Here is a 123040-nt window from a genome sequence, read left to right on the forward strand (position 1 = left end):
AATGTTCACAGTCATTGTGGGTGCTCACTCAAAGTAGCTGGATGAGCATAAAGTTCATTCATCAAATATGGGAACAATGATAGAAAAACTGTGGGTATTTTTTTTGCAACACATGGACTCCCTGAAGTATTGGTTACCAACAACAGGCCATCATTTACCAGCAGGAAATTTGATTATTTCCTAAAGTTGAATGATTTTAGTCACATAAAGACAGCTCCATACCATTCTTCATCCAGTGGTTTAGCAGAAAAAGCAGTCCAAACTTTAAATGCAGGCTGTGAAAAACAGCCTACAACTTCACTCAATATCAAACTGTCCCGGTTGCCATTTGATTATAGGACCGCTGCTCATGCAGATATAGGGGCAGCTCCAGCAGAGTCGCTAATGGGAATTAAACTCTGCAGTAGGTTAAATCTAATCCTCCTGGACCTTAGGGTGAGGATGAAACAGCATCAGGCATGCCAATGCCAGACACAAGGTTCTGCTAGGCAAGAGAGACAGTCTAGTTCACAGGATGAAGTTTGGTGTAGGAACCACGGAATGGCCCTGCATGGGTAAGAGGCGAGATCGACGCGAGGTCAGGCCCAATGACTTATAAAGTTCAAGTATTTGTGATTATCCTGAACAAGTGCATAGACCATATGAAAACTGCAAATTTGCAAATGGTGCAGGAGCAAAACATGCCCGTCTCCTTGACTGCCTTTCTGGCTGTTCCAGAAACACAGTGGATGCCACTGCCTTGATGTCTTTTGCTGCCTGAAGACGTGAGTGAATTCCTTCCAAAATGAGAGCTACTGTGCGTTCACGCCACCCGTATCGAATGCAGAGTTGGAGGAACTTGACCAGGTGCTAAAACGCTGCAGAGGAGCTTCAAAAACAACTGACTTATGTCCTCAGACTCAGAAAGGGAAGGATGTAGTGATTGTGATGAGGTCAGCAGGGTAGACTTCATATTCATATGAGTTCCTTGATTGGGTCTGTTAATCTAGTCCCATGAGGGAGTCCTGGCTGACAGATGTAAACAGGAGTGACAGAGGTTCTGGGGTGGTAGGAACTGCAGATGCTGAAGAACTCAGATAACAAGGTGTAGAGCTGGATGAACACATCAGGCCAAGCAGCATCAGAAGAGCAAGAAGGCTGATGTTTCAGGCCTAGATCCTTCTTCAGAAATTCTTCAGAAGGGCCTAGGCCCGAAACGTCAGCCTTCCTGCTCCTCTGATGCTGCTTGACAGAAGTTCTGCTCACTCTGAGAGCTGGCTTTCAGTGTCAAGGTCTCGCCATGTGTAAATAAAGGGTGAATTGGTGACGGGACTCTGGCCTCTGTGAGATTATTTCAAATATAACAAGAAGCAGAATGGAAAGCAAATAATGGATCAGACAAAGAGAAACTGCAGCAAAGAAATAATGAGACACAAGGAGTCAGTGATGAACTATTAATCACTTAGAACAAATGTAGAACATGCTTAGACTGTGTCGAGGCTCTAAGGTAAACATGCTTAGGTGGTAGGGTGCTGAGTCGCTTCGGGAGAATGCCCAAATTTAATGCCCTGATGTATGGTGAATTAGCTCATTCTAGCCAGCAGAGGGAGGTAGCAACAGACAGGAAAGGTTGAACACTGGTCCTCAATGACTGAGAGAAACCAGGCATCTAGTATACAATTTAACAGGGTAATATGAAAGCCCCTATTTAAGAAGAATACAGCAATTGATAGCTTGAAAATATTTCTGACATAGTTTCATGCTACCTTGTGATTAGCATTTTCCATCAAAATGACCGTAGATGAAAATGTTTCCGCAGCTAATCAATGAGTAGTTGCCAAAATCCATGTGTTATTCTGTGGTTTATGGACTTTCCGTGTCAACTGGGCGGGCATGTTTTGGAATCCTAACAGTTCCAATTGGATTCCCCTTGTTAAAAGAAAAAGTACATTAAAATGTGAATTTTAAACAATCATCTGCGATACTGAAATAAAAATAAAATAATGTAGTTGCTGGAAATCTGAAAGAAAAGTGTAGAGGATGCTGGAGAAACTCAGTAGTTCTGGCAGCATCTGTGGAGAGAAAACCAGAGTTAATATTTCGAGTCTGATATGACACTTCCTCAGAATTGAACAAGAGTATCTGAAACACTTGTGTTGCCATTTCTGGATTAAGATTATATAAAGAATTTTAACAGGAATCTTAAAACAATGATTTAAGCAGCATCTCAGACTGATTACACTTTTCGAACAGTTAGGGAATGTATGGTTGTGATGGGTCATCCATGAAATGGTGCAGGCCCAAAGAGCCACATGGTTTCAAAACTGCTTCTTTTCTGTTTATCTCATTCTGCTCCCCCAACCCCCCAAAAATAAAGCCTCTTTCTCAGCTATGTCATTTGACTGCTGAGCGAATGACCGTTCAGCCAAATGTTTGTTTGCGAGAACCCTGCTGCAGTGATCACTTACAGTGATAGAAAGACACCCCTAAAATGAAAAGAGATGGGAATGTTCTCCAATGCTGAGCAATTGAAATGAAGTAAGATTAATTGATATATACTGAGATTCAAAAGGTAAAAATATTGACGAAACTTACTGGCACTATCACTGTGACATCCTACTTGTTCTGTACTATTTCTACTGCATTAACACCTCATGTGCTAATTATTGCGAGACCCAAATTCTACCTTTCAACATGCCTAATATGAGAAAACAGTAACAGCCCTCACAAATGAGGCTGAATAACTTGATGGATATATTCTCCCTACGTCACAGTGGTCAACTAGCAATATAACCAACTGCCCACTCAAACACTAGTTACTCACACAACTGCTGAATTAATTGAAGATTTAACTACCATTTTCTTAAATAGTTGCATTGTCAGATACTCACTCAAAGAATTAACCACTTACTTCATCTACCTCTCAATAAATGAATCACTCAAACAACTTGTAGCCATCCTAGCAAGCAATTATTTAAATGCCACAGGAATGTATAGTATTGGAAAGAGCAATTTAGCCAAGTACATAAATGGAATATACAATCCAGATTTCTTCTACCCTCTGCACTGAAAAGTACTTCCTGACATTGATCTTGAATGACCAGTGCTAATTTTGAGTATTTACCATAACCCTGATTTTGCAATCGAGGGAAATCTTTCCTTTGAGGTAGTCCGACTGTTGTGACTGGCTCTGAGATGGCTGAATCATCCAATGCACAATCAGCAGACTCAGTTACTGCGTGTGGAGAGGGTGGTGTTTGAAGGGTTTGTCCATTCCCTTCAGGTTTGCCCGAGGCCCTGATTAAAAGTACTTTTTACAATGTGTTCATACCGTCCTGAAACAGCCTTCCACATTTTAGTTGGTCACAAGGCAGGACTTCCCATGAGTTTGTTGGGACAGAGTTCAATAATTTTAAGGTCTGAGCACCTTCGCCTATGTCCTTAGCCCAGCACTGTTGCCTCACAGCACATGGGACCTGGGTTTGACATCAGTCACAGGTGACTGTCTATGTAGAGTTTGCACATTCTCCCTGTGTCTGCATGGATTTCCCCTGGGTGCTTTGGTTTCGTCCCACAGTCCAAAGATGCACAGGGCAGCTGGATAGGTCATGCTAAATTACCTGTGGTATCCAGGAATGTGCAGACTAGATGGATTATCCATGGGGAATGTAAGGTTACAGGAATGGGGAGGGCCTGGGTGAGATGCTGTATAGAAGGTCAGAGTGGACTCGATGGGCTGAATGGCCTGCTTCCATGCTGTAGGAATCCTATAAATTTGTCCCTGTACACCAGGCCTTATCATCACATGTTTTTACCACACACAATCCATTGTCAGCTACTGATAGTCCTCATTAGCAGCTATTGATTCTCACAGGCTGACCTTTACTTCGTCTGCCTAACTGTTTTTCTCTCTCAGGGTTTCATCTATCTCCTCCCCCCTCTCCCCGCCCCATCTTCAACTGTTCCCTAGTTACAATAATCAGTTCTGATGAAGGGTCACTGGACCCAAAACATTAAATCTGCTTTCTTTCCACAGATGTTGCCAGATCTGCTGAGTTTTTCCAGCAATTTCTGATTTTGTCTCCCATGAGTCAGCAATGCTTTGAGAATATCCCTAAAGCAGTTCCAATGTAATTTTTTATTTGTTCATGGGATGAGGACACTGCTAACTGAGTCAGCATTTATTGCCCATCCCAAATTGCCTTGACAAAGTGGAGGTGGCTTGTTTTCTTGAACCGCTCTTATTCATGTGCTGCAGGTAGTCCTACAATGCAGCTAAGGAGGGAATTCCAAGATTTTGACCCAATAACACCGAATTAATAGTTATATATTTCCAGATCAGGATGGTGCATATCTCAGAGGGGTACTTGTAGATGGTAGAGTTTCTGTGTAACTCCTGCCATTGTCTTTCTAGATGGTAGTGCTCATGGTTTTGGGTGGTGCTGTCTAAGGATGAGGTTGCAGACTTGCTCGCCGAGCCAGTGTGTTTGGTTGCAGATGTTTCATCACCCTGCTAGGCAAAATCGTCAGAGCGCCTCAGGTGGAGCGATGGTGTTCTGTCCCACTTGTTACTTATATGCCTCGGTTTGCTGGGGTGGTTGGCATTATTTCCAGTTTTGTTTTTCAGTGGTTTGTATATCAGTTCCAGCTCAATGAGTTTGGTGATGGAGTTCTGGTTGGAATGTCAGGCCTCCAGGAATTCCCTGGCATGTCTCTGTTCGGCTTGTGCTAATATGGATGTGTTGTCCCAGTTGAATTTGTGTCCTTCTTTGTGTGTAGTGAGACCAGTGGGAACTGGTCATGTCTCTTTGTGGCTAGTTGGTGTTTGTGTATCCGTATTGTCAGTTTTTCAGAAACCCTGAACACAACTCAGCTTGAAATTTTGTGTGCACATGTGTGTGTGTGTGTGTGTGTGTGTGTGTGTGTGTGTGTGTGTGTGTGTGTGTGTGTGTTTGTGTGTGTGTGTCTGTGTGTGTGTGTGTGTGTGTGTGTGTTTGTGTGTGTGTGTCTGTGTGTGTGTGTGTGTGTGTGTGTGTGTGTATGTGTGTGTGTATGTATACGTATGTGCGTGCATGCATGTGTGTGTGCATGTGTGTGCGCATGTAAGTATGTGAATTAGCCCATTCTTAGCATTTTATCCATTGTCATTGTCACTGAGGTCAGCTAGGTTGACGTCATGGAATATGAGATCCCTAAACACGGCCGGTATTTTAGTCCAATCAGGGAGTCCTGATTTTTAGATTAGAACAGAAGTGTCAGAGGTTCTGTTCACTCTGAGAGCTGGCTCTGGGGGAGATGAATCAGTGTCAACGACTCTCCATATGTAAATAAAGTGTGGCTTGTTGATAGGAACTCGGCCTCTGTGGAGTTATTTCAATTTAAATATTTTAATGAAGCAGTGTGCTTCAGAGTGGATCTCGCCAACACTGGCCAGCCAGCAAGGCATAAACTATGACATGCTGGTGGTGAATGGTATTCCAACGCTGCTTTTGTTTCAAGGAGAACCTAGACCTCTTCCCCACTTGATCCTGGCTCCAAGACAGACAGTTTTCTTCCCATGATCAGATCCTGCCTGACACTTGCAAATATCCCACCTCCAAACATGAATGACTGAAGCCCCTCCACCAAAAGGACACCTTCCCTCATGGTTGCACTCTGCCTTGTGATTATCAGCCTGGATCCACCTCTATCAAGCCACAACAACAGTCCCTGATCTTCATTGAACATCCATTTGATCATACCGCTGCTACCACCATCACCTTCTCCTCAGACATTTTATATCATCCCAGCCTTATGATCTGTACCACAGCAGTTGGAAGGATATGCACCTTCTCGGCTGCGACTTCAGCATTTCCTTCCAACATAGTGCCAAGCTTGTACACCAAGTTGGCTTAGGGTGGGGTCCCTGGTGGAGGCAAATATACACATAAACACTGTGGAGACAAACCTCCCTCTGGAGTTTTGAATTTGCCAGCTCGAGCTTTCTAATCAGAAAGCCTGCACTAGTAAATCTTAATGCCAGTCTCTAGCTAATTTCCATTTGCTTTTCATCTAATGTTTTAAAAATAGGTTTAGGGCTGAGGGAAGCAAAAGAAGCCAACACTCACAAACTAATATCCCTTTCATTTCAGTGAGATAAAAGCAAAATACTTCAGATGCTGGAAATCTGGAACTAATATGAGTATTTTTCCTCACCTTAAATTTAACAACCAGGGGCAGTTTCTCTGAGGCAGTCCCTCCGGTTCAATGGGCTCTAGATTGCTGCAAAGACCAATGCACAATCTGTAGATTCAGCTGCCACATGTGGAACAGGTGGTGTTTGAAGAGTTGGGCAGATGGGTTGTTTGAAGCCTTCTGCATCTTGGTTGGTCACAAGCCAGGGCTTCCCATAACAGTTGTCGTTCAGACAGTAAACTGCTCCAGCTGAGTTATCATATGGACCACAGTACAAAATACCTCTCATTTCTGGAATCTGGTATATTTTGTTTGCACTTGCAATTTCAAATTAAAGTTCAACCTCAGCTTCTCAGAATGTGGATAGGCCAACAAGAGGTGAGGCCACTTTGGATTTGGTTCTGGGTAATGAACCAGGCCAGGTGTTACATTTGGAGGTAAGTGTGCACTTCAGTGATAGTGACCACAGTTCGGTTACGCTTACTTAGCGACGGAAAGGGATAGGTATGTACTGCAGGTCAAGAGTTATAGCTGGGGGAAAGGCAATTATGAGGCGATTACGCAAGATTTAGGGTGCATAGGATGGAGACGGAAACGGCTGAGGTTGGGCATAATTGAAATGTGGAGCTTGTTCAAGGAATGGCAAATGCGTTTCCTTGAGATGCATGTCCTTTTCAGGCAGGGAGGAAGTGGTCAAGCGAGGGAACTGTGATTTACTAAAGAAGTTGAAACTCTTGTCAAGAGGAAGAGAGAGGCTTATGTAAAGCTGAGGCATGAAAGCTCAGTTAGGGCGCTTGACAATTACACGTTAACCAGGAAGGAACTAGAGAGAGAGCTAAGAAGAACCAGGAGGGGACATCAGAAGTCTTCGGCAGGTAGGATCAAGGAAAACCCTAAAGATTTCTATAGCTATGTCAGGAACAAAAGCATGACTAGAGTAAGATTAGAGCCAGTCAAGGACAGCAGTGGGAAGTTGTGCGTGTAGTCCGAAGAGATAGGAGAGGCGTTAAATGAATATTTTTCATCAGTAGTCACACTGGAAAAAGACAATGTTGTTGAGGACAATACTGAGATACAGGCTATTAGACTAGATGGGATTGAGGTTCACAAGGAGGAGGTGTTAGCAATTCTGGAAAGTGTGAAAATAGATAAGTCCCCTGGGCCAGATGGAATGTATCCTAGGATTCTCTGGGAAGCTAGGGAGGAGATTGCAGAGCCTTTGGCTTTGATCTTTATGTTGCCATTATGTTCAGGAATAGTGTCAGAAGACTGGAGGATAGCAAATGTTGTCCCCTTGTTCAAGAAGGGGAGTAGCAACAACCCTGGTAATTACAGACTAGTGAGCCTTACTTTGGTTGTGGGTAAAGTGTTGGAAAAGTTTATAAGAGATAGGACCTATAATCATCTACAAAGGAATAATTTGATTAGGGATAGTCAACACAGTTTTGTGAAGGGTCGATCGTGCCTCACAAACCTTATTGAGTTCTTTGAGAAGGTGACCAAACAGGTGGATGAGGTAAAGCAGTTGATGGAGTGTATATGGATTTTAGTAAAGCATTTGATAAGGTTCCGCACAGTAGGCTATTGCATACAATACAGAATCATGGGGTTGAGGGTGATTTAGCAGTTTGGATCAAAAATTGGCTAGCTGGAAGAAGACAGAGGATGGTGGTTGATGAGAAATGTTCATCCTGGAGTTCAGTTACTAGTGGTATACCGCAAGGATCTGTTTTGGGGCCACTGCTGTTTGTCATTTTTATAGATGACCTGGATGAGGACGTAGAAGGATGGGTTAGTAAATTTGCAAATGACCCTAAAGTTGATGGAGTTGTGGATAGTACAGAAGGATGTTGCAGGTTACAGAGGGACACAGATAAGTTGTCGAGATGGGCTGAGAGGCGGCAAATGGAGTTTAATGTGGAAAAGTGTGAGGTGATTCACTTTGGAAGGAGTAACAGGAATACAGAGTACTGGGCTAATGGTAAGATTCTTGATAGTGTGGATGAGCAGAGAGATCTCGGTGTCCATGTTCATAGATTCCTGAAAGTTGCCACCCAGGTTGATAGGGTTGCTAAGAAGTGTGTTAGGTTTTATTGGTTAGAGGGATTGAGTTTCGGAGCCATGAGGTCATGTTGCAGCTGTGCAAAACTCTGGTGTAGCCGCACTTGGAGTATTGTGTACAGTTCTGGTCGCTGCATTATAGGAAGGATGTGGAAGCATTGGAAAGGGTGCAGAGGAGATTTACCAGGATGTTGCCTAGTATGGACGGAAGGTCTTATGAGGAAAGGCTGAGGGCCTTGAGGCTGTTTTCATTAGAGAGAAGAAGGTTAAGAGGTGACATAATAGAGACATACAAGAAGATCAGAGGATTAGATAGGGTGGACAGTGAGAGCTTTTTTCCTCAGATGGTGATGACTAGCACGAGGGAACAGAGCTTTAAATTGAGGGGTGATAGATATGGGACAGATGTCAGAGGTAGGCTCTTTACTCAGAGAGTAGTAAGGGCATAGAATGCCCTGCCTGCAACAGTAGTAGACTCACCAAATTAAAGGGCATTTAAATGGTCATATTGATAAACATATTGATAGTATGCAATAGTGTAGGTTAGATGGGCTTCAGTTTGGTTCCACAGGTCGGTGCAACATGAAGGGCTGAAGGCCCTGTACTGCGTTGTAGTGTTCTATGTTCTAGATTCTATTTCAATGCAATTCCAATTTCAGTTTCAAATTTAGATTCACTTCAACTTCCATTTGATGTGCCATTGAATTTCTTACATGAACAGTACTGTTGTGGAGACTGAGGTATAGATTTTGAGCATGAGCAACTGGAAGTCAATGGAGAGGGGTTGGAGGATGATAATCCAAAAGCAATGTCTTCATTGTTCCTAAAAAAAAGGGCCATAATTCCAGCATTTCCACTTTCCCTTTGTATTTCAGTTTCTCCCTCCATTTGTTTTCTATCAGTATTATCATATTCTATTCCAACCGGAACTCCATCAACAAACACATTGATTTGGAGCCAATCTACCATCCCCTGAGAAAAAGAACAGGAAATGACATCACCAATGCAAGAAATGACATCACCAACCCAAGGAAACCTAACCAGATAAATAGAAAGCGGGACATAACACCAGCGCTTTGTCGGAGGCTCACTGATGATGTTACCTAGTATGGTGTCGAAACGTCTGAAAACGAACCTTCCAGCTCAGTGAGCAAACTCACATCCATATTCTCTTCCAGACACATCGACATCTTACTAATTCTATGGAGCACTGATCAATCTGGCTGGTCAGTTTTTACAGCATCCAAGATAACAAGGTGTAGAGCTGGATGAACACAGCAAGCCAAGCAGCATCAGAGGAGCAGGAAGGCTGAAGTTTCGGGCCTAGAACCTTCTTCAGATGTGGTATCCATATTTCTTTGTATAAAAGAAGACATTAGTTTGATCAGGAGATGGGAGTTTTGACTTTGGCATTTTTATTCCCTCTCAATAACAGATAATTCTAGTGAACACATAATTATCAAAATAACTCTTGGAATGGAAACCCTGCAGCAGCGTCTTTCTGAAATGATTTGCTCTAATGTTGGGTTTAGAGGGTCAAGAGACAGGAATAGACAGGCACATCGCAGTATACTTGTGGAGTGCTCCCAGCAGGGTGTAACGGTTCTGAATAATCACCTTGTCTGATCTGTGACAATAAGCGGGATAGAAGGAGACAGAATTCATGGCACCACAAATATTAAACTTTTATGGTATAAGCACTATATAAATGCTAGTTGTTATTATGTATGACTCACAAAGAAACCAGTGGAGCCATCAGGGAATTGAAATTTATCTGGGATGATCATAACACTTTGAAGAAGTTGGGGATTACATGTATAATGTATTACCGATGTATAGATGTGCTCTGGTAACAGTGAGCTCCTGTTACTACCCTGGCTTTATACCACAAGCTGTCTGCTGGCTGTCTGTAAGCATCATTAAAAATCTGTTTTAAAATTGCTTGGAGAAAACATCTTTATGTTTGCAAATTAATCATATAGAAACCTGTCTGACTCATTACCATACTGTGCAATTGCATTTCTAGGTTTTTCCATTACAGTAAAACTTAATACATTGAACAGGTCACTCAAGTAAAGTTGATATAATGGACCCTCAGGCCTCAGGCTAGAGCTGTTCTCCTGTGTTTATGTCTCAGTGAAGATACTCATGGATTTACCTACTTCTAAAAGCACAAATAAATCACATACCAACAATGCTTCATCTTTCCCTCAGAAGTGATTTGAATGAAGTGTATGTGGAGAGAAAGTACATTTTATGAAACATGAATGTTGGTTGTTTGCCAGTTTGATTATGCATCAAGTTTTGATAAAGACATATCATTAGAGAAAAAGAAAAATGATCTGGGCAGTGCGGTACCTTTGTCATAAAGAGAAACATAATTAGTGTGCTTGCATTAGAGTGTGCTGCAGACATCCTTGACGTCCCAGAAAAGAACTGAGGCACAATAAACTAAAAGTTCCAGTCTCACTTGGAGTTAAGACGAGTTTAGCAGAAGATCTTAACTTCAACACAATTAAAGTGCCTCAGTTGTGGTTCAGTGGCAGCACTGTCTTGTCTCAGAAGGCCATGGGTTTAAGACCTGGTGCAAAGTTTTGAGCAGTCCATTCAGTTTGTTATTCTAATGCTGTTTGAAGGGAGTGATGTACTGTCAAGGGTATTATATTTTGGAACAGATGGTAAACCAAATTCCCAACTGTCCTCTCAGGCAGCTATAACGGAATTTGTGGTATATTTGAAGGAGAGCAGGACCTAATGCCCTCATCAGCATTTACCAGCAATGTTACTACAAATAGATTATCTTAGTAATATCGCACAAGTGTTTGTCGGATCCTGAATGAAAATTAGTGACCTGGTTTTATATTTTATACCTGGCTGAAAAACATCTGGGGATGTTCTGAGGTCTTGAAAAGCAGTAATAAATACTTACTTTAAACACTGAGTAAGAACAAGGTCATCAGGATCACCAGTGCTCCTCCCCATAGTACATTAACTTGAACCCACAAATTGACAAAGCTGACTTATGAGATATGCAGGAGATTGGAGAGAAGGCAGATATCTTTTAAGCAAAGAGATGCATGAAAATACTAACCCTAATTTCTCTTTTAGTAGTTGAAGGGGTTTTAATCAGAAGGTACAAGCCAGAGAAAGAGTTATTGTTCCTTTTTGCACAGTTATGAGTGCTCTAAGGCTATCTCAAAGCATCTGACTACTTTATGGTAGTCACATTTGAAATTTTGCCCCAGGATGGGAATAAACAGAAGTTTTACATCAAGCATGCAGCAAGGGTCATTTAAACATGTGGGATAATAATGTCAATGAACACTCTTGCATGGAATTTTCTTTTATATTTATACTGTGCTCAATTTATTATGTATAAAAATGATGGTGGTCACGTTTTATTTAGATTTTTAACCAACAACGTCTTGCATATCTGTTTGTCTGAACCACATGATGGGCGGGATCAGTTTCCACTTACGATAGAACAGTCCTCATCAAAACCAGACATGCAGTATAAATAGAGGGGTCCACAGGGATCAACAAGGCTCTTGCTTCATTAAAGGAGTTAGGAAGGGCTTTGTTAACCACATATGAGTTCATCATTCACTTGTCTACCTCTCAAATTGAGAAAATTGCATATCTTGATTTTTACTGGCAACATAAACCCTCATTGAAACATTATAACAGCAAGGTCTTGATTATAAACTAAGGATAGATCAGGCTAAAAGTATCTTGAGAAGTGACATTGATGTATAACCTTTCACATTAAAAGGTAAATATATAGTGAAACTGAAGGACTCAAATAAAATATAGATAACTGATTAATTAGAGAGTAAAGGGCTAAAGGATTAACTTCAAAAAAACAGGATTACAATAGTGTGCACACCTGTGTGTGGACCAGAACAATCTGAATCTTTATAAAGAAAGAATTAGAAGGTTAAACGCTAGAAGAACTGAGGTTGGAGTACACTAGTTTGGAGCTTAGACAACAGCATAGATCTGTTACCAAAAGACCTGTTTCTGTCCATTTCGAGCATTTTTTGTTTTTTTATTACAGCTGTTTCTGTGTTATATTTTCCATGTCTGATACTCTTCTGTGTATAATTATTTGTTTGACAGCCATAAAGAATTTGAGTCTTTGAAAGTGGTATCTCATCAGTTTGATTTATCACAAATTCCCTTGTACTTATTTCAAACTTGGTAGTGTCCTACGATACAAACCTTGAACTATCACCTACATTTCTCAATAAGAAAAGCAGAGCAGGCTATTTAGAGGTCAAGCCAGTGTTGCTTATGATGAGAAAAGGACACTGGAGCATGACAGAAACCTGGAATTGTGTGTTGTATTACAATGATGATGTATCACAGAACAAAGGAGGTGAAGTATTGATGCTGCAGTTTTTCAACAGAAATAAATATCAGGGGAGGCCTAAAAGGGGCTGCCAATTTACTACCATGTGTTTTATACAATCACACAGCACCAAAATTTACTCCATTGTGTTACAGAATGAATGTTTTATATAGATTATACATTTTCAAGAACTATGTGTAACAGAAACAATATGTTATTTGAAGAGTGTGACAGAAACTCTTTGGACTGCTGTCCCATTTCCGGACTGGTGCATTGTTGCTGCAGTGTGTACCTGAGGAACTGTGGTACTTCACCAAGAACGCAACATCTTTTACATCCTTTGCAAGAACAGCAAAAGTGTGGGCACATTATCGCCTCCCAGTTTCCCTGCAAGCTACAAATTATCCTGACTGATATATGTAACACTAAAAGCAAAACAAGATTCATTTATATAGCACCTTTCACAAGATCAAAATGTTCCAAAGTACTTTATCAGACAATGGTATATTTTCCAAGTACAGTCTCTGCTCTAATGTAGGAAATACAGCAGCCTATTTGTAAATGACAAGGTTCTGCAAACAGTACAAAGTTAAGAATCAAATAATATGTTAAAGCTGTGTTGGTGGAGAGTAAATATATGCCAGGACACTACAAGCATTTCATTTGTTGTCACTGGGTCACAATTCTGGAATTCACTACTAAACACTATAATGAGAGTAACATTACCACAAGGACTGCAGTTATTCAAAGAGAAGACTAAACACCATCAACTCTGTGATAACCCAATAGAGTTCATGGGAAATCATTAAGTAATCTCCCTGAGGAGCTCTCTGATGAAGGGTCTAGGCCCGAAACGTCAGCTTTTGTGCTCCTGAGATGCTGCTTGTCCTGCTGTGTTCATCCAGCCTCACATTTTATTATCTTGGAATTCTCCAGCATCTGCAGTTCCCATTATCCCTGAGGAGCTTGTTGAGTCTGAGTTCCCTGGGTAACTGGCAATGGCTGGACCTTTTCTTGTGGTGCATTGGTAACTCTGAACCTGAAAGCAAAGTTTCAAATCCCAGCTGCTTCAGAGATATATCAAAGCATCTCTGAAAATGTTGATTAAGAAATATCTACAAAGCAGAGCCGGGGAGGCCTTGAGGTGCAGTGGTAGTGTTCCTACCTCTGGGTCGGGAAACCTGGGTTCTTGTCTCACCTTTATCGGAAATGTGCAATAATGTCTCTGGGCAGGTTGGTCAAAAAATATTTAGAAAGCAGACTGAGACAGGGCTCTTGTGGTGAAGGGGTAGTGTCCCTATCTCTGAACCAAGAGGCCCAGATTCAAGTCTCACTTGCTCCAAGGACATGTAATAAGATTTCTGAACATGTTGGTTCGAAAATTAAAAACAAAACTGGGCATGCTGGAAATCTGAAACAACTTTTTGCTAAAAAAAAGCAGACTCATACTAGTGGTACAGTGGTACTGTCTCTATGTCTGGGCAAGGAGGGCCAATTTCAGGTCCCACCTCTGCACAGGTTAATTAGAAAATAAGAAAAGCAGACACAGGGGAAAAGTATAGCAGACTTACTGTCGGAGAAAATTACTGCAATTACTGGAATCTGTGCTGAAAATCACAATGGGTCAGGCAGCATCTAGAGAGAAAAAGCAAGCTAGCATTTTAGGTCCAGAAGGTCTGCTGTGATCTCCAGCCTTTTTTGTTCAGAGATAGTTCTGTAAAACAACCTGTCTCGAGTTGGCACTAGTTTATATATGCTAGACAAAGTAGTGACTCTATTTTGATGTTCAACAATAAATAATGTTCCTTACCAGCCAGGTTTCCTCAGCTAGTACAATGTTAAAACAGCACTGAATGAACAATGGATGAAGCTTTGTCAGTATTTTCCATATCTAGGGATTAATGAATAGAAAAAGAATTATAAAGGGGAAAAAAAAGCAAAGAAACTGAAGTTGAAGGAACCAGGGATATACTGCTGCTGACAGGGTTAATGGTAAATCTGCAGTTGTTTCTGTTGAGTTGGCTTTGTGGCAATTGCTGACAGCAGAGTATTGTATGTTTTGCTGTCAGCTGCTTGGATCTGTGGCTGGTGTTCAACTTTTTCTGCAAAACAGAAATTGCCAATTATGCTGAGAGCAGATATTTTCATAAAGATCTCCAAAACAAATTAAAATCTTTACACTATGTATCACCTATGTGGTGTAGACTCAAATTTTGCTTGATAATGCTCTTGTAAAGCACTTTGGGAACATTGTGTTTAGTTAATGTTGCTAAATTTTGAGATGCTGTCATTATTTCCAAAATTGTACAAATATTATGCTGACAAATTTTAAGATTACCTGTAGGTAGTACCTCAGAAAACACTAATGGCTGAAAACTAGTGATACATCTCAACAATTCAGGCCACGTCTGCATACCCAACTGCACTTTCAAGAAAACATAATGTAATCCTGTAAATCAAGCCTAAATATTTAGGAACACACACAAACCCCAGGAGAGTGGTTGGGTACAACAGCATTTAAATTTTTGTGGGTCAATTCATTAGGATAATTAATTACAATTTCAGGCACTGATTTAGACAGGTTCGATGAAGGAAGTGAAAAAGTTCACATCAGTGAAATTTACAGGGAATTAGATCATTAAAGGGAAGTTGCAGAATCTGGAATTGCAATTCCTGCAGCTGTATATTTCCTCGTGTATCAGCTCCATTCCAGCAACGGTGTAGCCTAGAGCTCCACTACTAATACTTAGCAGCAGTCTCTGAACTTTGTGCTAGATTTCCTTCAGTTAGCTCTCCAGTGAACAAAAGGCTATCAGTGGGCTGTAATACTTTGTCAATCTTTCAAAGACTTGAAGAATTGTTGCCTCCATTTTCTGCCACTTCCTTGTTATTATCTGGCTCTCTTTTTAAGTCTCTGAGTGGGTATGAGGGTATAAGTGAGCCAACAGTAAGCATTCTTCCTGCAGACAGGCCTGTCTGGTATTCTTTTGCTCTTCTTAATCATCTATCCAGAAACAATTCGCACATATGGGTATTTGCATTCGGAACTCAAGGATACTTTCTCAGCCTAAAGGTAGAAACACTTAATTGGGGCACTTTCAGCCGTGTCCAGGATGAGATTAGCTAATTGGGATCATGCGGCATGTATGACCTATTAAATCAACAGCTTAATCTCAGGGTCCAGGTCACATCTCAATACAATAATGCAGCGTCACTCTTGACAATATAAGGCTATTGTCCCCACCTCTGATCAAAGTTCAAGCCCTTTGTACCCAAAACGTGTGAAGGAAGTAACATCTCAGAACAGATTGATTAGAAAATGTTTATTATCTAGGCTTTCTCCTTGCTGAAATTACACTAGAATAATTCACTTCCAGCCGTTGATGTTGGATTTATAATACAATTCAATGCTTCAGACGAGCAAACAAAAGTTTAGTTCAAAAATCAAAATATAAAGCCACTTACTATTCTGAATGTTATTCAGAACCATGCTCTATTCTCGAGTTTCTGAAAATTATTGATGTGGGAAGAATGTGAGCTTTAGTGTTTTAGTACTGTCAATTTTCTGGTTAGGGTACAAACATTCGCTGCAGGGTTATTCTAAGTCAATGAAGGAACTGACTGAAACTTGTAACACCAGTGCCAAAGCACTTAAATGTCTCTTATCAATATCATGACTGGCATTACTTGTGACTGAGTTTACATAGCATCATTCCTCCACCAGTTACACTAGCTTTGACAGAGATGGCAATGCCATTGTCCTCCCTATCTCCGTAACTTTCTCCAGCCTGACAATTTTTCAACGTCTCTACATCCTCCAAACTCAGTTTGTGTGAACTCCCGTCCAATTTCACAGTCCCTTCACCTCACTGTGCCTTCAGGTGTCTAATCCCTAGACTCTGAAATCTTCTCAAAAACTTTGTCTCTTTGCTTTCCTCTCCTTCTTTAAAAACTTCTTTAAAAAAAGTTTCATCTACCTGTCAAAACATGTAGATGTGGGTACAATTACAACATTTAGAAGACATTCGGATGGATACATGAACAGGAAAGGTTTGGAGGGATATGGGCCAGGAGCAGACATGTGGGCCCAGCTTGGTTTGGAATGATATTTGGCATGGGCTGATTGAATCGAGGGGTCTGTTTCTGTGCTGTATGACTCTATGACTCGGTGTCGATCTTTGGACTCATGTTATCTTGTATTCATTTTGCTCCTGTTAAGCATCTTTAAATGCTCCTCTGTTTTAAATAAAAGATTTATAAATGTCATTGCTGCAGGAACTGGCTGAAGCTTATTTCTTGCAGCTTATAGATTGCTGAGTATGGGGTAGATTTTGTATCTGTTGTTGGTCTGTTGATTTATGTCAATGAATGTTTACCTGCTTTTTTTTTATCTGTCAGTTGGTTATGATTTACTGGCTAAGTCATTCCAAATTGGGGTGGGCAAGGAAACGTTGCTGAGTGGTGCAACTCACGAAGGATGTAATTTGATTATTGTCAAGTGGTGAGTTAGCACACTGCTATTTCAAATATGAAATCTAGGTAACCACAAAACATTGAAATACTTTTATTTAGTTGTGTTTTTCTCAGATTTGTCTCCTCCTTCCTTGAAGATGCCAACGCTTGTTGGCAAACAGCACAAGAATTACCGTCATCAAGAGTTGGGAATATTCTAATTTTTACCCCAGGCCGATGGTAATTATATCGCCTTCTACAATTGGTAGCAGTCAGCTCAGCACAGAGCATGCATCCAGTCTTGGGCAATTTTGGTCTGTATGTCTCCATTCACACCAGGTTGTGTATTATCAACATGAGGATAGCTTAATATTAATATATAGCTTAATATTAGCTCAGTTTTACTACAGTAATTTTAATGACCAAGCTTACTATAATTTGCCAAATGACTAGCTTAGTCATTACTTAGTCTTACTTAGAAGGCCATACTTATGGCCACAATGGGTGGTTTGGGAAATGGAAATGTTGCAACGGTTCTTCTGATACTGAAGTTAAATCAAGTTAAATCAATCAAATGCGGGCAAGAGCAAGGAAGCTTCATTCTGCACCTTAGCCATATTCCAGCTGACTTGAGAGTGTTTGATGAGAATTGCAACTGCAATTCTGTTTATAACTGGGAATTGATTGACTGATAAGTATAAAGGGAGCAAACATATGCTTCTAACCTCTACTATATCTCACAAGTATCCAACCTGTGGTTTACAAGCTACTGACAATCTAACCTTGGAGTCCAGACTTCTCACAGTTGTTTGATGTTTTATTCTCTTGGCTGTTTAGTGTGAATTTCACAGGCCTGGAAATTTGGAAAGTGTTTTACTTTCAGTGTGACTGGCAAACTGATTCTAAATGGTTGCATCATCAGCTTAAATTCAAATCAATAATGATATGGATTTCTGGTTGAGGCTTCATAGTTTGTCTGGCACATAAGAATGAAAAAAATACATTTGGACGTATTTATTAAAGAATATGGGGAGGCAGAGTGCTTGAAGAGGCAGTGCAGGGGGAGTTTTAATTTTACCTGGAACTTCCTATGGTCCCAACTTGACGTGGGCACCAGATTTGGTATTTTAACTTGTACAACGAAAGTGCGCTGTTTGTATCAGCCATGCTGAACCAATCAAATTCATTCTGAACCAAGCAAATCCACCCTGGCCTGATGGTCAAATGGGCTGAAGATTTTCTTTTAGCAATTTTCAGCTCCATTGCTGTTGCTCTGGTTAGAGAAGTTGATGGAATCAGTGATCCTATCTGCTAAAATTTTGCAAATTTTAGAAAGCCATGGAAGTACTCAGTTGAAGTGAGCTCCACTAGTCATTCAAAGGGTGTGAGTGGAGTAACTTCTGAAGAAGAACACAGCAAGCCAGGCAACATCTGGAGGAAAGGAGCAGTCCCAAGACTAAATTTTTAAAAAGTCTGTTTGGAGCGTGTTTTCTCTTAGTATGCCATACCAAAGTGGAAAGGCATTTTATTTTGCAACACTACATTTCTTACCAACATGAACACAAATTAATTACCCCAATACCCTCCTACCTCAGCAACAATGAAGGGACCGCCTACCACCGATTTGTTTCAAAAGTGAATGCGTAAATGTGGTTAAACCACATTGTGTGATATTATCAAACAGTACAGTGGAGCCTAAAAATATAAAAGAATTGCAGATGTAGGATATCTGAAGCAAAAACAGAAATTATTGGAAAAACTCACAAGATCTGTCAGCATCTGTAGAGAGAAGACAGAGTTAACGTTTTGAGTCCAGTACCCCACGACTCATCCTGAAATGTTAACTGCTCTTTTTCTCCACAGTTGTTGCCAGACCTACTGTGTTTCTCCAACAATTTCTGTTTTTGTAGTACAATAAAACCTCTGTGTCGAATTTCACTGTCTGCTTATTTAGGCTAGAATTTCACTCAGAGATTCAGAGTCATACAGCATGGAAACAAACCCTTCTGTTGTACTAGTCCATACTGACCATATTCCCAAACAAAATTAGTCCTATTTGCATGCGTTTGGCCCACATCCCACCAAACCCATTGTATTCAGACACTTATCCAAATGTCTTTTAAATGCTGTAACTGTACCTGCATCTACTTCTTCCTCTGGCAGTTCATTCCACACACAAACCACTCTCTGTGTAAAAGAAATTGCCTTTCATGTGATTTTTTACAACTTCCTCCTCTCACTTTAAATATATGCCCCCTAGTTTAGAGCTCTCCCACTCTAGGGAAAAGACCCTGGCTATTCATTTTATTCATATCCCTCAGGATTTTATAAACTAATATAAGGTCATCACTCCATCTCTTAAGCTCCAACCCCAAGCCTAATTTTATAACTTAAGTCCTCCATTCTTGGCAACATCCTGGTAAATCTTTTCTGAACCCTGTCTCATTTAATAATATCCTTCCTGTATCAAGGTGACCAGAACTGCACACAGTACTCCAGAAGAGGCCTCACTAATGTCCTGCACAACCTTAACGTGATGTTTCCACTCCTATACTCAAAGGTCTGAGCAATGAAGACAGTGTGCTAAAAGCCTTCTTAACCACCTTGTCTACCTGTGATGCAAATTTCAAAGAATAATGTATCTGAACCCCTTGTCTTTCTTTTCTATAACACTACCCAGGGCCCAACCATTAATTATATAAGTCCTGCCCTTGTTTGTTTTACTAAAATGCAAAACCTTGCATTTATCCAAATTAAACTCATCTGCTACTTCTCAGGCTATTGACCCAACTGATCAAGATCTCTTTGTAGTCTTAGATAACCTTTCTCACTGTCCACTATTCCACCAATTTTTGTGTCATCCACAAGCTTACTAACCATTCCTCTCATATCCTCATCCAAATCATTCACATAAACTGCGAACAAAAGTGGACTCAGTACCAGTCCCTGTGGATACCGCTGGTCACAGGCATCCAGTCTAAAAATCAACTCTTCAGCGCTATCCTCAGCCTCCTACAGTCAAGCCAATTTTGCATTCAAATGGCAAGCTCTCCCTGTATCCCTTGTGATCTAACTTTACTAATTAGTTTACCATGTGGAACCTTGCCAAAGGCTTTACTAAAGTCCATGTAAACCGTATCTACCATGCTGCCCTGATCAATATTTTTGGTTACTTCCTCAGAAATCTCAAACAATTTTGTAAGGCATGATTTTCCTCGCATAAAATCATGTTTACTATTCTAATCAGTCACTGTCTCTCCAAATGCATGTAAATCCTATCTTTCAGAATCACCTCCAACAACTTACCCACTACCAAACCCTGCAGCCATATGGTATCAATGTGGACTTCACCAGTTTCAAAATCTCCCCTTCCCCTACTGCATCCCTAAACCAGCCCAGTTCGCCCCCTCCCCCCACTGCACCACACAACCAGCCCAGCTCTTCCCCCCCACCCACTGCATCCCAAAACCAGTCCAACCTGTCTCTGCCTCCCTAACCGGTTCTTCCTCTCACCCATCCCTTCCTCCCACCCCAAGCCGCACCCCCAGCTACCTACTAACCTCATCCCACCTCCTTGACCTGTCCGTCTTCCCTGGACTGACCTATCCCCTCCCTACCTCCCCACCTACACTCTCTCCACCTATCTTCTTTACTCTCCATCTTCGGTCCGCCTCCCCCTCTCTCTCCCTATTTATTCCAGTTCCCTCTCCCCATCCCCCTCTCTGATGAAGGGTCTAGGCCCGAAACGTCAGCTTTTGTGCTCCTGAGATGCTGCTTGGCCTGCTGTGTTCATCCAGCCTCACATTTTACTATCTTATATCCCCTCTTTACCTTTCTGATTTCCCTCTTAAGAATTCCCCTGCACTGTTTCCACTCTTTGAGAGATTCACTTGATCCCAGTTGTGTATTATCTAATATATGATTCTCTCTTATTCTTGACTAGAGCCTGAATATTGTTATTCATCCTTTGTTCCTTACTTTTACCAGCCCTACCCTTCACTGTAACAGGAACAAAATCCCTCTGAACTCATTATTACACTTCTGAAAGCCTCCCACTCATCAGTCGCACCATTACCTGTGAACAGCCTACTCCAGACAACTTTTGAAAATTCTTGTCTCATACTGTTAAAATTTGCCTTACCCCAATTAAGAACTTTAACTTTTATGGAAGGCTTATCCTTTTCCATAACTGTTTTAAAACTAGTGTTCCCCTGCTAACACTTTGGTCACTTGCGCTGTCTTATTTCCCAAAAGAAGTTTTGCTCCTTCTGGAGTAAGTACATTTACATATTGATAAAGAAAACTTCCTTGAACATGTTTAACAAATTCTTCACATTCAAACCCTTAACACTGTGGCAGCCCCAGACAATGTTAAAATTAAAATCCTCTACAACTACAATCCTATTGTTATTACATACACCTGAGATCTCCCTACGTATTTGCTCTCTAATTTCCCTCTGATTGTTGGGAGACCTATAGTACAATCCCATCAAAGTGATCATCCCTTTCTTACTTCGAATTTCTACCCATGTAGTTTCACAGAATGATCCCTCAGAAATTCAAATGTCAGTTTTGACTTTTGTAACGCATATCCAGGATTTGTACTTGAATCTACATCCTGCGATTCAGAGTGGAGAGAGATGGCAAATTTGTGTGTAAATACGAATCATACAAGTCCAAGATACACTTCAATACCAGCTCAGGACTGTTATAAACCACTGCAGCGCTAAACATAAATTTATGTATTAGATCTGAAGTAATACTTTCAAAGTCATTAGCCAGAGAATTTCACATAATTATAAGATGTCTTTTTTAAAACATTGTTTTAAAAATCCCGGAATTCCTTGTAATGGAAACAGAATTTTATTCATAAAACGACAGCCCTAATTATTTTTGATTAAATCTGCGATTATGATTGCTTTAGGTGTAAATTATCTTAATCATAGGACAGAAATAGCATCTAAGGGAATAAGATCTAAATAGCGCCCACGCCACATAAAAAACTTCATAAATTCTGTTTTGTTTCACAATAATTTCACAAGGAGAGGATGGAAGAGAAAAAGTTACAAAAATCGATTAAGATTGACGAAGGAGCAAGTAAGTGAAGAAGGGGAGGCGGAGGGAGCAGAGACAGACAGTCAGATACTTAAGGAGTTGCAGGCAAAGAAGCCTCCCCCTCTGTCTGAGCTCCTCCTGAAGGCAACTTCTATTTTGACGCGTTGAGCTGATGCCTGAGGCTGGGTTTCCAAAAACAGCGAAATAATTGGATGCGCAGAAAGGCACGTGTCCTCTAATCTGCGATATCAGCTCTTGACAGCTCCGGCGTCCTTCCACCTTTCCCTTTACAACTCCTGAGCGCAAACACGGACAGAGAAGCGGCAAGAGACACAGACAAAGAGACAGAGAGGAGATGAGATCCTGCAGCGTGAAGTTTTACACCGCCTTACTCATCACTTATACCCTCGCCCTGGGATCAAGTGGTAAGGACGAGCTGACTTTACAAACTTGTGCGCCTGAACTTTTCTTTCCGCAGTTCTAGATAACTTAGGGTTTCATTGAGTTCTTTCCCAGAGTTAATACCCAGAGTGTTCTTTGCGGTTAAGAAATTCTGCCAGAATAATCTCGACTAAAGTTCACTTATTCCCCCCCGCTTTTAAAAATGCCATATTAAGTTATTCAGCCTGGGAGGTGAGATCGTTTCTTTACTGGTATAATAACAAGAAGCAGTTTGGAAAACCCACCCCTGGCGAGGCTCACCTCTGCCAGTCTTCAGTTTTGTTTTACAAATTATTTCCCAAGGAGTTGCATTCAGGTTCAGCAAGGTGTAAACAAATGGCTCGCTGCAGTGCATTTATCCCCCGTTACTAATTCGGATTTACAAGCTGTAATAAGTTAGGATAAGCCACAAGTCAACTGAGAAAGAGGATTCTTTTCCAACTCAGCAGAAGGGAGTATAGTGTTTTCTTTTCCTCGTTTGCTTTGGGAGGGCTTAAAGATGAATCAAGGCTTTCTGACAAACCAGAACATATACAATGATTCACTTCCTGGGAAATTATTGCCAGGCCTATGACTTTATGTTCCTGAAAAAAGATCGTGTCTGTTTTTACTTCAGGGGATTTAGGAATATTTTCCGTTGTTTTTGACAATGAGAATCACATTCCAAAATCTTTCTGTTTTGGAAATGAGAATCAAGCAGCTTTGCCCCTAATATGCAGAGACAGACAGTCTCAGAAGCATTGACATGCAGTGACAAAGTTAGTCATTGAATGTTTGTGAATCTGGAATCTTTCCTTTTGGTGTGGTAGAGATCAAATTCTGCAGGGAAAATGATAAACCTGTGGTCTTGTCTATGATTTCCCTGTACCTAAACTGAGCTTCTTGCTTTAACTGGTTTCAGAAAAGATTTGCTAAGACGTTGCCAGGGTTGGAGGGTTTGAGCTATAGGACAGGCAGATAGGTTGTGGCAATTTTCCTGGAACAACAGAAGCTGACGGCTGATCATATAGCAGTTTATAAAATCATGAAGGGGATGGATAGGGTAAATAGGTGAGATCTTTTCCCCAGGGTAGGGGAGTCCAAAATTGGATGGCATGGGTTTAAGGTCAGAAGGGAAAGATTTAACTGGACCTGAGGGGCAACTTTTTCACACAGAAGGTGGTGCTTGTGTGGAATGAGCTGCCAGAGGAAGAGGTGGAGGCTGGTACAATTACAACGTTTAAAATGCATCTAGATGGAATATGAATAGGAAGTGTTCAGAGAGATATGGGTCAAATGCTGGCAAATGGAACTAGAATAATTTAGGATATGTGGTTAGCATGGACAAGTTGGATCGAGGGGTCAGTTTCCATGCTGAACAGCTCTGTGACTGTATGACTATATTAAGTATTTGAACCGGCAACTTTAAAATGTGCCTGCACTCGAATTTATACAATTACCACTCAAGCTGCTATTCATTAAATGTCATCAACCCCTTTCCAACAAAACCTTTCGAATAACTAAAAGTGTAGATGAATCATTTCAATATTTAATGTGTATTGCAAAAGAAAAAATGTTGTGCATTTCTATAACACCTTTCATATTGGTCCCAACATGTTCTACAACCAACAAAGCTCTTTTTGAAGTGAAATTCCATCGTGAAGTAGGAGTCGCAACAATCAGTTTACCCACAGGAAGCTCCTAGAATGATCAGATAATCTGTTCAGGTTATATGGATTGAGGAATAAATATTGGCCAAGTGACAGAGAGAATTCCCTTTGTGTTTATAAACATAGTGCTGAGATTTCTTTTACAGTTCCCTGAGAGAGCAGACATTAACAAATGTTAAATGGTTTAACATTTCATCTGATACTTGAGACCTCCTAGTTTGGAGCATGCCCTCCGTAATGCACTGGAGTGTCAAGTGGTCTGTATTCAAGTCTCTGACATGAAACTTGAACCTCTGACTGAAAGGCAAGAGTGCTACTGCATAAGCAATGGCTGACAAGGCTGTACAGATTTGAAATCAGCCAGATTTCTTTGGAATGTTCCATAGTAAGAGTTGCTGGAAAAAGTGGTTGTATGTGAATGTCAATATAGAAAACATACGCAACATCTTTACTGGAGCAAAACATTCCAAATGTTTCTGGAAGGGATAGAAGTAGGGAAAGGGTCAGTGGAACTGGCTGTTAGACATCTAGCAAGAGTTGTTAAACAGTTTGAGAAGGTAATCATTTTCATATAATTTTCTCATCATGCTTTAGCTATCACACACAAACCCCAAGACTTAAGGACAGTGTTGAAGGTAGAAAGAATGCAGTCTGTTCTAAAATGTGGAAGTTTGAAAAAGGTGAAACATTTTCCATTGTAACAGAGAAAGGGTCAGAGTTGGTCAGAGGATTGAGTAGTCTGTGATTCTCACCCTGTATTTAATAGCCTGGTCCCCAAGTGACAATTGGCCGTTTAGATAAGACAGTGGAGAGCAGATTGTTCCCATTGTCCTTGACCTCAGCGAGAGTTGTGGTACGGAAAAGATTTTGGGAGTGAGTGAGAAAGCAAACATGTTTTTGCAGTATTTCGATTCATGTTATGATTAGCAACAGTAAATTTATTGAAAACTGCATCATTAAGCTAAATGCAACAAAGAAGGAACTTTATGGATGATAAGAATGCTTGGAGTTGAAGATTTAGTTCTAACTAGTTACTTCGATTATGGGACAAACTGTCCAACTTTATGTGGTGTCTTTGCCATAATATGTTAGAAATCAAAGCAAAATGAGGCGTCTGTCATGTGTGGAAAGTACTGTCAGATCAACAAGTAGTAGGCAAAAGATTTTTAACATGCAACCTAGATTGTGAAGTAGATATTCACTTGTAGCTATGAACAAAACAAACGATAACATTCAGCTGGGGAGGTAGGTAGATGACTGTGATTCCATTCAATTATTTTGCTGCATAAGCTTTTCTTGTAATGTTTCAGCTTGCTTTACATGCTGACACAGTCCAGATCCAGTTAGAATGAAGCTGGATCATAGCCTGTAAACCTTTTTTCGATGAAAATCCTCAACAAACGTCTATCAAAATAAGATGTTTCCAGTAACCTTACCAAAAAACAGAAATGATTGGAACAAAGTCAGCTTTTATTCGAGCATGAAGTACTAAGGAAATAAATTAAAGAACGAAGTGCTAAGACTCTAATTTTGAGGTGGTTTTGAAAGGAAATCTAAGCATCTGTAGGACTGAATCTTTAACAGGTTTAATTTGAAATCCACAAAAGTGAAAGGGTTTTTAGGGAAACTTTGGAATGAGAGCTTTGTTTATATTCATCTTCAGTTTGCTATTCAAAAACTGTTGAAACCTTAGTTTTGTGAAATTCTTATCTGAATGCAGAATTCAATTTTGTTAATTATCATTATTGCTCTTGTATTATTGATATTCATAAATATGATCTACAATATTTAGATATTCAGTTAGAATGGCTGTAATAATTGTGTACAGTAAGTATAGTCACAAAAAAAATCCCAAGCTATTGTATATGAGGCGCTGTCTGTCTACAATGCTGCTGTCTGGGTATGTATCTAGCACTAATTCCCCACTATGTTTCTAGCCCCATTTTCCCACTGCATCCTGTAATGCCATTGTTAGAAGCAAAGATAAGGGAATCAACTGTCTCAGTGACGCGCAATGTCCCAAGATAGGTGCTGGTCCCTGCTTTTGGAACAGGGAATTGGGAAAACCAACCTAGTTACCCTGGCAACCCTCCTCCCCTCTGCTTGTTAAAACACAGTTACAAGATGTTTGTACAGGTCTCTTAATGCATTGTGCAGCCTGATGATAGGTGTATACCTTTCTATATATCTAGAAGTTCATACTGCTTTTTAGTTATGCTAAACTACAAGGGTAGTGAGTATTAATTCTGTTTACTTCAAAATGTAGTTAACTACATTGTCATACCGCATTTTCTGAAAGCTGAATTTTACCCAAACTCAAGTGCAGAACAGCTATCCAACTGGACCGAAGGTGCAGCAGTTTTAGTTGAGAAAGCGCTCTCCCTTTAAGATCAGTTAAATCTTTAGCGGAAGGACAAAACAAGAAGTTTGCTTTTTATAACAAAAGATCAGCTCTCAGAACTGTCTCAATGAGCTTCAAATACAATTAAATATTGTGAAGGACAGTTACTGCAATAGTCACTTTGTACATTTGCAAAATGATACAAACAGCAACAGCAAATCAATGATCAGTATTCTGTTTGTTTTGCATGACTAAGGTGATGAATTTCAGCTAAGCCACCAGAGAGATCTTGTATCAGTGATAATGGGAACTGCAGATGCTGGAGAATCCAAGATAATAAAGTGTGAAGCTGGATGAACACAGCAAGCCAGGAGCATCTCAGGAGCACAAAAGCTGACGTTTCGGGCCTAGACCCTTCATCAGAGAGCTCTCTGATGAAGGGTCTAGGCCCGAAACGTCAGCTTTTGTGCTCCTGAGATGCTGCTCGGCCTGCTCTGTTCATCCAGCTTCACACTTTATTATCTAGAGAGATCTTGTCCCTGCTCTCTTCTCTTGTAATGGGATGTTTGATACCAATCCGAGCACATAGAAGCAGATCTCCCCACCTCAGAGATGGCCCTTCTGACAATGCAGCATTCCCTATTGCAGCTCTGCACTATAGTGGTTTGATTAGATTTGAGTTCAGTTCCTGGATTGGAGCTGTATAAGTACAGATTAAAAAAACCTAAACGTAAACATTTAGTTAACTGAATCCTTTGGGCCCTTCCAAATCATAACATTTCAGATGGACTGCTTCAGCAGTTCCAGTAAAGTGCTTGGCAGGATAGATTAGCTGATATTATTGGATGCACAGATTTGCCAAGCATAACAGGCATTGTCCTTACAGCTTTATAGTAGGAAACTATCAAAGACTGATTCAGGCATGGTTTCCAAGATCTAATTTGGTCACCAACTAGTTAGAATGTAACATTATCAGCACCAGATGACGACAATAACAGAACTGACATTCTAACCAGTTTATCGCTCGGCTCAGTTCCCAACTCCATTTTATTGAAAGAAATAAAGCGAATCAGCATTTTAATTGGAGCAATTTTTAATGCTTCCTTTTCTGTGAAGGGGAATTTGTGTGGCTGCGTTTTCAGTGCCTGGTTTACACCTGTTATTTCACGGGAAAAGAATTTTCTTTCTCACACTGACTTACAGCTTAAAAAAAAGTGAAACTGTCCTCAGCTTGGCTGTGAGATTGTGGTACTCATATTAGAAAGTCTATTAATAACAATTGGCACGTCAAGGATGACTCGTGAATCAAAAATGCTGGAAAACTAAAATAAAACCTGAGAATATCAACAACACCCAACTAGTTGGCCACAATTTGAATGAGAAGAAGGAGGTGAGTGCTTCATGTGGCATGCATCATCAAGAATGAAGCAGCGCCTTTGTATGTAGTTATACCCCTGTGCGTGAACCAAGGAAGTGATAGTCAATCGTCTCTTCAGCTGTGGAAGGCATTTCAGCCAAAACAGACCATATCCTTGGTAACCTTCACCTACCACTTTTCAGCAGGAACACTGAGCCACAAATGATATGATACAAATGGTATTTCTGCAGATGTGCTCATCTTCCAGAAAGAACTGAAAACATAGTCAATAATATGACCATATTTAAACATAAGCTTTTTAGCTGAAAGTGGCTTTGCCCAAGGCAAATGTTTTTTTTTGAAAAACATCCTTTTGCTAATGTGCAGCAGTGCATAATAGTCACATTATATACTTAAACGAAAAGCAACAAATTACAAGGATGGTGTGTCCAAAATATTATCTTGAGCTCAACTTCCACTATAATTATGTACGCAGTTTGCTAAAAATGAATTAAAATTTAGCAAATTGCATGGATAAAAAATATATGGCAGTGAGTAAATTGATGCAATCTGTTCCAAGCACTATTTTTGCTTAATTATTCTTCAGTCCTCTTTTTTTACAGTAAATCTGCAATGTAAAAGCTTGGCTGATTCCCCTTCCTAATTTTCCTCTGTCCACTTTTGCTCTTCCTGATAGTGTTGACTCTTTGTCAGTGTACAGTTTCAAAGGAGCCAAGTGGCCCACGATAACCCTGCCAAGAACCAATTCTTCAAACCTCAGTCTGTTTTTACCCTTCAGCTTCATTCAGGCTCAAACTTTGCATCTGGGTTCGCTTACTGTAAAACAGGAGCAGATTTTCTCTGAATGCTGTTGAAATGGTGAAGGATAAATTGTAAATTCATAAAGATTATTCTTGCAATCAACCGATGTGGAGTACCCACCAAGAAGACTAATAGAATATTGAACTGCGTAGAGGTACCTAAATAGCTGCTACAGAAATATACAGTGCCCTAGCCAGATGGCACCTTGAGTGCCTTGTCTAATACCAGGCACTTGAAGTAAAATGGACAGATTTGAACACCACTGTCAAGACCAAGAAAAATCATAAGGCTAATTGCCAGTTGAAAGGTTTAACATAGGGGAAAGGCTATAAAAAAATTAGGCCTTTTGACCTTGAAAGTGGCTGTTCAAGAATTGATCTTAAGAGTTAAGTCAGATCAAAAGTGCTGCAGGAAATGTATATGAAAAGTTACTTTTAAATTCTCAGGTTAAGATGAGGGCTCACAGGTCCAAGTAAGTGCAGGGCAAAGTTAGGACTCATGTCAGCAAGCTTTTGTTCTCGGGGGAGTAATTAATGCAACAAAGCAGTAGTTGATGCTAAGCCCACAGAATCACTGAGAAGTTGTAACCGCTGACAATGCTATTTTGAGTGGCTTGTAGAGTTATTCTGGATAAATCAGTGACGGTGTCTGTGTGGCTTTCCTCCACAGTAATTATCAAGTGATTCTATGAATGCTAACTGACATTATTCTGTTCAGCAGCAGCGAGACCAATTGTAGTAGCCTTGATGAGCACCACTGGCTCATCAACTGGGATTAGTGAGAACAATACAGACTTAAATTTATAAAGGGCTTGACAAGGTAGTTAGTGAGATACTGAGATAATGGGAACTGCAGATGCTGGAGAAACCAAGATAATAAAGTGTGGAGCTGTATGAACACAGCAGGCCAAGCAGCATCTCAGGAGCACAAAAGCTGACGTTCCGGGCCTAGACCCTTCTTGGGTCTAGGCCCGGAACATCAGCTTTTGTGCTCCTGAGATGCTGCTTAGCCTGCTGTGTTCATCCAGCTCCACGCTTTATTATCTTAGTTAGTGAGATACTGTTCCCTTTAGCTAGAGAATCTAGAGCAAGGGGATACCATTTCGGGTTACTGATTGTTCAGCTCTTGAAATGAAGTGCGAGGATGTTACTTTTGCTTGATCTTTTCATGAAAAGTTGGAAATCCAAAGTATTTCACTTGCTTTTATCTCTTTATATATTCTTTTGTTAATTTTAGTGAAGTAAATTTTTACATGTAGCATGCTCACAACTACATTAAACCTAATGCAGAGAAAGCCATGTAATTCCATTTAATGCCGAATGTGATATAGACATCGCAGAAGTGTTATATCACAGAAAGTGACCATTTAGCCTATTGGGTCTGCACCAGCTCGTTGATGAATAATTTGGCTTACTGCCATTCACCTGCCTTTTTCCCCTTGCCTTTTCATATTGCCTCTGTTCAAATAATCATCCAATGCCCTCTTGAATGCACCAATTGTCTCTGCCTCCATGACACTTCCAAGCAGTGTATACTAGACCTGAGCTCACTGACAAAGATTTCCTCTTGTATTACATTTGCTATATTTGCCAATCATTTTTAAATCTAGGCCGTATTATCCTCAATCCTTTAGATTTTGACTTATTATTGTCACATGTACCCAGTAGTATACTGTATCCACTGTACCCGGCTTTCTCTACATCGGGGAAACCAAGCGGAGGCTTGGGGACCGCTTTGCAGAACAACTCCGCTCAGTTCGCAATAAACAACTGCACCTCCCAGCCGCGAACCATTTTAACTTTCCCTCCCATTCCTTAGACGACATGTCCATCAAGGGCCTCCTGCAGTGCCACAATGATGCCACCTGAAGGTTGCAGGAACAGCAACTCATATTCCGCTTGGGAACCCTGCAGCCCAATGGTATCAATGTGGACTTCACAAGCTTCAAAATCTTTCCCCCTCCCCCACTGCATCCCAAAACCAGTCCAGCTCGTCCCCGCCTCCCTAACCTTTCTTCCTCTCACCAATCCCCTCCTCCCACCCCAAGCCGCACCTCCACTTCCCACCTACTAACCTCATCCCACCTCCTTGACCTGTCCGTCCTCCCCGGACTGACCTATCCCCTCCCCACCTCCCCACCTATACTCTCCTCTCCACCTATCTTCTTTTCTCTCCATCTTTGTTCCGCCTCCCCCTCTCTCCCTATTTATTTCAGAACCCTCTCCCCATCCCCATCTCTGACGGGTCTCGGCCTGAAATGTCAGTTTTTGTGCTCCTGAGATGCTGCTTGGCCTGCTGTGTTCATCCAGCTTCACACTTTGTTATCTTACAGTGAAAAGTTTTGTTTTGCGTGCAGTACAGGCAAATCATTGTGTAAAAAGTGCATTAGTGGAACAGAGTGAATAATACAATATTACGGCTGCAGAGAAGGCACACAAAGAGCGATATCAACATTAAATTTAAAATTTGAAAGGTTCGTTCAGAAGTCTAATGAGTGGGAGCAGTTTCTCCTTCTCTATCTACACTATTCAGACCTCTCATTATTTTAAAAGCTTCAGTCAGAACCCCTGTTTGCTTCTTCTCTCAAGGGATGCAACTCCAACCTCTCCAATCTATCCTCACAACTGAAGTTTCTCATCTGCAGAATCATTTTTGTAAATCTCTTCTGGATTCTCTCCAATGCTTTCATACTGAGGCACCCAGAACTGTACGCATTATTTCAGCTGAGATCCAACAAGTATCTTTTATAAGTTCAGCATAACCTGCTTGCTGCTGTACTCTATGCTTTAATTGTAAAGCCCTGGATACTGTATGTTTAGTTAACCGTTCGCTCCATTTGTCATACCATCTCCAGTGCTCTGTGCTCATATACCCCCAGGGCTCTCTGCTTCTGCATCCCTTAAGTATTCTGGCACTTATTTTGTATTGTCTGTTCATGTTCTTCCCAAGAAAATGCATAACCTCACAGTTCTCAGCATTTAGCTTCATTTGCCACCTATTTGCCAATTCCACCAACTTCTCCATGTCCTTTTGAAGTTCCAAACTGCCCTGCTCACTGTTTACAATCTTACCAAGTTTTGTATCATCTGCAAACTTTTGAAATTGCCCCTGCATATCAAGTTTTAGTTCATTTTTAGATATCAGGAAAAACAAGTGTCCTGATATTAACCCATGGGAGCTAACACCAAACCTCACAGAAATTCCTTCAATCTGAAAAATATCCATTGACCATTACTCTCTGTTTCCAATTATACAACATATCCACATTGCTACTGTCCCTTTTTTATTTCATGAGCTGTACTTTTCTCACAAATCTGAGTTATCAAATACCTTTTGAAAGTCCATGTACATGGCTGTAACCTCTGTTACAACTTTGAAAAACTCCCAAAAGTTAGTGTAACGTGATTTTCCCTTGAGAAATTTGTGCTGGCTTTTCCAAAAAAAATCCCACCTTTTTCCACGTGACCACTAATTCTATTCAGAATAATTTCTAGAAACCTCCCCACAACTGAAATTAAACTGACTGGTCATTTGGGAAAAGTCTTTCTTTTATTACAGCAGTGTGGGTTTGCTTTATGCTTTCCTAGCATCGTGTTAATCATTGTACAAAGTCAGGAGTTTCCACCATAGCACATAAATGCTGGTTTCCTATCTGGCAGCCACTTGGCATTGGAGAGAATCCATCCATTAGCACATTCTGTGTTAACATTTTTCTTTAGCATCTCTGTTCCCAGTGATCTGGTCTTGGGAGGACTGAACCAGCAAAAATCACTTTGGACACAGTAAGGACTGCAGATGCTGGAAGCTAGAGTCAATAAATGTGGAACTGGAAGATCACAGCTGTTCAGACAGTATTTAAGGAGCTGTCTCACTGGATGTGCTTTTCCAGTTCCACAAAAATTATTTTGAGACTGCCCAACAAGCAGCTTCAGGCCATGCAACGAAATAGAGAGGGTCAGCTGTCAATAGAACAAAAGTTTTGGGTGGATCCAAACCAGAGCTTTATGGTGGCTTGTTGATTGGATACGGGACTTGATTTTACTTTGTCTCAGATATTCTGGGAAGATGTAGGGGCAGTTTTCAAAATATAACTGATAGAGCTGAACCTTAAAAAGTGGCTGACTTTAGTTTCTTAAAAGTAGATGATAATGTTGAGTTGGCCAAAATAGGACAATCTGTGTGATTTGATAGAATCTCTATGGTGTGGAAGCAGGCCATTCATCCTGTTGAGTCCACACTGACCCTCCAGGAACATCCCACCCAGACCCATCTCCCCAACTCTGTAATCCTGAGGATGAAGGACCTTGCCAAATGCTTTAGTGAAGTCCATGTAGTCAACATCCAATGCCTTGCAGAGGAGAAATTTCTCGGTCAAAATTCTGGAACTTCCTACTTAGCGCCATAATGAGTGTAGCTTCACCTTGTAGACTGCTGCAGGGACTCAAAAAGGCTACTTTGCGGGGGGCAATTTAGAGTTGTACAATAAATACTTGTCAGGTCACGATGTTCATATTATCATAAATTAGCATCAAAGCAAAAATCTCGAGTCATTTTCCAAATTAGTCTCCAGGGCTCCATTGTTCTTTACAGATCTACATCACTCTGGTTTGGAGAAGCCTAGGAAATGTCTAATTGGATTGATTCAGTGCTTTGGTATTCTGGCAAACATGTTGCTTCAGAACTAAGCCACACCTGTTAATGATGTTTCCAGTAGGTGTGCTTGATGTGGCCTGCAAAGCCTTACCTGAGATATAAAGGTAAACCTGCAAAGAGAAAAACCATATTGCCTGGTCACTGAGACAATCTGGAGTCACTGCCCTGTTATAAAACCCTAACAATGTACATCAATTACAGAGCATTCTTTCAGTCCCAGGCTCAATAACAACTCTCGGTTTCAAGGACTTCTTTGAAAGTTGCTTTGGAGCCTTGGACTGAAAGAATTCACTGTATTTACTGTGTTAAAAATGGAATAAAGAGCTACACTGTTATCAAAGAAAGAGTTAAACCAAAACTTTTGTTCCATATGTCACAGAATTTTAATTTCGAACTTGTTCAGAGTTTACTTGTGTCTGGAGGCAGAACAAGCACCACGTGGATGGACTGGCATCCACAGTAGTTGAGAAAGGCAAGTAACACTGTGGGAGCCAAGTCTCCCATAAGTGCAAATAGACTAACACATTGACTAAAAGAATTGCCTATTAGTGTTATAATCAGACTTATCCTGTCATGAGAGAATTGTTTCTTTACCACATTATTTTCCAGCCCTGAATCAAGGCTGGGCTGGGGTCTCACTTTCACTGCTCCTCTGAAAGATCTGGCAATTTTACAAGGTGAGATTCCACAACATGCAACACCCTACTATGAACTTTGAATTTGTGACTGGACCACATTTGCGCAGTGTGCACAATCATAGAATTCCAACAGTGCAGAAAGAGGCCATATGCCCTCCCAAATCTACACTGACCCTCTGAAGAGCATCCCATCAGACACAGCCCCCTAACCTATCCTCATAACCTAGCCTGCATATCCTTGGACGCTACAGATAATTTAGATTTAGATTAGATTCCCCACAGTGTGGAAACAGGCCCTTCAGCCTCACAAGTCCACACCGCCCCTTGAAGCATCCCACCCAGACCCATCCCCCTATAATGCATGCACCCCTGAACACTACGGGCAATTTAGCATGGCCAATCCACCTAGCCTGCATATCTTTGGACTTTGGGTGGAAACCGGAGCACCCGGAGGAAACCCACACAGACACAAGGAGAACGTGCAAACTCCACACAAACAGTCACTCGAGGCTGGAATAAAAACTGGGTTCCTGGTGCCAGCTAAGCACTGAGCCAAATGTGGCCTCTCTCTTTCTCTTTCTCACTCTCTCTCTCTCTCTCTCTCTCTCTCTTTCTCCGAACCTCACTCAACCTTATACATAAACAACACAGTCCTTTGAACAGTTAAAGCATTTTGAAATGGAAAAATAATTGCAGTACATTGGCCCCCTGCAGAAGCACTTGCTTCAACTTTTCCTTAATGGAACCACAGATGTGAATCATCGTTTACCGCTCACTGGGCTTGTTTCAAGTGCTACTTGCATACACCCGATGGTATGCCCTTGGGTAAGATAAGAACATCATGCTGCACAGACTGGCTTGATTTTTATTTTACAGCACTGAGGAGCAAAATAAAATGGTATCGCTGATTTTTGAAATTGCTTTTCCTACTTAATTTGCAATTTGTTTCATAGACCTGCTGCAACTGTAATTGCAGTGATTTCTCCTTTTTTTGTAGTTTTTTAGCGTGACTGTTATTTATCTGGCAATACCCATTAACATTTTATCCCATTTGGAAACATTAAGTCGGATCAATAACATTTGGATGCTGCAGTGGCTCATCTTTTTCTTTTCCCAATAATTTAAAGCATCGTAAGCTAAAGAACCGTGGATGCTGAAGATCTCAAATGCAAACAGAATGCTGGAGAAACTCAACAGGGCCTCGCAGCATCGATGGAGAGAAATCAGAGTTAACATTTTAAGTCTGGTGATCCTCCTTCAACCCACCAATATAGGAACAGGAGTAGGCCATTCAGCCTATCAAACTTGTACACTATTCAATGAGATCATGGCTGATCTGTAGCCTGACTCCATATGGGCCAAACGCTGGTTTGTCCCTCAATACCTTTTGTGTAACAAAAGTTTATTTATCTCGGATTTAAAATTTTAACAAGTGATCCTGCATCCACTGTTTTTAGATGAGAGTTCCAAGTCTCTTAAAACCCTATGTGTGTAAAAGTGCTTCCTAGCATCATTCCTGGTCTTCATTCTGACTATGCCGACTTGTTGTAGAATCCCATCCACTGGGAAATGTTTATCTTCCCTGTCTTTTCATGTTAGTATCTTGAAGACTGATTCTTGAATTTGAAGAATATGTTAATATTGGGTGAAGTCCAATATGAGGACTAACTCCCAATTTTCAAGATCACAAGGGAATAAGAGCTCCTGGCAGCGAGAACAAGCAATAAGTATTACACTCCAGGTCAATAACTTCTTCTCTTTTATGAGACTGTTCTGCATCTGAGTACGAAATTTGATGTTAGATATCAAGTACTGCTTTTCCTCCATGGAATCTGAACCTAAACTGTCCTCCAGTGGAAAACTCAGGAAAGTCAGATTTTCACGTGATTGTGTCCTTCATTGAGATGAAGACAGGGCTCCGGTTCGAGCAAAGGTGGTAGGTGATCTCTCAAAACTGTTGGGCCAATCAGAGACTTTGCAGTTTTGGTACTGCACATCGCAGCAGTAACTGAGAGCTTGTTTCAACAAGGTGTCCTATTAATTTGTTTACCAAAAGTTTAATTAAGGAAAAATATAAAAACTCACCAGACCCTTTCACAGAGCAGTGGTTAGAAGAGGAGTGCCCTTTATAGGGCAGACCCCTCCAAGTCTATCTGCAGCCTTGGCTTCTTCAACCTACAACAGAGTGCCCAGCTCCAGGTAATGATCTGTCCTCCACTGTTGCAGCAAGATGAACTGGAAAATCCTTTTTGGCTTCCAATAGCTATCATTTAACAAGGATCTTAGTGAACCTAACTGCCTCCCTGCCCTTCGGAAATGGGCATTTCCTAGGCCCTAACTCAAACTTGGATGAATTAACCAACTTCAGAAATCGGGTCAGGAAGGTGGCCTTCTGTATCCTATAACTTTCAGTTTCAAAAACTTAATTCCTGGAGTCTGGCATCCGGAAACAGAGGTCTGTGGTGTGAAAGACGAGTGCTAGGTATGTGGGTGGTGTGCAGATGGCAGGAAGCACAGTTGTCTTGGCTAGTAGTGTAAAATGGGTGATGATGAATGCACATCCAATTTTCAACATGCACAATCTTTTCGTAGGTTCCAATGAAAGTGAATTTTGGGCAGGGAGTAAAATCACTGCAACCCCCAAGACCGTTTCTCCCTCCATGGCTTTGTAGGCTTATATGGGGATTGGTGTATGCTTTTATGGGGATGGGGTAACAGAACATCACCCAAGGTTGGCACTTTGGATCCACATTCCCTGTGATCTTCCAACCACTAAAGTTGCCCATTGAGATTTGGTATAAATGGATTGAGTATTGACTGAAAATAAACCTGTGAGAATAGATTGGGCAGCAAGTTATTCAAGTTCTAAGCTATTTGTGTCTGGAAAGAACAGCCAAAGAAAATGTTTGTAAATGGAACCGTGTAAGAATGGAATTTGTTAAAAGAAGGCCAAGAGTTGACTTTTTTTTGCTGATGGTCAGATTGCATTAATGAGCCAGTTATAATTACTTAATTGCTGTAATTGACAAAGCTAAGTGAGTCAGCTTGATGTGCGTTTGAGCAAACTGGCACAGAGCACATTCTGTACTATTAATGTGGTTATGAAAATGCTGGCCTTTGGTCAGCTTCTTCAGTCATTACTATACTCATTAACCTGTTAGTGGAATGCATTTGAAACCAGCAGTCTTTGAGCTGACCCCATTGAGATGGAACAGCGGTTTATTTCGGAAGTCTCCTGCTCTCTTCAGGAAGTCACTGGCTGGGTATTGTAGCCAGCAAGCTATAAATTACAGCTTGTATTTGTGTAGCATTGGATTGGTTCTCTTAAATGCATCATGTATGACTAACTGCTTTGTGTGCTTCTCACTGAGAAATATGCATCAGCTTAGTGATGGATTCTTGGAAGTAGAATCTGAATGTTTTACTCACAAATATTTAAACAGGCATTAGGCAGAGATAATGGGAAGTGCAGATGCAGGAGAATCCAAGATAACAAAGTGTGAAGCTGGATGAACACAACAGGCCAAGCAGCATCTCATTTTGTGCTCCTGAAATGCTGCTTGGCCTGCTGTGTTCATCCAGCTTCACACAAAGCATTAGGCACTTGAGCAGGATAGGTTAGGACGGCCTCAGATTTTTTTTGTCCTTGGATTGTCCTGATTTATTCTTCAGATGTAGAAGTGGTAAGAGTACAACAGTTTTTAGCAAGGATTCCTGACTGAGTTAAAAAGATTACTCAAGGCCTTCACAGAATCTCACAATTGTTATGGTTCAGAAGGAGGCTATCCAGCCCATTATACCTGCACGAGGTCTTCAAACAGATATCGTTACCTAGTGCCACTCTCTTGCTTCTTCCCCAGATCCTTGCACATTACTTCTATGTAAATAATTATCCAATGATGTCTTCAATGCCCTGGTTGTAATTGCCTCCACCACATTTCCAGGCAGTGAACTCCATAACCTAACTACCCACTGTGTGAAAAGGTTTTTTCCCCAATTTTGAGTCATGCAGCATGGAAGTAGACCTTTTGGTCCAACCATTGCATGCTGATCTTTCCAGAGTAAACTAGTACCACCATCACATTTGTTTCTTTTGCACATCACTTTAAATCTGTGTCTTCTCATTCTTGTTCCTTCTACAAGTGGGAACAATTTCTCCCTATCTGCTGTATCTAGCTTGCTTATGATTTTGAAAACCACCTAACCAATCTCCTGTCATTTATTCAGAGATAGTACAAACTGCTGATGCTGGAGAACCTGAGATAACAAGGTGTAGAGCTGGATGAACACAGCAGGACAAGCAGCATCAGAGGAGCAGGAAAGCTAACATTTTGGGTTGGGGCCCTTCTTTAGAAAATGTTTCCTCTCAATTATTCTTTTGTTTTACATTTCTCATTCGTGGAACTGCTCTTGTAAATGTTTCTGCACTCTCTCCAATGCACTTTCCTATCATGTGGTGTCTATAACTGTACTTGATACTCTCAGCTAAGGGCCAACAAGTTCCTTGTACAAGTTCAACATCACCTCTCTGCTCTTGTACTCTGTATACATTCTTCTTTACTGTCCAGTGACCCTTTGACTCTGTGTGTGTGTGTGTGTGTGTGTGTGTGTGTGTGTGTGTGTGTAGCTGTACATGTTCCCCATAGCAATAAACTGACAAACACTCACTGTTCATGAGTAAGGAGGAAAAATGACTGAACTGGGGGCAAACAGCAACACTGGAACCTGTGACTTGATTCCTGTTTCCTTCTCGTCTAACCTTTGTAGAGCCAACAGTCAGAGAAAGAGGGGGATAAAATGTTGGAAAAATATAAAATCTGTTGTATAGCTCCAGGTGTTAAGGCAAAAATTAAACAGATTATTTACAACAGTTTAAATCCAATTTCATTCACCGTAAACAACAGTGAGACAAATATGCAGACTCCATACGGATATTGATGCAGATTATGTTGGGAATTAATCAGACCCTCTACAGCCTTAATCTTTATACACATTTGGCAAGCAAACCCACTTCTGCTAAGAAGCCAAATACTTTATGGTGAACAGTGTTTTTAGTTTAGAGAGAGATGTGTTGGGGGAAGGGGCTTGGGTTGGATGATGCAGCCATTGTTGAATAGCGAGAAAGTCATAATCTTCAACAGCAATTCTGTGGCAACTTCATTTTGTCCAATTTTTCATTTGTTTTTTGATCTTTTTTCCACTCCCTTCCAATCCTCTTCTTCTCCTTTCCATGCTGCGTTCAGAAGGTACCAATATGACTGTAACTTTCCAGTCTTTAGAAGATTGTGGAAGGGCATCTCAGCCAATCTGATTACTTTATTTTCCTGATTGCAATCAGTGGTCATTGGATTGCAATAACAGTGAGGATCGTAGTTTTATTTCTCTATTCCAATTTACAGTTGTTGCAGTCAAATCTCAGTTAACACATTCAGGGTCTGATCTGCGTTTGTTATGTTAGTGCAGGGATTATGGTCTTACCACTGCTATTTTTGTTGGGATACCCAGGTGAAATCTTATAGTGCAGAGCTGCAACAAGTATGAACAAAATAGGACAAGGTAAGTCATGAAATGAGCAAGCTTTAGGAAGCATAAATTGGCATTAGAGAGGGTTCAGCTTAGATTTATAAGAATTGTCCAAGGATGAGGAATATTCATTATGTGAATAGGTTGGAGAACCTGGGGTTGTTTTCCCATGTGAATGGAAAGGCTGAGAGGAAATTTGATAGAAGCATTCAAAATCTGGAGTTATCTAGACAGAAGAGGTGAGAAATTATTTCCAATCGGTGGATGATTTAAGAACCAGAAGACAGATTTAAAATGGTTAGCAAAAAACCATGAGTGATATGAAGAACACTGTATGCAGCAAATGGTTTTGACCTGGAATGCACTCACTGGGAGACTGAGGCTACTTCCAATCATGGGATTAAAAAGATGATTTGATAACCAAATGAATGTTTGGGTGTTGGAATTGCAGGGCTACAGGAAGTGGGAAAGGCCAAATTGTTTTTGCAGAGAACCTGCATGTGCTCAGCATGTTGTATGAGCTGCAGTCATTCATTCCATGATGTTATGATTCTCTGATTATTTGAACTTGCATTTTGATAGTTGATAGCATGCAGGAATAAGGAACTACAGGAGGGAGAGTATTCCATCATTGAGACATTAGGAAAGAATGAGCTGGATTGCAAAATTGTAGGAATGATTCACAATTCTTAGCCAGCAGTGGGTCTTCAAAAATAAATGATCTGACCTCACCCTTATTTAAGAATGTTCAGTTACTTGCAATGGAAATTTGTTGAGTAAAAATGCAAGTGCCGTGGGGCATGCATTGCATGTCTGCCAGTCATAAACAGTGAAACACTCCCAATCTTCGAGCATGTTTTTACAGTGGAACTAAAACCTGGAAACTCTCCTGGGGAATGAGTGACATATTTGCATTTATAGGTTGACAAATTGTAATCAGTCCATTTTGAACTCCACAGTGGACTGACATGAGAGATAATGGGAACTGCAGATGCTGGAGATTCCAAGATAATAAAATGTGAGGCTGGATGAACACAGCAGGCCAAGCAGCATCTCAGGAGCACAAAAGCTGACGTTTCGGGCCTAGACCCTTCATCAGAGAGGGGGATGGGGGGAGGGAACTGGAATAAATAGGGAGAGAGGGGGAGGCGGACCGAAGATGGAGAGTAAAGAAGATAGGTGGAGAGGGTGTAGGTGGGGAGGTAGGGAGGGGATAGGTCAGTCCAGGGAAGACGGACAGGTCAAGGAGGTGGGATGAGGTTAGTAGGTAGCTGGGGGTGCGGCTTGGGGTGGGAGGAAGGGATGGGTGAGAGGAAGAACCGGTTAGGGAGGCAGAGACAGGTTGGACTGGTTTTGGGATGCAGTGGGTGGGGGGGAAGAGCTGGGCTGGTTGTGTGGTGCAGTGGGGGGAGGGGATGAACTGGGCTGGTTTAGGGATGCAGTGGGGGAAGGGGAGATTTTGAAACTGGTGAAGTCCACATTGATACCATATGGCTGCAGGGTTCCCAGGCGGAATATGAGTTGCTGTTCCTGCAACCTTCGGGTGGCATCATTGTGGCAGTGCAGGAGGCCCATGATGGACATGTCATCAAGAGAATGGGAGGGGGAGTGGAAATGGTTTGCGACTGGGAGGTGCAGTTGTTTGTTACGAACTGAGCGGAGGTGTTCTGCAAAGCGGTCCCCAAGCCTCCGCTTGGTTTCCCCAATGTAGAGGAAGCCGCACCGGGTACAGTGGATGCAGTATACCACATTGGCAGATGTGCAGGTGAACCTCTGCTTAATGTGGAATGTCATCTTGGGGCCTGGGATGGGGGTGAGGGAGGAGGTGTGGGGACAAGTGTAGCATTTCCTGCGGTTGCAGGGGAAGGTGCCGGGTATGGTGGGGTTGGAGGGCAGTGTGGAGCGAACAAGGGAGTCACGGAGAGAGTGGTCTCTCCGGAAAGCAGACAGGGGAGGGGATGGAAAAATGTCTTGGGTGGTGGGGTCGGATTGTAAATGGCGGAAGTGTCGGAGGATAATGCGTTGTATCCGGAGGTTGGTAGGGTGGTGTGTGAGTGGACTGACATGAGTTGGTTGATACTGCAGTCAATACCTGTTACCAGACACTGTCACTTTGTATAATTGAGGCTCACATATGTCAGACCAATAACAGTTAAACTCTTAGAAATTAATCTGTTATTTATTGGAAAGTTGTTTCATTGATGGTAAGAAGTAAATGATTTATCTGATGTTACAGTAACAATCCTTCCACCCTTTAAGCAATTTAATCGGCTCAAGGGGAATGTATTATAACAGCAACTCTCCTACGGATTGAACAAGCCATTCGAACCCTTGCGTCTTTTTGTAATTCAGTCTAACCTGAGACTAAACAGGCAGCCCCCAGTTTTAATTCTGCTTTCAAGTAGCTATTTCCATCACCACAAAGTCTGTCTTTAACACCAAGTGGTGAAAGATGTTTCATCTTGGCTACAGGTGGCAGAAGCCATCTGTTTGCAGTTGTATCTTTAATATCTGTTGGCTTCATAATAATGCTGAAAAATGTCTTAAAGAGAGGCAGAGTCCTGTTGCAGCATTCCATTCTGCATTGATACGTTCTGTTGTCTAGCTATATAGATGTACTTTATTTTGTCTTGTCTATACAACTGCATTTTAGTGTCAAATCATTGTATTTTCTCTCCTGTTTTAATAACATTTTAGAATCTGTTTGAATGCAAGTTTTTATATCCGCCCTGATCTTGCATCTTCAGTCTATCTCCATACATGATTTGGCTATTCAAAACTTTCAACATCATAGCTTAGGCATCAGACTTTTGTTGATGACTGTGACTCTGCAGTTGTTACTGTGTCAAATGACCCTCATCCTCGTAGTTGGCAGGACTAAGTGAATATTGTGGGTGACCCAACTGGCAGAAATATGATGCAGATGCAGTTTTCTCTCCATTGAACTGTAATTAATTTTAAAGTAACTAGATATTATCAACAACAGCTAGACAGCTGAAGGCATAACCATTGAATACTAGGGTGAAGAAAATTGGGTGATTGTCAAGATGCCAGAATTGGAGAAGCAGGAAATTTTCAGAGGGCTATAAAAGCTTAGAAGGACATAACGAGATGAGGTTAGGAAGATGCGACCAAGCAGTCCCCTCTATTTACTAGAGAGTGGACGAAGTTTAAAGTGATTCTCAATGTTGTATTAATTTAGAAATCGCATGACACCAGGTTATAGTCCAACAGGTTTATTTGAAAGCACACACTTTTGGAGTCTTACTCCTTCTTCAGGTGTTATTGAGAGAGGTAGTATCAGACACAGAATTTAATTGAAACATCAGTGGTGTGACCCTTTAATCTTTTACTTATAAATTCTGTGTCTGATACTACCTCTCTCACTAACACCTGAAGAAGGAGTAAGACTCCAAAAGTGTGTGCTTTCAAATAAACCTGTTGGACTACAACCTGGTGTCATGATTTCTGACCTTGTTTCCCACCAACACCCCCCACCCCAGTCCAACACAGGCACCTCCATATTATTGTATTAACTTAGTTTTAGTAGGGTGAATTTATTATTTCTTGACTTGTTAACTGATTATGATTTTCATTTCCATACTATTTTTCCCTTCTAAAATCTTAATACATAATTCAAGAAAGAATGTATAGCCAAGCTCTTGGGTATTATGTAAATTGCATTTATACAACATTGTGTGCTGGAAATACATTCGTGCTTCTCACAAAACTGACACTTAACACATTGTTTTAGATAACATGATGTGGCAGAGAAATTGAGGAAAACATTGAAGCTGGTTTGTGTTATCCATATTACGGCACCATTGTCTTTCTTGTGAGATTTTCTACATTTCCAATGTAATCTCCTCTTCAAGCATGCACTGTCATAACTGATAATATTATAATCACTAGGAATTTAGTCAGATGTAATGGTGGGGGTGATATTTTCAGACAGAATTCATTTGAAACTTAAAACATGCTCAGCCGTCGTCCCACAGTTGTAAATGGAAAGGGAAGTTTACGCTGTGCTACATCACATATTGGGTTGTATTACTTTTTTCTTCAGTGCATTGGTACCAATAGTACTAGCATTTATACAGAACATTTCATAACCACAGGACATCTTGAAGCACTTTTTGGTTAATGATGTACTTTTGAAGAGCAGTCAGTTATCACAGTTATGTCACAGGGAGCGGCATGCTGGCTCAGTGGTTACTGCTGCTTCACAGTCCCCGGGACCTGGGTTTGATTCCAACCTTGGGGAACTCTCTATTCTCCCCATGTCTGTGTGGGTTCCATCTGGGTGCTCTGGTTTCCTCCACATTTCAAAATGGGCAGGTTAGGTGGCTTGGCCATGCTAAATTTGCCAGAGTGTCGGGATTATGCAGGCTGGGTAGAGTAGCTATGGGAAATGCAGGGATAGAGTAAGGAGGTGGGTCTGGGTGGGATGCTGTTTGGAGGGGCAGTGGAGACTTGATGGGACGGATGGCCTGCTTTCACACTGTAGGGACTCTATAATGTAAGATGTGTGGCAGATAATTTATGTACAGCAAGTTCCAGTAAACAGCAACGACCAGATAACCTGTTCTGGTGATATTAATTGGGAGATAAATATTGGCCAGAACACCCAGGATAATTCCTTACCTCTTTCTTGAAATAGTGCCATTTAATTTTTTATGTCCACCTGAGGGCAAAAAGAGACTCTTTTTTTTTCTTCTTCAGCATCTCAAAAAGACTCTCACATCCAAAAGTCAATGGCCCCTCAGTGTTACACAGGAATCTTGCTGCAATTTTTGTTCAAGTCCTGGAGGGGAACTTTTCTTGTGATTCAGATGAGAATGCAGTCAACTGAGCTGATTCCCAATGGCTGATCAATGGTATCCTGTCAGCCAATTATGACACTAGAAAACATACCCGCTTGGAAGCCTCTTCTAAGGATGCCTACCCTGAACAAGTTACCCTCCTCCCTCCAGACAAACCTCAGGGGATCTCTCTCCCACTGCAAGTCTCCGTAATCTCTTCAGTCTTGAAACTGCTTGACCATGTCCTGAAGCAAACAAGGTACTGCCACATCACCGTTCTTAGCACCTGCCTATGGAACCAGGTCATCCCCAATGGAAGATAATAAAATGTGAGGCTGGTTTAGGGATGCAGTAGGAGAAGAGGAGATTTTGAAACTGATGAAGTCCACATTGATACCATATGGCTGCAGGGTTCCCAGGCGGAATATGAGTTGCTGTTCCTGCAACCTTCGGGTGGCATCATTGTGGCACTGCAGGAGGCCCATGACGGACATGTCATCTAGAGAATGGGAGGGGGAGTGGAAATGGTTTGCGACTGGGAGGTGCAGTTGTTTGTTGCGGACTGAGCGGAGGTGTTCTGCAAAGCGGTCCCCAAGCCTCCGCTTGGTTTCCCCAATGTAGAGGAAGCCGCACCGGGTACAGTGGATGCAGTATACCACATTGGCAGATGTGCAGGTGAACCTCTGCTTAATGTGGAATGTCATCTTGGGGCCTGGGATGGGGGTGAGGGAGGAGGTGTGGGGACAAGTGCAGCATTTCCTGCGGTTGCAGGGGAAGGTGCCGGGTGTGGTGGGGTTGGAGGGCAGTGTGGAGCGAACAAGGGAGTCACGGAGAGAGTGGTCTCTCCGGAAAGCTGACAGGGGAGGGGATGGAAAAATGTCTTGGGTGGTGGGGTCGGATTGTAAATGGCGGAAGTGTCGGAGGATAATGCGTTGTATCCGGAGGTTGGTAGGGTGGTGTGTGAGAACGAGGGGGATCCTCTTGGGGCGGTTGTGGCGGGGGCGGGGTGTGAGGGATGTGTTGCTGGAAATACGGGAGACGCGGTCAAGGGCGTTCTCGATCACTGTGGGGGGAAAGTTGCGGCCCTTGAAGAACTTGGACATCTGGGATATGCGGGAGTGGAATGTCTTATCGTGGGAGCAGATGCGGCGGAGGCGGAGGAATTGGGAATAGGGGATGGAATTTTTGCAGGAGGGTGGGTGGGAGGAGGTGTATTCCAGGTAGCTGTGGGAGTCGGTGGGCTTGAAATGGACATCAGTTACAAGCTGGTTGCCTGAGATGGAGACTGAGAGGTCCAGGAAGGTGAGGGATGTGCTGGAGATGGCCCAGGTGAACTGAAGGTTGGGGTGGAAGGTGTTGGTGAAGTGGATGAACTGTTCGAGCTCCTCTGGGGAGCAAGAGGCGGCGCCGATACAGTCATCAATGTACCGGAGGAAGAGGTGGGGTTTGGGGCCTGTGTAGGTGCGGAAGAGGGACTGTTCCACGTAACCTACAAAGAGGCAGGCATAGCTGGGGCCCATGCGGGTGCCCATGGCCACCCCCTTAGTCTGTAGGAAGTGGGAGGAGTCAAAAGAGAAGTTGTTGAGTGTGAGGACGAGTTCAGCTAGGCGGATGAGAGTGTCGGTGGAGGGGGACTGGTCGGGCCTGCGGGACAGGAAGAAGCGGAGGGCCTTGAGGCCATCTCCATGCGGAATGCAGGTGTACAGGGACTGGACGTCCATGGTGAATATGAGGTGTTGGGGGCCAGGGAATTGGAAGTCCTGGAGGAGGTGGAGGGCGTGGGTGGTGTCACGGACGTAGGTGGGGAGTTCCTGGACCAAAGGGGAGAAAATGGAGTCCAGATAGGTGGAGATGAGTTCGGTGGGGCAGGAGCAGGCTGAGACGATGGGTCGACCAGGGCAGGCAGGTTTGTGGATTTTGGGAAGAAGATAGAAACGGGCCGTGCGGGGTTGGGGAACAATGAGGTTGGAGGCTGTGGGTGGGAGGTCAACTTGTAACTGATGTCCATTTCAAGCCCACCGACTCCCACAGCTACCTGGAATACACCTCCTCCCACCCACCCTCCTGCAAAAATTCCATCCCCTATTCCCAATTCCTCCGCCTCCGCCGCATCTGCTCCCACGATAAGACATTCCACTCCCGCATATCCCAGATGTCCAAGTTCTTCAAGGGCCGCAACTTTCCCCCCACAGTGATCGAGAACGCCCTTGACCGCGTCTCCCGTATTTCCTGCAACACATCCCTCACACCCCGCCCCCACCACAACCGCCCCAAGAGGATCCCCCACGTTCTCACACACCACCCTACCAACCTCCGGATACAACGCATTATCCTCCGACACTTCCGCCATTTACAATCCGACCCCACCACCCAAGACATTTTTCCATCCCCTCCCCTGTCAGCTTTCCGGAGAGACCACTCTCTCCGTGACTCCCTTGTTCGCTCCACACTGCCCTCCAACCCCACCACACCCGGCACCTTCCCCTGCAACCGCAGGAAATGCTACACTTGTCCCCACACCTCCTCCCTCACCCCCATCCCAGGCCCCAAGATGACATTCCACATTAAGCAGAGGTTCACCTGCACATCTGCCAATGTGGTATACTGCATCCACTGTACCCGGTGCGGCTTCCTCTACATTGGGGAAACCAAGCGGAGGCTTGGGGACCGCTTTGCAGAACACCTCCGCTCAGTCCGCAACAAACAACTGCACCTCCCAGTCGCAAACCATTTCCACTCCCCCTCCCATTCTCTAGATGACATGTCCGTCATGGGCCTCCTGCAGTGCCACAATGATGCCACCCGAAGGTTGCAGGAACAGCAACTCATATTCTGCCTGGGAACCCTGCAGCCATATGGTATCAATGTGGACTTCATCAGTTTCAAAACCTCCCCTTCTCCTACTGCATCCCTAAACCAGCCCAGTTCGTCCCCTCCCCCCACTGCACCACACAACCAGCCCAGCTCTTCCCCCCCACCCACTGCATCCCAAAACCAGTCCAACCTGTCTCTGCCTCCCTAACCGGTTCTTCCTCTCACCCATCCCTTCCTCCCACCCCAAGCCGCACCCCCAGCTACCTACTAACCTCATCCCACCTCCTTGACCTGTCCGTCTTCCCTGGACTGACCTATCCCCTCCCTACCTCCCCACCTACACTCTCTCCACCTATCTTCTTTACTCTCCATCTTCGGTCCGCCTCCCCCTCTCTCCCTATTTATTCCAGTTCCCTCTCCCCATCCCCCTCTCTGATGAAGGGTCTAGGCCCGAAACGTCAGCTTTTGTGCTCCTGAGATGCTGCTTGGCCTGCTGTGTTCATCCAGCCTCACATTTTATTATCTTGGAATTCTCCAGCATTTGCAGTTCCCATTATCTCTGATACTATTTCATCCCCAATGGACTACAGTCTGTCTTCTCTCCACCTATCTTCTCCTCTATCCATCTCCAATCCACCTCCCCCTCTCTCCCTCGTTGTTTCAGAACCCCCTTCCCCTCCCTCATTTCTGATGCAGGGTCCACGCCCGAAACGTCAGCTTTCCTGCTCCTCTGCTGCTTGGCCTGCTGTATTCATCCAGCTCTATCCCTTGTTAACATGGATTGTTAACTGGGCTGTTGCTGCGAGGCTACACAATGAAGGCAGCTGCAGGCCAGGAATTGTGAAAATATGAACTCATACCACTTCTTATAAGGTGAGCACATCTGAGATATTACTTGTCAAAGGACTAAAAGCTTTGGATATTTGCCATTGCTCATACCTTAAAATTTATCTTCATTCCATCAGTTGGGTAAAGCTGGTTACGAGGCTGCCCTGATTATTCATCCCTTTTTTGTTGAGGCAGTTTTATTGTTAAGTCAGAGGATTTTGGACCAAATCAAATTTGATACCTAAACTACATGATCAACACCTGTTTTGGAAGAGTTATTGGTGAATTTGGATGGCTTATAAAACTTAACAAATACAGTTTTAAACTTTCAAAGAAATAAATTTAAGCAACACTATTACTGGAGTAATACAGGTGATAGGTTAAGAACAAAACCAGATTTGTTACCACTCCAAATTCTGATCTCATTCAGAACCAAAGTATGGATAAGAGGTTTATGGAGTAAGACAGAGATCTGGCCATTTTCATCAGCTTCATCCTCAAAGCATGGCTTTATGATGCTGCTGAACATTTAGGAGCATACACTTTGAAATGTGGTGGGAGGCCATTTGGCCCACTGTTTTTATGTTAATTCTCCTTTTTGGAGCTATCTATACCAAATTTCCGTGCTCTTCCCCACATTATTTGAATGTTTCCTTTTTCCGAGTGTTTTAATTGCTTTCTCTCTAAGCACTGTGATTGACGTTGATTGCAAAAGGCATTTGAAGTCATTCTTAATCTTAAAATATTTTTTCTAATGTTTTGCCCCTCGACTCTTTCCTCACTTTCTTGTACTGATCCCAAGTTATGTCACAGCAGCTGAATTAACAATTGTAAAGCAGTGTCTAGGAAAGCACTGGAATTTTAATTAATTCAGTTGGATGGCTTGGACAGCAACAATAGAACAGACTTTTCAATTATCCATGGGCAAAAACATCCTTCCTAATCTAAAAAGACTATTTTTGGCTCTGTACTTACTTATTCTCTTGGACTGTGAAGGATCTCATTAGCAATCATAACTTGAATGTCTGAGAAAGACACCATTTGATGGTGGTGGGATTCCAGAAACTCTGGTGTGGATCATTATGATTACGATAGGTGAGAAGACTGAAAGTTCTATTTAAGTAGCAGCCTATTCACTGTCCACTTAGACCCCTTAAAAGAGAAGGGGGAACTGCAATCCACGTTTTTAATTTCAAGAATTAATTGAATTTGTGAACTTTCAGATCAGGTCTTCTGGCTGAATCAAACCAAACCTCACTGTGTGTTTTGTCCTCTGATTCCTACACGTCCTTGCAAGTTCTATGGTTGGTTTACAATAGATGACTGGATGGTTTCCCAGTTCAAGTGGACAGATTGAGGTTGTAAAACTGGGATAGTGGCTAGGCAAGGTTCAGAAATACCATTGTTGCCATTTGCAAAGATATCCACATCTGCACAGTGCCCACCAATGAAATATGAACCAAAGAAGAAAAGACACAAATAAAGAGTAGAAGTGTTGCTAGAAGCACATCAATGCCCTTCAGTATTTCAGCCCTTCAATTTGATAGGCTTTTAAGCTAGATGTGCTGAGTGGGGTTCAGTAGTTCAGTTCCGACCAAAGGCTTCTTTGTCTTAATTTTGGCTTCTGTTGCTTTGGAGACTTGGTACAAGTGCCAGGAGTGAGAAGCTGGACCAAGTGAAGATAAAGATGAGCTTAACATCTTGACTGTGCTGCACTGAACCCACCTGATTTTTGAGAGATAATAAAATGTGAGGCTGGATGAACACAGCAGGCCAAGCAGCATCTCAGGAGCACAAAAGCTGACGTTTCGGGCCTAGACCCTTCATCAGAGAGGGGGATGGGGGGAGGGAACTGGAATAAATAGGGAGAGAGGGGGAGGCGGACCGAAGATGGAGAGTAAAGAAGATAGGTGGAGAGAGTGTAGGTGGGGAGGTAGGGAGGGGATAGGTCAGTCCAGGGAAGACGGACAGGTCAAGGAGGTGGGATGAGGTTAGTAGGTAGATGGGGGTGCGGCTTGGGGTGGGAGGAAGGGATGGGTGAGAGGAAGAACAGGTTAGGGAGGCAGAGACAGGTTGGACTGGTTTTGGGATGCAGTGGGTGGGGGGGGGGGAAGAGCTGGACTGGTTGTGTGGTGCAGTGGGGAGAGATGTGAGCCACACACAGATTTTTAAAATCACGTTTGCTGCCTGGTGCGGGCTGATGTGGTACAATGGTAGTGTCCGTATCTTTTTCAGTCAGGAGCCTGGGTTCAAGTTCCACTTGTTCCACAGATGTGTAATAACGTCTCTGAATAGGTTGATTTAGAGCGTATCTATGTTTGCAGCTTGATGGCTGAATTACTGATAAATGTGGTCATTTTTTAAAAAACTGATGTATTTAAAACTATCAAATACAGCAATATGTTAATAAAATGTGAGGCTGGATGAACACAGCAGGCCAAGCAGCATCTCAGGAGCACAAAAGCTGACGTTTCGGGCCTAGACCCTTCATCAGAGAGGGGGATGGGGAGAGGGAACTGGAATAAATAGGGAGAGAGGGGGAGGCGGACCGAAGATGGAGAGTAAAGAAGGTAGGTGGAGAGAGTATAGGTGGGGAGGTAGGGAGGGGATAGGTCAGTCCAGGGAAGACGGACAGGTCAAGGAGGTGGGATGAAGTTAGTAGGTAGATGGGGGTGCAGCTTGGGGTGGGAGGAAGGGATGGGTGAGAGGAAGAACCGGTTAGGGAGGCAGAGACAGGTTGGACTGTTAATAAAATTGCTCATTTTTTTTCAAATTTAATCACAGTCAAGATAGACACAGAGCAGGATGTTCATTCAACTCACCCTGGGCTCATGGATTCGGAACTACATTACAGTGGCGTAATTACAATGCATAAATTACACCATTGTATTCTTCAGTGCTCTACCTGGTGAGCACAATGTCCCAAGGTACTTCTGTATTTTGAATTTAAAATCACAAAACATATGGAGAAATCCCAGATCCATGGGTTTTCACCTTTTTTTTGTCTTTCTCTCAATGTTCCATATTTCAGATGGGGCCTGTAAGTTTTTAGTTCTTCTTGTTCTCATTATATTCCATTGTGTTGCTATTGAGATGCCACTTGTCGGATAGTATCCCCGAAAAGAACACCATTGATTCTACCTCATTGGTGCCTAATGTACTAATGAATGACACAGGCATTCAGAAAGTACAAAGACTTTCATGTTGCCTCTAATGTTGGTCAATCATTGTTATCATTAGGGAACAGGCAAAGGAACGGTTTTAACAAAGATTGGTGTCCTTAGTAGAACAGCTTTCCCCAACACTGAGAGAGGCATGTTTCCACTCTGACAATCCTAGCATCTATGAGACAGAGGTTACAAACAGTAGGAATGTTCTCACCATTGTTTGAGTGACTCTGATCTTGGATTTGTGATGGGGGTGAAGGATCATTCAAAGTGACGCCCTACTCTAGTGATGAAGTTGCCTGCTAGGAATTTCAGTAGGTTTATACCGTTGGGAATGTGTGGTACAGTGGTCTGCTCAGAATTTGAGAGCAGATAAGAAATTTCCATCTGTAGGATCATAATTACCCAAGATATAGGGCACATCAGGGATGCAGAATCAATTCTGTTCCAAACTGAGCATGATAAAATATCCATGAACAGAAAGAGCCAATGGACTATTTTTAAACAGATCAAGCCACGACTTTACTTTTTTTTTCACCATTATCCCTCAATTTATCTTCAGCTGCACATAAAAGCATCTGGTTGATTCTTCGCCATTTAAAACATGACACTTCACTGCCTTTGTTCACATCTCTTTGCACAGTTCTGACTGATTCCTTACTCTTAACTTCCTAAATAGTTCAAGCCTTGAGTCCCTTAGCATTTAGATTCTTCTCCATCAAGAATAGGATTTATTTTACAACTTCCTTTCATAATCTTGGGAAACCTCAGTTACAGCTTTTCCTCCTGTTCACTGAAACCCAGCTTCTTTAATCAATTAAAAACTGAAAGAACTGCGGAAGATGTAAATCAGGAACGAAAACAAAGTTGCTGGAAAAGCTCAGCAGGTCTGGCAGCATCTGTGAAGAAAAGAACAACGTTAATGTTTCCGGCCTGGTGATCCTTCCTCAGAACTGTTCTTTAATCAATTCTCAGGACTGATATTTCTGGCTCTGTTTTAATTAATTTTAAAAAAATTTCTTGAATGATATTAATTACTCAGTGTAATTCAACACCAGAGTGCTTGATGTGTTCTGATCAGTACTTTACACAATAGCATATTATCCTTTCTAATTTATATTCTAACCCTTAAAACTGACAACAAGGGCTGCCAGCTTCCTCTGCTTTTACAAAGAAGGAGGCAGGTAATAATTTAAATTTGTGTCAAATTGATAGCCAGGGCTATTTAATAGGAGTCCAATGTTCTTTCCTCCACTGTGTCATTACTCATCAAATCACCTCAGATGAATCAAACATTGTTTCAGAAGGTAGTTTATGGAATAAATGTTGGCTTCGGTTTTTGATCTAACTGAGATAAGAAAATAACTTGAAGGCATGTGGTTTATTGCCTCTGTAGGATCCAAAATAAATTGGGATTAAATATATGTTCTGGCTGAGTTTATTTAGGAGCCTAACTTGAAGTGAACATACAATTATAATTGGATAATTAAAATCATATATTCCTGCTCGGGCAGGAATTCACCTTCCTGATATGAAAAGGATTAAATAATGAAAGGCACCAGCCAAATGTTTTAAGCGTGAGGAATAGTCCTTGAAAATAGCATGTTTTTACATAGTTAAAACAAAGTTAGAGAGAGAATTAAAGAACCACAAATAAGGAACCTGTACTTGCTCTTTAGAAAAAGTTATTTTCCCAGGAACAGTAAACGCAGACCATTGAATGGAAAGGATCTAGGGAACCAAATTGATATTTGGTGAAAAAAGGTGTTGAGGATTATTAACTGCATGGAGCTTTTTTAGGAGAACTAGGGGAAAGAACTTGAAATAGTTTTTATTTTGACAGCTATCTTAAAGTTACAAAAGCCCAGCCTGTGCTTTTATGACCAGTAAAACTAATGGATAAAAACCTTCACTGGGTTAGTGCAGCTTCTGATCACTTACATGTCCTAAAACATGGGGTGAGAATGTGTGGAAAAAAATAATCTAACACCATTCTTTTCTTTCCATCAGACTTGTTCTTAATATTGAGAAAGAAAGATGGAAATTTATCAGTTCAAGTGAATACGTGTCTCCTATGGCATTGCTTAGGTCACCTACTATACTACATCTTCTGATTAGAAAATAAAACAATGTTAATACCAGAGGGATAAGACAGTATTGACAAAATTATGGAAACATTAAGTTAGGTTTGTGTTTGGTGATTAAATTTACTTACTAAAAGATAGGCCAAACTGAAGTCAAAACTAGTCGGTTTTATAAAACTAGTGTTGCTAAATCAATTAGACTATTGAATTTACTCTAAACTTTCCAATCCCCAGCTGTGAGTTGACAGCAGGGTTGTCTTGAGAACTGTTTGGAAACATTATGGTGTGGGCTAACATCATAAAAGCTACATGGCCTTGTAAGGCATGGCTCAAGAGCAGAGTATTATGTTAGTTGTGGCTGTGGTATTTACTGTTTGTGGTTTTTGTTTCTTCTTGTTTTGAATTTGTGTTCAAAGCTCCACAATGCTTCTCAGTGTCGGTGTCAAAACAGTAATTGAACTGTGCCTGTTTTGTGGCTCAGTGAATTAGAGACACTATGAATGTTTTGATGGACTGATTACAGACAAGATAATTTGCATGTTGTGCTGATGTTTGAGAAATCTATTATAGTGCAGCATCTTGGCAGCTAATGAGACTCCTGGGGCTTATTTTTCTGTTTTTTTCACTTTATGCCAATGAAGACAGTGATGAGGGTGTTTGTAGGGGTGGAAATTTCTTTTGCCCATAATTGGACAGGTTTACAGTGGGTTATGACAGAAAACTCGTGTTCTCAGCTTCTCCACTGGTATGTCACTTCCCCTTGCTTACCTTGGGAGGACCATCAGTGACAGCTCATTCCTCACTTGGTATATTCACCTGGGTGGCACGGTGGGTCAGGAGTTAGCGCTGCTGCCTTATAGCACCAGGGACCCAAGTTTGATTCTACCCTCAGGTGACTGTCTGTCTATCTGTATGGAGTTACGTTTTCCCCATGTCTTTGTGGGTTTCCTCTGGGTACTCCCGGTTTCCTCCCACAGCCCAAAAGATGTTAGGTTAGGTGGATTGGCCATGGGGAGCATTGGATTTCAGGGATGGGATGAATCTGGGTGGGATACTCTTCAGAGGGTTGATGCAGACTCGATGGGCCCAATACCCTCCTTCCACACTATGTAGACTTTCTGTGATTCTAAGTAGAAGTTGGATACTGGTGGGAATCCCAGTCCCAGAAATATTATCTTCTTGTTGCCCTCACTTACAATTCATTCCTTGAGGCGGTACATGGGAGGTGATAGTAACCTTGACATCATTCAGTGAATGAAGAGGGCTTGCACTAGCCTGTCCTCCTGATCCAGTTAATTCCAAACACGTAACTGTTGAAAGGGTTTCAGTTCTTGCCTTAAGTCCAAACTTCACTTTCCCCTATTTAAAGACACTTGATGCCCTTTTAAATGCTGTGCTGGTGTCAAGTATTGCAGCGCAGCCAGAATTTCTTCAGTTGAATTCCTTTGTAGCAAACAGAAGATTGCTGTGAATATGGAATAAACTTTCAGTTGTGGTGGAGAAAGGATAGTGAGAGGTGGAAGACTCCTGTAAAGAAGAAAGCTTGCACCCCACCACTGTCTCACTCTCAGAGCTCTGTTGTCACCAGCAGCCCTCTAATATGAGTAAGTTGGGGATAAATCTAACAATGTAGCATTGTTGCTGAAGAACTTCACAATATGAGGACTTAGCAGAATTTGGCTGAGGGGATCTAGTTTTACATCCTGTTGCTATGCATTTTAAAGAACAAAGAGTTGTCTTAGGATGTGAATTATCTGCATTGACGTCCATGTTCAGGTTCCAGTTCTGCATGTCATCAAGTAAAACACCATGTTAGCAGTAGTTAACAACAATCTGTATTGAATATACTTCTATCTACGCATTCTGATGCAACCCACTAAGCACAATCCAGGGAGGAAAATTGTCCCTTTCTTGTTCAGTCAGGCTCCGTAATACCAGACAGTGTACGCACCTTCAGGAATAAATCCCAGTGCTGAAACTTGCATTTTTTTTGGTTAAGTAGCAGTTTCTGTCTGTGAGGCCTTATGTGATCTTTTGCACCTTACCAAACTTGCATCGCTACATATCTGCCCCACCATCTGGTACCCCTTAAGACTTGATTCTAGCCCATTCTACCACTTGTCGTACCGAGAAAATGTCACACTGCCGGGGATTCCCTGGAATTGACAGGCAAGGCAATATAGCAGTATTGAGAGCCTGATCAGTCTGGCTGTGCAGTGTAGTGCAAAAAGGCAAGGCAAATCAAAACTGTGAACACTACTAGAGCCGACAAATAGATGATGCAACCTGGTTTACTCAATGGGCTGAGTGCACCGAGGTGGAGATGTACCACAGAGTTCTTAGGCTGGTACATGTCACATGTGAATGCCCTTTTACGTGTGGCTGGTGCCCATGAACAAACGTGCCCTGAGATGTTGGCACCCTGTGTAAAACATGGAAGGTCCTTTTGGAGCCAACAGCGAGGTGAAGTCGACAGGTATTTGCTCTTGATGTCCATGTTGAAAATCCTCAGTCTTTAGTTTCCACACATCGTTTGATAGGGTAGAAACTATCTACTGATGCGGTGGGAGGTGCAGTGAATACTCTTGTTAACAAACAATAATGCCCCTTTATTAGTCAACCCTGCCTAATGAGAATTTTACCTTGACTTCTTTATTGTAGTTAAGAGAGGCAGTGTATCACTCTTGATGTCAGAATAGACTTTGCTGAGCTTCTATGATTCTGCCACATTTACTCCCCTTAACCCATGTTGTTCAAGCTCCTACAAGACTCCATCCTCGTCTTTGACGCTTTATCTACTGAGAAGCTCCATCTTTTGTTTAGCAGTTTCAATGTTTCTTAATTGACCATGCAACAAAAAAGCAACCTAACGGGCAAATAGAGGAGAGAAAACAAACATTCATCCAAAGTGAGTATCAAGATTTCTCTGCAGCTTTATGTCATCTGTAGATAAAAGTTCACATCATTCTGTCACAGGAGTGCAAGCCTACGCATAGAATCACAAGTGGGCTTTGTTTGTACTATGTGACCTTGAAGTAATGGAAATGCTTCAGTGAATGCTAACGAGAATAATTTAAGAGGTAACACAGTGTGGAGCTGGATGAACATAACAGGCCAGGCAGGATCAGAGGAGCAGGAAAGCTGACATTTTGCGTTGGGACCCTTCTTCAGAAAAAGAATAATTTAAGGATCCTCTCCCAGCCCCACCACTCTTCTCTTTTTATTTCCCAGGTCCCTTATCCCCCTCCCCATTTCTGAAGAAGGTCCTGACACGAAATGTCAATTTCCCTGCTCCTCTAATGCTGCCTGGCCTGCTGTATTCTTCCAGCTCCACACTGTGTTGTCTAATTTAAGGATTACATGTGCATTTGGTGCTCTTCTTGTGCTTTTTTGGAGGATTTGCTCTATTAAGAATATTAGCCCTCTGAACTAGCAGGCTGTAATTCTGGTGATCAGCTAATTTTTCCAGTTTTGATCATTGCCGGAATTGATAGGACTTTTGGGGAGTTTTAACTTCTGTGCGTTAGTGTGCACAAAACATAGAAACTAGTGGTAGGTCATTCAGCCCTTTTGAGCCCACTCCTCCATTTAATATGATTATGTCTGATCCTCTATCTCAATACCATATTCCTGCTTTCTCCCCTACTAGAAGATGCGCTGCAGCAACTCAACGAGTGCTTCAACAGTATCTCACAAAGCTATGGCTTTTAATGCTGCAAGGGGAGTAGGTACATGGTATTACCCTCACCTACCATCTGATGGAAAATACAATGTTGTTCCTTCTCTGACATGAGTGGGGAAAAGAAACATCCTGGCACTCCCTACCCAACAGCACTGTGGGAGTATCTATCTCACAGAAACTGCACTGGTTCGAGCAGACCAGTCTTCTCAAGGGCAATACATTTTGGTCCTGCCAGGATTTCCCTTATCCCAACTACAGATCAAAAAATAATCACTATGTGGGAACATCTCTAGCACCTGTCTATCCTCGCTACTGGGGAGAGTAAAAAACGTCCCTGCATCTTACAGGACACGCTGACTTCCAATACTGGCTAATGACCAGTGATCCAAGAGAAGAGAAAGCACCTATACTGGCAGCTTCATCAATAGAGATTGTCTGTCACAGCTCCAGCTCCCAATCTTTGTAATGCAGGCCTGAATATCACAGAAAAATAGAGATCCAAAGCAACTGTCCTGGTTATTGGATATTGAAAGAATCCATGGATTCTTAAGAGCCGATTTTAACCGAACCAGGAAAACAGCTTTCCTGCTCCTTTGATGCTGCTTAGCCTGCTGTGTTCATCCAGCTTCACACTGTGTTATCTCAGCCTACAGAAATGTCCCACTTCAAGTGTTCTGCATCACGCTGTTTCCTTCAACCAGAAAATTCAGATTGTGTCTATCTCTTTCAAATAAGGTGTCTGCCAGCTGGAGCCCACTAGCTGACACCAGCTGTACAAGGTATTGAAAGTGTAAAGTAGGCGCTGATCGTGAAAAATAAATGAGCAACAGTGCTCATGGTGAGGAGCCCTGAATGGTTTATTAAATGTCAAAATCAAGGGAAAACCATGTTGATGGAAGTGAATGCAGGTTGTAGAGGCAGGTGTTCCATTTTAGCCAAGTTCAAACTATCTGTTGCTGAAACAAACAGAAAGTGCTAGAGAAACTCAGCATATCAGGCAGCATCTGTGTAGAGAATAGCATAGTTAATGCTTCAAGTCCAGTGACCATTTGTCAAAACACTATTAAATCGATCTCTGACTGTCCCTGACTAAACTTGTGCTAAAATCACTCACAAACAAAGGCATCTGGATAGATTCATTCAAATGTTAAATCACTGGCACTTGCTTACTTTTCTGACTTTGATTTCTAGTGTGTGCCACACCTGCTCCTTTCTCTCAGCACAGTCCTTAACCACAATACTGTCTGGAATACTTGATCTCTCCTGCCTTGACATACACTTTCAACCATGCCTTCCTTTACCTCTACTAATGGGATCCTTCCTGTCTAACCCCGTAACCTCTTCCACTGCAAACCCCTCCACCACCCCCAGCTCCCAAATGCGGCAAGATATCTGCCGGATCTCTCGGATTCAGGCCTTTTTGAGCATCACCAATTTTGATCTCTCCACCACTGGCAGGTATACCTTTTTCGTGACCAGGGTGCTAAGCTTTGAATTCCTTTGTCTAAATCTCTCCTCTTCCGTCTTCTTCTTGAGGATGGTTCTTAAAACCTAATTATAACCAAGCATCTGGTCAATTGTTCAAATATCCCTTCAAGTGATTGTTGTCAAATTTTGTTTTACGATGATCCTAAAGTGCCTTGAACATTTGTATTCTGTCAAAGGCGCTAGAGAAATATTAATGTTGTTATTGTTTCTGTTTAATGTTCATGAAAACCAATGGAAGGCCTTGGGATATTTGACATCTAAATCCCAAAATTTGAATATGTCATTGATCATTTATCCGTAGCACAACTTTGGCTTTAACACCTGTCAATATGTGAAGAAAAGTGGTGTGTTTTCCTCCTAGTTCTGACAGTAAGACTACTGAGGTATTCCCCTATCCCAGGCAGACTTCCTGGGTTCAGGATCAGTATGAGCAGGTATCCCTCCACTGGGGATAAAGTTTCAGAGAAAGAGAGAAATCAGTGTTCCTCGTAGGCAAGCACATTTTTTTTAATTAATTTTTTTTCTATATTTGGAGGTGAATTCTGCTCAGACTATGACTTGGTAAGTATCCTCTTTCCCACAGCTAATTTCTAAATCTGAAAAGAGCATTGTTTTGTTCCTGTCCAACGATAAGATGATCTAAGAGACTTGATCCGTTCTACAACCTAGTTGTTTTTAAATTTGTTCAGAGGATGTTTGTGTCACTGGCTGGGCCAATATTTATTGCTCGTGAACTGAGTGGATTGCTTGGGCAATTTCCACGGGTACTGAGGTGCCAACTGCAATGCAATGGGTCTGGAGTCCTACCTGGAGTCACATGTGGGCCACATCACCTGAGGATGACAGATCCTTCCCCTCAATGACATTAGTGAACCCTTAAGACTTTTAAACAGTGGCTTCCAGATTTTCACTGATTGGAATTTCACCATTTTCCATGGTGTGATGTGAAACCGTGTTCCCTGAATAGTAGAGATAACAAGGTGTGGAGCTGGATGAACACAGCAGGCCAAGCAGCATCAGAGGAGCAGGAAGGCTGACGTTTTAGGTCGGGACCCTTCTTCAGAAAAGTGATTTTTCTAAAGAAGGGTCTTGACCCGAAACATCAGCCTTCCTGCTCCTCTGATGCTGCTTGGCCTGCTGTGTTCGTCCAGCTCCACACCTTGTTATCTCAGATTATCCAGCATCGGCAGTTCCTGCTTTCCCTGAATGTTCGCCTGGTTCACTGGATTATTTGTCCAGTAACAATATCACTGTGCTGCCACCACCACCACCTCCTTATCTCTCCTAGTTCCATCATTTAAATCCCATATTAAACATAAAACTGTAGGATAAGAGAAGGCCATTCGGCTCATTGTGACCAGACAAACCCATTGAGAAGTTCTTTCGGTTAGTCCATTACATTCTCCTTATGGAAATGCTGCCTATATTTAGATGGCAGTAAAGGTTTTTTCTGCCATTACTTTTAATGGTAAATCCCAATGGTTGTAATGGGTTGAGAGGGAATTGATGAAATGCTTTTGTGAATGCTTTTCCTTCCTTCTTTATCTGCTGGAGTTACACCAGAGAGCTGGATTTGTGTCCACAGAAAAATTTCTGTACATTCAGAGCATGCCATTTTTCTGGTTGAGATAACGCACTCTGCATCATCGTATGGATAAGTTCCAGCCGTCACATTTGGTTTCAGGGCAAAACTTCCTTAAAGAGAAAGATTAGACATTAGTGCTAGCTGCTTCAGAGTTACAGGCTGAAAATTACAAGTACTGGTACAGCCTTTTCCTGTCTAGAAAGTCATCTAGCCAAACAGCAATTAAACTCTAAATGACCTAAGCCTCTGTTTATTTAACAATAATTATCTTTGTTTCTTAAAGGGACACAGTTGTAAAATAGTGCATTGTGTATTGCATGGTATAATATTCCTGTGTTTATATCTTTTACATTCATTCAACTTGCAAAAAAACAAGGCATTTCTGTAATTAAAGTCTTAAGTTGCTTTATCCACTTTCTTACTATCATTAGAAGAAGGAACTGGCTTTGAATAAGGATTAACTGTGTTACTAAACCAAATGTCTTTGGCCTTTGTGGCTCCCTGCCACTGTAACTCTGGGAATGAAGTGGAAGGGCTGCAAACTGGAGCAAGACTTTAGTGATGTTACAGTATGATCCTCACACACTGAAGCTTCTACTCATCCAAAACAAGGTCATTGATGTTAAAAGCATCAGGGCCAGGTCATAGGAATGTGAATGCCTGTGAGTCCCCCTTATCCTTGTTATCTCCTTGGGGACCACTAAACTTGATGAAAGTATGATCTGGAGGTGCTGCTTTTGGGCTGAGGCAGACAAAGCCAGAAGTCACACGCGATCAGGTTATAGTCCAACAGGTTTATTTGAAATCACAAGCTTTTGGAGTGTAGCCCCTTCATCAGGTGAAGTGAGAGAGAAGCACACCCAGAATTTATGGGCAGAGAGGTCAAGGGCAGACAGATCAAAAGATCATACAAATAGTGTGAGTGGAGTGTCGAATAATTTCTGCAGGTGATCAAAAGTGTTAAACAGTCAAGTGTCCACAGCTGAATAACAAGTGAAGGAATGACCTATAATCCTATTAAATGAGGCAGAGATAATTACAAAAAATTAAAAAATAAGTTGGCGCTGGAGACAAACCAAATGACTGGAATTACATCTTCAATATGAGTCACATGTTGAGGATCTAACCAAAGTAATAAGTAATCCAAAACTGTAGAAACTAATTAAGGTAGAGAGATGATAACAATTTATCAATGTGATGGTGTCAAAACAGGACAGTGAAGAAGCTTTTACAGATACAGAACAGTTGGTGGGGTCACAAGTAGTGTGACATGACCCCAAGATCACAATTGGAAGCAGAATGTCCTTGATCACTGAAGTATTCCCTGACTTGGAGGGAATATTCCTGTCTGGCAATTTGTTACATAGTGTCCATTTGTCTGTCGCTGTAGCATCTGCATAGTCTCACCAATACATCCTTCCCTGCAGTGCATGTGGTAGACACCACTGCACCACGTTGTTTGCAACCTTCAACATATTATCAATGATGACGAGCATCTCACCAAAATCATCCGTATGTCTCCATTGCTCAACTTCAAATAATGGCCAAACCTTAAACAGACCATCGTTTGCAACAAACTGCCCAGTCTTCAGGCCAACGTCAACCACAACATCACACAACGCTGCCGTGGTAACCTCTGCAAGACATGTCAGATCAATGACACGGACACTACCATCACATATGGGAACACCACCCATCACATACACAGCAGATACTTGTGTAACTCGGCCAATGTTGCAGGCAAGCATGCCCTAAGGCACGGTATATTGGCGAAGCCATGCAGGTGCTTTGACAACGGATGACAGAACACCGCACAACAATCGCCAGACAGGAATTTTCTCTCGCAGTGGGGCAACATTTCAGTGGTCAAGGACATGCTGCCTCCAATCTTCAAAGTGGCCTTCAAGATACATAACATGCAGAATCGCTGAGCAGAGACAGACAGCTATGTTCCACACCCCTGAAGAAGGCCTCAACCATGACCTTGGGTCATGTTGTGCTACATGTGACCCCATCACACTCTTCTGTGTCTGTAAAATCTTCCTTACTGTCCTGTTTTGACACCATCACCTTGATAAATAGCTATGACCTCTCTACCTTTAATTAGTTTGTATAGTTTTGGATTATTTATTACTTTGGCTAGACCCTCGGTATGCGACTCATACTGATCGTGCCATTCCAGTCATTTGGTTTGTCTGTAGCACCACCTTATTTTTAATTCTTTGTAATTATCTCTTTGCCTTATTTAGTTGGTTTATACATCCCGTTGCTTGTTATTCAGCTGTTGATGTTTCACTCTCACTAACACTTTTGATCACCTGCAGAACTTATTATTCGACACTCCACTCACACCATTTGTATGATCTTTTGATCTCTCTGCCCATAAATCCTGAGAGTGCTTCTCTCTCTCACTTCACTTGACAAAGGGCCATGCTCCAAAAGCTTGTGATTTCAAATAAACCTATCAGACCTGGCGTTGTGTGACTTCTGACTTTGAAAGTAGGAGGATAGGCCTGAGGATTGGGAGTAATGGAGCACCCTCAGCAATTCAGAATTATGCACTAAACACCTGAGGGGAAAGGTAGTAATCTTGCTCACTTGTTACAAAAGGGATCTGCTGGAGTTAATATTCCCTCCAGGCAATTGCTGTTTTTGCACAATTTGTGATTTCTCCACTTGTGCATCCATACTTCTCCACTAATTCTCCAGAGGCACAGCAATGATTTGCATGGAAAAGGGACTTTCTCAATCCACAGATTCTGGCAGGATGAGTGACCAAGACACTCGCAGACAGCTGTATAAATGCTGAAGCCCGGTCCGCTCGTTTAAGAGACATTAATGATTTTCGTTGCTCTGCAGGTCATTCCTGTCAACCTGACCTTTGCAAAAATGGAGGTACGTGCCTGGCTGGTGTCTCTACAGATCCCTACTACTGCATCTGTGTGGATGGATTTACTGGGAAAGACTGCAGCGAGGTAGAGCAAGGTAAGAACCCCAAGGAGGACCTTGACTAGCATGACTCATTCTAATGTTTGAGCTGTTTATTCTCTTGCCTCAAGTGTCTGCATGATTGCTTTCTGTCCTTTACCACTTTATTGGTTTAACAATTTTATAGTTCTACAGCTTTACACAGAAGGAAAGCAAGCAAATGTAGCAACAAAAGATGATGCCCATTGTGCCAAACTTTGCCCCATTCCCAATGGCTTCTCCTTGAGTGGAATTTACTAGAGAAAGAACACATTCAACTGCCATCAAAATCTCATTGAGTAGTGAGGCTACACATGCAGCTGCTCATTAAGGATCTCCGATTGTAAAACCATCTGTTAATTTTCTTAAATGTTCATTATATAAATTGCTGCCATGTTGCTATTCAGATCAGGAAGACGTACATCTATATGGAGCCTTTCACAATCTCTGGATCTCCCAAAGCACCCTTAAGTTAATTAAATGCTTGTTGAGGTATCATTGCTGTGGAACATTTATGTTACTGCATGCTCATCATGGCACTGAAACAAATGTGATTCTAGGTTCAAAGGCTATCCTTGTAACAATTGTGCATTGCCTGTCAGTAAAGCATTATTTCTACCTCCCACTGTTGAATGTTGTCAGGTTACACCTAAACCTTCCAGCGATGTCCTTTTCAGCCAAGGTTAAAATGTAAGAGGAAAGTCATCAATAATAAAATAGATACATTTCTATAGCATCTTTTATGATTTCAGGAGGTATCAAGATCTTTTGCAGCTGACAAAGTATTATTGAGGTATCGTCACTGTCAAAATGTCACAATCCATTTGTGCACAGCAAGCTTCCCCCAACCAGCATCATGATAATGACTAGATAATCTCTTCGTAGTTTTTGGTTTGAGAAATAAATGTGGGCCAAGATTCCAGAAAGAACATCCCTTCACCCTAGTGCTAGGACTCTTCTTAAGTTCTTCTGCAAAATACAATATTGGTGGATGCTTTTTTTTTGAGGAGCAGCTGAGAACCAGTTCTAAATGAGAGGAATTTAGAAATGAAATCATTTTAACATCTGATTTAGGTCCATGGTGAGACTCTCTGCTCTGCAAGTCTATTGATATGTGCTGAAATAGGCGTGGTCTATGTAATGGCAGAAAGCATAGTTTCAGTGTGACAGATAAGGACAGGAAAGCTAAATGTTTTGCGCTTTATACGGGAATTGGTTAGATGATGCGATGGGAGATAATAAGTCTTTGATTCTGGATGGGTGGGTTAAACTGTGTTCTAGAAACGGTTCTTATTTGTACTTTCTTGTGGCTTGAGGCAAGAATTTTGCACAAGTACTTAAACACATATTCTGGTATTTTTATGCCAAAGGAGTATATTTTGTTTATATAACTAAGTGCCATCCTCATTTCACAATTATACTCTTGAAGTTGTTAATTTGATGTTTGGATTGATGGAACTTGGGGCTATCATCAATTAGAACAATCTGGAACTGAGCAAGGGTAGTTTTGTGACCTCCTTATGCTGTCAAATGCTATGATTTGTGAGAGGAAGAAATAACACATCTTTTCCCGTGCCCAAGACATCTCAAATTACATCACAATAAAAACATTTAAGAAGGTTGAAGTGCTATTTGGCTGATCAGCTATCAGCCAATCTCTTGGATTGTTAGTGGCCAGTGAATCTCTCATGTTGTATTAGGTGAGAGAGCAATGTTGATCAGTACACGACTAGAACACCCTGATCTTCTTCCATACAGTCATTTGGATCCATTGCAATGTATCCCTGTGACTGTCAGCATCTTTAGGAAGGGAGAACAAACCATATAAGTGAAATGCTCAGCCCAATCTCATTGAAATGAATCTAATTCTGACAGGGCTGGACAGGCCAGATGTAGGAATCATGTCTCCCTTGGCTTGGGGTTCTGAGTCAAAGGGTCATTGTCTCAGGATACCTGGTAGATCATTTTGGCCTGAGATAAGGAGATGTAACCTGGCAATGTTCAACAGTAGGAGGGAGAAACAATGTACAATAATGGCAGGAATAGGCATGGACTTGGTGAAACTGTGGAATTCTCTGTAATAAGAGGCTGTGGAGGAGACATCATTGAACATACTTAAGAACGAAAGAAATTTCGAGAGCTAAAGGTGTTAGGGGAGAGAGCAGGAGTGTGGCATTGAGATAGAGGATCAGCCATGTTTATGTTAAAGGATGCAGCAGATTTGATGGGCCAAACGGTCTACTTAAAAGAACATAGAACGATACAGGGCCTCCTGGGCCATGATGTTGTGCCCAATTTTGCTCCAAATTTTTTTCTATTTCCAGAAAGTGTTGAACCAGTCACCAAGATGAACTTGTGATTATTTTAGTCAGTGTTTTCTTTGATATTAGCTTCGTAGTTCCCACCCTTTTTTTTTTATTTTTTCCCTTCTGTCTGTGAGAAAAACATTAGGAGCCTAAAGAACTACATTGAGGATTCAATCACAAAGGAGTGCTTTGAGCTTGAGCACTTCAACAAAGTCATTGCTTTTTATTTTTGAACATAGCTGTACCCAGGAATTTCCTTCACATCACTTCCTGTGGTCCATGAAGTAATTATGCAACCATGTTTCTTTTCCCTCCTTCCTAGTGTATCCTTATGCATTTTAATAAAATTTATTGATGCAATCAAAACAGGAAGTGGTGCAGAGAAACGTACGGGGTACACGCTGGAAGACATAAGGTATAACGATGTCACTAGATACACCAAAGCCACAGGTAAGCTGCCTGGGATTTCTGACAACAGAAACGATGCTGTTGGACAGAAATTCAAAGCTTGACCATGCTTCAGGTCACCGATCTTCAAGAATCTTGTGCGGGGTACAAAGCCATTCTCAAACTCTCGTAGATGATGCCAGACCTCTCGTCTTCTTTTTTCTTTTAGTCTGTCTCAATGACATGTTTGTCAGTTTTTGTAGTTGCTGCTTTGTGCGTGTGTGTGCACTGACCGCTTAGGCTGCTGCACTCCCTTCCTATTCTCTGCATTGTGTTTGAATGTTAGCTGCCAGCGTGGCGATACGGGCAATTGCTAGGCACGCTTCATAAAGTGGCAGGCTGGCTCTGATTCCTGCCTCCTCGCCCTTCAACACTGTCCCTGGGATGCATTTCACTCAAATGTTTTAGCTCTTGGGCTGACTAGTTGGAAATTAGCTTTCTTTTTGTTGCCTGCATTATGTGAGTACAGTGCTTTCCATGGTGAAGCAAAGAGCTGGGCATACTGCAGCCTGAGAGACTCTAGCCTAGAACCTGCATTGGTCAACATGACAATCACTTGCCATCAGTGGCAGATGCTTGCTTCCTGGCAAATCATTGTCTGCTTGTCTCTAAGTTGCTACTTTGTATTGAGAGACCATACCTGTTCTGGAAATATGTTACTGTTTTATGGTTGCTAAGAAAGGAATGTCTTTGTCTTATGATCCTCAAATTATACTGTGTTGTTCTTCCTTCCCTGACCCACTGTATAGTCTTTAAGAGCATCTCTTAGGTGTGACCCTTCTACTCTATGCACATCAGTTGAGGCCAGTTGTATTTCTGTTCATTGTCCAGACCCGTTTCTTGGTTGGTGATCAATTATCACCCCTCCTAAATTGGTCTCAAGTGCTGCTTTTTAGACAGGCAAACCCCATGAAGGAAATCACCACAGGTTCCTTGCTACGAAGGCCCGAGCCATTTTAATTTAGTACGTCTCTGACCCCTGGACAAAATTGGCAGGAGTACTGTCATAACAGGAGGGTCAGTGGCAGGACCCTGTGTCAGAGAGTTGAGGCAAATGCTCCCAAAAAGGAGTCATTCAGAGCTGGGAGTGGGGAGGATATGAGATTGCATTGGGGGTTTGGTTAAACTGATTTCAGGGTGGGAAATCTCAGATTGATAACCTCAGCCAATGGAAATACAGACTTTCTGTTTTAGACCGAGATGAACAGAATCTGACCAAGTGAGTTTAAAAGCAGAGACTTGTGTGTGAATCTTACATTTGTATTATAAAGAGAATCAACATTTGATATTTATGAAGCCCTGCTTCATTTGATTTTTTTTTCCTTTACTCATGGGACGAAGGGATTGCCGGCTAGGCTGCATTTATTGTCCATCCCTAATTGCCCAGAGGGGTGGTTTAAGAGTCAACCACACTGCTGTGGGTCTAGAGTCACAGGTAGGCCAGACCAGGTAAGGGTGACAGTTTTCTTCCCTAAAGGGCATTACTGAACCAGTTGGATTTTTCCCAACAATCGACACTGGATTCAAGGTCATCATTAGATTAATTCCAGATATTTATTGAAATCAAATTCCACCACTTGCCATTGTGCGATTTGAACCCGGGTCCCCAGAACACCATCTGGGTCTCTGGATTAACAGCCCAGTGATAATACCATGAGGCCATTGCCTCCCTCCTGGGAGGATTAGTGCTATCTTCTGCAGGGTCTTGAAGTCACAGCTAGACAGGGTAGTGAATAAATCATTTGCTACACTTGCTTTTATTGGTCAATGCATTGAGTATAGGAGTTGGAATGTCATGTTGTATAAGGATATTGGTTCGGCCATTTTTGGAACACCATGTTCAATTCTAGCCTCCCTGCTATGGGAAAGATGTTAAACTTGAAAGGGTAAGGAAAGATTCACAAGGATGCTGCCGGAGTTGAAGGGTTTGAGCAATAGGAAGAGGCTGAATAGGCTGGGGCTATTTTCCCTGGAGTGCAGAAGGCTGAGGGGTGACCTTGTAGAGATTTATAAAATCATAAGGGACATGGACAGGGTAAATAGCCAAAGTCTTTTACCCAGGTAGGGGAGTTCAAAACTAGGGAACATTGATTTAAGGAGAGAGAGGAAGAGATATAAATGGGACCTAAGGACCAACTTTTTCATGCAGAGGGTGCTGTGTGCATGGAATGAACTGCCAGAGGAAGTAGAAGAAGCGGGTACAATTACAACATTCAATAGGCATCTGGATGGGTAGATGCATAGAAAGGGTTTAGAGGGATATGGGCCAAATGCTGGCAAATGGGGTGAGATTAATTCAGAATATCTGGTTGGCACAGATGAGGAGGACTGAAGGGTTTGTTTCCATGCTGTACAGCTCTTTGACTCTAATAGCCTGAAGTTAACATTACCAGGGATGTGACACCATTGTGTGTACTATCTAGTTATTATATTAACCCTCAGTTTAGAGTGCCCATGTGAGTTAAAACCATCACAATTGCCAATCCCTATCACCATCCAGCTTTGGTTTATTACCTTCACATAGACCTGGGGAGAGGCGAATGACCTTCCTGGTTTGGACAAATCACTGGGTTGTGTGTAGAATCATCAAAGAACTGAGGGAGCAAATCTGTTGGCTGGGAGATTCCTCTGAGCTGTTCATGTCAAATCTAGCTTCTTGCCTTACTAACCTGTAACCAGGATCACAGCAGTAATATATTAAAGCACGCACACACACATGCACACAGCCAAGACTTGCGTTTTGCCACTGGCACACATCACTGAAATGGAATGGAGTTTTGCTTAAATTACTTGATCAAAATGTATTTTTCTTTTTTATTTCTGTTTCTATTTAAGCTTAGAATGCAGTTCTGAAGAACAACAGCTCTGACAAACCTTCCATCTGTTGTTTGGAAACTTGGCAGAAACACCAAATATCCATTTATGTATCTATTTTCAGTGTAGTGAACCATTCCAAGGCATTTCACAGGAGTGCTATCCATCAAAACTTAGAGGTTTTAGGCAGATGACTAAAAATAGGCAGCAACTATGTTTTGAGGAGTATCTCATTGGGAGAAAAGACTACAGAAGTGGAAAAGTTTAAGGAGCGAATTCCAGAACTGATGTCACAGGCTAAACATAAGGCATATCCAGTTGAGGGGCTTGTGATGAGGCAAATCTGGAAAACATTTTGTTTGGCGAGACAGTAACCAAGAAGGATCATGACCAAATGAACAAAGGTTTACAACAGCGCTGTTAGGACATGCCTAACCCAACATGGTGACGGGAGTGGAATCTGCAATAGCTACAAAAGAGAAGAGGATACAGTACCTATTTTTAAGAAGCCTAATTTAAGAGTGTGTGGGGAGAGGTAAGTGGGACTATAGTGTTTGAATGACCTTTGTCTTGCCAGTTGCTACCATAGCATCAGAACAGGCTGTTCGATTTTGGCACTATCTATTCCTGCCCAACTTATCAATAGTTAGAATCCTGGTTAGACGGTTCCAATACAGTTGAAGAAACCTGATATCTGCTTCTAGTGAAGCATCAAGATTGTCAACCAGCAATTGGCTTGATCCTACAATAAAGTGTTTGTGGTCTAGAACATTTTACTTCGTCCTGCAGCCAGGTTGACAGTTCTAAGCTCCAGGCGACCAATTTTAAGTGGTAACTCTTCTCATACTCTGCTCCTTTGTTAAATTGCAGGACCTTGTCACCCTAACCCCTGTCAAAATGGAGGCCTGTGTGAGTTGATGTCACGTAGAGGAGACGTCTTTGGTGAATACGTCTGCAAGTGTCCGACTGGCTTCCAGGGCATTCATTGCCAAACAAGTAAGCAAAATGCTTTACAAGTTTTTGGGAATTATTATCTGAAGAATTCATGAATATTAAAATATTGGTATAGTGTGCAATGGCCCTTGGGATCCACAAAGTCAACCTCTAGTGTCAGAAAACAGACCCCGAATTCAGTAGATTCTCCCTCATCTCCTCATCAAAAGGGCAGATATATTATTTGAGAGGCAGTTGTGTAATCCTGAAGTTTGGGTTCTTGTCTTAATATACTGTGCTCTGATCTGATGGTCTGTGATGAAATTTGAACCATCTTTAGAGATTAGTATCCTGAACTTTCAAAAGGGTCTACCCTTAACTGAGAGTCTTGCTGGAAGTGAATTTGAGTTACTGAATAGTTACTGAATTTTAGGGTTAAAAGCTTGAAGCATGATTTGTTTTCAGCAATTGTTCATGAGCTTGAAATTATTTCTTATGTTGTGTATTATTATTGATTATTCCTATAGGACATCTATAGCAAGGGACTCATTTGGTGTCAAGGGAGATAAATTGTGCATCCAGCACTATAAAAAAATTAGTTGCGACAATTAAGTGGTCTACAGACCATCCACTATGTCTGCAAGTATGAAAGACCATTCCTGCAATTAAAGCCTGGAGTATTAGTCTCGGCCCTGGGACTAGGTCAGAGTGATTAATGTGTCTCCTGACAGCCCCCATGATATCAGTCGCTAGCCAGCAAGTAATTCACCAAAGCGAGAAGCCACAATCGCTCAGGGCTTGGATCTCATCCCAGAATAGTTTTAGTGAAGAACCAGCCAACTGACTTGTTTCAAAAAGATATAAAGGGGAGATTCTTCTCAAGTGCTATTTCTAAAATTTTCAATCACATTACAATTGCTCATGGTGAGCTTAATGCTGGAACAAGTATTTTGCCAATACCAAGCTTTATTTCAACCACAAATTTATAGAGTTTTCAAATAAATCAGCTGAGGAGGAGATTATTTGGCCCATTTTATCTGTCGAGATTTAGGAAGTGCTATTAAAATAGGATTATATTTTGCTCTGGTACATCCACAATTGCTGTGGTGTGTGGTTAGTGAAGGGAATGGATCTTTAAGATGGTCAAAGATGTAAGTTGCTGATTTAATTGTTTAATGCCTACATGCTTTATAACTATTAATGTGTGGTTCATTCACCCAAACAGTGTTGGCGCCAATATTGCAGAACACCATAACTGGATCTGTAACTGGAGTTGGCAAACACAAGCCACACTTGACTTGAACTTCAATGGGGATGGAGTAGGACTATGTGAAACCTTGCTTTAGACATTAAATCATCCAATTCCTGTCACTCTTGTCAATGGGAAAGGCAGCTTCTGTGTCAAGGTCTTAACAGAAATTGCTTTCTATATAGTGTCTTTCACAACATCAAGATGTCCTGAAAATTTGACAGCCAATGGAATACATTTTGAAGTGAAGTGCAGGAAACATGGCAGCCAATAGTGTGGTGGGATTTTCTATAGCCAGGTGAGGGGGATTGATACCTCATTGATACATCCAATATTGCAGCACTCTGTCAATATTGCACTGGAGAGTTGGATTAGGTTTGTGAGCAAGTGCTAAAATTTGCTGGCTGTGTGTGGTGGAAATGGAAGCAGTGGTGGGCTTGGTATGCGGTTTGGGTCTGCAATAAGACCACTCCTCATTGGTGTTGCACTGCTGAAGAAGTTTCTTGGTTAGGAGTCTGCTTGTGGTACGTTTGCTGATTCAGTCTCACTGCTGGTAAGTACAAGTTTTCGTTCCCTCTAAGTGGATGACATTGTTATCTTGGGTGAATTTTATCGTGGCTTTGGGATCCAAAGTGCGGGGCTGGATGAACACAGCAGGCCAAGCAGCATCTTAGGAGCACAGAAGCTTTTGTGCTCCTAAGATGCTGCTTCGGCTGCTGTGTTCATCCAGCCCCACACTTTGTTATCTTGGATTCTCCAGCATCTGCAGTTCCACTGTCTCTGATAAAATTCACCCAGGTCACTGAAGTGAGATTTGAATACAGTGTCTTCGCCATTCAGAGATGAGTGTGTTTCAAATTAAACCATAACCGAGACATTTGTGCAGTCTTCTATAGAGAGTCACTGTGCAATTTCTGGGCTTTCAGTTTTCATGACAAAAGTAATGTTTATTTAGTCATTGCCGTCAGGGCTGAAGGATCTGAATTAATCCAGCTCATCAGTTCTAGCTGATGGGTAGCTGATAACATATAATGCAACCTGAAGGGGTTGAGAAAGAGCTTTCCTTGACATTAGGCAAGTGACCCCTTGCAGCTAATATGCATTGTATTGTACACAACCAACTGGGCCAGAGGGTGAAGTAGGAAAAGAATTTGTGGTTTGACCTCAGGGAGCGAGCTTGAAATACAGTGCAGATTTTTGAGATGAAAAGACTTCTGTGTCACTTGTTAAAGCCTGACTTTTTAAATTAAGTTTTTGAGGCTATTTCAATCCAGGTGCTGATGGGTATCTCAACTTCTTCAATTGCTCTTACATCAGCAATCTCCGTAAGACTAAAAAATGGTTTATATAAGAAATGAGAAAATGTTGCTCTTACACAGCAGGGGCCGGTCCGAATTTGGGGTTGAGTCATATCATTTTGGAAATGTAGGGGAAGCATCAAAATCTTTCTTTCTTAGACCATGACAGACCTACAGTGCTTTGCAGAAAGGTTTAAAGGAAACTTTAAATCTGAATTGTGTTGTTCCCGGCATAAGCATGTACTGATGGATGCAGCGCTGTGGGAGTGTTGTTTCATGAAAGAACTGTGCAGAAGATCATAAGTTGATAGGAGCAGGTGTAGACCATTCAGCCTATCAATCCTGCTCTGCCATTTGATATGACCATGGCTAATCCAAATTTGGCCTTAATTCTCAGTTTTCTGTCAGCCCCCAATAACTCTTGACTCCCTTGTCGGTTATAAAGGTGCTCAAGGAGAACTTTGCACAGACAGGTGAAATTTGTCATCAGAAGCTGTGCAAAAATGGACGAATAACAAATCCCCAGCCATTGAAAGTCAGATGTGGAGTTAAATGGGCAGGCGAGTAAAAACACCTCAGAAGACCAAGATTGGATCTGACCATTACCAGGACTGACCAGAATGAGTCTAATAGCACTGGGTCTAACTATAATCAGTGACTGAGCTGTGTTTGACCCCCAGATTTGACTGTACCAGGGGCTGACTGTACTCTGTGTGGTTCTAGCTACTCTGACCGTACCAGTGGCTGATTTTATTGCTGGTGCCGTTGAGGCATTTGTTGGAGAAGAGATCGCTGTCCTCCACCTCTAGGCTCTGCCTTTGCAAAGAAGGTCTGTAAAGAAGTAGAACATTTTTGGCCAAGGCTCATCCTAACTAATTAAGTGACTCAGGCCTCTGTACTCTATGGGCTATATCTGGAGTTGAACTCTGAGAGAAGAATCAGTTGCTGCTGGAGGACAGTCGTTTCATTGATCGGCGTTCTTTGGTCTGCCCAAAATCTATTGGCCTTCCAGTGCAAAGAGTTGTTCACAATCCTGTAGTAGACTGGCACATTCCAAGGTCCAGGACTGTGTGCTGAGGAATGCACTAAAGTTCAGGGCAGCTGCTGTAACACCACAGTAGCGAGAGGACATTACCTCATGTCTGTTAGCCACACTGCACTGAGAGGCTAGAAACTGCCTCAAACTTTTTGGGCAGTATCTTTCGTCAAGGGTCACTTGACCCACAACGTCAGCTCTGATTTCTCTCCACAGATGTTACCTGACTTGCTGAGCTTTTCTAGCTTTTTTGCATTAATGACGTGTGATTTAAATTTATATTGAGACAACTTTTGAGTGCCACATGCTTTATGGAAAGAATTATAATTGTATTGAACTTTCAGTAACGTCCAATTTGAAGTTCTGTGGGTGTAATTTTAAATATTTTTAAGAATAAACTATAACTTTGCATAATAAGTACTGTATCAATGTTAACAGTACCAGTGCCCAAATGTGCTGAGTCTGACCATCTGTCTCTCACTGGTCTTTCTTCACGAAGTTGTTTGGTTTCTTAACTTGAAGATGTAAAACTGTAGAATAGTAGTAGTGTTTGCAGTGTTTTTGTAATTTTGCAAATTGAAATGCATTTAGATCTGATATGCAGGAAAGTAGTGCATGTGGTTGGTGGGGGCACAGCTATTTGAAGGTAAGTGGTATGAGACTAATTTTAGTTTCAAAAATATTTTATTTCAGTTATTTTAGAATGAAGAAACCCATTGGCTGTGCATGAAATTCAAAGTTATTTGCAGGCACATTGAGCCCCACCATCAATGTATATGATTCCATACTGATAGACCCAGTTTAGCCAGACCCAGTCCTGGCACGGTCCTTTTTAAAACAGTCATAGTAAAGGTCAAAATAGTGAAACTCTGGAAGCAAAAAACACAATGCTGGACACACACATTAGCTCCATCAACTTGAGAATAAAGACAATTCACCATTTTGGGTGGGGATCAGAACTGGGTGCATTTCTGAACAAAGGCCCAATCCAAGGCATAAACTTGCCTTTAGTTGCTCCAGTGCTGATGGACCTCCAGTATTCTATGTTGTTTACATTTGTCCTTTTCCAGATCTATTTATTGCCTTTTTGGGCTGGTAATTCTGTTTCTTTTTCCTACGCTTTTGTGTGTGCTGCCTGAGGGCCTGCTTCTGCTAAACAGTAGATAGATGTTTACTAAACACAGAATTTTGGATTTAAGAAGATTAACATGCTGTCTATATACAGTGGCTTTAAGAGGTTTAAAACAACCAATAATGAAATTAGAACACCTGGCCTATAGAGAGAAGATTAAAATCTTAGCAAGGTGCTGTCTGTGAAGATTCAACATTATGTCCTGTATTCTGCTTCCTTTCATCTCACGTTCGCTGTCACTCAGCAATATTTTTGGTGCATCAATTCAATGTCTCCCCATTCAATCTTCTTCAAATATTGTTTCACTTCGAATAAGTGAATAAGCGTTTCTCCCTGTAAAATTGGTAAGTGTAGGTCCAAATAGATCATTTCATTTTCTGTTTATTTTATGGAGAGGGAAACTGGGAAAGGTCCAAAACCCATTTCTTGCTATTAACCCCTAGGGGATTAGCGACGAGGCATGGAGGCAAAACCCTAGCAATCAATAAAGCAAAGGCTGAGTTGAGGAGAGATTTCTTTCCTCTTGAATTGTATTGGGAATTCCTTATCCCAGAAGATAATGAAGGCTTTATCATTGATTATACTGACATGGACAGATTGTCTTTTGGCCTTTTAGGGAATTGTGGGATATGAGAAACGGCAGGAAAGTAGAGTTGAGGCAGATGGTCAGCCATGATTATATTGAATGGAGGAATGGGCTTGAAGGACAGTATGATCTACCCCATTCCAATTTCTTGCCTCCTTTTTGTGTTCTTAACTAGAACATAGAAGCCTATCTACCAGAACCTGTATCTCATACCATACAATTTGAAGAATATGAACTTGCCACAACAAACAGTCATTGAGGTGAACAGCACGAATGCATCAAGGGGAAGCTGGAGGAAAGAGCAGAATGTTATTTTGACTGGATTAAATTACACAGGGTGGGAAGAGGTGCATGTGTTGTTCAAAGGTTAGCACAGTTTAATTAGGCTGAGTGGTCAAGATTTGTAATATAGGAATCATGGCAGCTAATGTGTGCACAGCAAGCTCCTGCAAACAGCAACGCAATAACAGTTAGTGTCTCCAGACTTGACTATTTAAATGCAGCTCTGACCAGCCTTCCACATTTTATCTTTTGAAAACTCGATACCATCCAAAGCTCTAACTCACATCAAATATCATTCAATCACCACCTTGAACCTGCTAATCTGTACTGGCTCCCAATTAAAATATACTGCAATTTAAAAATTCTCCTTCTTAGTTTCAAACATCTTCCCTTCTGTAAACTCTTACAAACCTCCAAGGTATCTCCACTGCTCTCATTCCTCCAGAAAACAATTGGTGTCAAGCAAACAAGCAGCATCTCAGGAGCACAAAAGCTGACGTTTCGGGCCTAGACCCTTCAATCAGATTCCTTGTGCTCCTGAAATGCTGCTTGGCCTGCTGTGTTCATCCAGCCTCACATTTTGTTATCTTGGATTCTCCAGCATCTGCAGTTGACATTATCACTGGTGTCAAGCAAAACTTGTGCCAATTCTATTCACTGTCCACCCCTTCAAGGAACAGGATTGAGGTTCAACTCAACAGGCAGCTTTTCAACCTTAACAGACTAAGGAAAGCCTCCAGTGCGCCTACAACCTATAGTATCCTGACCATGAAGATTGAGGCCAACATTGTGTAAACACTACTCAGATCCACTCTCCAATGCTACACACAAAATGAGTTGGTCTCTCACTCAATATCAGTAAGAGCAAAATCAACTGAGAGCTTCCCCTGAGTACGTACCAACATCTTCAATGCTAAGTACTAATAGGGAGACTGTAGAAGTAATTGAATGCTGCCCGTATCTAGGCAGCCACCCTTCTTTAAAAGATCACATTGAAATGGAAATTTAGCATTGAACTGGATGGTCCAGTGCTGCTGGTTCTTCAACAACAGATCTCCAACATGCCCGGAGTCTCATTTTTCTCCATATGCCGCCTGCAAGGAGGATACTTTGGGGAAGAGTCTGTTGTTGGCCTCCTTATGGACTTTGCAAAGAAGCTCTGGAGAGAGTGGCATCAGTTTTCGTCGAAGCTCATTCCAAGCAGCTCTGTGCTGCAGGACGCTGAGCTCAACGGTTATTTCAACAGACAGCCACCAAGATAAGTATTGGCTGTGCCTGCACGACTATCAAGTTAGTGAAAGATTCTCTGTGAACTGCCAAAAAAATGTGATGGGTCTTCTGGTGTAAGGAGTTATCTTTGACTGAGTGTTGCATCTTGGCACATTCCAAAGTCCAGGACCACATGCTGAGGGAGGCAGGAAAGCTGGGGCAGCCGCTGCAGAGGTGCAATGGAAACCAGTCATGAACAAAGGTCTAAAGAACTGTGGCTGCTGTCAATCAGGACCAAAACCAGAAGTTGCTGGCAAAGCTCAGCAGGCCTGGCAACATCTGTGAAAGGAAAAAAATCAGTTAACATTTCAAATCCATTGACCCTCAGAACTGGGCCTTTCAGTCACCTCACACAGTGGCTGGAAGCTGCAAAACCCCTCAGGCTATGGCCTTACAAAGAATCAAGAGCGTCACAAATGTGTTGAGGCACCCCAGTGAAAGATATAGCACAGAGAACCTCAACTATTGCATTTCCTGTAATTTCTGTTCAGAATATTTTGCCCTTGGGCTGCATACTCAACGTAGAATGTATTTTGTGACTATCATAATCATAGTGAGTGGATCATGTTTTCTTGGAACATATTATTTTTGTGTAAATCCTGTAATATTTGGATCAAAATGTTTTTTGTTTACAAGTGTTATGAATAAAATATATTTTTGGGAAAAATCTCATCTCCATGGAACGATAAAGGCTCGAGTCTATAGAGATGCTGTGGTCACCATGCTTAATTACAGTGAGACTTGGGTCACTTAACAAAGACATTTCTGATCACTGATTATACCACTATGGTGGCACCTCACGTCAAACCATAAGGCAGCCTGAAACTGACCTCATTGAACCTGTTGCAGAGAAGTGATGAAAGTAGGAGAGGGAGCAAACCATGACTTGGGAGCACCGCACCCACACCTCCCCGCACCCCCCCCCCCCCCCCTGCTCCCTTTCTCTAGCCTACTGTTGTCCTCTCTGCTCCAGGGTTGGCCTTCTGAGTCACCTGAGGACATACCAGTCACAAAGCCTGGGAGACATTATTCTTGTTTCAGGAGACTGGTAATGACATAGTCAAGATTGGTTTTGGTCACAGGGTAATGATGAGCCAAGGAGAACTTTACAGATCTGCATTTGTGTAGTGTCTTAAGGAACACTGTGTTGGTGCTTTACAGTCAATGAAGTATATATGACGTATAGTCCCTCCTGAAACATCAGAAATGGAGAGATAAAAAAGACTGAAGGCACGGAAAGAGCTAGCTGATGCACAATGTAAAAAAAATGTGCATTTGACAGGATACTTTACAGCACTAATAAATACTAGAGGTTACTGCCTCTGGGAATCACACTTAGGGGCCATTCCAAGACAAAAGCATCATTAACAAACTCATTATACTAAATGTGGTGGCCTCCATTCAGCTGAATCCCTTTGTGACCCTGTCAGTTCTGATAGTTCTTCCATGGGAAGATTCTTTTGAGGATGGATTGGTCTTTGTTCTTTTCAAATGGCACTGTAGAAAACTTGGTTCTGCTTTTGAGTACACGAGTTACACCAGTGACCCACCCATTCCTTCCTTGTCCTGGAAGAAGAACCTAATCTCTGTGACCAGAGATTATCTGCAGGGAGTTAATTGATGCCTCTGGGACATGTATAATTTCCTTTTAAATTGGAAGTAAGAGATGAATGAGTTATTTATAATCTGAGCGACCTGAAATGTTCAATTTACATGACATATTGTGGCCTGACTGAGAGATGGCCTCCTTCCCTGCATCTGGTGGCAAAACATAAATAGCACTTAACATTTGTTTTCGCTGCAGGCATTCTGAAATCTTGGCGCATCTGTAAGGATGGTAGCATTTTCCCAATTGTCAACATCAGTGGAAGTTCCACGGCCAGAAATGTGATATGGCTGACTGTTGAGCAGCTGGAGGGCTCTGTTTCTGTGGTCTCTCCCTACTTATTAGGCATATGACTGCATTGATCTTATTATCTGGGCAGACACGGAGCGATGGATGGGCACTAAGTGGATTTGTTTCCATAGCACAAAGTGGAGCCATTATTTTCCAGAACTGCCATTTGAAAAGATCACATGGTAACTTACACGAACTAGAATTTACACATCAATTCTGTGGGTGCTGGACTTTGAATTCAAGCTGTTGGACAAGGGACAAACTTAACCACAGAGATGGTGAGAACAGGGTTTCAGTATCCTGTGGCATTAATGGGAATCTGATAGCTATTCATTTGCAGTGCATATAAACTGTTTGTGGGTATTGAAGAAAGGAAGACTTGTCACTTTAGTAGTAATTTGCCAAAGTGATTTTTAAACCAACAAAGTGCCTTTGAAGTGTGTTCATTGTTGTAATGTAGGGACTGCAGCAGCCAATTTACACACAGTAATGTAATTATGACCAGATTGTTTTTTGCCATATTGATTGAAGTAAAAATGTAAAGGAAAGACATCTTGGATAACTCTACTTGACTTATTCAAAGTAGTATCATAAGATCACTTGCATTCACAAAAGCAGGCACATGGGATCTTGGTTTAAAGTCTCATCCAGGAGAGGACATCTCTTTCAGCACCCATTAGTGAGACTAGATTAGAAGATTGGATAATAGCATGCAGTTTTTCTACTGTTAACATTTTTTTAATACAACGTGCAATTTTTATCCATTCTAGTTTACAAAAACAATATGCATCCTTAGAGGCTTCACAGTGGGGTTAAATTGTATCAGAGATAATAGGAACTGCAGATGCTGGTTCTGATGTTTTGGGCCTAGACCCTTCATCAGATCTGGGGGAGGGGAAGGGGTTTCTGAAATAAATAGGGAGAGAGGGAGGTGGGGAGAACGTTTTGGGCCTAGACCCTTACTTGTGTTTCAATAAGTTCACAGTCCGTCTCCCCCTTTACAAAGTGGAATGCACCAAACATTATTTTCCCAGTGATCTGCTATGCAGTTGAGTTTTCATCTTTGATGTTATTGCTCTCTGTGATCCTCGGGAACAGAGCTGGTGAGGAAATGAATCAGTTGGAGGTTCGATCATTGCAGCTAGATCACTTATAATTCAATAAAGCAAAGCACTTTCTGTATTTACTCATTTACTTCAAATTGGCTGGTCTATGAAGATTCCAGTCCTGAATTATTAAACCGGAAGGCTGGGACTTGTTGTATGTTGTGGAGAGGCAGAAGATTTTTCCCTCTCCTTTTTTTTATTTACTTTCAACCAATCTCACATCTGACTGTTACACATCAACCCCTCGGAGAAGTGGATGAAAATTGTTGAGTCACTCATTTCAATAAAGCAGCTGAATATGATGAATAGAACCTAACAACATGTGATCTTACATTCCAGAAACATATACCCTCATGAGTAAGGTCTTTGTAATTGGACTGTTGTGAGCTGGATATCATTTAAACCTATGCAAATCTGTGAGCTGGGGAGCACACATTCAACTCCCATCTGCTCAAGAGATGTGGCATAACATCCCTGACAGGCTGATTAAAAATACCTGAAAATTGCTGGCTATGGAATACTTTGGGAGGGAGGCAACTGGAAAAGAGATTTCCGCCTATTACAAGGTACAACTTGGGAATGGAACCAATACAGTCATGTTTTAACAGGCCTGTGTAAGAGAGTGAGAATCCTTGTACTGTATGTGATGATTAAAATATTCCCCAGCAGCTCAGACATTTGAACATTCAGTAATTTAGCAAGGAATTTAAAATGAATGAAATGATGATGATGAAATCAATGAAACATAGAAAATCGGAGCAGAAGTTGGCCAATTTGCCCCTTGAGCGTGCTCTGCAATTCAATATGATCATGGCTAATCATGCGACTCAGCACCCTGTTCCTGCTTCCTCACATATCTTTTGATCCCTTTAATCCTAAGAATCATACCTAAACGCTTCTTGAATCAAAGATAAGAGATAATGGGAACTGCAGATGCTGGAGAATCCAAGATGAAGGGTCTAGGCCCAAAACATCAGCTTTTGTGCTCCTAAGATGCTGCTTGGCCTGCTGTGTTCATCCAGCCCCAAACTTTTCTTCTTGAATCAAATTGAGTGTAACAGGCTCTTGCAAGATCATAGAGTTTTGTGAGTCTGTTGACCTCTGATGATATTACAGTAAGTATAAAACACGTTTTTTTCAGAAAGCTTAAGAAGTTGAGAGATTAAGATCTTTGCTGAAGATTGCATTAAAAGAGAAGTGCTACTGAAGAGTAACACCCACCTCTGCTAATCGCCCCAGGCAGGTGTGAGGCAACTCTGTTAGTTCTTGGCTTCTGTTCACACCTCACCTGGCTGAAGGATAATGTTGAGATGGGATACAATAATGGAGCAGGAAAGTTAACATTTTGGGTCAGGACCCTCTGAAGAAGGGTCCGGGTTCTAAATATCAGCTTTCCTGCTCCTCTGATGCTGCTTGGCCTGCTGTACTCCTCCAGCTCCACACTGTGTTATCTCTGATTCCAGCATTGGCAATACTTACTGTCTCGGGGATACAATAATGTTCCTTTTCTGATTCTTAATAACCAGGTAACCTCATCAACAAAATGCAGTTTAAGAAGCAGGGTTACCAACTTTTCATTAAAATGCCCCTCTAAAACAGGACTGAAAGCAATGCAATGAGGGGTTACAAAGTTAATCCTCATTCAGAGGACTGTGGTATGAGGAAAGACAAGGAAAAACTTGAATTTCCAGAATGCAAACCAGCAATGAGAAAACACCTTTATTCAAGATTTAAAATGTTAAATGGAATAGAAAATTTAATCCTGAGAACTATTCCAGAGTAAATTCTTGCAGGACAAATGGGACATTTGTACAACATGGTAAAAAGAATGTTTTCCCACAAAGAGTGACTAATATCTGGAATGGTTTCTATTAGAGAGACAAAAAGTCAGGAAGTGTTTCTATCTTTCAATGAGGCATTGTATCAGCACAGGTTGACTAGGATGAAATGCACTCCTTATCTGTTTGCCCTGTGTGAGGTGGATAGAGCCCCTCTCTCTGACCCAGACGTTCTGAATTTGAATTCCTGACACCCTTGAAACGTTCATGTCAATGACCAGATGGGCTGATGATTGACTTCCGAATACTTCCAATGTGGCAAGAACAGGGGAGTCTTATGGTTAGACAAACCTGATGTGGCTGTAGCTTCAGCCTAACAACCTGTTCCTGGAAATACAAGTTACGCAGGTATATGTTCTGTCTATCTAATGCACTACTAGGTATGGGAAAAGAAAAGAGAGTTTATGAAAGAGTTTTATTCTCAATTCAAAACATTAGATTGGCCTACACTTTATTTTGTGTGGAAGAACAGCAGGTATTTCATTCAGAATTGGGCCATTGAAACATGATCTGAACAAGTTTATTATGTGTGGAGCCACAGGTCAAAGATAGCACATCACTCAATGGCGCAGCAATCAGGAGATGACCCTTTGACCATGACAACAGATCGGGTTATGAGCTTTGACATTACCTAACATGATTCTAAAGTGTGGGATTGCATATTAGCAACCCATGAGATTGGAAGTAGAAAATATTTCCGCTGTGTCCAATTGGCCCTTCTTCATTTTCTTTCCTTGTCCTTTCAGTGTTTCAGTGGTACTTAGGTTTGTTGAATTCATGCTGTGAAGTTTTTGTACCATGGTTAAATAATTTTGCATGTAAATACACAGAAATTCTAATGTAAGACAATTTATAACATGCCATCTTAACTGGCCATACATTCATGCAAGCTTGTTCTTACAATGAAAGTTATCAGCCTGCAGGAGGTTTTGTAATATTAATGATTGGGAAGTGAGCATCAGTAGCAAGGCCAATATTTATTACGCATTCCTCATTGTTTTTGGTAAAAGTGGGTGTTTTTAGTCAATTCATAGGGCAGTTAAATGTCAGTCATTTATGTGTGGGATTGGAATGAAAATTAGACAGGGTTGAGTAAAGATGACATATTTCCTATCCTGAAGACCTTAGTGAAGCCAATGGGTTTTTATTACAAATCAACAGGTTTGATCACTTTTACTGGTGCCATCTTTTTATTTCCAGATTACATAAACTGAATTTAATGTTTGGAACCTACAGTTTCTGAATTTCTAGGATGGAAACACAACCTAACATCACCATAAGAAATTGGCTCTAGATTAGACCAGTTGGCCCTTAAAACTTGCTTCACCAACAAGGTCATAGATAACAAAGTGTGGGGCTGGATGAACACAGCAGACCAAGCAGCATCTTAGGAGCAGAAAAGCTAATGCTTTGGGCCTAGACCCTTTCGGACCTGTGGGCTTCAGCGAGGTCAAATGAGATCTTGTGCTGCACTTCTTCTGATATCAGAAAAAGCTGATTCTGGCAAAGGAAAGTCTGCCATAAAATGACAACCGCAAAGTTGTTCCTTGCTGGTGGTGAGCTTGATCTCTGCTGACAGTTTGTTGGAGGGTTGACATCTGCTGTCGAGCTTCTAAAACCACATGATGAAGTGGTGGTAAATTCCTGCCCACAGCTCCTTTTGCTATTTGTATTTAACCAACATTTTGTGATTGATGTTAAAGATTTCCACGTGTCTTCTCGTAACATCCTTGAATTGAAGCTTTAGGCACTGCTGATCTTCAGCCTTGGTGTACCTCCTTATATCCTTGGGGATACAGCCATCTTCCATCCTGTGTACAATCCCAAGCCAACTTTCTATTCCATATCCCATATCCCAAAAGTCTATCAACCTCTATCTTCATTACATTCAATGAATATCTACAGCTCCCTGGGGTAGAGAATTCCAAAGATTCAGAACCCTTTGAGTGAAGAACCCTTGTCTAAGTCCTAAATGGCTGCCTCTCCTCCATATCCTTAACCAAACAACAAATGAAAGCAAAATACTGCAAATACTAGAAATCTGAAAGAAACACAGAGAATGCTGGAGAAACTCAGCATGTCTAGCAGTGGCTGTGACTACAGGTGTTCTGAAGAAGAGTCAAACTGGACTTGAAACATTAACTCTGTGTCTGTCTTCTCAGATGCTGTCAGATGTGCTGAGTTTCTCCAGCAATCTCTTTGTTTATAGTTAAACAATAATATCTTTCATCCACAGGCTATCTTTCATACAGAAGTAACCGGTGTCTCTGCAGAGGGAAAACCAAAAAGGGCATGCTGGGAAAGTATGACCAAAAGCTTTGTTGAAAAGATAGGTTCAAAAGAGGCTTAAACATTTGGACAGAGATTCAGGGAAGGAATTTCACATAATTGGGGGATTGTATGTTTAAAGGCTTCATCAACAGTGGTAGGGCAAAAACAGTGAACTGAAAGTAGGCCACTTGGCCCATCAAGTCCACACTGACCCTCTGAAGAGCATCCCACCCAGACCTGTCCCCCAACCCTATCCCTGTAACTCTGCATTTCCCATGGCTAATCCACCCAGCCCACACCTCCCTGGACATTATAGGCAATTTAGCATGGCCAATCCACCCTAACCCGCACACCTTTGGATTATGCGAGGAAACCAGGATCCTAGAGGAAACCCACACAGACACGGGGAGAATGTGCAAACTCCACACAGACAGTTGCCTGAAGCTGGAATCAAACCTGGATCCCCGGTGCTGTGAGGCTGCAGTGCTAACCACTGAGCCACTGTGCAATGTTTTTCAACATGATAAATAATATTAACAAATACTCAATTTTTTTTCAGATATCAATGATTGTTCGTCCCAGCCATGTATGAATGGAGGACAGTGTGTGGATCTGGATGCAGATTTCTCATGTGATTGCCCCTCTCCATATGTGGGGAAAAGCTGCCAACACAGTGAGTGTTTGTGCTATTCATCAGCTCATAGCCTGAATGTTGGGTTGGCCATCAGATGGCACTGTGGTGTGGGCACTTGGCTGTTTCACATTTAGGTTAAAATACACAGAGGGTTGGCAGCCACCCTTGCCTACCAGGTGCAGGAATGGGACTGGATTTACAAAAGCTGTCTGACATCATTTGATACAGATCAAAGGGAGACTTGTGTGAGAAATAGAATGAGTGCTCTCCTCAACCGTTAAGCTGTTCAGAAAGAGGGTACAGTGTGACCTTTTCTTGTACTGTACTGTATTCAGATGATGGTTTGTGAACTTGATGATGACACCTTATATTCAGGTAAATGTCACCAAATCAAGTACAGATAAAGGAAACCATTCAGCTCATCTACTCACCCTTCCATTGGCATCAATGATTCTCCCTGTTTCCAGCAGGAGGTGCATTTTTGGGATAGAATACAGGCATTTACACCATATATGATTTGCACTGTTCTTGGCCTGGAAATAATTCACGATGGCCCTTTGTGCCTAGCTATAAGTGTTTAATCCACCAGGTCTGACCTCTGTCATGTTCTGTACCAAGATGATCCTGTGCATGTGCCTTGCACAATGCAGTGCCTCCTGCTGAAATGTTTGCATGGGTCAGGTGCTTGTTGAGGACAGGATTGAGTCCAGCTATGATGCCATCCATTGCCAACCAGCCCGTTGCCAGTTAGCAGCTCGTTTCTCAACGTGAAAAATTCACTGAGGTATTAGAGTGGTGACACTTGTGGAATTGTACCCCAGTTTCAGGACAGGAGGGGTTAATATTTTGGATAAGTGACATGCAGCTCGGGAAGGAAACAGGATCTTGGAAGACCACATTAAGTCTCTATTAACAATCCTTTTTTGTGGTTATTCACTCAACTGTGCTTTATAGGTACTATAGTTTCTGCCATATTTTCAACATTCCTCAGGGAATGTCGAATGAATCAGGCCCATTCTCCTAATTTAATGTGGAATTACCTGCTACAAACCACATCCAACACACAAGTAAACAGCTGCTGCCCTCTCATCTGCAAATTTCCCTTTTGAATGAAATTTGATCAGGAAGGAATCTGTCCAGGTGGAGTGGTGGGGGGTTGGGGATGAGAGGAGAGGATTTACTGAGACAATGGGTTGTTACCTTCGCAAGCAATTGGAATGTAGAGCAGCCAGCCTGAGGGAGGAAAAAAATCTCCTCTGCATTAAATTGTTCACCTGCCCTTTCTTAGCTATTCTGCATGAGCATTGGCTTTGTTTTATCCTCACTATTTGGCAATTCAGATTGCTATTGTCTCTTTTCACACACAAAACGGTTGACATCGGGTGACTCCCTTGCTCAATGTTATGGAAATAGCCCAACAGGTTATGAACATCCCAGCGAGGAATCAAACTAAAAACTGGAGATGCTGGAAATCTGAAAGAAAAACAGAAATTGCTGGAGAAACTCAGCATCTGTGGGAAGAAAACAGAAATTCTGATGTAGTCACTAGACTCGAAACTTTAACTCTGCCTCCTTCCCACAGATAAAGCCAGATTTGCTGAGTTTCTTGAGCAATTTCTCTTTATATCACAGGTAGGAAGTTGCATTCTAGTCCAGATTCAGAGATAATGGGAACTGCAGATGCTGGAGAATTCCAAGATAATAAACCTAAATCTGATGAAGGGTCTAGGCCCGAAACATCAGCTTTTGTGCTCCTGAGATGCTGCTTGGCCTGCTGTGCTCATCCAGCCTCACATTTTACTATATTCTAGTCCAGATTCATTGCTTTGTCTCTGAATCCAACTTCATGTGCCCCCTGACCTCAGAATACCTTCCCTGACCTATTGACTTCTTTTTCATCCACCAATTTCATGCTTTCCAAGTCTATACTTGGCAACATGCAATCGCCACTGCTTCCTCCAATCAACTCTTCAAACTTTCTGGAATGCTGCCCTTCTGCTGTTGGCCTGCAATCTGGGATTTGTCAACAATCTTAAGGATGCTGCTTGGCCTGCTGTGTTCGTCCAGCTCCACAATTTGTTATCTCGGATTCTCCAGCATCTGCAGTTTCCATTATCTCTAATACAATTAAGGAATCTCTCTCCCAGTAATTCACTGGTTGCCCCTTAACCTCTTTGTTTCAGCTTGCGCAAGTCCTTTGGGGATGGAGGGAGGAGCAATAGATGACCACCAGATCTCTGCCTCCTCACTGCACCTAGGATTTCTCGGTCTGAAACGTTGGCGCCCAGAGCTGGCACGGCTCAACAACAAGGGAATTGTGAATGCTTGGAGCATGGCAACTTTTGACCTTAATCCCTGGTTTCAGGTACTGAGTCTCAGTGAATCTTTGCAATGGTGAATGAGGTGTACAAGCCTGTGATAGGTTTGGATACAATGGATAAAGCAAAGCTGTTCCCTTCAACTGATGGTATTACACTGGGTATGTCGGGAGGCGGGGTTGGGGGGTGCGGAATGGGTTGAACAGTTCGGGCAATGTGATTAGGAGGAAATGAGAAAAATATTTTTTAGGTGCTGATTGGTGATGACATGGACCCTGTCGTCTACGAGATTGGTGGATACTGACATTATTAATGATTTCTAAAGGAAATTGGATCATTAGCTCAGAAAAATAAACTTGCAGGGCCAAGAGGAGAGAACAGAGAAGTTGCACTGATGGGATTTTTCTGTGGCGAGGCATCATGGAGCAAATGGGCCTCCTTCTGTGCCAAAATGGTTCTGTGGGTGGGCAACTTTTACAGTCCCCAGGTAGGCCTTTTCCCTCTCTACTCCCCAGCCACGCCTCCATAATCGGCTGGGTGAGGCATCGACCAGCCTGCTGACCCTCAGGCCTATTGAGGCTCATAGCTGACCAGTTAAAGTGAACAATCTCAGCTTCTCCAATCTACACAACCAAAGTCCTTTTTCCCTAAAACAATTCTCGTCTTTCTTTTTCTGCACAATATTATGCCATCAAATCCTCCTCACCAGAATTGGACACTGTACGCAAGTTGAGCCTGAGCCAGTGCTTAATAGAAGTTCATCATACTTCATCGTGTTGTCTTCATCATGTTTGTTTAAGTAACATAGGATCCCATTTTCGACATTTTCTCAACCTTAGGAATTGAACCCTTCAGCTTTTATTGCTTCTCTCTAGTTAAAGGTGTATTTCTGCCTCAGCTGCCACAATAAGGTCGACAGTGGAAGATCATGACAAATGGCCAGCCTGATTTTCATTATCTCTAGTAAAAAGGCAGAAAGAAAGAGGGGTAAGTTCTTTTGGGCAGGGTGTTATGTGTGCCACTGGAGCACTCCTAACACAAGATGTTATGCTTGGCTTTCTAACTGCACACTCCTCTCCAACTTGGCCTCTGAAACCTAAACCATCATCCTCTTCAGCGGGGCCCCGACTCCTCTCCACCCAAAAAAGCCTCGAGTTACTTTTTGCCTGTCATCTTCCTAGGACTGCCTGTAATCTCAGCAATGACTACAATGGAGTACTGGCGCTGCAAAGGTGACTCAGCTGCTGACCAATCAGATCATAGAATCCCAATGATGTGGAAGTAGGTCATTCAGCCTATCAAGTCACTGAAGAGCATCCCACCCAGCCCCACCACACTACTCTATAACCCTGCATTTCCCGTAGCTAATCCATCTAACCTGCACAGTGGGAAGAAACCCACACAGACACAGGGAGAACATGCAATCACCACACAGACAGTTGCCTGAGGGTGGAATTGAACCCAGGTCCCTAGCACTGTGAGGCAGCAGTGCTAACCACTGAGCCACCATGCCACCCAGATTGACTAGTAACTCCCAAGAATAAGTCCTGCAGTCCATGTAGGATCAATGGCCCATGCTGACTTTGTCATAGCTGCCCCCAGCATATTGTCACACCAGGACGGCCTTTCTTAAAGTCCTGTTAAATTCAGAGATTACAGGAAACCTTCCAATTGAACAAGGCATTTGATGCTTACTATGTCGTGCTAATTACAACCCAGTGGCCAACAAAGCCAGTGAAGGTACCTTCTGCTTCAAGAGTAAAAGTCAAAGGAAGTCACCATCAAAATATATAGCTGCTCTGATGAAACCCCTCTTGAGTATTACATCCTATCTAGAGCACAGAAGCAAGCTAAGTAACCCAGTGGATCCTTAGTGTTTGTGCTTCAGATAAGTTTCCTCCCATCCAAACAGGACATGCTGGACAAGCAATCATTGAGCTTTACAGGCCTTTCATGTGTCCCTGTCACACCTCCACACTGGGCATTAAGCACTCCTGACATTAATGCCATGTATGTCCCAAAGAATGGAATGGCTCACAAAAACTCAACAGTCTGTTGGCTTGATAAAACATGAGACAGCATGTTCACTGGCTTCTCTGTGGATAGTGGGGAGGCCTGCAATTTCAGGACCTGGTTACGTTCCATGTTATCTGGGACTAGTGGGAATGACGTCAGATTACCCACATGATATTTTACATATATGTGGAGTTGGGCCTGCCCAAATGATCACCATAAAATTTAGCCCAATGATTCTGGCATTGAAGGGGACGGATTTGATGAGCTCCGGTGTTGAAGGGAAAATCCAAGTCTGGGGTTCCCCTACGAGCTGTGGTGTTCCGTTGCCACAGTGTAAACATTTTCTTGATCACCTGATCCCCACCAGGTGGTATCCCGGATTAATAGGCTTGGCTTCTCATCAGAAGGAGAGTATTCTAGAGCAGACAATTGGCCAGGTTAAAAGTCCACAGCTGGAGGGGGACAATGGGGGCCTTCGATCCTTCAAGCTGGGATATGGATCAGAACCTCACTCGCAGGGTCTGAGAGGGAGGCCTCTGACTTGAGGGAAGAGGGTGAGAGTCAGGGGCTGGGATGAGGGAGAAGGAACATATTCCTGCTCAACCTGACCCTTGAGCAGTGCTGGAAAGGCCCTTAACACCTCTCCAAAGTTGACCTTGGCTCACCTCCGCTGCTGCTCCTTCCCAATGCATGCGTTGAACCAGAGATTGTCAACCATATTAAAGTGTTTAAATAGACAACCTGCCACAGGGGAGTGGATTGGTTGCGCGTCCCTTTGTCCTGCTTCTGTTAAACGTGGAATTGCTAATGGTGGTATCACAGTTGAGAGTTTTAAAGTTGAAACTTCTCATCTGATTCCACATTGACGTGGCCATGCCTCAAACTGATGACATTTCTGTAAGGAGGTGGGTCGTCACTTTAAGTACAGTAATGAACCTCATTACTGCCATTTCCCCTCATTGCCTAATCTTTCCTACCAATTTATCCAGTTCCTCCACTGCCAACCCCAGGCTTCACTTGAGGAGGAGCATCTATCATTTTGGTTTTTCAGAGCTGGATGGAATTTTTTTTGCACCTGCAACTTCCGAATTCAAGGGCCCAACTTCAGTACAACTAGTTGTTTTGAAGAACAATGCTTTTGTTTTGTTCTCATGAGAAGATAACTTGTTATTTTGGTTTTTCAGGTGAATTTGCTGAGAAGAATGCAAATTACTGGGGTTATCACACAGGGTGCATTGGCAATGGGGTCTCCAGAATACATCAAAATGTTTAAAATTGCTTACGGTTTCGATGGAGTAAACTTTGTCACTGTCAAAAACAACGAAAACAATAACGACAAGGTAAGGTGGAAATGATAGTGATCTTTGTGAATGAAACTTTCTCAAAAGGCCCTAACTAATTGGACCTTGGGTATGGGTTAAAAATTATATTCGTCACTGCATTTCAGAAAGTTTCAGGTGGAGCCTTGTTATTCACTCTCATTTGTACAGAATCCTAAGAAGTAGTCAAACACCAAGTGATAAAGATAGGGAGAGGGAGATAATGGGAACTGCAGATGCTGGAGAATCCAAGATAATAAAATGTGGAGCTGGATGAACACAGCAGGCCAAGCAGCATCTCAGGAGCACAAAAGCTGACGTTTCGGGCCTAGACCCTTCGTCAGAAAAAGGGGATGGGGAGAGGATTCTGAAATAAATAGGGAGAGAGGGGGAGGCGGACTTAAGATGGATAGAGGAGAAGATAGGTGGAGAGGAGAGTATGGGTGGGGAGGTGGGGAGGGGATAGGTCAGTCCGGGGAGGACAGACAGGTCAAGGAGGTGGGATGAGGTTAGTAGGAAATGGAGGTGTGGCTTGAGGGGGGAGGAGGGGATAGGTGAGAGGCTGGGATGAGCTGGACGGGTTTTGGGATGCAGTGGGGGAAGGGGAGATTTTGAAGCTGGTGAAATCCACGTTGATACCATTGGGCTGCAGGGTTCCCAAGCGGAATATGAGTTGCTGTTCCTGCAACCTAAGGGTGGCATCATTATGGCACTATAGGAGGCCCAGGATGGACATGTCATCTCAGGGATGGGAGGGGGAGTGGAAATGGTTAGTGACTGGGAGGTGCAGTTGTTTATTGTGAACTGAGCGGAGGTGTTCTGCAAAGTGGTCCCCAAGCCTCCGCTTGGTTTCCCCAATGATGAGGAAGCCACATCGTGTACAGCGGATGCAGTATACCACATTGGCGGATGTGCAGGTGAACATCTGCTCAATGTGGAAAGTCATCTTGGGGCCTGGTTTGGGGGTGAGGGAGGAGGTGTGGGGGCAGATGTAGCACTTCCTGCGGTTGCAGGGGAAGGTGCCGGGTGTGGTGAGGTTGGAGTGGAGTGTGGAGCGGACAAGGGAGTCGTGGAGAGAGTGGTCTCTCCAGAAGGCAGACAAGGGTGGGGTGGGAAAAATGTCTTTGGTGGTGGGGTCGGATTGTAGATGGCAGAAGTGTCGGAGGATGATGCGTTGTATCTGGATGTTGGTGGGGTGGTATATGAGGACTAGGGGGATTCTCTTGGGGCGGTTATTGCGAGGGCAGGGTGTGAGGGATGAGGTGCGGGAAATGCGGGAGACACTGTTGAGTGCATTCTCGACCACTGTGGGGGGCGGGCGGGAGTTGTGGCCCTTTAAGAATGAGGACATCTGGGATGTGTGGGAGTGGAATGCCTCATCCTGGGAACAGATGCGGCGGAGGCGAAGGAATTGGGAAAAGGAGATGGAAGTTTTGCAGGAAGGTGGGTGGGTGGAGGTGTATTCCAGGTAGCTGTGGGAGTCGGTGGGTTGAAATGGACATCGGTTTGTAGGTGGTTGCCTGAGATGGAGACAGAAAGGTCCAGGAAGGTGAAGGATGTGTTGGAGATGGTCCAGGTGAACTTGAGGTTGGGGCGGAAGGTGTTGGTGAAGTTGATGAACTGTTCGAGGTCCTCTTGGGAGCATGAAGTGGCGCCGATACAGTCATCAATGTAACGGAGGAAGAGGTGGGGTTTGGGGCCAGTGTAGGTGCGAAAGAGGGACTGTTCCACTCCAGTGTAGGTACGATAAAGGTAGATGTTTGTTGGTTGGCCAAGTTGGTAATAACGCTGGCCTGTGTGGACTTTCATGTGTGACATTAAACCAAGGCCTTGCGTGCCTTTTTAGGTGGATACATAAGATCCCCTGACAGCATCCATGGGCAAAGTTTATCCCAGAGCCAACATCCTGCAATGATTTTCCAGTCACTAACATTTCTGGTTTTAGGACGGTCCTGGCTCCTATTAGCTGCTGCATTTCCCACAGTGATTAGATTTGAAAAATAACTTCATTGGATGTACAGGACGTCCTGAGGTTATGAAAGTCACTAAACTAATGTAAACCTTTTACTTACTTTGCTGAGCTATTCAGGTGAGGATGTTCCCAAGTCTATTTGCTTGGTTCTTCACATTTACCCGGTCTCAGTGGTCTAATACTGGGCTGGGTTGGATGTAAAATTCACTTAATGTTGGGCTAGAATGGTGAAACCCCAATTTCATTTGGATATTGCTTAAAGACAGGGGTCAAGCATCGCTGTGATTGTTGTCTATGTTCATAACATCTGTGAGGACTCATTGCCTAAGTTGATAACAAAGGATGTTAAAGACGAAAGGATGATACAGAGCAGCAATCAGTTTTGGAACTCCTTAGTGAAGTATCAGAGGAGAGAAAATAATTGAGGGAGAAATAATGCCAGAAGTGTTGTTGCTGGTATACAGACGTAACAAAATTTTCCCAATTGTCTGGATGTTGTATATTTACAATTTGCTGACTTACCATTATGATATACAATGTCTTTTCTTGTTCTTGTAGGTATTTACTGGAAACCACAATAACAACGAACAGAAGAGGAATCTGATTGACCCACCCATTACTGCCCAGTACATCCGCCTTATTCCGTTGGTGTGTCAGAGAGCATGCACCCTGCGCATGGAGCTGATTGGCTGTGAACTGAACGGTAAATTTTAGATCAGGAGTAGTTCAGGTGAAATGAAAATCGATAACTCTGGAACTTGGGCCCAGGGATGGGAGCAGAATGCAAGGGGAGATAAGAGATGACAAAGTGTGGAGCTGGATGAACACAGCAGGCCAAGCAGCATCTCAGGAGCACAAAAGCTGACGTTTCAGGCCTCGGCCCTTCATCAGTGCTCCTGAGATGCTGCTTGTCCTGCTGTGTTCATCCAGCTCCACACTTTGTTATCTTGGATTCTCCAGCATCTGCAGTTCCCATTATCACTGATGCAAGGGGAGATAATATGTCTTTCCAAAATTCTTTAGAGGAGGCAGGTCTATTCAGGTAGCAACACAGGAAATAGCTTTAAGGAGGAAATATTTATTCATAATGTTTTTGTGGTGTAAAATGTGGTGTTTTACTGCATGAATGACTCAATTTAAATGTAGGTTACAAGGTGTGACACTGGATGAACATAACAGGCCAGGTAGCATCAGAGGAGCAGGAAAGTCTGGACCCTTCCTATGCTGTCTTCATTCAGCTCCACACCTTGTTATCACAGACTCCAACATAGGCAGTTCCTACTATCTCTGAGTGATTATTTAAATGTAGTTTTTACTGTTGTTTATGACAAAAAGAATGTGCATTGTAATGCTGGTTGTATATGCAGACATTTAAATGTGATCAGCATGAGGTTGATGATTAAAATGATATTGTTGCTGATCATTATTTAACTAGTGTGAGATTGCTGCTATGTTGATGTTTCTAGTTCACAGAATTATAGCACAAAAACTTTACTTTGAAATAAAAGCAAAACACTGTGTATGCTGGAGCTCTGAAATAAAAATAGAAATTTCTGGGGAATCTCCACAGTTCTGGCACGCTCTGTGATCAGAGAAAAACACAGATAATGTAGCAGAGATAATAGGAACTGCAGATGCTGGAGAAACTGAGATAACAAAGTGTAGAGCTGGATGAACACAGCAGGCCAAGCAGCATCTTAGCAGAAAAGCTAACGTTTCAGGGATGCCTAACCTGAAGAAGTTACCCTCCTCCTTCCAGACAAACCTCAGGGGATCTGTCTCTGACTGCAACTCTCTTGTCCTCTCCACCTATCTTCTCCTCTATCCATCTTCGATCTGCCTCCCCCTCTCTTCCTAGTTATTTCAGAACCCTCTCCCCCTCCCCCATTTCTGATGAAGGGTCTAGGCCCGAAACATCAGCTTTTCTGCTCCTAAGATATTGCTTGGCCTGCTGTGTTCATCCAGCTCTACACTTTGTTGGCACAGATAATGTTTTGAGTCCAATGCGACTCTTCCCCAGGTTCTAATTTACCCTGAACTCTACTTCACCCATTTAATATCTTGAGGAGAGTTCTCACTAATGACTTCCTTATCATTCAGTATAAACAGATATAACTCCAGAAGGAGAGGTAACCGTGGTGTATTAGTATCACTAGACTAGTAACCCAGAGGCCACAATGAACATGGCTTTGAACCTCACCATGGCAGATGATAAAATTTAAATTTTAACAAACTGAGATTGAACTCTAGCTTAATGATGAGCAGCTGACGATTGTTGTAAACAATCCATCTAGTTCACTGACGTTGTTATGCGAGAAAACCTACCATCCTTACCTGGTCTGGTCTACATGTGAATCTGAACTGCCCTCTGAAAAGTTTAGCAAACCACTTCATTTAAGAGCAATTAGGGATGGGCAACAAATGGGGACCTTGCCAGTGATGCCACATCCCAGAGCAGAATAAGAAGTATCTTCCTGTCTCCATTATTCAGTTGCCAAAAATGGCATTCCCCCCCATTCTCAGGATTACAAGGTCATGGTGAAATATCTGATCACTAGTCTATCCTTATTTTTACTATAATTCTATTACAGCTCGTTATTTACCCGACTCCTCTCTCAGAGATAATGACATTTTTTCCCCTCAGTTTGGCTCAGGCATCTGAGGGTGCGAAAAATTGGTAGCACTTTTGTTTCTGGGTAGAAAATCCTGTGGATTCAGCCCCTCCACGCTAAGACTTATGTGCATTACATAGGTGGAGGGTCTGTTATATGGGATATAAAGTGTGTTATACAAGGCAGAGGTATTGTTCTTCTTGTTAGCCTCTAGAGGGGTGTCTGAGATGAAACTGAATGGGGGAAGAGCTGATTGTTATCTATTCATTAAGGGATAATTGAGTGAGAATTTGATTAGGTGGATATATGGGGAATAAGAGAATTGACAAACAGTATTTAATCCAAATGTGAAGTGGTGCATTTTGGAAGATCAAATTCAAGTATGAATTATACAATAAATGGCAGAATCCTTAGGAGTATTGACATATTGATCTGAGCGTGCAGGCTCACAGATCTTTGAAAGTGGCAACACAGGTGGATAAGGTGGTCGAGAAGGTGTTCAGCATGCTTGCCTTCATCGGCCAGGGTATTGAGCATAAAAGTTTGCACGTTATCTTACAGCTGTACAAAACTTTAGTTAGACCCCTACATTTAGAATATTGTGTGCAGCTCTAGTTGCCACACCACTAAAAGGATGTGAATGCTTTGAAGCGGGCACAGAGAAAGGTCACCAGAATGTTGCCTGGTCTGGAGGGTTTTAGTTATGAGGATAGGTCGGATAAACGCGGGTTGTTTTCACTGAAAGACAGAGGCTGAGAGGCAACCTGATAGAGGTATACAAAATTATGAGAGGCATAGATAGGGTGGATAGTCAGAAGCTTTTTCCAGGTGCAACGGTCAACTACAAGAGGATACATGTTCAAGGTGAGAGGAGAAAAGTTTAGCAGAGAAGTTTGGTGGAAACTTTTTGTATAGAGGGTGGTGGGGTCCTGGAATAGACTGCCATAGGTGGTGGTGGAAGCAGGCACATTAGCAACGTTTAAGGCATATCTTGATTGCCTACTGTTCATGTGTCTATCAGAGCAATAGAAACCACGCATGGGCAGTAAGTAGCGGGTCTAAATAAGGACTAGGAATCAACTCAGACTTGGTGGGCCGAAGGGCCTGTTCCTGTGCTGTATTATTTTGTAAATGATGAATGGGTTGGAATTTTGTAATGGACAATTTGAAAATAAATTTTTGCCTGCAGTCTGTCCAACAACCTTCCTCACCACTCGTGTTTAACACTACCAATGAGCATAAAACCAGCGCCATCTGCCTGTCTTCCTGTTCTCTCAATACCTGTGGCCAACCTTTGCTCCCCCAAAAGCAAAGAGCAAACTGGCTAGCCATTGTTGCTGCAGCCAGACTGCTGGGCTTTCTAACATGATGAATGTCACCATGCTTCAAAGTAAAGATGCTGGAAAAGATGTTACCTCATCACAAAGTATTAATGTTATTTATTTGTTCTTCCTCAGTGGTTCAGAATCTGCAGCATGATGGTAAGAATGGGATATCCCATTATGGGAAGCAGTGAGATGAATGGGGGAACTGCGCTAGTCTGCCATTCTGTTTATGTACCACCACTAACATCTCTGTTGACAGTGAGTGTAAGATTACTTATAGGAAATAGCTCATTTGATGTAAGGTACTTGGAGTAACTGGAAGGCACACAGAAATAAAGTAGTATATTAGAGAAAACTTTAGTCAATGAGCACTGTGATGCATGTCTTTGTCCCTCCGTCAAGTAAAATGAGTCTTGTCTTCCCTATTAGCAATATTTTAACATTTTTCCTGATTAATTTCTGATTCTGCGCTGAGGTGGGCTACTGCACCTGCCGGTAACCTGCAGATACTGTAGTGAGCTGTAATTCTGATTATTGAGTGTTACCAAGCTCTTTAAATTTGAGGCAATGCCCTATTCCCACCCAATCGTTCTCTGAAGCATGGTATTCAACAGGTGTCAATGCATTACAGTCAAGGGTGTGGATTTACTTATAGTGTCCACCGCTGACCCAATTATTTTACAAACTTATAGGTCTGTTACCACTTCTATATTGTTCTTTGTGTCCATGCATCATGCCCCAACCGTCAAAGCAAAACCCATTGTTAAACTTTTCCAAATACTGTTTTCTGTACTGGGGTAGAGGAACTCTATGGTAGTGTCTAAGGTTGACATGCCCTTTTGACCTTGTGCTTTCTTTTTCTGTGGGGTGGAACTTCCCTCTAGTGCCTCACATCTCACAGATTGGGCATTCTCTCTTTGTAGAAATATCAAACAAAAATCTATCTCCCACTATTTTGTGGTTCATTTGGTTGTTCTCAAGAACGCTGATTTGTTTTATTTTTAATCAAACAAAATTGTCCAGATTCTGGAAATGCCAAAGTCCTGGAACTTCACAATCAACAGTTGATTTGTTCTGTTCCTGTTGCGCTGACCAAGGGTAAATGCCGTGAAAAATTATCAGTTGATGAAGTAAAGAAGGCTGTGCAGAGCCAGGGGCTTCAAAAGAACAGACAGGATAAAGGATGGTGGTTTTTTTTTTCTATATTCAGTGACTTGGAGTTACCTCCCAATCTGTCATAAAAATTTGTGTTTACAGTTTACTTAAACACAACAGGTTGCTCGGAGCCACTTGGAATGAAGTCAAGACTCATTAGAAACAATCAGATTACTGCCTCGAGTACGTACAAAATGTGGGGAATCGACGCTTTCACTTGGGCCCCTTGCCTCGCACGTCTGGACAAACAAGGCAAAACCAATGCCTGGACTGCTGAGCTCAGCAACAAATCACAGTGGCTTCAGGTATTAGCTCTAAACCTTCTTGAATAAATGCATGTCGTTGTTTAGTGAATGAATAAGTTAGGAACTGGATAGTTCCCCCTAATGGAACATTCTGGTGCTACTGTAACCTAATTTTTGAATTTTAGCTGCATTTATTAAATGTGGATTCAGAAATAAAACGTGCAGTTGTGGGGTTGTGCAGTGCCTCTGAAAGTTCTGATTGTGAACTGACTTTGTGCGCTTAAAAGGGAGAGTTCGTTCAATCTGTGCTGCAAAAGCTGTTAAGTAATGTGAGGAAAGTAAAGCATTGGGATTAAAAAAAATGGGGATGGCATGATCATCACAACAGTAGAACAAATTACTGAAAATCATCTCGTTGCTCCCTAATTCCTGCCCAAGAGTAGATCGACTAGAAATGGAGGAAGGTGAAGCTCAGTGAGCAGTGAACTTCAAATTCACACTGTTACAGAAACAAAGAACAATACAATACAGGAACAGACCCTTCAGCCCTCCAAGCATGTGCCAACACATTTTGCCCTCCCATATTAAAACTGCCTTCACTTACAGGATCTGTATCCCTCTGTTTCCTTCCTATTCATGTATTTGTCCAGGTGCTGCTTGAATGCTGCTATTTTGTCTGCTTCCATCACCTCCCCTGGCAACGTGTTCCAGGCATTCACCACCCTTTGTGTCAAAAATGTGCCTTGTGCATCTCTTTTAAACTTCCCCCCTTGCACCTTGAACCTGTGTCCCCTAGTAACTGATCCCTCCACTCTGGGAAAAAGCTTTATACTTTCCACTTTATCCATGCCATTCATTATCTTTTAAACTTCTATTAGGTCGCCCCTCGACCTCCTGTGTTCCAGTGAAAACAAAGCAAGTCCATCCAATCTTCCTTCATAATTAAAATCCCCCATACCAGGCAACATCCTGGTAAATTTTTCTGTACCCTCTCCAAAGCATCCACATCCTTCTGGCAATGTGGAGACCAGAACTGTATGCAATATTCCAAGTGTGGCTTAATTACTGTTCTTCAAAACTGCAACATAACCTGGCTATCCTTATACTCACTGCCCGTTCCAATGAAAGCAAGCATGCCATTAGCCTTTTTTTTACCACCTTACCTACCTTCACTGCCACCTTCAGTGATCTGTGGACCTGTACACACAGATCCCACTGCATATCAATATGCCTAAGGGTTCTGCTATTTTTCTGCATAATTTCCACCAGTACTTGACCTTCCAAAATGCATTGTGTCACATTCATCCAGATTAAACTCCATCTGCCATTTTTCTGCCCATGCCTCCAACTGATCTATATTTTGCTGTATCCTCTGACAGTCCTGCAACTCCACCAATCGTTGTATCATCCACAAACATACTAATTAGACCAGCTATGTTCTCCTTCAAATCATTTATGTTGATCACAGCACAAAAGAGGTCCCAGCACTGATCACTGTGAAACATGACTAGTCACAGCCCTCCATTCTGGAAAGCATCCTTTCCGTCACTACCCTGTGTCTCCGATCACTAAGCCAGTTCTGCATCCATCTTGCCAGATCATCCCTGACACCAAATGCCTTTGCCTTATATACCAGTGTGCCATGTGGAACTCTTCATAGTCACCTAACATTTGAAATCTGATCATGTAATTAGAAGAATAAACCATAAATACTCAAATATGCATAGGAAATAATGATTCCATTCACTTGGGATCATAATGGGCATTGTCTGTCAGATGCACAGATTGCAGTTGATTAACTTAGATTATTACATTGGATTTATATTATTGAGTATTTCCATAAATATTCTTGGAGGGGGCTATCAATGAGACATTTCCTTAAACTGTATCAAATCAAATTTCCTCTGTTCAACTCTCTCAAGAGTTTCAGTCAAATGAGCAAAGCTTTAACTGGTATGTTCCCTCTTCCATATGTATGGAAGCCCAGGAAGACTCAATGCCCAGTGCTAAATATTTTAAGTACGGACCTGTACCACAGTTTAGTTAAAATGTAGTGCAAGTCAAAATTAGAGCCAATTACAATGTTTTCCTGGTTGAAAGATGGAAGAATCTTATTACTTACAAATACCAAGAAAAGTAATAACATACAACATCAAACGCAGGCATAAAGTTTACTAAACAGCAAATGTCAAGCTCGAAAAGGAAGATCAAGAGTATGTAGTTTGAAAAATCCTTCAAGTGTTAGGTTTACTCTGAAACCACAGTTGTTTCGTTGATGTATTCTATCCTCAGCAGTGGTAATATGTGTTGGTATCTTTAGATGATTCTCTGATTTGTTTTGGTCACTATTTTGAAATGCTGGAAGGAACAGGGAGAGGAAGTGAACAAGCCTTCCATTTCTGCTGTTTTAAATCCATTTTGTTCTCTCTTTGCTCAAAAGATGTAGTGTGAAATACAATTCCATTGCATAATCATGTGTCTAGCTTCATTGTGTTTTTTTAACAAGCTGGGAATAATCCATAGAGAACTTTCATCCCATGTCTAAAACTTTTTGAAAGGTGTGAATCAGTTAGGAGATGCAGGTCTGAATGACTGGCTTCAGCCATTTGGATGACATGTTAATTTCAGTTCAACCTTGGTCCTGCTTATAAATGGTCTCATGAGCTCAGTTCAACCGGGTCAGGTGATCACCATAACAATCTTTAGTAAGTATTTTCCTATTTTTAAAACTATCTTAGTCCATGAAAAGGAGCCAGGTATTAAAATCAGGTGAATGAAGTTGAAAATTGATAGTTTGTTTTAACCTCAGTCATAACACTAGGCTCATGGAGACGGAATTGTAATGTGAATGAGGAATAAGAGGGGATTCACCACACTAACAGCTAGGAGCATATAAGTTCAGGAGAACAACTTCAGGAGAAACCAGATTCTGGTTTTAAAACTGAAGTAAATGTGAAATGTGTTGCAGGGAGTTTGAGTTTGCAATTTGTACTCTAAATGTTTGAAGGCTCGATTGGGCCTCAGCTCTTTCACCATTTTATTTTTTTTGTCTTTTGTCTCTTTTCTAGATTGACCTCTTGATTCCTAAAAAACTCACTGGCATTATCACCCAAGGAGCAAAAGATTTTGGAGTAGCTCAATACGTAGAATCCTTTAAAATTGCCTTCAGTGATGATGGACAATCATGGACTATTTACCAGGATAGCATCACAGGGAAAGACAAGGTAAACTACATGGTGGAGAAACACAGCAGGCCAGGCAGCGTCAGAGGAGCAGGAAAGGTGACGTTTCGGGTCGGGGCCCTTCTTCTGAAACAGTAGAGGGGAAAAGAAGGGTCTTGAGTCAAAATGTCAACTTTCCTGCTTCTCTGATGCTGCTGGCCTGTTTTGTTCCATCAGCTCCATACTGTGTTATGTCTGACTCCAGCATCTGCAGTTCCTGCTATCTCCAAACTACATGGGCGGGGCGGGGGGCTGCGCTGAAAAGCCCAACTGAGCCAAGAGAACTTCAAAGGATGTTAGGAGGGAAGAATTCACATTTATCTTCAGTGTTTGTAGCTATGCTGTGTCGGATTGGCTCAGTTACTGTCAACATCACCTCTGGGAGAGCAAATGGTAGAATAAAGCACAATTCCAAATCTTGTGCACCTTATTGAAATTAGTAGTCCACTACAGAACTGTCAGAGGAGCTCACCTCTTCTTAACTGGGACCCCATCTGGCTATTTCAGTGTTTCAGGTCGCTGAATTCTGTAAAGTGAATGTAAAGATGAGTATAAAACCATCAGCAGCTTCCTGCCTTGAAGGCTGTTTTAGATTAGATTCCCTACAACGTGGAAACAGGCCCTTCGGCCCAACAAGTCTACACCGCCCTTTGGAGCATCCCACGCAGACCCATCCCCCTATGACCCACACACCCCTGAATGCTACGGGCAATTTAGCTTGGCTGATCCACCTAGCCTGCACATCTTTGGACTGTGGGAGGAAACCGGAGCACCTGGAGGAAACCCACGCAGACACGAGGAGAATGTGCAAACTCCACACAGACAGTAACCCGAAGCTGGAATCGAACCCAGGTCCCTAGCGCTGTAAGGCTGCAGTGCTAACCACCGTGCTGCTTTCCTGAAGTTTTGACTAGCATTCTGCCCTCAGCCTGCACTAATCATGAACAGTTGGATCCTGCTGTGCAGAGAACTTGTCCCTGCAGTTCAGTGTAAGTTGTCTTTATGGGAGGTACATTAGGGTGCTTCTGAATTAGAGGTGGTTAAACAAAGATCAATGAAATGGGTTGATCTGTAATGGAATTCTAACTGAAAATGGTTCAGATTCAAAGAAAAACAAAAATTGCTGGAGCAACTCAGCAAGTCCAGCAGCATATGTGGAGAGAATGTATCAGAGATAATGGGAACTGCAGACGCTGGAGAATCCGAGATAACAAAGTGTGGAGCTGGATGAACACAGCAGGCCAAGCAGCATCTTAGGAACACAAAAAAGCTTTTGTGCTCCTGAGATGCTGCTTGGCCTGCTGTGTCCAGCTCCACACTTTGTTATATGTGGAGAGAAAGCAGCTTGGTTCAAGTCCAGTGAACCTTCTCCGGAACAGATACTGCTGAGTTTGTCCAGCATTTTTGGTTTTTGTTTGTTTCAGATCTCCAGCATCTATAGTCTCTGCTACATTTTTAAGAAATGATTCTGACTTAAAGCAAAATACTGTGTACACTGGAACTCTAATAAGACTGGAAAATACCATAAAGAGAGAAACACAGTTAATGTTTTGAATCAGGCGTTACATCTTCAGAACTGAGTGTTGAGTTTGAAGGAAGAGCCATACTAGATTCAAAATGTTAGCTCTATTTCGCTCTCCTCAGATGCTGCCAGGCCTGCTAAGCAAAATAACTCCACAGAGCCAATATCCCATCACCAAGTCACCTTTATTTACACGTGAAGAGTCTGTGACACTGATCCAGGTTCCTCAGAGTGAACAGGGTGTCTGACATTCCTGTTTATATCTGGCAGCCAGGGCTCCCTGTTGGGCCAGATTAACAGCCACAGTCAGGGGACTCATATTCTATGAGGTCCATCTGGCTGACCTCAATACAATCAGCACACTGAGTTTCTCCATTACTTTTTGTTTTTATTTCAGGTCTGACTTAGCTGTTTGGACCTACAAGGGGCATTCTCCTTGACTTGATCTTGAGCAGGTGAATGTAAGCAAGTTTCAGCTTGTGTGATCTAGATCCACCTCACTGTCCCCTGGGCATTTACCCTTCACCTTCCCCTAAGAGGACAGCTCCTTCCCTATCGATGATGGTAGCAGGGTGATTGGAGCTAGAAGACAGTGGATTTCCCTCCTTTCAGGCCCTGTAACTGCTACCAAACCACAAGGTGGTGATAGATAGTGGGAATATGCAGTAAGGTGCCTTTAACTTTCACAGGGAAGGGAGTTAACCTTCAAATGGTTTTCTCTTTTTCTAGTTGGCCCATAACAGGGCCCTGCTCTAAACCTAGGTCCCAGCCCAAGCCTCAGTTCCTACCTCCCTCTAAAGTATATCTGCCTTTAAGTTCCCATGTCATTCTCTGCTGCTGTGACTTATTAACAGCCAGTAATCTGGGGCCTGTTGGACTAAGGGATGGATGAACAGAGTAATTTCTCCCTCCAGTTGGCACACCAGTGACCCCTGCTGGAAAGTGTTTGTGTGAATGTCTCAATAGGCCCATCTAAATACAACTTTATCTTAAGTGGTCCATCAAATTCAATATCCAAGACGAGGGAGATTTTGAAGGATGGTTCGTCAAAAGAGGGACAACTTGGAGAGATCCCCTGTTGTTTGACGAGAAGAGGTTGGGGTGGGAGTTTAGCACAGTTAGTGTAGGTTTTCGAATGTTGGACAATAAAAGGTGTATCTTCAAAATAAAGAATACATTTGTTTTCACTCTACAATTCCAGGTTTTCCAGGGAAACTATGACAACTACAGCCACAAGAAAAACATATTTGATCCTCCATTCTACGCACAGTTTGTTCGGATCTTGCCTCAGACTTGGCACGAGCGGATCACACTCCGTGTGGAGCTCCTGGGATGTCAGGAATAGACTCATGCTTTCTGCATGCAATAGGGGAACATCCAATATGTTTTGCGCGCTGATCTGCATCAACTGCATTGTACCTGTTTATACACACTGGAATGCCAGCTTCTCTTTATGATAATCTTGCATCAACAGAGATCAAATTGACCATAATTTAAAGCAACAGGATCTATAATATTTGTAGTGTGCTTTCCCTTGACCTGTGACCCTGCATGATTGGCCATTCCCAGTGTGTGACTGAACCTCCATTCTCAGCATCCCATGGGATACTAATGGAAATTCCTGCTGTTTCCTCGCTTTTCTCTTGCTCGCTGGCAAAGGAATGCAAGGGAATGCAAATAGCGAGCTCCGTTTTCTCACACAGTGGATGGAAGAACTCTTCACTAAAATGAAAGGAATTTGCCTGGTGGTCTTATTCCTGTGAGGAGGTCTTTGACGTCCACTTGGTAACTGAACAGAGCAACAAGATTGAAGTTAGGGGCTCAGTCTGCACAGAAATCTCAGACACAGACCTCTACTTGGCTTGATGTCCCTGAGAAAGCTTTAAGTAACTGTGATTGTGGCCCTTAAGAGAAAAATGAGTTTGAGACTCTTGGGGATTAGTAGGTGAAAATCTCTATTGCCATGTTAGCCTGAGCTCTCTTTAATGAGACTAGGAAGGAATCTTTCATTGTACCACTTAATTGATAAGATATTAACTATAATTGTAGATTTGTATTATGAGATTCAACTCTATTCAAGGTTATAACAGGTAATTTTAACTTTTTTAAAATGGCAAATGAAAACAGACAATGCGGTTATCTACAGTACATTCCTCCTGGTTTTCTTTCATTGAAGCCTTTTAAAATCAGGAGAGATGTGTCCTGATTCAAATGCCCCAAAGTTAAAATTACCCCCATTAGCTCAGCTAAGATCCTTTAGCGTTAGTATTCTCTGTTGCACTGGGTTACTGTTTATGTGCGAGATAATGGGCAAAATAAGTAGATCCCTTTTACTGTACTGCAAATTTCTTGGGGACCATGAACTGCATTCACTGGTTGTGTGAAAAACTGCACATCTTAAAACTACGTCTGCCAAAGGCCAGCTAGTACAGTGATGGGTTGAAGCAGCCCGGATTGGATTAGACTAAATGTCTGCAGGATAGCACTTGGACAATTTGTTTGCAATGGATGTCGATAACATCCTGACACTAAAAACAGAACATCTGTCTTGCACAGCAGGGATTGGAACTCTGAGGCTGAGTATTAGTTAAACAGTTTGAAACTGAAATTAATAGATTTTTATTAGCCAAGGGTATAGTTGGCTCTGCTATTACACGATAGTTGCGATCCTGTGCAACATTGCATTATAGAAAATCGCACTACAGAAGTAATGGGCTCTATAGGAAAAGTGGGGTTAGGGGCAGACCACCAAAAGAAAATCACTCAAAATCGCTCAAAAATCAATCAAAAGCCTAACACAAAGAATAGCACGATTTGAATAAATGTTTAATTCATATCCAATAATAAAATAAAAGTAAATTTAACACTTAACCTTGGAAAACATGTCAAGATGACTTGATGGGAGAGAAGGTTGTACTGGACCTTTCACAGAAGGCACTTCATGACAAAGACTGCAAAATGATCACATGATGCGGGAGCAGAGATTCTTTTGGCGCTAACATTGCACGTATTCATGACAAAGCCTGTGAAATGATCTTGTGATGTCAATGCATACTCCTCCACACACCGATGGAATTGTGTGATAGCCAACACAAACTTGTGTTTTAGAAATAGCGCTCCCCTATTCGCCATTCACATTAAAGCCAAATTACATTGATGGAACACATATTATAGCAGAACTGACTGTATTAAGGTACATGTAATGAAGATACAGATCAGCCAGGAGCTCATTGAATGGTGGAACAAGTTTGAGGAACTAAGTTGTTTCCTCCTCTTCCTAAGTGGAGAGCAATAAGGGTTTGGCCGTCACAATCTTCTATCTGTCTCTCATCCAAAATCGTAACAAAGAACTAGAAACTCCAAGGATGTTTGCAGCTGTCACAATTCACAAAGGCATCACCTTCGACTAACTAACAAGTAAAATTAATGACAAGGCCAGACTTTAATCATACAACATTTTAATTAACACAGAAATTAGACACCTCTTATGGGAGACACCTGGAGGTGCTGTTTGTCCTCACTTGCATCTGAAACCTGTCCATCTGCAAGTTTCACTTCAAGTCATGTGCACTTATTACTCAACAATCAACATGTACTTTAACTCTGCTGCAACAGAGAAGTAAAAATTTAGGGGAAGTATAAAAGTAAGTGTGTGTGTGTGTGTGTGTGTATATATAAAAGTAACTATGCTTGCACAACTCTACCAGCATTATGTCACTCCAAGAGAATTTGTAAATTATCAGCTCACCCTTAACATTGCTAACATTGTCCATTCAGAAATTCTCTGTAAAACGATGCACCAGACAACAAACAAAGGCTTGTAACATGCCTGTGGGCAAATCCTAGTTAACTAAGGTGTGGTTCTTATAGGTGACCTTTCGGTATTTATTATCTTACTTATTAACTTGGGTCATCAGTTCTCACACCTTTGGTTTTCTGCAGATTTAATGTTGGTTGGCTGTACGTTAGTCTGCTAGCTGAGAATTTGGATGCATTTGTTCACAGGCAATGCGTTTATTTTCCATGGAGCTTTCCATGTCATTGTCTCTATACTGTAATGACAAGTACACATACTAGAAATTGAACCAATTTTTAATCTAGACGGAATTAAAGGCAGTGTGTCTCTCAATGGCTGGCAGTGGGAAAGCTGGAAATCCTGATCCAGATATATCATAAGATTTTACAATCCCATCTCAGGACCTCCTCAAGGCGGTTTTAAATGAATTTGATGACACCCATAAACATAAAATCCCTGACTGATGATCTTCTCAGCTGGGACTGAAGGATTGCTCTTTTTGAAGTGCAGTAAGTCAACGATGAGTAGTTAAGGATGTGAGGCAGGTTGAACTGCTGGATATTTCATTGATTACATTTGAGGATCAGAGAGCACTTATACAGAATACTGCCTCAGGATGAAAATATATGGATAGGGTGAATGACAGACTTGATTTTATATTGGCTGTGAGCAACATCAACTTTTATGATGGTAGAAATTGTGATAAAATGGATTGTACATGCATTGCAGAAGATGACCATATAGAAGTTGTAGAGATAGTGTATGCAAGGACAGCAGGGAGAAGTGGGATTGATGGACTGAATGGCCTTTTTCTTGTTCTTGTGATCTAATTTTGTGTATGTGGTGCTGGATTGGTGACTGGGATGGAATCAGGCAATTATAAAACCAAGAGAAACCTGATAAATGGAGTGTGTGAACACTTCAGGAGGGGAGCATTCAAGGACATTTTACAACAGCAGATATACTTGCGATATTTTGTTATCTAGGGTCAAAATTTGTGCTTGACCGAAGTAGGATTTTGAATGAAGCTGTTGAACCATAGCATGATACAGCACAGAGAGAGGCCATTCAGCCTATCATACATGCTCAGGCTGGCTCTTGCTAAATTATTTCATGAGCTCTGCTGCCGCCTCCTTTCCCCATAGCCCTGCAAACCTTCCTCATTCAAATGCATCTCTAATTCTAACATTTCTATGTTCTGATGATGGTACTTGATGCAGATTTATATGAGGGAGGGGTAAGGCACAGTTTCCTGCAGTGGCCTGTGTTTCTCAGCCTTACTGATTCTCTATTATAAGTGCCAAGTCTATCCAGAAAATGAGATCATTTCAGATGACCCTTTTCCCACAATCAAAAATAATCAACAAATTTGACAAAGAGGTTCCATTTATTAATTAAGTGGAGCAAGCTTGACTGATATGAAGCATTATGAGAATGCCCTGTGCCCAAGGAACAGGGCCATAAGGTCCTACAGAAGATTGAAGGCCTTTTCAAATGAGGACATCCTTTATGAATTAACCCTTCTTGTGCTGAACTTCAGACAATTTGCATGATATACATGATAAAGTATTGTAGTGCATAGAAGCTAACAAACACTCCTCCAGTCACTGTAGTCTCTGATATACATAAGTACTAATCCTACAGGATTCAAAACAAATATTGGTACAAACAATTAAAGATGATTAAAACATGTTTTCAAGCTTTTTGTGTCTTTGTTCTGAAAGTCTCTATTGAACTATGTGTTATGGATCACACCAAACCACCTCATAGCAGATGAAGAAGATAGCCTAGAACCTAACGTTTTCTTATTTTAAAGGCAAGTACCAAGCGTTGGATTCCAGATGCAAGTCAATTGGTCAAACCACCAGGCTTGAAGCAGAACCACTTTATTCACAAGCTGCATTTAAAATACGACAAGAGAAAGATTATTCCAATTCTAACTCTATTGGAAAATTTAACAGAATAATAGATCTTTTAACTACTCAGCAGTAACTGTTCTTGTACAGTAACATTACATAAACACAGCCTTGGCAAAGGCAAATTCAGCAAAATAGATTGTCTCACATGCAGGAAGAGAACCTGCAGCTTTTAGCTAGAACAAGGGAAAGGAAAAAAGCTTCTGCATCCAGTTTCAAGACCCCATCGCAAACTACTATTAAAGGCTAAAACTATTTTAAAAAATCCTGCTTCTGTGGGGGTTTGACCCAGCCCATTGATGCTGCCTCTTTTGTTCCAACTGCAAACAAATCCGAAAGCCTCACAAGCTGCTTATTAACTTTGGGGCAGACTGCTTGGTGCTTCTGTCCCAGTCTTTCTTAAACCATAGTATTATCACATCTCCATGTTTAAAAAAAATCATTAACCATCAATATACAAAGATAGCTTCATTTTTAAAACTCTAGACTTGCACCCTGTAATACATGTACATTATATTGACTCTCAGCATGTAAACATTCACTACTCTAGTTAGTTTCAGTCCTTTTATTGCCACTAAATGCCTCCATTTTCATTCACCAAAGTCTCAACAATATGTTGGCCATTAAATCCTCTTGTCCTGTCACTTATATAATTTTCAAATTGAATGGCTGCAGTAATAAGCTCAATTCTAAGCATTCTGGTATTTTTATCCTTAAAATTTTCCAGAAATTTTAAGTGGTTATGATCAGCATTCCTAATTATCTCAGCCACATTACTGGCAATATGAATGTTGAAATGTTACAATGCCAACACAAAACTCAATCATGGAGGATTTCTGTTGACGATTATTCAATTTTCTGGAAAACTACCCAATAGGTCTTTCCAACCTCTTCTCGTCTTCTTGCAAGAGTACAGCATCAACACCCAGTTCACTTGCAAAGACAGCCACCTTGACTGGCTTTGTGTTAGTAGATGCGACTAACACTGGGGCAGTGGTTAACACAGCTTTCAGATCGTCAAATGCCTTTTGACATTCTTCTGTCCACTTAAATTTTCTGCACTCCTTCAACAAGTCAGTGATGAAACTATACTGCTGAAATTTGGTATGAACCTCCCATTAAAAAAAAACCATAGCATCATCACATCTCCATGTTTAAAAAAATCTCCCAATAACTCGCCAATAACCTTTCACATCCCGCAGGGCCACCTGTCCATGTCCAATAGCATGGCCCAGGAACATGACTTGGGCGTTTGCTAACTCTCTCTTAGCCAGGTTTATCACCTGCCTCCCAAATTCAATTGAACAATTCTGATAGATGGTCCAAATGTTCCTTCCATGTATGGCTAAAAATCATCAAATTATTGATGTACGAGACGCGATTGGATAATCCCGAAATATCTTTGAAATGTAGCTGGCACATTTTTCAGACCAAATGGTATGACTTTAAACTGGTACAGTCCATTTGGGGTCATGAAAACCAAACTTTTCATCGCTGTTTCAAATAAAGGCACCCACCAATATCCTCTCAGTAAGTCAAACTTTGAAATAAAAGTTGTTTGTCCCACCTTCTCAATACAATCTTCCAAACATGGAATAGGATATGAACCAGACTATGTAACTGCACTGACTTTGCAATAGTCCACACATAATTGTTGGGTACCATCTCGTTTTGGCACCTTTACTCTACTCTATGGGCTACATTTGCTGCGAGTCATTTCAATTAGATTGTCTTTCAACATGCATTCAATCTCTTTTTCAGTTTGTGCCAATAAAAGAGGGTTAAGTCTATAGGATGTTACTTTTTTGGAACAACATTTCCTGTATATACATCATGCATAATAAGATGAGTATCTCCCCATGTGATTGTAATAACTCTTTCAGGCCATTTTGATTTTCCTGTGGAAGATAACTCAATGATTTATCCCAATTTTTAAGAACTCACTCATTGTCCAATTTAACTTGAGGAATGTTTAATTCAGAATCATCCAAACTTGGTTCTTCACTCTATGTTGTAGCCACTACCACGTTCACCTTTTGCTTCCCTTCACAATCAAAATATCTTTTGAGTATATTCACATAACATTCTGCGAGATTTCTTTCTATCTGGTATTCTTATCAAATTATTTATCTCACTTAATTTCCTTTTGATTTGATAAGACCCATTAAACCTTGCCTTTAAAAATTCACTTACTGCCGATAGTAACACTAACACTTTATCTTGTCTAGCAAAACTATAATTTTTTATTTCTTGCCTGCTTCCTGCTTCATCACATGCTGTTACTTTTAAATGCTGTCTGGCCAAATCACCCACTCTATTTAATCTTTCCCAACTATTTCACACACAGTCCAAATATGCGGTCTCTGGAAGGTCTGAGAAAGGGTCACCGGACCTGAAGCGTTGACTCTTTTTTTCTCCTCCACAGGTGCTGCCAGACCTGCTGAGCTTTTCCTGCAACATTGTTTTTGTTCCTGATTTACAGCATCCACAGTTCTTTTGGTTCTTATGTTGTCTCTGGACTCTGACTTACCCATTTCTCCTTAATTAATTTCAATAGTCCTCTCACCTCATGCTCAAAAACTAATTCAAATGGACTGAATCTGGTAGATTCGTTAGATGCATCCTTAATTGCAAAGAAGTAAAAATGGAATTCCTTTATTTCAATGATCTAAATAATTTTGACTATAAGCCTGCAACATGGTCTTTAAAGTTTGATGCCACCATTATAACACTTCCTGTGATTCTGCATGGTACGCAATGGATTTGAATTTTTTTATTCCTAAGCTATCATAACTTCCTCGAATAAATTTGATGTAAAATTTGGCCCTTGATCTGATTGTATCTCTAATAAAACATTTGAGTAACTTTTACAATCCTTTTAGCCATGATACTGTGTGATGGAATGGCCTCTGGAAATCTAGTAGGCACATCCATTAAGGTCAGGAAATACTGATTCCCACTTTTTGTTTTGGGTAAATGTTCTATACAATCAATTAAGACACTTGTATAAGGTTCCTCAAATGTGGGAATGGGTATTAAAGATGCTGGTTTTATCACCTCCTGAGGTTTTCCAGATACCTGACATGTATGATATGTCTCGCAAAAGTGAACCACATCCTTATGCAGTCCAGGCCAATAAAAATGCTTTTGTATTTTGGCTTGAGTTTTCCTTACTCTCAAATGGTCTTCTGCTGGTAATCCATGTGCTACCTGCTACACTTCCTTTCTGTAACCCACTGATAGCAAAACGTGATGAACTTCTGCCCATTTCTCATCCACCTGAATATGTGATGGTTTCCATTTCCTCATCAAGACGTCATTTTTAAGATAGTATTGTTCTGGGATACACTCAGATTCCTCTTCTGTGTATGCTTTTTGGTACAACTGCTTCAGTTTTCCATCCTTGTATCGTAATTGCTCTGAACTAAATATATTCACTTTGTGGTCCACCAGTTCTTGCTTTTTTTCCTTAACGAGTTGATCAAACATTGTTTCTGATAATTGAACTGCAACTTCTTTATCTTTTCTCTTTGATTTCTCCTCCTGCTTCAATGTGGCAACCTTGTTATCACACAGTCAGGAAAAATCCCAGGATATACTTCCTATAACACCTCGGTTGCCTGATTGTCCACTGGCTTTTCAACCACAGTAGACATCACTCCCATCTGTGATCCAGCTGTATCATGACTGAGGATAAACTGTATTTCAGGAACTGAGAATTTCTTTATTCACCCTACCGCTTCACCACTTTTCACCAGATTCTCCAACCTTGCTTTATACGATGGAACGCTTCTCGTCCAACCATGAATTCCACAGATTATCACCATTTCTGGCAATACTCTTTCTGAATTACATATTTCCTCATCTCTTGCCAAAGATTGACTTGCTCCCCTATCTCTTAAAATTTTAATTTCTTTACCTGCTTCTCTTGGATCTAGAGTAAACCCTACCTATGTGAGTAAATTCTTTAAAGAGACCTGGCACTTGCATCTCAACGAACCCCTGACCAGGTTATACCTGCTTTTGCAGCTTTTTAGCCTCCACTAAACTTTCCTTTCACAATCAACAAAACTCATTGGCTTATCCTGTTTTCCCACATCCGTCTTCCCAGTGCTTTGTCTAAACCACCAATACCACGACTTCATGTGACCTGCTTTATTACAGTGAAAATACCTGAGCTTTTTTCACTTTGCTTTCACCCTCATGGGTTTCCTTTTTATCATGTGGTAAATGATCTTAACTACCTTTGATGAGATCTCCTTTTCCCTTCCCACCTGAGGATTTCTCTTTTCCCCAGTTTCTATCGCCAAGAGATTGAAATTGACGTTGGAAGCCAAATGTTGATTTATGAACCAAATCATAACACTCAGCAATTTCTGCTGCTAATCTTGTAGCCTTAACACTCTGTTCTTCCACATGAGTTCTCAGTACTTCAGGAAGTGAATTTTTGAACTCCTCCAAAATAATCGTCTCTTTAAGAGCGAAATATCTGCCTATCAATACCACTTTCTTGATTCTTTCAAACTTATGTATGTTTGACCAGATTCCCTCCTCAGCTTCCTAAAACATTTCTTCTAGTCTTCTGGTACTAGCTCATATGCACTTAAAATGGCATTTTTCATCTCCTCATGCTTCCCAGATACCAAGCACATCATCCCTTAAAGGGACTGTGCTTTGTTCCCCACTATCATTTTTACAAACAAATTCTAGCTTCTTGCCTTCCATTTCAGGATTAGTCTATACAACTTCATAACAGTGGATTTCCTCTGAGGCTCCTGTTTTCTCTCACAGTCCAAAGATGTACAAGTCAGGTGGATTGGCCATACCCCGTAGTGTCCAGGATGTGTAGGTTAGATATGTTACCCATGGGAAATATAAGGTATGGGATGGGTCTGTGCATGATGCTCTTGGGAGGGTCAGTGTGGGTTTGTTGGGCTGAATGGCCTGCTTCCACACTGTTGGGATTGGAGGAATTCTTAAACACCTCACTAGTTCTACCTACCAACTTTGTTTGGATCAACAGTACCTCTATACTCATTGGCCACTTAATTTGTTTAGCCACTTTCGCAGATGAAATGAAGAAGGTTTCTACATTCCTCTCATCGAACTTCTGCAATGCTTGGACACAATATGCCTGAGGAAGGAGCTGAGCTCAGAAAGCTTGCGTTTTCAAATAAACCTGTCGGACTATGACCTTAGACATTTTTAAACCGATGCCCACCAGACTTTTGGTTACATTAGGATTGCTCTCCATCACTGTCCTCATCACTATTCCTACATTTCACCCTGACCTCTGCCATTTTGAGTTGATTTTGAGTTTTTAGTTCTAACTTGTGAAGTTCAAAACTCTCTCTTTCATCCTTTCTCCTGCTAGAGCCTTCATTTCCATTTCATTTTGCTTTGCTTTTAATTGTAATTCAAACAGTTTCATTTCCTTTTCAACTTGAAGCTGCTTCAACTGGATTTGAATTTTAGCCATTTCCATTGGTTCCAATTCTTTTCCAGCAATAATAAATGCTGCGCGATTGTCACAGTTATATTCCCTTCACTCACAGACGCTGACAAATCCAAGTTCAACTTGTTTGCCAATTTCAAAAGCTTTGCCTTGCTCACTTTCCATAAATCTCCAAGTTACTTCTTCTACCCACAGGAAACTCTTAGTGACTGAAAGAGCCAAAACTACACAAGGCATGTGCTATTTAAACCAATTGAATTCAACAGCCAAAAAGAGAACACCAACACTTATTGTTCACTACCTTTGAGTCCAATAAGCCTAAACCCAACCTGGAATTAGTCATTTTGATCCTGACGAGATTCTCCAATTTGTTATCGATCAGACTAAACCCCTCAAAATATATGATGAAGATAGCCTTGACCCTAACTTTTTCTTATTTTAAAGGCAAGTGCCAGGCATTACATTCCAGATGCAATTCGATTGGTTAAACTACCAGTCTTGAAGCAAAACATACTTTATTCAGAAGCTACATTTAAAATATAATAACAGAAAGCATTGGAATAACAACTCTTTTGAAAAATCTTAACATAATAATAGATTAAATAACAACTAAATAGTAACTGTTCTAATATAGTAACATCTCATAAACACACTCTTGGCAAAGGCAAATTCAGTAAAACAGATTGTCTCACATGCAATTCTAGCAGCAGGAAGACAAACTGCAGCTTTTAGCTGTAACAGAGAGAGGAATAAGAGCTTCCACATCCAGCTTCAAGACCCCAGTAGCAACTGCTACTGAAGGCTAATTTTTTAAAATGTTTTAGTTCTGTGGGAGCTTGATCCCACCCATTGAGGCTGCTTCTATTATTCCAACCTTAAAACAAAGGCCTCTTTACTTCAATGGCTTTGGACCCAACTGTTTGGCTCCTCAGTTTCCAACCTTCCTTCATCAAAAAAAGGACCAAATACACCTCTTAAAGCTATAGTATTTTCACATGTATAATCTTGATTCATTTAATCGATCCTTAGGTTTCTTTTTCCTTTTGAACTTTGGTGTCCTGATATTCTTTGATCTGTCACTGAAGCATATCACATACACAATTTTGATTTGTCGGTAGTATGAAGAGATTTGATAATTTAAACAATCCTCTTCGATTCTCTGCCCAAAAGCAGGTCTGATCCACAAACTGCACCACAGGAAGGGCAAAATTCACCTCATCTAGAACAAGGAATTGAGACTAAGATAACCAGTGTGAAGCTAGATAAACGCAGCAGGCCAGGCAGCATCAGAGGAGCAGGAAAGCTGACATTTTGAGTCTGGATCCTTCTTCAGAAATTCTGTAGAAGGGGGTCTAAACCCAAAATGTCAGCTTTCCCGCTCCTCTGATGCTTCCTGGCCTGCTGTGTCAATCACCTTGTTATCTCAGACTCCAGCATCGGTAGTTCCCACTATCTCTGAAAGAACTGAGACTGATGCTTTTGGTATTAATCTGATCCACACTAAGGGTAGGTGTTGGCCTAGCGGTATCATCACTAGACTATTAATCCAGATGTTCTGGGACCTCAGTTTGAATCCTGCCATGGCAGATGGTGGAATTTGAATTCAATAACAATCTGGAAAGAAGAGTTTAATAATGAACCATGAAACTCTTGCTGATTTTCAGGACAACCTCATCTGGCTCACTAATATCCTTTCGGGAAGGAAATCTGCCATCTATACCCAGTCTGGCATACATGTGACTCCAGCTTCACAGCAGTGGGTTTGGCTTGTAATTGCCCTCTGGACAATTATACATGGGTATTCAATACTGGTTCAGCCAGTGACCTTGCATGAACAAAACAAAACTGAAACAAACATTCTGGGTTGCTGTGGCAACATGCAAGCTCGGGCCTGGAGCTATGAATAATGATGGGACAGACTGAGATAACAAGGTGTAGAGCCGGATGAACAGACACTCTAAGATAATAAAATGTGAGGCTGGATGAACACAGCAGGCCAAGCAGCATCTCAGGAGCACAAATAGCTTTTGTGCTCCTGAGATGCTGCTTGGCCTGCTGTGTTCATCCAGCCTCACATTTTATTATCTTGGAATCTCCAGCATCTGCAGTTCCAGCTTTTGTGCTCCCGAGATGCTGCTGGGCCTGCTGTGTTCATCCAGCCTCACACTTTATTATCTTGGAATCTCCAGCATCTGCAGTTCCCATTATCTCTGAACAGACACTCTAATCTGTTTTCATCACTTGATCGATCAGGAATTTCTTCCATTCTTACTGTCTTCCATGGGCATTTGTTGGAAGGATAGTATAAGCTGATAGTTCTCCTGTGGGGCTGTATTATGAACACCGCTTTGGTTATCAAGTCCTGGAATGGGATTTGAACCCAGAACTTTGGATTCAGCAGTAACACCTTGATCCACCTTATCACAATCTCCAGTTTAAACAGTAAAGACTTATATTTATGTATTGACTTTCGTGACCTCAGGATATCCTGAAGCACTTTATCATCAATGGAGTAATTTGTGATGTGCTTGGAACTGCATGTTAGCAAGAATGAAAGTCTTTAGCATAAGTGGGAAAAATATTTATACCCCTTTCCTTCCGAAAAACTCCCCTGCACCACCTCCTATTTTTGCATCAAATCAGCTGTGTGAGCAAAGAGTCTGTTGTATTTGCCAACGCCAGAAGTCAGGTCTTGCAATGAAGCTGTTAGCCACATGGTTTGTAGCAAATTTCATTGAAACAGCAGGAGATGCTTAGCTGGTAGCCATGGTAAACCTGTCAATATATGGCTTCATTAACAGTGGGGGAAACACTTCAAAGCTCTCACGGATTCCTGCCTCATCAACAAACAATCGTCTTTTGTCAGAGTAACATATTTTGATTCAGGAGGGAATGGGTTAAATATTCTGCAGTGGATAGGGTAGTTTAACTGCCAGGAAAAATAAACATCAAATACCTTTAATTTCAGATCTATAATCCAACATGGAAGAGACATAAAACAGTTTCTGAAGCTTACAGAAACCAGCCCTTAAATAAACTGTAAAACAAAAGTGGCCAAATGCAACTCTGTTTGATCTTGTCCCTGACCATTAGGTTGATTCATTTCACTGTCCACACCACATGAAGAGATGCCTTTTGGGTTTTGAATTATTCTGTCTGGTGGATTCATTCCAATCTCCCATCAAAACTGGACTTGTGGCAAACTTCAAACAACAGCACTAACATTTGTGGCAAATACAAGTACTAAAAAAGAACTAAAGTGTTGGATTAAGAAGATAAGCGAATCCTAAAAAAAATTCAGACAGTGTGGGACTTATTTTAGTGCGTGGTGAATGTAAAGTGGGATAGGTCAGTAAGACAGAACGCTGTCTCTTCTTCTCTGGGACTCAATCCAAGTTGAAGGATATTGTCTGAGAGAAGACGCTTTCTAACCAATATGCTCAAAGGGATGTTCTTACACACTTCTGAAGCAGGTTGGACTTGAACCTAGTAAGGATGCTGTCAATGCACAGCCCTGAGGGAAACACTCTATTGCAAAACAGCTGCTTCTACAGGCCCACTACCAAGTGCCCCACAAAAATCTCCTTGCTGGAATCTCCAACATCCTGAGAACAAATCAAGGTGGGACACCAGTTTCTAAATGGGTGCCAATCAATGTCACAAGGGTATCACTGACGAGAGAGATGTCAGGCTATGTTGCATGGGAAATGGAAAAATGTCACTTTGGTTCTGCAATTTTGTGGTTGGGGTTAAGGAGATTTCGAAGAGTGGGATGTGTTTAGCTCAAGAAATTCCAACAAAAAAAACCACCACCATCAGAGGCACCATGTGCTGAATGGAGTTCTGTGCTGAAATGTTGAATTCCATGTTATTCAAAACCACAACAGCAATTATTTGGCAGGGAAACTGTGCCAAGCATTCACACATTCTCTTTTGAAGAGAACAGCACAGTAACATATCAGTTATAGAGTCATAAAGTCACAGATTCACACAGTATGGAAGCAGACCCTTCAGGCTAACTTGTCTACACTGACCAGACATCCCAGTCTGACTGACCTAATCCCATTTGCCAGCATCTAGCCCATATCTCTCTAAACCCTTCCTATTCATATACCAAACCAGGTTCCTTCTAAATGTTGTAATTGTACCCACCCCCACTTCCTCTGGCAGTTCATTACATACATGCACCATCCTCTGTGTGAAGATTTGCCTCTTAGATCCTTTCTCAATCTTTCCCTTCACATGTTAAATCTTTGCCCTCTACTTTTGGACTCCTGCACCTTAGGAAAAAGGCCTTGGCTATTCACCCTATCCTTGCCCCCTCATGGTTCTATAAACCTCTATATCTTCAGCCTCCACTCCAGGGAAAAAGCCCCAGCCCATTCAGCCTCTCCCTATAACTCAAACCCTGCAGTCCTGGCAACACCCTCGTTTCTGCACCCTCTCAAGTTTAACAACATCCTTTCTATAGAAGGGAAACGAGAATTGTATGCAATATTCTAAAAGTGGCCCCACCAGTCTCTTGCACAGCCACAACACTACATCCCAGCTACAATATTCAATGTTCTGATTAATGAAGACAAGGCTCTATTGGATATTTAGAATATTGTTTTCTTTCCTTGGCCTTGATGATGCCGAGAAGTGGCACAATTTGGATAAAGGTCTAACACAAATGAAATTAATATTAGCACAAAATTGTCAACAGTGTATGACAGCGCAAAGTTACAGTATCGACACACTGAACACAAGGTGTTTAGAAAAATTCTTGGTTCCTCAAAGGCAGGAATAGAGACAGGAGAATCCCATCAATACTGATAGACGATGCTGTGGCTTTAAGAAATATGTTTTGTCGTGGTTTCTTTTGGAGAAATATTGGGGGACAGGTATCGATCAGTCTAGAAGAAGATAAACAGATTGTGTGGCTTTGGCACTGTTTTTTTCAAAAGTTAAACAAGAGAAGCTGCCTGAGTGGGTGTTGTTAAGCTCTCATGGATCTAAATTTTATTTAGCTTCCAGCAGTTGTTGCTGGGATCTCAGCATGTTTGGAAGGCAGTGCATCTCTCCCAGCTGCTACACTCTCTCTTTGTGCTTTCTCTTCGAATTATCTTTTGATGTTCTTTCCTCCTCGATTAAGAATTGTTTGTGATACAACCTCTTTCTGAATTTGTCTTTTTGGCAAGAGTTTGTTTATGGGATTTTACTATTTTGGAACAGTTAATTAGTAATAGCTACAATATCTATTATTCTGTTAAGTTTTCCAACAGAGTTAAGTTATTCCAAGTTTCTCTTTCTTTCGTTGTTTATTAACTACAGTGTTTGAATAAACTGTGTTTTGCTCAAAGTTGAGTAGTTTCACCAGTCGAATTGCATCTGGAACACAGCAATTCCCATGTTAGGATCCATGCTACCTTCTGAATAAATTTTGAGGGAGTCTGGTCTGGATCAGGTCCAGTGATACTGGGCATTAGGCAAGGGATTATATACAGGATCTACAGTAGAAGACAATGCTACCTGGAGATGATCAAGACTCAACGTTGCAGTAGACTATGACTCTCCAAGAAGATCATACAAACACATCACTGAAAACTTTGCACATTCCATCACCGCTCGCCATATTTCAACCAGTTCCCATCACTGCAGTCATGAACTTCTTCACCTCAGGCTTGGACCAAGGATCACCTGGAGACTTTCAGTATTTCAAAACCAGTTGCATGCCACTATGAAAACTGGAGAGCACTTTCATAGGCTTCCAGGGACTGAGGGCAATTGAGTTTTCTTCTATTGCTGGATTTTCCCTGATGCAGGGCACCAATTGTAATCCTCAAGTTGACAAGAAACCCAGCACAGAGCAGTAAGATATATCAACTTGAGTTATTCAGGACAACGATGAGGCGTCACTGTAAATGTTGTGTGCAGATTTTGTCTCCTTATTTAAGGAAGATTGTAAATGCATTGGAGGCGGAGATTTCCTAAATCAATGCCTGAAATGTGTTTGTTGTCTTATGAGGATAAGTTGGACAGTCTTGGCTTGTTTCTACTGGGGTTTAGAAAAAAGAGGAGTGATTTGATTGAAACGTATGAGATCCTGAATGGACTTGCCAAAGTAGACATGGAAATGATATTTCCTCTTGAGAGTCAGTCCAGAAGTAGAGAGCACAGATTTAAATTAAGGACAGAGATTAGGAGTTTATTTTTTCCCCTGAAGGTTGTGTGACTTTGAATTTCTAATTACCCCATTACTATTTACAAAAATTGTCAGAGCTTGATTTTTGGAGTGTAGTCATTGCCTATGTAATCTTGTCTAATTATTTGACACATCATGCTATGTTTCCTCTCCTAAATGTGGCAAATTGTGCTGTCAGTAAAAACAAAATGCTCTAGAAACTATGTAGTTCTGAAGGTGATTCTTAGTGGATTTGAAGTGTTAATGAGTTAATGATGTGTCTCTCTGCACAGTTGCTGCCAGACCTAAGTTCCCTCAGAAATTAGTCTTTTTAAGTCAATCTTGAACTTGAGAATTTCATTTGACCCTGTACTCTGTGCCTTTTGAGCAGGAGGGTGGGAACTGGTGTGTTTGCTTGATTTCACATAATTTTTTTAAGGTTGTGACGTATTGTTCTGGATTCCTCCTTTTAGACCTACTCAAGCAATTTGTTTTGTTATTCAAAAAAACGCTCACTCCTCAGCCTTTAAGCTCTGGAAACTACAGGTCTCTTTTATGCAATAAGTCTTTATAAATTAACCCTTCGTGGTCTAGTATAATTTTATTCAGTGCATCACGTCTAAGGCCAGTAATTCCTTATTGAGGTATGGCGTCCAAAATACAACACAATGTTTCACAGTCTGTACAACACTCAAACTGCAGGGTGAATTCTATCATATTATGGTCACTGCTCCCTCTAGGTTTCTTCACGTTAAGTTCCTGTATCAAGTCTGCCTCATTACACGTTACCAGGATTACCTGTTCCCTAGCTGGCTGTACCTCAAGCTGCTCCAGAAAACAATCTTATAGACATTCCTCAAATTCCTTTTCTTGGGATCCAATACCAGTCTGATTTTCCCAGTCCACCTGATTATTGACGTCCCTCATGATTATTATAATAGTGTCTTTCTTACTTAGATTGTCCAGCTCCTGGTTTACTTTCTGCCTCACATACGTACCACTGTTAGCAGGCTTGTATTTGTTTATTCCTTGCCTCCTCCCCCAACCATGTCTTCTGCATAAAATCCAACTCAGGCAACCAGCTTGTAACTGATGTCCATTTCAAGCCCACCGACTCCCACAGCTACCTAGAATACACCTCCTCCCACCCACCCTCCTGCAAAAATTCCATCCCCTATTCCCAATTCCTCTGCCTCCGCCGCATCTGCTCCCACGATAAGACATTCCACTCCCGCACATCCCAGATGTCCAAGTTCTTTAAGGACCGCAACTTTCCCCCCACGGTGATTGAGAACGCCCTTGACCGCGTCTCCCGCATTTCCCGCGACACATCCCTCACACCCCGCCCCCGCCACAACCGCCCCAAGAGGATCCCCCTCGTTCTCACACACCACCCTACCAACCTCCGGATACAACGCATTATCCTCCGACACTTCCGCCATTTACAATCCGACCCCACCACCCAAGACATTTTTCCATCCCCTCCCCTGTCTGCTTTCCGGAGAGACCACTCTCTCCATGACTCCCTTGTTCGCTCCACACTGCCCTCCAACCCCACCACACCCGGCACCTTCCCCTGCAACCGCAGGAAATGCTACACTTGTCCCCACACCTCCTCCCTCACCCCCATCCCAGGCCCCAAGATGACATTCCACATTAAGCAGAGGTTCACCTGCACATCTGCCAATGTGGTATACTGCATCCACTGTACCCGGTGCGGCTTCCTCTACATTGGGGAAACCAAGCGGAGGCTTGGGGACCGCTTTGCAGAACACCTCCGCTCAGTTCGCAACAAACAACTGCACCTCCCAGTCGCAAACCATTTCCACTCCCCCTCCCATTCTCTTGATGACATGTCCATCATGGGCCTCCTGCACTGCCACAATGATGCCACCCGAAGGTTGCAGGAACAGCAACTCATATTCCGCCTGGGAACCCTGCAGCCATATGGTATCAATGTGGACTTCACCAGTTTCAAAATCTCCCCTTCCCCCACTGCATCCCTAAACCAGCCCAGTTCATCCCCTCCCCCCACTGCACCACACAACCAGCCCAGCTCTTCCCCCCCACCCACTGCATCCCAAAACCAGTCCAACCTGTCTCTGCCTCCCTAACCGGTTCTTCCTCTCACCCATCCCTTCCTCCCACCCCAAGCCGCACCCCCAGCTACCTACTAACCTCATCCCACCTCCTTGACCTATCCGTCTTCCCTGGACTGACCTATCCCCTCCCTACCTCCCCACCTACACCCTCTCCACCTATCTTCTTTACTCTCCATCTTCGGTCCGCCTCCCCCTCTCTCCCTATTTATTCCAGTTCCCTCCCCCCATCCCCCTCTCTGATGAAGGGTCTAGGCCCGAAACGTCAGCTTTTGTGCTCCTGAGATGCTGCTTGGCCTGCTGTGTTCATCCAGCCTCACATTTTATTATCTTGGAATCTCCAGCATCTGCAGTTCCCATTATCTCATCTTCCTAGTTACTGTCAGTTCTGAGAAAGGGTCATATAGGCATAGAGATGTACAGCGTAGAAACAGGCCATTCGGTTCAAGTTGTCCATGCCGAACAGATATACTCTGTAAATCTGGTTCCATTTGCCAGCATTTGGCCCATATCCTTCTAAAACCTCGTCACTGGACCAGAAACGTTAACTCTGATTTCTCTCCACAGATGCTGTCAGGCCTGCTGAGCTGTTCAAGCAAAGCCCTTTCTTGTCTCTGATTTTTAGCATCCGCAGTTCTTTCGGGGTGTTTTTAGGCCTGTATATAACTCCCATCATTTAATCCCAAGAAGAATTTTGGGCCCTCCTCTGTGGCGGGTTTGATGGTGTGGAGGTATTTAATTAGGAAGGAGGGTGGATGGCAGGTTGGGGAATGTCACCTCATCCCTGGCTCCACTAGATAAAGTCCATGCCAGTGAGGACCCGTGGTTGGCAGGGGGCTCACCACATGGCCATTGTGAAAAGCCAACCTGGGTGACTCCTGGACGGTGGAGTGTTGGTTGTGTTATCAATCGAAGGCCATTCATTCAGTTCCTCATTGAACAGCATTGAAATCCACCCTTTGCCCTTGCTAACCCGCCTCTCCTTGTCACCCCCGGCACCAGTACTCCCCTCTGGTTTAAGATCCACAATCAACCTCAGACCTTGAGTGGATATTGTACTAATATTAGCTGCTGTCTTCCCAGCTCTTTGAAGGTGAGACTCCCACTCGCAGGCTTTTGAACTGAATCGCCTCAATTTTCTGTACCTGAGTGATCTGGGGCTCCCACTGGCTCTCCAACTGGTGGCCAAGATGCCTGTGACTTCCACAAGGTACCACCCTCTCTATTTATATCAATGTAACTACAGGGAAAGATTAACGTGTGTGAATTAATTTCACACCATGTCTACTCATCTCATTCAGTGTGAGAGATACTCTTCAGCTGTGTGGGATAATCTCTCACTGTGTGGGCTAGTCACTCACTGTGTGCGATAATCTCTCACTGTGTGTGATAATCTCTTACTGTGTGCGATAAACTCTGTGTGCGATAATCTCTCACTGTGTGCGATAATCACCAATTTTGTGGTCTAATCTCTCACTGTTTGTGATAATCTCTCACTGTGTGGGATAATCACTCACTGTGTGGTCTAATCTCTCACTGTGTGTGATAATCACTCATTGCGTGTGATAATCTCTCAGTGTGTGTGATAATCACTGACTGTGTGAGATAATCTCGCACTGTGTGGGATAATCACTCACTGTGTGCTATAATCTCTCACTGCATGCGATACTCATTCACTGTTTGTGATAATCTCTCACTGTGTGCGATAATCACACTGCGTGGTCTAATCTGTTGCTGTGAGCGATAATCACTCACTGTGTGCTATAATCTCTCACTGTGTGTGATAATCACTCACTCTGTGCTATAATCTCTCACTGTGTGTGATAATCACTCACTCTGTGCTATAATCTCTCACTGTGTGTGATAATCACTCACTCTGTGCTATAATCTCTCAC

The 123040-nt window shown here is 42.0% G+C and overlaps 1 protein-coding gene across 4 annotated transcripts; it reads left to right on the forward strand.

Moving 5' to 3' along the window:
* Nucleotides 1–22231: 22231 nt before the first annotated feature.
* On the forward strand, nt 22232–107204 carry LOC125467221 (EGF-like repeat and discoidin I-like domain-containing protein 3). 4 transcript variants are annotated; one of them, XM_048562758.2, is made up of 11 exons: nt 22232–22497; nt 62806–62931; nt 65589–65669; nt 69351–69476; nt 83937–84050; nt 86195–86376; nt 89530–89685; nt 92195–92339; nt 96831–97033; nt 100042–100197; nt 102918–107204. In XM_048562758.2, the coding sequence occupies exons 1-11, from the start codon at nt 22428–22430 to the stop codon at nt 103059–103061; spliced, it is 1503 nt and encodes a 500-aa protein (XP_048418715.1). In that variant the 5' UTR covers nt 22232–22427; the 3' UTR covers nt 103062–107204. The 4 variants fall into 4 exon arrangements, with proteins under 4 accessions (XP_048418715.1, XP_048418716.1, XP_048418717.1 ...); XM_048562759.2 differs by having other exon boundaries at nt 96849–97033; XM_048562760.2 differs by lacking the exon at nt 65589–65669 and having other exon boundaries at nt 22234–22497.
* The last annotated feature ends 15836 nt before the right edge of the window (nt 107205–123040 follow it).

This window comes from Stegostoma tigrinum, chromosome 33 (genome assembly GCF_030684315.1).
Source record: "Stegostoma tigrinum isolate sSteTig4 chromosome 33, sSteTig4.hap1, whole genome shotgun sequence".
Classification (NCBI taxonomy): domain Eukaryota; kingdom Metazoa; phylum Chordata; class Chondrichthyes; order Orectolobiformes; family Stegostomatidae; genus Stegostoma; species Stegostoma tigrinum.

Coding starts and splice junctions, on each gene's coding strand:
- LOC125467221 (XM_048562758.2), top strand. CDS start 22,428: ATGAGATCCTGCAGCGTGAAGTTTTACACCGCCTTACTCATCACTTAT. Junction 84,051..86,194: donor GGGGAAAAGCTGCCAACACA/GTGAGTGTTTGT, acceptor TCTTTGTTTCAG/CTTGCGCAAGTCCTTTGGGG. Junction 89,686..92,194: donor ACGAAAACAATAACGACAAG/GTAAGGTGGAAA, acceptor TTGTTCTTGTAG/GTATTTACTGGAAACCACAA.